Source organism: Centroberyx affinis, unplaced genomic scaffold (genome assembly GCF_046629955.1).
Source record: "Centroberyx affinis isolate AG114_WGS23_722 - 3 ecotype Tasmania unplaced genomic scaffold, CSIRO-AGI_Caff_v1 ptg000355l_1, whole genome shotgun sequence".
NCBI lineage: Eukaryota > Metazoa > Chordata > Actinopteri > Beryciformes > Berycidae > Centroberyx > Centroberyx affinis.
Genome location: NW_027279026.1, coordinates 1175 through 145353, shown reverse-complemented (window position 1 = coordinate 145353; position 144179 = coordinate 1175). Strand labels below are relative to the sequence as shown.

Here is a 144179-nt window from a genome sequence, read left to right as displayed (position 1 = left end):
TTATCCCAAGCATCTTACAGTATTGTCAGTGTTTATGCAGTTTTATCTCAGGCAGCCTACAGTGTCATGAATTTTTACGTGATCAATAAGCACATGGTTGGTCATCAAAAGTGTGACGGCAGTAAAATCGACAGAGTGCAGTTGCAAAATCTGACCAGAGGAGCCGCTGACGTGCCAAGTTATCACATATAGCTTCAAAATGTCTGGTTATATATATACACTGGTAAGAGTGACTCCATGTATCTATTTTGCAGAAATTTGATTTACATCTTGCATGGATGTTATTTGATCATTGTAAAGTCTCAATTACATCACTAATAAAATAACATAAAAGCAACATAAAAGCTACATAAAATATCAAATTATAGATATCTAATTTCAAGTATACAAATATACAATTTCTTGCCTGTTATTATAATGCTTGCTTGCTGAAATGTCTAACATGACTGGTGGCATGTCACATGTACAGTGTAGGCCTTGCCAATTGACCTAACAGATCCCTGGGCCAAAATGAGGGATTTATTCTGTTACTGAATTAACCATGGCTATAAATAGATTGTCTTTCAATAAAATGCAAAACACTTCAATATACAATCAATACAGTAGCCTAATATTTAGTAATATCAATGTATTTCTATGAAAAACACAACTTCCAACAAAAAAATATAACTTAGATGATGTCCCAATCACCATAATAGATGAACTAGGTCTGTTTCATATGCAAAGAATGCAATTTTCAATTTACAAAATAGACAGAAGTTTGTCTGTCTAACAAATTTAGGATAAAACCAGGAAACACAGCAATCACTTAAATGAATTATGTGCAACAGATATTTCACATGCCTTATACAATAGGCCCTACAGGCAAGTGCCAAAGTTATTTTAAAGAAGAACATAAAGTTTGATTCATAGTGGGTAATATCTATGACCAGGCTACCTCATAACTGCCGTTTGGTCTAGCTAAATTTAGTAAATGTTTTCTGTCACACATTCCCTTGCCTTAAATATCCCACAGAAACCCAAAACAATAAACAGCTGAGTATGACACGACTTACCTTCAAGTGTCAAGCCTTGATATGTGCTATAAAATCTCTAAATGCCAGATATTATGAGGAAAGGCAGACAAGTTGCAAATTAATAAAGGCTGCTACTGCTCTTCCAGAGACACCACATTGTCTGTGCCTCTCAGACTGCTCCACTTATTGTTTCTATTCTCAACCTAAAGCAGCTTACTACATCTAATCTCATGAACCACGGGTGATGTCAGTGTCAAGCCTGTTTATTCAGTGCCTATACTTTTCCACTGGCAAAGGAGGACAATTAGATGCAAAATGACGTGGATAACTACATGTTTAAAACATATTACATTACTCAGAAATGTGGGCTTTACCAGTGGTTTTATATAATCCTAAAAGACTATGGGGTCAGATGGATTTTTCCACATTATGGACCAGGTCATGTCATGATTCATTCAGCATTGGAGACCTGTCCAGGGTGTCTTCCTGCCCTCCACCCAGTGCATGCTGGGCTAGACTGCAGACCCCAGTGACTCTGAATAGGAATAAATGAGTAAAGACAGAGAATGAATAAAAGTCTCAATACCTGTGTTACTGAACACATGGTACACTGCAAAAAAATAATAAGACACATTAAACGTCCCATTGTGTTCCCAGTGTTTTATTTTATGTCGTGGGGTCCATTCAAAGAACAGGCTGTTTCTGTCGCCGTGTCTTTAAGGCTCATTAATATTAACGACCCCTGTTCTGATTGGCTTACCGTTTCATGAGTGAAACGTGAGACGCCACAGCCCGGCAGCTACAGGTAGGGAAAACTCTCTGGTAATAAACAATGACAACCGCTCAACCGTTTTGAAAAAAACACTTTGTTAGTCTATTATTTCTTACAAAAATGATAATGAGCGAACTTTTGTGAGTTACGGAAGTCCAAACGGCTCATTTAGAGGCTCGCTTTTCTAATATGGATTGTGTGGATTTAGTTGCCGACTGTGCGTTTTGATACTTTCACCATGTTTAGATAGACCATCCAAGTCCTTTATCATCACAGAGGCAAGGGGAGTCCTGTTTTACACAATATGGGACTTTTAACTTAAAAACATAAGTTTCCTTGCTGCATTGAAATTGCGAGTTGCCTGAAATAGTGGTCAATAGTTGGAGCAAATCTAAAACTTTGATCCAACTACATACAATACATTACAACAACTATAACATTATAACAATTATAGCTTTTACTATATAACTTAGCAACAACTATAGTTGTAATGTATTAAAAGCCACTGAGTGAACTGAGGACAATAAGTTCAACCAGCAAAAGTCTAGTCATATTATTATTAGCTGAATCCACTAAGTTAGTTAGTTGTTCATTTGTCATAAAATTATTATATTGTATGTTAAGAAGGAGCACAAGAGTGACCACCCAATAATTTAAAATTTGTTCAGTATTTTTTATCGTGGACATCATTATTTTCATTTTTATCTGTCATCAGACAATTATCATTCAAACAAGTCTCTATCCTGTAACTTTATTCAAACAAGGACAATGAAGGGTTTCTGGAGATTTAATTAAAATGAAATGCATGCTTGGAAGACTGCTACTGTAATAAGTATAGTGTTTCTTATAAATTATTAATTATACAACTGTTATAAGCCCCTACGTGTAGAATTTGTATCTGATTATATCATCCTCTTCATTTTGATAATATAGAGGTTTGTCAGTAGAAAAATGAGACCATCGCTGAGAAAATTGGTTTAGTCTATGTGTTTCTTTCAGTCTGTTCATTCCTGGGTCAAACCAACTGGCCGTACTGACTTACAGAAGAAAGGAGGCGCCTCAAATAAACCAAGAAGACAACAGACGCAATTTGAATGCAGGCTAGTTGAAGTTTAGATTGAACAGCGTGAAGCTAATCAACATGGCAGATAGTGGTAACATGGAAGACTGGACTCCAACTGTGGTACCCTCTGCAACAAAACAAAAGAAGAAGCGGCACTAGCTCTATAAGTATGGCGCAGGGAAAGGGTCAAAATAAGGACTACTGAGAAGCCGGTGGAGGCTATATCCCTGCCGAAGCCAGCTACTGATCTGGCCAATGATAAGCCGGCGCTGGTAACTGAGAGGCCAGCGGTGGGAAATGAGAAGCCGACTACTCATTCGACCAAGGTGTAGCTCCATGCGTCTTACCTAGCAACCCACTGGATCGGCTAGTGGCTTGGCTGGTCATTAGCTTCCGAGGCTGGGAACTAGCACGCCGAGGCTAGCATCCCACTGGATCGGCTACTGGCTTGGCTGGTCATTAGCTTCCGAGGCTGGGAACTAGCACGCCGAGGCTAGCATCCCACTGGATCGGCTACTGGCTTGGCTGGTCATTAGCTTCCGAGGCTGGTGACTAGCACGCCGAGGCTAGCAACCCACTGGATCGGCTACTGGCTTGGCTGGTCATTAGCTTCCGAGGCTGGGAACTAGCACGCCGAGGCTAGCATCCCACTGGATCGGCTACTGGCTTGGCTGGTCATTAGCTTCCGAGGCTGGGAACTAGCACGCCGAGGCTAGCATCCCACTGGATCGGCTACTGGCTTGGTTGGTCATTAGCTTCCGAGGCTAGCAACCGGCTGGATCAGCTACTGGCTTAGCTGGGAACTAGCACGGCGAGGCTAGCAACCGGCTGGATCGGCTAGTGGCTTGGCTGGTCATTAGCTTCCGAGGCTGGGAACTAGCACGCCGAGGCTAGCATCCCACTGGATCGGCTACTGGCTTGGCTGGTCATTAGCTTCCGAGGCTGGGAACTAGCACGCCGAGGCTAGCAACCGGCTGGATCAGCTACTGGCTTAGCTGGGAACTAGCACGGCGAGGCTAGCAACCGGCTGGATCGGCTAGTGGCTTGGCTGGTCATTAGCTTCCGAGGCTGGGAACTAGCACGCCGAGGCTAGCATCCCACTGGATCGGCTACTGGCTTGGCTGGTCATTAGCTTCCGAGGCTGGGAACTAGCACGCCGAGGCTAGCATCCCACTGGATCGGCTACTGGCTTGGCTGGTCATTAGCTTCCGAGGCTGGTGACTAGCACGCCGAGGCTAGCAACCCACTGGATCGGCTACTGGCTTGGCTGGTCATTAGCTTCCGAGGCTGGGAACTAGCACGCCGAGGCTAGCATCCCACTGGATCGGCTACTGGCTTGGCTGGTCATTAGCTTCCGAGGCTGGGAACTAGCACGCCGAGGCTAGCATCCCACTGGATCGGCTACTGGCTTGGTTGGTCATTAGCTTCCGAGGCTAGCAACCGGCTGGATCAGCTACTGGCTTAGCTGGGAACTAGCACGGCGAGGCTAGCAACCGGCTGGATCAGCTACTGGCTTGGCTGGTCATTAGCTTCCGAGGCTGGTTACTAGCATGCCGAGGCTAGCTAGATTAGCTACAGATTTGGCTGGTCGCTTTGTTCTTTTGTATTTTATTGGTGAATTGGAGCCAAATGCGGCACGTTACCGCCACCAACTGTAGACAAATGGGATTTATCTAGATTCTTTCAATTAGTCTGTTTTTTGTTAATAAAAAAAGTATTCTTTCTCCTCCGTTTCCGGCAGCGTAGTCACCGACTTTCCTTTGCTGACAATTTATGTGCGGCATATTTGTGTATATGTGTAATCCTGTTTCCTATTTTTATGTAATTGTCTTTTAAATTTTTCCCTCTATGTTCCTCATACACATTTGTGTCCTTATATAACATGCTGCGATTGTTTACCTGAATGTTTGTATATTATCCTTTTGCTAATAAAAAAATAAATAATAAATAAATAAATGTGCGGCATTGCTGCTTAGAACGTGCATGTGCACAACAATATCTTGACTTCAAAATATGTCCTACACCAGTTAGTTTACTCAGTGAAGCCACATAACATTTTCTTGGCAGTTGTATGGTCTGAAATGAAATCTATTGGCAGTTAAACGAAACTGCAGTTTACATGTAGTCCAATGCAGATCTAATAACCTGTCTACATGAATCTATTACACTGTCCATCTAGGCGAACCCTGCTGTACCAGATCGTTCTCAGACATAATTACATAAAGGTAAACAGTCGCAGCATGTTATATAAGGACACAAATGTGTATGAGGAACATAGAGGGAAAAATTTAAAAGACAATTACATAAAAATAGGAAACAGGATTACACATATACACAAATATGCCGCACATAAATTGTCAGCAAAGGAAAGTCGGTGACTACGCTGCCGGAAACGGAGGAGAAAGAATACTTTTTTTATTAACAAAAAACAGACTAATTGAAAGAATCTAGATAAATCCCATTTGTCTACAGTTGGTGGCGGTAACACGCCGCATTTGGCTCCAATCCACCAATAAAATACAAAAAAACAAAGTGACCAGCCAAATCTAGCTAATCTAGCTAGCCTCGGCATGCTAGTAACCAGCCTCGGAAGCTAATGACCAGCCAAGCCAGTAGCTGATCCAGCCGGTTGCTAGCTTCGGCGTGCTAGTTCCCAGCCAAGCCAATAGCTGATCCAGCCGGTTGCTAGCTTCGGAAGCTAATGACCAGCCAAGCCAGTAGCCGATCCAGTGGGATGCTAGCCTTGGCGTGCTAGTTCCCAGCCTCGGAAGCTAATGACCAGCCAAGCCAGTAGCCGATCCAGTGGGTTGCTAGCCTCGGCGTGCTAGTCACCAGCCTCGGAAGCTAATGACCAGCCAAGCCAGTAGCCAGTGGGTTGCTAGGTAAGACGCATGGAGCTACACCTTGGTCGAATGAGTAGTCGGCTTCTCATTTCCCACCGCTGGCCTCTCAGTTACCAGCGCCGGCTTATCATTGGCCAGATCAGTAGCTGGCTTCGGCAGGGATATAGCCTCCGCTGGCTTCTCAGTAGTCCTTATTTTGACCCTTTCCCTGCGCCATATATAAGAGGCTAAAAGAGCTAAGAAGGAGAGTGAAGACCAGACTTAACCGGGGCGGTATTCTGGACAGTGCTGCCCCCCTGTACACCAGTGTCCCTCATGTAATAAAGCATTTCTCCACTAGATGGTGCATGTACTCCATAATTGAATCTGTGCCTTTCTTTCACTTTCCTGAAGCAAACTTGAGAGTACTCAGTGCTCAGTAGGCTCTCCACTCTACTGCGGGAGGGAGACAGTTTGGTACTGCGGCCAAACAAACGCCTATCTTGCAAATGTAATATTTTGAATTACCTGAAGAGTCGTATTGTCTGATTCACAATCATTTATTTTTAATGAAGCCCTTGGAAGCTTTGATTTCTCACCATTCTCAAGTGGTATTTCATCAGTAATAACTTTTGCTTTCAGTAAAATATTGAAAATGTAATATATCTTGTATCCCATTCACAGAAGTCAGAAAACTGACTGGCAGCTTTTGCGTGAAGTTAGAGCAGACTCCGTCACCAGAGGTTGTTTTCTCATTCAGAAACGTGACATACCGGGTCGTCATAAGCGGTAAGGTTTTCTCTACTCCCGCCCCTTTTGATCATTTTAACAGGGGGAAAGCGATTCATAAAAGCACACTGTAGCAAAAAATACCACCTGCTCTAGTAAAGACCGTACTGTACAACTTCATGTTCTGTGCTCAGTCCTTTTATATATTTCATTTTTTAAATCATATTTTGATTCTTTTAAAGTCTTGTCACTATACTTTCTCCACCTTTTTTACTTGTAGTTGTTTGAAGGTAAACATAAAAGGTAAACAGCTTAATGTTGCTTTTGGTAGAAAAACTAGACCACAGTGTAAACCATAAAGTCACTACTGCACCATATTTAGACTTTCAAACAGTTTTGAAGTAGGCTAATATTTTGTTTCACTTTCACTCACTGTAACAGTCGCAAATATGCCTACTGTGCTTTTGGAACATTGTTTGGTTGCAGTAACAGATTAAGTCGCTGGGTGGCGCTCCTGGTTTTTACTGAGACTGAGTTGCAGCAGCAACAGATTGAGGACTACTCCCAGTCTGTCTCCTGACGAGTAGCTTGTCTCTTCCGTAACGATTTGAGAATGTGTTAAACTATATCAATCTACATGAGAGGTTATAGTGCCATAGAGACAAGGCACTGTATGGTTGACAAGTACAGGTCAATAAAGTGGTACGTGTGAAATCCCAATACTGACGTCGTCTGGCTCTGACATGCTATCTTGGAGCAGCCTACTTCCCTAAAGCTAATGTAAGCTAAGACACGACCAAGCACGTTACCTAAAGAGGTGAACAGAGCTACCGACTGACAAAGCGATCCATGGAGCCGCTGCTGTCCCGGGGCTAATAAAAATACTGAGTGAACATTGTCAAATTGTAGTCAGTGGGTTCAGGAAACAGGTTGCAATAGCAGGGTTCCTCCACTAGATGGTAGAAGAGCTCTATTCTTCTTAGGTTTACACTTGCAGCTCTCTCTCTCTCTCTCTCTCAAGTACATTCCTGTTGCCTAAGTGAATGGATGAAAAAGATAATCAATGAAAAACAAATAGATTTCAGGGAAAACAAAACAAAGAAATACAACATAGAAACAAAAGAAATTAAGTATGCAGTAAGTCATCTGTCCTACAGATAATAAATACATACAAACAATGCATACTATTTGAACATAAACATTATTAAACCACATAGAAATCGTTTTTAATAATTCTATAATATAAAGTTGTACATTGTTCCTGGTATTATGGCAGCAGTAGACACATTTAGCTGCTAAGTGCTGTGATCTTCCCCCTACAGAGAAGGTAGTTTATTTTCATTTGGTAGGTCATGAAGCCTGGAATCACTTTTCCAAAGTTATGGAAATATTTAGTCCTCATGTCTTTGTATTTGGGACATGTACAGAGGAAATGCATTTCAGTCCTTGTGGCAATAGGTGCAGACAGAGAGGAGGCTCTGGGTCTGGTCCGCTGACTGTGTTGTTCAGTTCAGTGAACTTCACAGCCAGCCTGTCTAGAGGCTGGACCTCTGGGGTGTGTTGATTGCTGACGAGAGCTTTGTATGTTCTGCCTAATTTAGATGGAACCAAAATAGAATTGCTCTTTTTTGGATTTGAATGCTCAGGGGATACATACCAAGTTCAGCCCTGCATGCATTGCTTGGGGAATTTCGCTGCACTTTGAATATGGTTTTGCAAAATTCCAGTTGAATTTTTTCAGCAGATGTTTTATCCCAATTTTTAATTTGTGATTTTAAAATAGAGCCTCATATTTCACTTGCATAGAGCATAACTGGTGTGATGAGTAACTTGTATGAAGTGATGATCTTGTCTAGTGCCTATTGGAGCACTTGTACAGAAAAGTTGACTGCTCTTTCTTTAATGTCACTTTGTTAGTATTTTGCTTTCTTACATTGTATGTTGTTTGTAGCCTGTATGATGCTGCTTTCTTGACCATCTGGTCAAGAAAGCAGCATCAAAAAAGACATTCTTCATCTCACTGGGAATCAGCTGAAAAAAAACATAAATTAATACATAGAAATGCATTACCAGAGTTTATGTAAAGTCATGGTCTTGCACCTGTATTCAAAATCTATTATTTTTTTGTGTTTTATTTTTTCATAATTCTAGATACTTAACATGAATTGGTAAATTGGAGTGTCAGTGACATCTTCAACCAAACTGGCAATGTAAATCAATAGATTACATTTTCCTTGATTTTCATGACTCACAACTTATTTAACAACAGAGCAATAGGCAAAGGCAAATTTTTTTATTCATTTTTTAATTTATTATTTATTTTGCCTTTGTTATTGTTGTACTTTACGGTGGTTCCGTCAATTAGTAATACCTAGGACGATCTCAATATGTTTCCGATATCTATTCCCATATCTATTCCCATGGGCTATGTACTACATCAAAATGTATTTATTTGTATTTTTTTTTTGTTAAGAAGCCTGAGAGGGGGAATGGGGAAGGGGAACGATAGCAGCCAAATCATGTATGAATGAATCAATAAAATATTGGTCACTAAAAAACAACAGAGCAATACACTGATTTATATGAAGGCAATAATACGTATTAAAGTCAACAATTTCTGTTTAAAACTATGATCTTCATTTAACCTTTATTCCTGTAGAAAACAAGATAAATGTTTAGGTTGGAGGAGTGAGATTTATCAAATAAAACAAAGATTCAAAGGAAAAATATTTTAACCTGTCAATCACCAATAACTGATGAAAAACAATAATTTGATTCTGTCTATTGAAACATCTCATTCATTTCATTTTCAAAATAAAATGTCTGTTCTTGTACATCTGATGTTAAAACTCTGATCAGTTACAGTTCACATACAATCCACTCTGTTCACAGTGACTGATGGATCATGTTTGTTTACAGAGTGAACTATCATTTCAGCAGCTGTCTTTGGTCACAGTGTGAGTGTTTCTCTCTCCTCTATCTGACACAGAGACACTGAGGAATCAGGCCCAGACCAGAACCCAAACCCAGGGTAGAGTGGTTCAGTGAATGTGGAGTGGAAGGTGTGGAGGTGGATCAGTGTGTCAGAGGAAACTGTGTAGAAGGACAGAGAGCCAGCAGGCCAGTCCAGATACACTGCTACTCTGTTAGAGTCAGAGGAGGAGAGGGAAAGTATGTCTGTTGATCTGTTATTGTGCCGGGCATAGTATCTATAATCAGAGCAGTACAGACTCCAGGACTTATCATTCTCTCCAAGCCTGCAGTCTTCACCCTGTCCTCTCCTGCCGATTCCTCTGTAAGTCGCTCCTATAGAAACCATTCCTTCCCTCTCGACCTCCCAGTAACAGCGACCAGTCAGACCATTTCTACACAGCAGCTGTCTCCAGCAGTCAAATCTCTCTGGGTGATCAGGATATGGCTGCTCCTCTGTCACCTCTGTCACCTTTCTGTTGTCTTCAGACAGGAGGAGCTCTCTGTGTGCTGTGTTTGGGTCCAGTGTGAGTTCACAGGTATCTGATGGAGAGAACAAAACACAATACAGCAGCAGCTTCTCATCTAATAAACCTGTTGTGGCTATTTGTTGATTCATTGACAGTTCATTTCTTAGCAGTTTCATAATGGCACATGATGTCAGCCATCATCCTGATTCACAGTAGGATCTGAATGGATGGATGTCACATACTGTGGTGTAGATGGACTTTCCATCTCAGTATTTGAATGTGTGTTGCTTTGTTTTCATGAATCAATCAAATACACACTTACACTTCTTCAGACCCGGTTTCAGCCACTGCACTCCACCATGTTCCACACTGGAGGAATAAACAGGGAATAAGTCAGATCAGCAGATTCTCTTTGATGATGGAAACATGGACATTTAATAACCTTCAATATGAAGGATTTCCACTCATATCCACCATTAAACATGACAACAACAGTATTCCTCAGCTTGTCAGTGTGACAGAGAAAATGTGTGTGACTCTCAGCCTTCTAGCAGACGTTGCCTCTCCATACCTGAGAGAGTCCAGTCTCCAGTGTGGATCCTCCAGTCCAGCAGAGAGCAGCTTCACTCCTGAGTCTCCTGGATGATTGTAGCTCAGGTCCAGCTCTCTCAGATGGGAGGGGTTGGAGCTCAGAGCTGAGGCCAGAGAAGCAAAGCCTTCCTCTGTGAGCAGACAGCCTGCCAGCCTGCACACACACACACACACACAACACAAACAGCTACATATTGTTGTATTTTCTTGCAATTATGTAATGCGAAAAATTTAAATGAAAGTTGACTGTGATCTATTCAACTTTTATTCAGGAGCAAAATTAACCCTTTAAACTTGACAGAAATAGTGATTTTACATATATGGTGATAAAACACGATGTCGGCTGATATGAGTATTTTAATGATTTTAACATTTTCAGCCATATCACCCAGCACTAATAGTTTGTTAGTTATTCTTTATTCTTGAGGATTGCTTTTGCAAACCTTTGTACAGGTTTTCTGAAAAAGAGATCCTAGCTCTCAGTGTAAACTCCTTGTTTAAAAAGAGTTACATGTTGGATTTTCTCCATTGGTGCACTATTGAGCATAGCGTTAGTTCAGGCAGGCCACGAAGTCAAGTTCAGCTGACAAACCCAGCTACATCAGCTGACAGCAGCTGATCTCAAAGCCAGCCCCTATGCATTCAATTGCATCTCAAGCCAGCCCACATCAGCGATGGCTCAGCTGATTCCCTCCTATGCATGCTATTGGCAAATCTCATACATGGCGCCTTATTTAAAGCTGCTTCAGTCTGCCTACCCTTGCTGCTTCCTCTGCAAGCGCTTGCAACCCGCCTCCACCCCAGCTCCTCCTTACATGCTGGTCTGACTTAAACAATGTCATTTCTGTTGTCATTGTTGCCGGCTCTGTTCTGTGGGGGGGTCTTTGCTGCTGCTCTCCCTGCCTTAGGCTTTCCATGTAAGCACATGGAAGGGCAGGGAGCTCTCAGAACAGAGCCATACCGCCATATATAACTACTGCAAATGACAATAAAAGTTTTCTTTGACTAAAGTGGTCCTGACTGAACTGTAGTTGTCTCCAATATTAACAGTTAAGGATCTGGTTTGTGTTTTCATTTCAGTTCTGGACTCAATTTGTGACAGAATGTGACAAGTCCTTTACAAGGTTTCAACAACGGAGGCAGTAAGGAGAGGAAATAATGAAATATTCTCACGGAGGATAGAAACTAGTGATAAATGTTGGTATCTCAGCTGCTTTCAAAACTCACATCAGCAGGAAAATCCTACAGAGGTCAGGTATTTTCACTGACATTAATGTGCATGTAAAGCAGAATTTAAATGGTGGTCTGTTGAACAGTATCAGTAATACTGACCTGAGAGTGTCCAGTTTACAGTGTGGACTCTCCAGTCCAGTAGACAGCAGCTTCACTCCTGAATCCTGCAGGTCATTGTGACTCAGGTCCAGCTCTCTCAGACTGGAGGACTGGGAGCTGAGAACTGAGACCAGAGCTTCACAGCTTCCCTCTGACAGTTTACAGCCACTCAGCCTCAATGGAAATGAAAAGATAAGGAAATGTTATTCTCTTAGAATTTCAGTCAACCAAATCACGTAAACAGATTATTGAGAATGAATACAAATATAGATAAAGAGTTCAGTATGGCATCTAGGCTCTGATGCTATCACTCCCTGCAGCAGACACCTAGCTTGCCAAAGAGAGCAGGGAGTGACGATAGGGAACTTTCCCCCCAGGGGAAACCTAGAATCAGAGTCTGCAGATGGATGCTGGGTGGAGGTGGGGATGATGAAACGATGTATAGTGAGCAGCAGCAACAACTGAGCAGCTGTGAACAGCAGTGTGAGCAGCGTAGCAGCAGCATGACAATGTGAAGAGAGTGAGCAGGTGCAGGAAGCTTCAATAGACCGCCTTATTGAGAGGGGGGCGCTTGATATGAGTTGCATGAGTAGTGTGTGTATCACATGTCTGCAGTGTGACTCCAGTGCGGTGGACATTTTAGGACATCCTCAGCCACCTTTGTCATTCATAGATGTACTTTGTCAGATTTAGATGGAGTTGTATCAGGTTTAGCTGTCATTTGTCAGACTTAGATGGAGTTGTATCAAGTTTAGCTGTCTTTTGTCAGACTTAGATGGATTTGTATCAGGTTTAGCTGTCTTTTGTCAGACTTAGATGGAGTTGTATCAGGTTTAGTTGTCTTTTGTCAGACTTAGATGGAGTTGTATCAGGTTTTCAGCAAAGAGCAAATTTCCCAGCTCACCGCACAGGGAAGAGGCATAGAAGAAGAGTGGCAGTCATTTCTAAGGTATCCATATGAAAACAACTAGGACAAGCCACACAAAGGTGAGATTTTATACTTTATTGCGAATACTTTGACACAATATGATTTACTCGTGTAACAGAAAAGGTTTCAAAAACCCCACAAAGCTTGTCAGAATGGCAAACTTCGGTCTATAAACCTTGCCTGCTCCTAGTCAAAGTTCATGAACGTTCAAAGCACTCGGGACTGGGACTGGCAAAACCACCTTTAGTCTTGGTGAAAGTCAGAAAGACCCGAACATCTCAACTTGCTCTCAACTCATTGGGAACTAAGAGGTCCACAGTGGAATTCAGGGCCAAAACTACTTTAAATGTGCTGAGTGAATTTTTTTTTAAATTTTCATATTAATTCTATATCTAACTGGTGACCAGTGGTGAGATGCTAAATTGGGGTTATGATCCTAGAATCCTAGTTGCTCTATTCTGAACCAGCTGGAGATGTGACAGTGAATTATGGCTGAGACAGGAATAGAGAGAGGTGCAGGAATCTAAATAAGATATCAAAGCATGAGGTTTGAGGTCAGTTGCTGTGTATATTAAGTTTGATTGGAATAAAACTCTGAAATCCTGATGTAAAACTTGCAGGGTCGACCTTTACAGAGTCAGGAATACTGACCTGAGAGACACTGAGAGCACAGACCTTAGTTTGGAGAAATATGTCAAATCAACTGAGAATAACTTTAAGCTGATTTTACCTGAGAGTGTCCAGTGTACAGTGTGGACTCTCCAATCCAGCAGACAGCAGCTTCACTCCTGAATCCTGCAGGTCATTGTGACTCAGGTCCAGCTCTCTCAGATGGGAGGGGTTGGACTTCAGAGCTGAGGCCAGAGAAGCACAGCAGCTCTCTGACAAGCTGCAGCCACTCAATCTGAATGAAGAATAAAGCATGTCACTATCATATAAAATATGCCTGAATGCTTGCAACAATCCATTGTTTCATAATCCAATTATATCGGTTCAGGATCTAAATGTGTAGCTCAACATTGTTATGCCCTAGACAATGGACTTCACCATGTTGTTAGTGTGGATCAGCATAATATCGGCCTTATAGAGTCATTACATCTGAACTCAGACAGGCTGTCACACCTACGTATGTCTCACAATTGGTCCATTTTCCTTGAACACATTCTTTTGGGCCCTGGGAGTTTGGGCACTGAATGCCAAGTAGTTTAAAATAAATAAAGGTTTAGTTAAGGTCCAGAATGGACACTTTTTATCGGGACGGTATTTCCAGATGGCAGTTTCTCTGAACATAATTGTGATAAAAAGCAGAATCGGAGTTGGATTGCTGGAGTAGCCACCAAGAACTTATGCAGAATAAAAAAATCAAGCTGTTTATTTATTGAAACCAATAAATATGTTTTCTGGTATATCTTCATTGGTGGAAAATCACAGTACCATTTCAGTTATAAGCTCTGGTTTCATGTATATTTTAAGGCAACAGGAGTCATCATCAGTAGGAGCCACAGTAGCTGTTTTAGGGCACAGGACTTTGCCCAAGAGCCTGAAAATGTCGCCCTACGTCTCACTGATATTCAACAGGGAGGAAATATCTTCTGGAACCTATGAAACGAGGATCCAGTGCCGGTCCAACTAAACTAGGCTAAATGCCTAAATAGGTTTCATACTGTCACCAAATCGTACAGTAATGTGGTAATAAGAACACACATGGGATCATAAATTAGACCTACTCATGTGAACTCACTATGTGTATGACTACCGGTGCATAAAGATACATACAATGGCTGTCAAAGCTAATCTAGAAAATGTTCATTGATTTTTTGTTTTAATTTCAATGATAACACAATTTCTATTTAAATCAGGCCAAATGTACAAAGACATCACCATGCATTAACTACAGCTTGGTTTGTGAAGGTAAAGGTGCAGAAATTCATTTCTAAAATAAGCGGTGTCTGTAAAACTCCCAAGTCCTGTCTGATTTCAGATGGAACAACTCTATACAGTCGTGCTCAAATGAAGTGTCACCACAATATTCATATAATATTGATGTCGGCATAGAAATAAAATGCTGTCTGACCTGAGAGTCTCCAGTCTACAGTGTGGACTCTCCAGTCCAGCAGACAGCAGCTTCACTCCTGAATCCTGCAGCTTGTTGTTACTCAGGTCCAGCTCTCTCAGATGGGTGGGGTTGGACTTCAGAGCTGAGGTCAGGACTTCACAGTGAGTCTCTGAGAGTCCACATCCTGAAAGTCTGTGATCACAGATTTAATGTAAGATTAGTTATTATGAAGGCAGAGCTGAGACTAAGCATACCAATCAAAACATACACAGCATACTACTACTACTACTACTACTACTACTAACAATAATAATACTCATAATAATGATAATAATGATAATAATAATAATAATAATAATAATAATGATGACAATAATTTGTATTGTAGAATTTGAAAAGTTTCAAAAAAGTTTATTCTTTGGAATAAACAGGTGTAACACCAGAGTCATTACTTCATTACTTCAACTACATTCATTATATTGTTTTTGCATTACACCCTAAAACAATTGTTCTAGGCTTACTTGCATTCATTGGGCCAATAAATATTGTCGACCTAAACCACATTACCAGCAGAAGTATCTAAATAATGACAGACACAAAATCTTTTTAAGGTTTTTAGCCTACAGCATTAAATTCAGACTTTCCGGGATGTATTTCCCACGTTGTTGGCTCGTTCATGTGCGCTCTACTGTAATTCCAATATTTCCAACATGACTTGAAGGCAGGATAAGACGAGGTGAATCTTTCATAGATATTACACCAATAAAGTGGTTAAAGAGTCTAAAGAATGAAATGCAAGTAACGACCGATCTGTTAGACCGGTAACTGTAATGTGATTACTGAAACTGTAACAGTAATGCCTTACTTTACTCCATTACAGGAAAAAGTCATATGATTACAGTAACACATCACTTTGTAACATGTTACGCCCAACACTGTGTACCACTGCTATGTAGACCAACACTTTTATGGTGTGTATGTTTGAGGAGCTATATATCTTTATTGTAATTCTTATGGTGTCAGGGGTGAAGGTCGCTCTACATTGTAGATAATGTTAAAATTCACATCAGGACTAACCGAGCCTCTCTGCAGTTCCTCACAGCTGGGACCAGTCTGCTTCGTCCCTCATTTGATGTGTTGTACGACTTCAGGTCCAACACATCCAGAACCTCCTCTGACATCTGCAGCATGTAGGCCAGAGCTGAGCAGTGGACCGTAGAGAGTTCCTTCTTTGATCTGTTCTCTGACTTCAGGAACTCTTGGATCTCCTGATGTACTGAGTGGTCGTTCATCTCCATCAAACAGTGGAAGATGTTGATGCTTCTGTCAGGAGAAGTATTGGAGGTGTTCATACTCTTCAGGTTGCTGATGGCTCTCTTGATCCTGTCTGGACTGCTTTCTGTCTGACCCAGCAGGCCTCCCAAAAGACTCTGGCTGGACTCCAGTGAGAGACCATGAAGGAAGCGGACAAAGAGGTCCAGGTGGCCATTTTTACTCTTCAGGGCGTTGAACATGGCTGTCATCAGGAAGCTATCCAGGGAGTGATCCCATTTACTCCAGTCTTTTACCTTATTATCCCTGTTTGTGTAACAGTGGAACATGTAGACTGCAGCGAGAAACTCCTGAATGCTCAGATGAACAAAGCAGTAGACCGTCTTCTGGAAGAGCACACACTCTCTTTTGAAGATCTCTGTGCACACTCCTGAGAACACCAAGGCCTCTCTGACATCAAGACCACACTCCTCCAGGTCTTCTTGGTAGAACATGAGGTTGCCTTTCTCCAGATGTTCAAACGCCAGCCTCCCCAGCTTCAGAAGAACTTCCCTATCAGTCTCCATCAGCTGCTGTTGACTTATCTCATATCTCGCGTCATACTTCTGCTTCTTCCTCTTTGTCTGAACCAGCAGGAAGTGTGAGTACATCTCAGTCAGGGTCTTAGGCAGCTCTCCTCTCTGGTCTGTAGTCAACATGTGCTCCAGAACTGTAGCAGTGATCCAACAGAAGACTGGGATGTGGCACATGATGTGGAGGCTCCTGGATGCCTTGATCTGTGAGATGATTCTGCTGGACAGCTCCTCATCAGTGGATCTCCTCCTGAAGTACTCCTCCTTCTGGGGGTCAGTGAACCCTCGTACTTCTGTTACCCTGTCAACACACGCAGGAGGGATCTGATTGGCTGCTGCAGGTCGGGAAGTAATCCAGAGCAGAGCCATGGGAAGCAGATTCCCCTTGGTGAGGTTTGTCAACAGCACATCTACTGATGATATCTGTGTGACATCAGACACAACCTCATTGTTGTGGAAATCCAATAAAAGTCTGCTTTCATCCAGGCCGTCAAAGATGAACACAACTTTACAGAGAGTGAGCTTCTCTGCTGTGACCATCTGTAATGTTGGATGGAAAACATGGAGCAGCATGAGTAGACTGTACCGCTCGTCTTTGATCAAGTTCAGCTCTCGGAACGAAAGCAGAATCACAAGACTGACATCTTGATTTTCCAAGCCCTCTGCCCAGTCCAGAGTGAACTTCTGCACTGAGAAGGTTTTTCCAATGCCAGCGACACCCTTCGTCAGAACTACTCTGATGTGTGTCTTTTGGTCAGGTAAGGGTTTAAAGATGTCGTGGCACTTGATTGGAGTGTCATGGAGGGTCTCCATCTTGGATGCTGTCTCAAGCTGCCACACCTCATGTTGGGTATTAACCTCTTCACTCTGTCCCTCTGTGATGTAGAGTTCAGCGTAGATCCTATTGAGGGGCATTCCAGTTCCTGCTTCAGCAGTTCCTTCTATCACAAATTCACATCTGTTTCTCAGACTGATCTTATGCTCGTCTAAATCCTCCTGCAAACTGCCGTTCGCTGGAAGAGAAGAAAGAATAAGTAAGTGTTTAACAAATATGCTGTTGTTTCCTGGTTTTAGAAAAGGTGACAACAGTAGACAGACCCCCAGTCTCACATTGCGCAATGCTGGTTTGACTGGGTGTCTGCAGTCCAGGTCTTGTACTGGACCTTTTTCGACACTGGGGACAGGTGGAGTCTTCTGATGAACCAGACTGGTCCCAGTATGAGGTGATGCACTGTGTGCAGAACCAGTGTCCACAGCTGGTAGAGACTGGATCCCTCAGGATCTCCTGACACAATGCACACCAGGACAGCTGCTGCTTCACAACACCTAGAGTCCTCTTCCTCTCTCTGGGGAGATGAAGGCAATATATTATGAAAACATGAAGATTTAACTAAAAAATAAATGAAACAAAACTGTTAACTATCTTTTGTTGAAATTGTAAACTAAATATCAAGATTTTGCCCACACTACCTACATAGATGTTCAGATAGCATCATGCTGCCACAACATGTAAAGTTTATTTTCACATTTTTATCTGTCACCATAGTTGTAGTTTAATCAGTCAACACTGCACACCCATCCAGTCACCCATCATGGATAAATGTCACTGTGGCGATCTTGGATGAATGCAACATTGTAGCAGTTTTTCTGGTTGGCTCCATATGTAATCTTCATTAATGAATGCTTGGTTCAATACAAACAACATGCAGTCCTATTATATCAAATTTAATGAAACTTGTTATAGAGCACAGACATTGCCTGGCAGTCATTGGTAAATAAATAAGTTCCATTCTTGATAACCTCTGTGTGTTAGCAGGGCACAGAGATTGATCACAGCAGTTAGGGTGTCTGACAAAAAAAAAAAGATACGATGGTAGAGTTCCACTACATTACATCTACATTATCAATCAGTGTCTATATTTACATGTCTAAATCTCCTGTTTGCCTGAAATTGGCTTTTCATGTTGGGACGTTTTGGTGTGTAAACCATTTCCTGTGGGCGTGTCTTATGCGCGTGGCCAGCTGTGAGCTGGTTGTGGCTATCAAGGTGAGGCTAGCAGGATGAGGGAACTTGACCAACTGTGGGGGAGGAGGACTAAGGGTGCAATCACAACTATAGCTGTTTTTCTGTGCTCCGAACCATAGTGGAAGTTTACTTTGTTGGATTTTAGTATCTACAAATCATTTCTTCTGCAAAGTTGCACTAGAAAAATACATCCAAGACAAAAATGTGAGAAAATATCGTTAATAAAATTTACAGCTTCTGTTAGATTAATTCAGAATCTTCATTGTGAATTTAAATTTAGATCACAGGTGTGTGAATATTTTCTTTGGTTCTTTATTTTGGTTGAACAGCTGTATTGCAGAGCAGTGAGCAGTTATTTTTCTCTTTCCAGTGTCTTTCCTTCATATCCTCACTACAAGCTTTGCTTCATGAATACAATCCTCTCATAGTGTGTAATGCAACAGTGAAGGGAAACAATTCTAAATGACAGAACAGAACATTTTTCCTTCATCATTATGAATCAAGTTTTATCAGGTAGGCTTACAGTATAACCAGTCCTCTTACTTTGTGTCTGAGGGTCCAGGTTCATTACTGAAGTCTGGAGATCTATGTTTAGACCAGTCACTCTTCATAGACAGACAGCTGGGTACTGGAGACTCTGCTCTCTGCCTGTGGTACTGACCTCTGGAAACAGAAATGTTTTATATATATCATTAGTTCTAGTAAAGACAGACAACAATGCATGTGACGTTGCATATTGTCACTTTTTCTGTCCATCTGGTTCCTCCATCTGGAGTTTTTGCTAAGGTGAACAGCTGGTTATGTTCATATCCTAATCTGCACTTTCACAATCTGCTCTGTGCCAGACTTTCGTTTATCCGTTTGCTCTGTCCCCAAGGTTCTGGCTGATCGTGTTGGGTCCAGCACTCTGTACGGACTCTGCAGAGTCAGTCAGTCTTTCATCAAGACCGCTAACAGTGACTCAAGCGACTCAAAAGAAAAAAACAGGTTTTAACTCTCAGTAGGTTTGTACATCTTGGTCCTTAAGGATGTCTTCAGCTGCAGCAGGTTCTGATGAGTATACAGTATAGGTGGCAGCCTAATAAAATGTACCACTGTTCCATTGTATCAGTGAGTATGTTTACATGCACACCAATACTTCCATTACTGGGAGTAATCAGCTTATATTATAAGTAATGTGATTCCTCTAATGACTCGGTTTATATGGATTCAGTGAATAATCTGCCTATCTCTCGTCTCTCCACTGCACTGTCATGATTTACTGTAACATGCGCACAATATGCAATTTGAAGCCTTGTTTTGTTGTATTCATGCTCACAAGATACATTTCATTCTCTCCATTTGGTTAATATGAGCCTCGTTTTGGTTTATTCCTGAGCACCAGATATACTTTGTTCCCTCGATTTGTGCTCTTGACGTGCGCTCGACATGTAAAACGTGCGCACAAGTTGCCAACAGTGCCGTTGAAATAGTGAAATGGTGCTCTGGATATATAAAAGGTGTGCAAGTCACAAGCTTCTAAAGAGTCAGATCACATCATTTCATTTGAAATGTGGCGTTGCCCTGGCTGTGTTGACAGCGAATCAAAAGAAAAGGCAACATGTTTTCAGAGGTGGTTGAAATCAACAGCTCAGCTTGTTGGGATAATTGATGTGACGTTTTAACTGTGGGAACATAATTTATATAATAATAATAATAATAATAATAATTTGTGTGCACGAATTATGAATTAGTAGGAATGAAAAAAATTAATTGAGGGAACAAAATGTATTCCGTCCGCATGAATTTACCCAAACCGAGGGCAGGTATTCACCACATCCAGGGAATGAAATGTATCTCATGCGCATGTTGTTCTATATCTTGGCCGCCATGAAACTTTTTTCTCTCCCTATGGCCGCTCCTGGGCTCCGTAGTTTTCAGTACAATAGTGTAGGTTATCAAATAACATTTCCTCATTACAGTATAACCAGTCCTCTTACTTTGTGTCTGAGGGTCCAGGTTCATTACTGAACTTTGGAGGATTGCCTTTAGACCGGTCACTCTTCATAGACAGACAGCTGGGTACTGGAGACTCTGCTCTGCCCCCCTCTTCCTCCACACAAACACTCATCTTCTGGACTTCAGTCAGTCTGAGAGGTAAACCAGTAACACTGGAGACACACACACACACACACACACACACACACACAGTATCAGGTATCAGGAACGCAGCCAGCACTACCCCTGCTAAGTTAGTCTCGCATTGTTTTCTTTAAATATGTCTAATTAAAAACAGTGTGTATTAAAAAGCCAATCAGGATTTTGTATCCACAGATGAATCAGTGATAAAATTTTACAGTAAAATAATAATAATGTTGTAATAACACCAACTCAGACTTTTACAGTAAAATAATAATAATAATGTTGAAATAACACTCACCCTGCTTGTTTACTTGTTTCCCTCCTCCTGCTCTGTTCTGTGTCTCAAAATGGAGTCTGAACTAACATTCTTCACACTTTCACTTCCACTATTCCCTCCTCTTCTCATGTACTTGGATCATCTGATCAGTGTTGCTCCTCCCTGCTCCATTTCCTGTAAATGTCTTCTGATTAGGCTGAAGTCACATTTGTGCACATTTGTGTATGCGTCTGTGTGTGTATGTGCGTGTGTGTGTGTGTGTGTGTACTTTTTGTTGAGATTTGTTTATGAGAAACTCTCTTGTATTGAATATGACATACCAGTCAGATAAAAAACAGAAAAGAAGAAATAACCCACAATATACATAAGACAGTAAATAGGTACAGTATTCACCACACAATCAACATAACACAGTAGACAAGACGGTACAGTATTCACACATTCAGGGACTCAGTCTTTGTTCAGCAAAGCTCTGCTGGTGGATGAATGACCTGCTAACATCCTGTATCTTGGGCCTGATGCCAATGGCTCATAAGCACTAAACAAAGGATGTGACACATGTCCAATAATGTCTCCTTTCTTCATCAGTGGATTCTCATAGATTGATGTCATACATCCAAGCTGTGCCCCAGCGATCCTACTGGACATATTGACTATCCTATGGAACTTATTTTTACCGCTTACCGACAAGGAGGAAAGGAAAGTTAAGACACAACGAGAGAACAGAACCATTATGTCTTTGTTCACCTTGTATTGCCTCAACTTCTGCATGAAGTGCAACTCTTTAAGCCTTTCTTATGAATAACCTCCGTATTTAAGTCCCATGTCCAATTTGCATCAATGTTCACATTCTAGAACCTGAGAATCCATTTGAATGGTTTAGTCCAGCTCTGTGCTCAGGGAAGGGAACTTTGTCAGGAATGCCTGGTTGGGGCATGTTGTCACGCTGATTTCAGGGCATGTTGTCATAACTATTGAAATTGGGTTTTTTTTGGTTAGAAATGGCTTTACATTCATTCTTTTCTGAATAGATATATTATTTTGCTACTTGAACCCACAAACCTTTGCTTGTGTAACATACAGCTACAAAGGGTACATTACTATTATTACTGTTTTCTTTAAGTGACTAAGTAGTTATTTTACATCTAAAAACATCAATGTGTATATATTACATTAATATATCATACTGTTAGAAATTGTATCAGAGTTTATGTTTGTCTGTGCATCCCAGGATCCCAGGGACGGGTTATTTTACCTGGTGTGTGGTGGGTGTGGATTTCTGAGATGAAGTATATTGTTTTCAATACATACTCATGTGTCATGTGTGACAACATGCCCTGACATGGGGTAAGTTGTCACAACTTGTCAAGTGGTATTTCATTTCATTTCATTTCAAACCTTTATTTAAACTCGAATAACCATTGAGGTTGCCCTCATTTACAATGATGTCGAGTTACAAACAAGTTCAAAGTATTAAATAAATAGGACAAGACATAGATGACAATAAAGAAAATCAATTAAAACAGTTACACATTGAGGCAGGGAGGTTTGTGATCATGGTTTTAAATTGTCCATAGGTTAGTAGAGTATTGGTTTTTAGTGTGTGTTGAAGATCATTCCAGGAATTTGGAGCACTAAAATAAAAGGCTGATTGTCCAAATTTAGACCGTGCTTGGGGGACCTTAAGCATAAGCAAGTCATTTGAGCGAGTTTGATAGGGTCCAAGGTTCCAGCCCAACAACATTGAAATGTAGGGTGGTAGCTTTCCAATGAGGGCTTTATATATAAACAAATACCAATGTTTATTACGCCTCTCTGCCAGAGAAGACCAACCCACCTTATTGTAGAGAATACAATGGTGAGTACCATAGCTATCACCAGTAATAAATCTGAGGGCAGAATGATAAACCGTGTCTAGGGGTTTAAGGGTGGAAAGAGCAGCATTTCTGTAAATTACATCCCCATAATCCAACACTGATAGGAAGACTGCCTCAACAATCCTCTTTCTGCTATTCATAGGGAAGCTGGTTCTGTTTCTGTAAAAGAAGCCAATTTTTTGACGCAGTTTGCTGACAAGATTGTCTATATGGTATTTAAAAGTAAATTTCTCATCAAGCCAGATGCCAAGATATTTATATTCAGTAACTCTCGCAATGTTAGATCCATTCGCAGTGGATATATGCATACAATTGTGATCAATATTTCTGGCTCTAGTAAACAGCATGAATTTTGTTTTATTTGCATTAAGTACCAGTTTAAGATTGATAAGAGCATCTTGCAGAGCATTAAAGGAAAGCTGCAGGTTCTCAATGGCTAGTTGTACAGAATCAGCAATACAATATACAATGGTGTCATCAGCATAAAGATGGACCTGACAGCCACTCAATGAAGAGACAATATCTATTATATATCTATATATATATATATCTATATATTTCATCAGTAATAACTTTTGCTTCCAATAAAATACTGAAAATGTTAGAAAAATATATATTGTATCCCATTCCCAGAAGTCAGAAAACTGACTGGCAGCGAAGTTAGAGCAGACTCCGTCACCATAGGCTGCTTTCTCATTCAGAAACATGACATACCGGGTCGTCATAAGCGGTAAGGTTTTCTCTACTCCCGCCCCTTTTGATCATTTTAACAGGGGGAAAGCGATTCATAAAAGCACTGCAGCGCAAAAAATACCACCTGCTCTAGCAAAGACCGTACTGTACAATTTCATGTTCTGTGCTCAGTCCTTTATTTATTTATTTTTATATAATATTTAGATTATTTTAAAATCTCAACAGTAACTTTCCCCACCTTTTGGGAAGGTATACTGAAGTATGCAACTACAGTTGAGGTGAAAAGTTTACATACACTTGTAAGGGACATGTATATTATGGCAGTTTGGGGATTTCAATGAATTCTGCAACTGTTTTTTTCTGTGACAGAATGATTGGGAAATGTACCTCTTTGTCACAAAAAACATACCCAAGTTTGGTTTCTTTTATAAATTTGTTGTGGGTCTTCTGAAAATATGACAAAATCTGATGGGTCAAAAATATACATACAGCAACTTATATTATATATTTGGTGGCGTACAAAGTTCTAAAATGTAATTTTACTTTATGATTTTGCCTCTTAACTTCTTGTTAGTGATTGTGGTTGACTACAGCTGGTAACTTCTCTGTGCCTGTATAAATAGGGCTTGTTTGACTGCACACATTAGATTGAGCCACAAACAGATACATACAGATCTGAGAAAGCGCATAATAGATTTACACAAGTCAGGAATATCACTCGGGGGCCATCTCAAAGCAACTTCAGGTCCCAAGATCATCAGTGCAAACAATTGTTCGTAAGTACAAAGTATTGGGAACAGTGGTCTCTTTGCCAAGGTCTGGAAGAAAACCCAAACTGTCACCCTCTGCTGAGAGAAAATTGGTCCGGATGGTCAGATGTAATCCAAGAATCACCAAAAAACAGGTCTGCCATGATTCAGAAGCTGCTGGAACACAGGTGTCACTGTCCACAGTCAAGTGAGTTCTACATCACCATGGGCTGAGAGGCTACCGTGCAAGACAGAAGCCCCTGCTCCAAAATCGCCACCTTAAAGCTCGACTCAAGTTTGTCGCTGATCACATCGACAAACAAAAAACCTTCTGGAGGAGAGTTTTGTGGTCAGATGAAACAAAGATTGAGTTATTTGGCCACAGTGTCCAGAAGTATGTTTGGAGGAGGAAAGGTGAGGCATTCAACCCTAAGAACACTGTACCTAGTGTCAAGTATGGTGGTGGTAGTATCATGCTCTGGGGCTGTTTTGCTGCCAGTGGAACTGGTGCATTGCAGAAAATGGACGGAATAATGAAGGAGGAAGATTACCTCAGAATACAGAAGACAACATCAAACCATCAGCTAGAAAGTTAAATCTTGGACGAAATTGGGTGTTCCAACAGGACAATGACCCTAAACACACATCAAAAGTGGTTTTGGGATGGCTAAATCAAGCTAGAGTCAAGGTTTTGGAATGGCCTTCCCAAAGTCCTGACCTCAACCCCATTGAAAATATGTTGAGTGCCCTGAAAAGACGAGTCCATGCAAGAAAACCAACAAATTTGGTTGCACTCTACCAATTCTGCCAAGAAGAGTGGTCAAAGATACAACCAGAATTCTGCCAGAAGCTTGTTGATGGCTACCAAAAGCGGCTGATTGAGGTGAAAAGGGCTAAGGGACATGCAGCCAAATACTAGCTGTGCTGTTTGTATATTTATGACCCATTACATTTTGTTAAATTTTCAGAAGACACACAATAAATTTGTTAAAGAAACCAAATTTGTGAATGTTTTTTGTGAAAAAGGAAGTGCGTTTTCCAATCATTCTGTTACAGAAAAGACACCTGCAGAAATAATTGAAATCCCAACACTGCCATAATATACATGTCCCTTACAAGTGTATGTAAACTTTTGATCTCAACTGTATATAGCCTAGCTGTTTGAAGGTAAACAAAAACTTAGCTTAATGTTGCTTTTGGTAGAAAAACTAGACCATAGTGTAAACCATAAAGTCACTACTGCACCATATTTAGACTTTCAAACACTTTTGAAGTAGGCTAATATTTGTTTCACAAGACTAAGAGTCTAACAGCCCTGTAACATTGAATATTGTGGAAGCGTACCCGCCAGGAATCGAACACGGGTCTTTCACTTTCACTCACTGTAACAGTCACATATGCCTACTGTGCTTTTGGAACATTGTTTGGTTGCAGTAACAGATTAAGTCGCTGGGTGGCGCTCCTTGTTTTTACTGAGACTGAGTTACAGCAGCAACAGGTTGAGTACTACTCCCAGTCTGTCTCCCGACGAGTAGCTTGTGTCTTCAGTAACGATTTGGTACATGTTGAACTATATCAATCTACATGTATGTTGAGAGATTATAGTGCCGTAGAGAGCACTGTATGGTTGACAAGTATAGGCGAATAAAGTGGTACATGTGTGAAATCCCAATACTGATGTCGTCTGGCTCTGTCATGCTATCTTGGAGCAGCCTACTTTCCCTAAAGCTAATGTAAGCTAAGACACGATCAAGCACGTGACATCATGTGACCTAAAGAGGTGAACAGAGCTACTGACCGACCGCAAAGCGATCCATGGAGCCACTGCTGTCCCGGGGCTAATAAAAATACTGAGTGAACATCGTTAAACTGTAGTCAGTGGGTTCATGAAACAGGCTGCAATAGCAGGGTTCCTCCACTAGATGGTAGAAGAGCTCTATTCTTGTTAGGTTTATACTTGCAGCTCTCTCTCTTTCTTTCTCTCAAGTGCATTCCTGTTGCCAAAGTGAATGGATGAAAAAGATAATCAATGAAAAACAAATAGATTTCAGGGAAAACAAAACAAAGAAATACAACATAGAAACAAAAGAATTTAAGTACGCAGTAAGTCATCTGTCCTACAGATAATAAATACACACAAACAATGCATACTATATGAACATATATATTGCATAATATTAAACCACATAGAAATAGTTTTTAATAATTCTATAATATAAAGTTGTACATTGTTCCTGGTATTGTGGCAGCAGTAGACACATTTAGCTGCTAAGTGCTGTGATCTCCCCCCTACAGAGAAGGAAGTTTATTTTCATTTGGTAGGTCTTGAAGCCTGGAATAACTTTTCCAAAGCTGTGGAAATATTTAGTCCTCATTATCTTTGTATTTGGGACATGTACAGAGGAAATGCATTTCAGTCCTTGTGGCAATAGGTACAGACAGAGAGGAGGCTCTGAGTCTGGTCCGCTGACTGTGTTGTTCAGTTCATTGATCTTCACAGCCAGCCCATCTAGAGGCTGGACCTCTGGGGTGTGTTGATTGCTGAGGAGAGCTTTGTATGTTCTGCCTCATTTAGATGGAACCAAAATTGAATTGCTCTTTTTTGGATTTGAATGCTCAGGGGATACAGACCAAGTTCAGCCCTGCATGCATTGCTTGGGGATTTCGCTGCACCAGTTCAAATTTTTCAGCAGGCGTTTTATCCCAATTTTTAATTTGTGATTTTCAAATAGAGCCTCATATTTCACTTGCATAGAACATAACTGGTGTGATGAGTGACTTGTATGAAAGGATGATCTTGTCTAGTGCCTATTGGAGCACTTGTACAGAAAAGTTGACTGCTCTTTCTTTAATGTCACTTTGTTAGTATTTTGCTTTCTTACATTGTTGCATGTTGTTTGTAACCTGTATGTTTGTCATGATGCTGCTTTCTTGACCAGGTCTCCCTCAAAAAAGACATTCTTCATCTCACTGGGAATCAATTCACAGTGACTGATGGATCAGTACCTATGAACCTATATGAAGATGCAAACATTAATATTCACACTTTAAGATGTGTGTGTGTGTGTGTGTGTGTGTGTGTGTGTGTGATCCTGTCCAGAGTGAACTACTGTTTCAGCAGCTGTCTTTGGTCACAGTGTGAGTGTTTCTCTCTCCTCTATCTAACATAGAGACACTGAGGAACCAGACCCAGACCAGAACCTAAACCCAGGGTAGAGTGGTTCAGTGAATGTGGAGTGGAAGGTGTGGAGGTGGATCAATGTGTCAGAGGAAACTGTGTAGAAGGACAGAGAGCCAGCAGGCCAGTCCAGATACACTGCTACTCTGTTAGAGTGAGAGGACGAGAGGGAACGTAAGACTGTTGGTCTGTTATTGTGCCGGACAGAGTATCTGTTATCATAGCAGGACAGACTCCAGGACGTTTTATTCCCCCCAAGCATGCATTCTTCACCCTCTCCGCTACTGCTGATTCCTCTGTAAGACACTCCTATATAAACCACTCCTTTCCTCTTGACCTCCCAGTAACAGCGACCAGTCAGACCATTTCTACACAGCAACTGTGTCCAGCTGTTTTCGTAATCGCTCACTGCTGTCACCTTTCTGTTGTCTTCAGACAGGAGGAGCTCTCTGCATGCTGTGTTTGGGTCCAGTGTGAGTTCACAGGCATCTGATGGAGAACAAGACACAATACAGCAGCAGCTTATCATCTAATAAACCTGTTGTGGTTATTTGTTGATTTATTGATAGTTCATTTCTTAGCAGTTTCATGATGGCACATGATGTCAATCCATCATCCTGATTCACAGTAGGGTCTGAATGAAGGGATACCACATACTGTGGTGTAGATGGACTTTCCATCTCAATAGTTGAATGTGTGTTGCTTTGTTTTCATGAATCAAACTAAATACACACTTACACTTCCTCACACCTGGTTTCAACCACTGCACTCCACCATGTTCCACACTGGAGGAAAAAACAGGGAATAAGTCAGATCAGTAGATTCTCTCTGATGATGGAAACATGGACATTTAATAACCTTCAATATGAAGGATTTCCACTCATATCCATCATTAAACATGAAACAGTATTCCTCAGCTTGTCAGTGTGACAGAGAAAATGTGTGTGAGCTCTCAGCCTTCTAGCAGATGTTGCCTCTCCATACCTGAGAGAGTCCAGTCTCCAGTGTGGATCCTCCAGTCCAGCAGAGAGCAGCTTCACTCCTGAGGCACCTGGATGATTGTAGCTCAAGTCCAGCTCTCTCAGATGGGAGGGGTTGGAGCTCAGAGCTGAGGCCAGAGAAGCACAGCCTTCCTCTGTGAGCAGACAGCCTGATAGCCTGCACACACACACACACACACACACACACACACACACACACACACACACGGTTGCATTTTCTTGCAATGCTGTATAGTTTGTAGTGCTGGGCAAAAAAAATGATATCGATAATTATCTTGGTTAAATTTTCCTCGGTTTCAAAATAAACGCAGCTCGATGGCTTTCAATAATGACCAGCAGAGTTCCTCTCTTAAAGCATAATTGTGGTTATGTTCAACCTGGGCTTTAACAGTTAAGGGTCTGGTTTGTATTTTCGTTTCAGTTCTGGACTCAATTTGTGACAGAATGTGACAAGTCCTTTACTTTAGGTTTCAACAACAGAGGCAGTAAGGAGAGGAAATAATGAAATATTCTCACAGAGGATAGAAACTAGTGATAAATGTTGGTATTTCAGCTGCTTTCAAAACTCACATCAGCAGGAAAATCCTACAGAGGTCAGGTATTTTCACTGACATTAATGCATGTAAAGCAGAATTTAAATGGTGGTCTGTCGAACAGTATCAGTAATACTGACCTGAGAGTGTCCAGTCTACAGTGTGGACTCTCCAGTCCAACAGAGAGCAGCTTCACTCCTGAATCCTGCAGGTCGTTGTTACTCAGGTCCAGCTCTCTCAGACTGGAGGACTGGGAGCTGAGAACTGAGGCCAGAGCTTCACAGCTTCTCTCTGACAGTTTACAGCCACTCAACCTCAATAGACATGAAAAGATAAGGAAATGTTATTCTCTTAGAATTTCAGTCAACCAACTCACATAAACAGATTATGGAGAATGAATGCAAATATAGATACAGAGTTCAGTATGGTGTTTAGGCTCTGATGCTGTCACTCCCTGCAGCAGACACCTAGCTAGCTAAAGAGAGCAGGGAGTGACAATAGTGACAATTCACCCCCAGGAAAAACCTTGAATCAGAGCCTACAGGTGGATGCTGGGTGGAGGTGGGGATGATGAAACGATGTATAGTGAGCAGCAGCAACACCTGAGCAGCGGTGAACAGCAGTCTGAGCAGCGTAGCAGCAGCATGGCAATGTGAAGAGAGTGAGCAGGTGCAGGAAGCTTCAATAGACCGCCTTATTGAGAGGGGGGCGCTTGATAAGAGTTGCATGAGTAGTGTGTGTATCACATGTCTGCAGTGTGACTCCAGTATGGTGGCCATTTTAGGACATCCTCAGCCGCCTTTGTCATTCGTAGATTTACTTTGTCAGATTTAGGTGAACTTGCATCAGTCTTAGCTGTCTTTAGTAGATGTCTGTCTTTAGATGTAGTTGTATCAGGTTTAGCTGTCTGTTGTCAGGTTTAGATGGAGTTGTATCAGGTTTAGCTGTCTTTTGTCAGAATCAGATGGAGTTTTATCAGGTTTAGCTGTCTTTTGTCAGACTTAGATGGAGTTGTATCAGCTTTTCAGCAAAGAGCAAGTTTTCCATCTCGCCGCACAGGGAAGAGGCATAGAAGAAGAGTGGCAGCCATTTCTAAGGTATCCATATGAAAACAACTAGGACAAGCCACACAAAGGTGAGATTTTATACTTTATTGCAAATACTTTCACACAATATGATTTACTCGTGTAACAGAAAATGGTTCAATAACCCCACAAAGCTTGTCAGAATGGCAAAATTTGGACTGTAAACCTTGCCTGCTCGTAGTCAAAGTTCCTTTTTTTAATGTAAGCACTCGGGACTGGAACTGGCAAAATCACCTTTAGTCTTGAGTCTAGACTGAGGGAAAGTCAGAAAGACCCAAACATCTCAGCTTGCTCTCAACTCATCGGGAACTAAGAGGTCCACAGTGTAATTCAGGGCCAAAACTACTTTAATTTTCATATTAATTCTATATCCAACTGGTGACCAGTGGAGAGAAATTGGGGATATGATGATGTTACCTTACCACTAGTTAAAATCCTAGTTGCTCTATTCTGAACAAGCTGGAGATGTGACAGTGAATTATGAGACAGGAATAGAGAGAGGTGCAGGAATCTAAATAAGATATCAAAGCATGAGGTTTGAGGTCAGTTGCTGTGTATATGAAGTTTGATCAGAATAAAAGTCTGAAATCCTGATGTAAAACTTGCAGGTTCGACCTTTACAGAGTCAGGAATACTGACCTGAGAGACACTGAGAGCACAGACCTCAGTTTGGAGAAATGTGTCAAATCAACTGAGAAAAACTGTAAACTGATCTTACCTGAGAGTGTCCAGTCTACAGTGTGGACTCTCCAGTCCAGCAGACAGCAGCTTCACTCCTGAATCCTGCAGGTCGTTGTTACTCAGATCCAGCTCTCTCAGATGGGAGGGGTTGGACTTCAGAGCTGAGGCCAGAGAAGCACAGCAGCTCTCTGACAAGCTGCAGCCACTCAATCTGAATAAAGAATAAAGCATGTAGCTATCAAATAAAATATGCCTGAATGCTTGCAACAATCCATTGTTTCATAATCCAATTATATCTGTTAAGGATCTAAATGTGTAGCTCAACATTGCTATGCCCTAGACAATGGACTTCACCATTTTGTTAGTGTGGATCAGCATAATATCGGCCTTATAGAGTCATTCCATCTGAAATCAGACAGGCTGTCACACCTACGTCTGTCTCACAATTTGTCCATTTTCCTTGAACTCATTCTTTAACCAACCATATGGATAAATCTGGAGTTTGGGCCTGAATGCCAAGTAGTTTCAAATAAATAAAGGTTTAGTTAAGGTCCAGAATGGACACTTTTTATTGGGACAATATTTTCAGATGGCAGTTTCTCTGGACATAATTGTGATAAAAAGCAGAATTGGTGTTGGATTGCTGGAGTAGCCACCAAGAACTTTTGCAGAACTAAAAAATCAAGCTGTTTTTTATTTATTGAAACCAATAAATATGTTTTCTGGTATAGCTTCATTGGTGGAAAATCACATGTGTGCATATTTGTTCAGCCTCAGAACCTTTACGTTTTACAGATATTTGTATGCATGTAATGTGTAGAAATTTGCATTATCCTTATGAAACTCCCCCATGATGAAGTTACCATTTCAGTTATAAGCTCTGGTTTCATGTATATTTTAAGGCAGCAGGAGTCATCATCAGTAGGAGCCACAGTAGCTGTTTTAGGGCACAGGACGTTGCCCACGAGCCTGAAAATGTTGCTCTACGTCTCACTGATATTCAACAGGGAGGAAATAACTTCTGGAACCCACATGAAACTAAGGTCCAGTGCCGGTCCAACTAAACTAGACTAAATACCTAAACAGGTTTCATACTGTCACCAAATTGTACAGTAATGTGGGAATAAGAAGAACACACATCGGATCATAAATTAGACCTACTCATGTGAATCACTGGGCTATTATGGCTCACTATGTGTATGCCTACTGGTGCGTAAAGATACAATGGCTGTCAAAGCTAATCTGGAAAATTTTCATTGATTTTTCATTTTAATTTCAATGATAACACAATTTCTATTTAAATCAGGCCAAATGTATAAAGACATCACTATGTACTGACTACAGCTTGGTTTGTGAAGGTATAGGTGCAGAATCAAATTCATTTCTAAAATGAGCGGTGTCTGTGAAAACTCCCAAATCCTGTCTGATTTCAGACAGAACAACTCTATACAGATGTGCTCAAATTAAGTGTCACCACAATATTCATATAATATTGATGTCAGCACAGAAATAAAATATGCTGTCTGACCTGAGATTCTCCAGTCTACAGTGTGGACTCTCCAGTCCAGCAGACAGCAGCTTCACTCCTGAATCCTGCAGCTTGTTGTTACTCAGGTACAGCTCTCTCAGATGGGAGGGGTTGGACTTCAGAGCTGAGGTCAGGACATCACAGTGAGTCTCTGAGAGATCACAGCCAGAAAGTCTGTGATCACAGATTTAATGTAAGATTAGTTATTATGAAGGCAGAGCTGAGACTAAGCATACCAATCAAAACTACACAGCATACTACTACTACTATTACTACTACTACTACTACTAATAATAATAATAGTAATGATAATAATGTCAGTAATCATATTATAGAATTTGAAAAGTTTCAAAAAGTGCTGAACGTGTAATATAAGCAGAAACCAAGCAGAAAAGAATGCATACATGCAATTACATGACAGCAATTCTGTAAAAGGTGTTTTAAAAAAAATGATTTAAAAAATGATAGAGATTTTAGCCTAAGCTTCACAGGCAGGTCATTTCAAATTCTGGTAAAACAACACAGGATTAACATGACACTCCTGTAGATTAAAACAACAACAGCCATATCATGGAATACTAACTGTAATGTAGACACTATCTATTGGAAAATACTGCTGCCTGTTGTGATAAAATGTCAGTTTTCAAAACTTTTTATGCACAGCCTCTTAACTCCTGAAGCTCCTTGGCTGGTTTGTATTAAGCCACCTTCATCCCAAGGAAGATAACTACAAAAACAACACTTAACTGTAAAGTCATAGCAATCATTACAGCTAAACAGAATAACTGTGTTCATTAACTAACATGAAAGCTATAAACAGCAACAACAATTTTGCAACAACAATTCAAGAATATTTTTAGCTAATCACAACTGAGTTGTAATCTTTGGAATAAAGAGGTGTAACACTAGTGTTGGAGTCGTTACTGAAAAAAAGTAATGAATTACACATTACTCATTACTTTTCTTAAAAGTAATGAATTACTTGACTTATTATTCCCTGATAAAAGTAATTAGTTACCCTACTCATTACATTGTTTTTGCGTTACACCCTAAAACGATTGTGCTAGGCTTACTTGCATTCATTCAGCTAATAAATATTGTCAACCTAAGCCACATTACCAGCAGTAGTATCTAAATAATGACAGACACACATTTTTTTACTTTTTAAGGTTTTTAGCCTACAGCATTAAATTCAGACTTTGCGGGATGTATTTCCCACTTTGTTGGCTCGTTCATGTGCGCTCTACTGTAATTTCCGACATGACTGGAAGGCAGGATAAGACGAGGGGAATCGTTCATAGATATTACACCAATAAAGAGGTTAAAGAGGCTAAAGAATGAAACACAAGTAACGACCGATCTGTTAGACCGGTAACTGTAATGTGATTACTAAAACTGTTGGCTGGTGTAATCACAGAATGTGATATATTTCCTCCCTTTATTATGAATTTTTTCTTATTACTATAATTACCGAAACTGTAACAGTAATGCCTTACTTTAAACCGTTACAGGAAAAAGTCATATGATTACAGTAACACATCACTTTGTAATGTGTTACACCCAACACTGTGTACCACTGCTATGTATAGCAACACTTTTATAGTGTGTATGTTTGAGGAACTATATCTTTATTGTAATTCTTATGGCGTCAGGTGTGAAGGTCGCTCTACACTGTAGATAATGTTAATATTAAAATCAGGACTAACCGAGCCTCTCTGCAGTTCCTCACAGCTGGGATCAGTCTCCTTCGTCCCTCCTGTGATGTGTTGTACGCCTTCAGGTCAAACACATCCAGAACCTCCTCTGACATCTGCAGCATGTAGGCCAGAGCTGAGCTGTGGACTGTAGAGAGTTTCTTCTTTGATCTGTTCTTTGAATTAAGGAACTTTTGGATCTCCTGATGCACTGAGTGGTCGTTCATCTCCATCAAACAGTGGAAGATGTTGATGCTTCTGTCAGGACATGTATTGAAGGTGGTCATCTTCTTCAGGTTGCTGATGGCTCTCTGGATCCTGTCTGGACTGCTTTCTGTCTCCAGTGAGAGACCATGAAGGAAGCGGACAAAGAGGTCCAGGTGGCCATTTTTACTCTTCAGGGCTTTGGACATGGCTTTCTTCAGGAAGACACCCAGTGATTGGTCACTTCTGTCATATTTACACCAGTCTTTTCCCAGGAATGTGTCCAGTACCTTCTTATCCCTGTTTGTGTAACAGTGGAACATGTAGACTGCAGCGAGAAACTCCTGAATGCTCAGATGAACAAAGCAGTAGACCGTCTTCTTGAAGAGCACACACTCTCTTTTGAAGATCTCTGTGCACACTCCTGAGAACACCAAGGCCTCTCTGACATCAAGACCACACTCCTCCAGGTCTTCTTGGTAGAACATGAGGTTGCCTGTCTCCAGATGTTCAAACGCCAGCCTCCCCAGCTTCAGAAGGACTTCCCTATCAGTCTCCGTCAGCTGCTGTTGACACATCTCATATCTCACGTCATACTTCTGCTTCTTCCTCTTTGTCTGAACCAGCAGGAAGTATAAGTACATCTCAGTCAGGGTCTTGGGCAGCTCTCCTCTCTGGTCTGTAGTCAACATGTGCTCCAGAACTGTAGCAGTGATCCAACAGAAGACTGGGATGTGGCACATGATGTGGAGGCTCCTGGATGCCTTGATTTGTGAGATGATTCTGCTGGACAGCTCCTCATCAGTGGTTCTCCTCCTGAAGTACTCCTCCTTCTGGGGTTCAGTGAACCCTCGTACTTCTGTTACCCTGTCAACACACGCAGGAGGGATCTGATTGGCTGCTGCAGGTCGGGAAGTAATCCAGAGCAGAGCCATGGGAAGCAGATTTCCCTTGATGAGGTTTGTCAACAGCACATCTACTGATGATATCTGTGTGACATCAGACACAACCTCATTGTTGTGGAAATCCAATAAAAGTCTGCTTTCATCCAGGCCGTCAAAGATGAACACAACTTTACAGACAGTGAGCTTCTCTGCTGTGACCATCTGTAATGTTGGATGGAAAACATGGAGCAGCATGAGAAGACTGTACTGCTCATCTTTGATCAAGTTCAGCTCCCGGAACGAAAGCAGAATCACAAGACTGACATCTTGATTTTCCAAGTCCTCTGCCCAGTCCAGAGTGAACTTCTGCACTGAGAAGGTTTTTCCAATGCCAGCAACGCCCTTCGTCAGAACTACTCTGATGTGTGTCTTTTGGTCAGATAAGGGTTTAAAGATGTTGTGGCACTTGATTGGAGTGTCATGGAGGGTCTCCATCTTGGAGGCTGTCTCAAGCTGCCACACCTCATGTTGGGTATTAACCCCTTCACTCTGTCCCTCTGTGATGTAGAGTTCAGTGTAGATCCTATTGAGGGGGGTTCCAGTTCCTGCTTCAGCAGTTCCTTCTATCACAATTTCACATCTGTTTCTCAGACTGATCTTATGCTCGTCTAAAACCTCCTGCAAACCGCCGTCTGCTGGAAGAGAAGAAAGAATAAGTAAGTGTTTAACAAATATAATAATATACAGGAAAAATATTTCCTGTTTTTAGAAAAGGTGACAACAGTAGAAAGACCCCCAGTCTTACATTGTGCAATGCTGGTTTGACTGGGTGTCTGCAGTCCAGGTCTTGTTCTGGATCTTTTTCCACACTGGGGACAGGTGGAGGCTTCTGATGAACCAGACTGGTCCCAGTATGAGGTGATGCACTGTCTGCAGCACCAGTGTCCACAGCTGGTAGAGACTGGATCCCTCAGGACCTCCTGACACAAGGCACACCAGGACAGCTGCTGCTTCAGAACACCAAGACTCCTCTTCCTCTCTCTGTGGAGATGAAGGCAATTTATTATGAAAACATGAAGATTTAACTAAAAAATAAATGAAACAAAACTTTTAACTATCTTGTTGAAATTGTAAACTAAATATCAAGATTTTGCCCATACTATCTACATAGATGTTCAGATAGCATCATGCTGCCACAACATGTAACCGTGTTATTTTCACATTTTCATCTGTCACCATAGTTGTAGTTTAATCAGTCAACACTGCACACCCATCCAGTCACCCATCATGGATAAATGTCACTGTGGAGATCTTGGATGAATGCAACATTGTAGCAGTTTTTCTGGTTGGCTCCATATGTAATTGTCATTAATGAATGCTCGGCTCAATACAAACAACATGCTGTCCTATTATATCAAATTTAATTAAACTTGTTATAGAGCACAGACATTGCCTGTCAGTCATTGGTAAATAAATAAGTTCCATTCTTGATAACCTCTGACTACAGATAGTGTTAGCAGGGCACAGAGATTGATCACAGCAGTTGGGTGTCTGACAATAAAAAAAAGATACGATGGTAGAGTTCCACTACATTACATCTACATTATCAATCAGTGTCTATATTTACATGTCTAAACCTATCAACTTTAATGAAACTTGTTAAAGAGCACAGACATTGCCTGGCAGTCATTGGTAAATAAATAAGTTCCATTCTTGATAACCTTTGACTAGGGCTGGTACGGTACTGAAATTTTCTTACCGCAGTGAAAAAGTAGCGCCCCCTCCAGCGGTTTGGCGGTTTACCGCCAACCGCAGACACTGCAATATTTTATATTGTTTAGCAATATTTTATTTTGTATAATAAGTAGGCTATTGATATATTTATCAATATTATATTTTACAATTTTCCTGTGAAATGATAAATACTGAGAACAAGAGTTAGTAGAAGTAGTCTGAGGTACAGAGAGGAGCAGTGCTCATGAGACTAGAGCACCTTGTATAGCCCAGGACTCATAGTTATGAATAAGTAATGAGCAAGAAAATCATACTGTAGCCTATTTGTTACAGCCTCTCTGATGTAGGTCTATACTCTAAATAAAAGCTACAGGTATGTCCATTCCACGTCTGTCCCTAAAGAACCGCTTGCGCAGTTGTTCAAGAACAATATTGGACTTTTTACACCGGCTGGGGTTGAGATTTAAAATTTAAATTTCTCAAACACTGGAAAAAAAACACTGCGAGTACAGCAGGCTACAGCGCACTGATAGACGGATGTGAAAGTCTCTCCCTCTCCTCCTTTTTTCCATCCAGCAAGTCAGGGCCATCAAAGCGTGTAAAGTAATTTCACACATATGATTACTGACATACCTTTAGAACAACAGTGTGAGGCGCACAGAGACATGAAGCATGCGATAGCCTGTCTGTGGATGAACTGAACGCATTCGTTGCGCAGTAGTGTTGCGCTTCTATATTTCCATGGAATATCCAAACATGAATATCAACAGCTACTCGACATAAACAGACTTTTTTCAGACAAGCCATGCCAAAGAACCGCTTCAAAGAAATCCTGTGAGAGTGTTGACTGTCGGTCGGAGGAATAGAGGAGAGCGAGACAGGTGCTGCATAATCACGTTCCCAAAAGGATTTAATGGACAGAGCTCATTATGTGTATAAATATTTGACATTAAACAAACTAGTGCAGTGCCCGTTCAAAATAGGCGTAGGCTATCAGTCGCTTGCTTTGAGCCCCGCTGCTGAACAGAGCGCTGTTCGCTTGTTTATTCAAAGTTTATTAATTAATATGTGTAATTTGTTGGATTTTAGTGTCTACAAATCATTTCTTCACCAAAGTTGCACTAGAAAAAAATATATACGAGATAAAAATGTGAGAAAATATTGTTAATAAAGTTTACAACTTCTGTTATATTCAAGTATTCAAGTATTTTGCTGAAAAAACATATTTATGGTTTCTGGCTAACATAATCCAGATGAAGATCCATTTTGGTTGAACAGCTGTATTGCAGAGCAGTGAGCAGTTATTTTTCTCTTTCCAGTGTCTTTCCTTCATATCCTCACTACAAGCTTTGCTTCATGAATACAATCCTCTCATAGTGTGTAATGCAACAGTGAAGGGAAACAATTCTAAATGACAGAACAGAACATTTTTCCTTCATCATTATGAATCAAGTTTTATCAGGTAGGCTTACAGTATAACCAGTCCTCTTACTTTGTGTCTGAGGATCCAGGTTCATTACTGAAGTCTGGAGGTCTGCGTTTTGACCGGTCACTCTTCATAGACAGACAGCTGGGTACTGGAGACTCTGTTCTCTGCCTGTGGTACTGACCTCTGGAAACAGAAATGTTTTATACATATCATTAGTTCTAGTAAAGACAGACAACAATGCATGTGACAATGCATGTGACATTTAAGCACCTAATGATTTTTTTTTTTATTGATTAATCTAATTAATTCCTGTTCTATATCTTGGCCTCCATAAAACTTTTTTCTCTCCCTATGGCCGCTCCTGGGCTCTGTAGTTTTCAGTACAATAGTGTAGGTTATCAAATAACATTTCCTCATTACAGTATAACCAGTCCTTTTACTTTGTGTCTGAGGGTCCACGTCCATTACTGAAGTCTGGAGGTCTGTATTTAGACCGGTCACTCTTCATAGACAGACAGCTGGGTACTGGAGACTCTGTTCTCTGCCTGTGGTACTGACCTCTGGAAACAGAAATGTTTTACACATATCATTAGTTCTAGTAAAGACAGACAACAATGCATGTGACGTTTAGGGCTATTTTTTTATCGATTAATCTAACGATTATTTTGTTGATTAGTAGATTAATCTAACGAATAATTTATCCATTATTCTAAAGATAATTTTTTTATTACTCGATTATTATAACAATTAATTTACCCCAAATAAATATGGACGTATTTCCGTAATCAAATACGTCGAGGAGTCGCCCCAGCCCTAGTGACGTTGCATATTGTCACTTTTTCTGTCCATCTGGAGTTTTTGCTAAGGTGAACAGCTGGTTATGTTCATATCCTAATCGGCACTTTCACAATCTGCTTTGTGCCAGACTTTGGTTTGTACTGATCACCTCTGTCTCCAAGGTTCTGGCTGATGGTGTCGGGTCCAGCACTCTGTACGGACTCTGCAGAGTCAGTCAGTCTTTCATCGAGACCGCTAACAGTGACTCAAGCGACTCAAAAGAAAAAGACAGGTTTGAACTCTCAGTAGGTTTGGACATCTTGGTCCTTAAGGATGCCTTCAGCTGCAGCAGGTTCTGATGAGTATACAGTATATGTGGCAGCCTAATAAAATGTACCACTGTTCCATTGTATCAGTAAGTATGTTTACATCCACACCAATACTTCCATTACTGGGAGTAATCACCTTATATTATAAGTAATGTGATTCCTCTAATGACTTGGTTTACATGGATTCAGTGAATAATCTGCCTTGCTCTTCACTCCACTGCACTGCTCCTTGTTGTTTGCTTTGTAAATACAACATCCAGGTTACTGCATCTGGTGACCTTTGACCTGTTCAGTTTGAAAAAGCCAAAAGAAATCTAAGGTGTTTACATGCCTCAATAGATGGAAAGACTGAGCAGAAATCTAGCTGTGTTAACCAGGTTCTGCTTACTCTGATGATGAACTGAGTCTGATTAAGAGAATCAGATGAAGGCCTTAACATGACACTTTCAGTCTTAGTGTTGCCTTAATTGGGCTGAGATCCAATTATTAGTGCGCATGTAAACGTACTCTATGTAGGAGCAGTTCAGTGGGTTAATCAGTGATTCCAGTAGTGAGACGGTTTCAAGGAGGGACCACATGAAGAAATGAAGTAGAATTACAGTTAAAATGAAGTTGAACGAAACAAGTGAGTTTTATTTGATTAATTAAATGGCTGTAACAGCAGATGGGTTTTCTATGGAGCCTGGGAGTGGCCATCAGGAGAAAAATAATTTATGCTGTGGCCACGATTTACTGTAACATGCGCACAATATGCAATTTGAACCCTCGTTTTGTTGTATTCATACACACAACATACATTTCATTCTCTCCATTTGGTTAATATGAGCCTGGTTTTGGTTTATTCCTGAGCACCAGATACAATTTGTTCCCTCGATTTGTGCTGTTGACGTGCGCTCCACATGTAAAACCTGCGCACAAGTTGCCAAAACGTGCCGTTGAAATAGTGAAATGGTGCTCTGGATATATAAAAGGTGTGCAAGTCACAAGCTTCTAAAGAGTCAGAGCACATCATTTCATTTGAAATGTGGCGTTGCCCTGGCTGTGTTGACAGTGAATCAAAAGAAAAGGCAACATGTTTTCAGAGGTGGTTGAACTCAACGGCTCGGCTTGTTGGGATAATTGATGTGGCGTTTTAATTGTGGGAATATAATTATTTTGTGCACACAAATTCTGAATTAGTAGGAACTAAAAAAATAATTGAGGGAAGGAAATGTATTCCGCGTGCATGAATTTAGCCAAACCGAGGGCAGGTATTCACCAAATCCAGGGAGTGAAATGTATCTCATATGCGCACGTTGTTCTATATCTTGGCCTCCATAAAACTTTTTTCTCTGCCTATGGCCGCTCCTGGGCTCCGTAGTTTTCAGTACAATAGTGTAGGTTATCAAATAACATTTCCTCATTACAGTATAACCAGTCCTCTTACTTTGTGTCTGAGGGTCCACGTCCATTACTGAAGTCTGGAGGTCTGTATTTAGACCGGTCACTCTTCATAGACAGACAGCTGGGTACTGGAGACTCTGTTCTCTGCCTGTGGTACTGACCTCTGGAAACAGAAATGTTTTACACATATCATTAGTTCTAGTAAAGACAGACAACAATGCATGTGACGTTTAGGGCTGCACCTAACCATTATTTTTTTAACTATTAATCTAACGATTATTTTTTCGATTAGTAGATTAATGTAACGAATAATTTATCCATTATTCTAAAGATTATTTTTTTATTACTCGATTATTATAACAATTAATTTACCCCAAATAAATATCAAAAACTTGTCTCATTAATGTTTCAATATTTTATTCAATCATCTTCTCTTAAAAACAGTCCAACCATAAAATCTCTCCAAAATAAAATGAAAGAGAACTTGTTCAATTCAAGTAAAAGGAAATATAGTGCAATTAACCCCGGGACGCTCAGGCCTGATGTAGGCGGCGCAGCCTGTTTTTATATCAAGTCTGTGAGTCAGTGTCAGTGACTCCGCCTCTCTGGGCCAGTTTCGGTTTACAGCGGTGAAAATTACAAATGGACCCAATCATTGCGGGGGCAAAACAAAACGTCTTTTTCTGACACTTATGGAGTCGTAGGTTTCGATAAAACTGTTGCTTCATCAGAAAGAACAGCAGTAAAGAAATAACCGACGCAGGTCCATCTTTTAAAAACGTAAGCCCATGTTAGAGTGCTGATTCAGTGTTTTGCGCATGTCAGAAACTTTTATTCTGATTCCATACTGTGGAGCATGTAAACGCACATCTGAATGCCATCGTTATATTTAGCGTTCATGTAAACACTTGCGTGGCAATCTTCCTTCGGAATGATTTCATTCAGAATGAAAAAAGTCTCATGTAACCTTTGGGTCTCTGTCTAAAATACTCCCACACTATAGATGATCGTGGGCGAGGTTTTTTAGCTGCAGCTTGCTCTCCGGGGGAATCCATGCCTTGACCGGGCGCAGCCATCTACTTCATTACGACGCGTCGACCCACGTTATGCAAATGGACGTATTTCCGTAATCAAATACGTCGAGGAGTCGCCCCAGCCCTAGTGACGTTGCATATTGTCACTTTTTCTGTCCATCTGGAGTTTTTGCTAAGGTGAACAGCTGGTTATGTTCATATCCTAATCGGCACTTTCACAATCTGCTTTGTGCCAGACTTTGGTTTGTACTGATCACCTCTGTCTCCAAGGTTCTGGCTGATGGTGTCGGGTCCAGCACTCTGTACGGATTCTGCAGAGTCAGTCAGTCTTTCATCGAGACCGCTAACAGTGACTCAAGGGACTCAAAAGAAAAAGACGGGTTTGAACTCTCAGTAGGTTTGGACATCTTGGTCCTTAAGGATGTCTTCAGCTGCAGCAGGTTCTGATGAGTATACAGTATATGTGGCAGCCTAATAAAATGTACCACTGTTCCATTGTATCAGTGAGTACGTTTACATGCACACCAATACTTCCATTACTGGGAGTAATCTGCTTATATTATAAGTAACATGATTCCTCTAATGACTCGGTTTACATGGATTCAGTGAATAATCTGCCTATCGCTCGTCACGGCACTGCACTGCTCCATGTTGTTTGCTTTGTAAATACAACATCCAGGTTACTGCGTCTGGTGACCTTTGACCTGTTCAGTTTGAAAAAGCCAAAAGAAATCTATGGTGTTTACATGCCTCAACAGATGGAAAGACTGAGCAGAAATCTAGCTGTGTTAACCAGGTTCTGCTTACTCTGAGGATGAACTGCATGAATTTAGCCAAACCGAGGGCAGGTATTCACCAAATCCAGGGAATGAAATGTATCTCATGCGCACATTGTTCTATATCTTGATCTCCATAAAACTTTTTTTCTCTCCCTGTGGCTGCTCCTGGGCTTAATAATAGTGTAGGTTATCAAATAACATTTCCTCATTACAGTATAAGCAATCCTCTTACTTTGTGTCTGAGGGTCCACGTCCATTACTGAAGTCGGGAGGTCTGTATTTAGACCGGTCACTCTTCATAGACAGACAGCTGGGTACTGGAGACTCTGTTCTCTGCCTGCGGTACTGACCTCTGGAAACAGAAATGTTTTACACATATCATTAGTTCTAGTAAAGACAGACAACAATGCATGTGACGTTTAGGGCTATTTTTTTATCGATTAATCTAACGATTATTTTTTTGATTAGTAGATTAATCTAACGAATAATTTATCCATTATTCGAAAGATAATTTTTTTATTACTTGATTATTATAACAATTAATTTCCCCAAATAAATATCAAAAACTTGTCTCATTAATGTTTCAATATTTTATTCAATCATCTTCTCTTAAAAACAGTCCAACCATAAAATCTCTCCAAAATAAAATGAAAGAGAACTTGTTCAATTCAAGTAAAAGGAAATATAGTGCAATTAACCCCGGGACGCTCAGGCCTGATGTAGGCGGCGCAGCCTGTTTTTATATCAAGTCTGTGAGTCAGTGTCAGTGACTCCGCCTCTCTGGGCCAGTTTCGGTTTACAGCGGTGAAAATTACAAATGGACCCAATCATTGCGGGGGCAAAACAAAACGTCTTTTTCTGACACTTATGGAGTCGTAGGTTTCGATAAAACTGTTGCTTCATCAGAAAGAACAGCAGTAAAGAAATAACCGACGCAGGTCCATCTTTTAAAAACGTAAGCCCATGTTAGAGTGCTGATTCAGTGTTTTGCGCATGTCAGAAACTTCTATTCTGATTCCATACTGTGGAGCATGTAAACGCACATCTGAATGCCATCGTTATATTTAGCGTTCATGTAAACACTTGCGTGGCAATCTTCCTTCGGAATGATTTCATTCAGAATGAAAAAAGTCTCATGTAACCGTTGGGTCTCTGTCTAAAATTCTCCCACACTATAGATGATCGTGGGCGAGGTTTTTTAGCTGCAGCTTGCTCTCCGGGGGAATCCATGCCTTGACCGGGCGCAGCCATCTACTTCATTACGACGCGTCGACCCACGTTATGCAAATGGACGTATTTCCGTAATCAATTACGTCGAGGAGTCGCCCCAGCCCTAGTGACGTTGCATATTGTCACTTTTTCTGTCCATCTGGAGTTTTTGCTAAGGTGAACAGCTGGTTATGTTCATATCCTAATCTGCCCTTTCACAATCTGCTTTGTGCCAGACTTTGGTTTGTACTGATCACCTCTGTCTCCAAGGTTCTGGCTGATGGTGTCGGGTCCAGCACTCTGTACGGACTCTGCAGAGTCAGTCAGTCTTTCATCGAGACCGCTAACAGTGACTCAAGCGACTCAAAAGAAAAAGACAGGTTTGAACTCTCACTAGGTTTGGACATCTTGGTCCTTAAGGATGCCTTCAGCTGCAGCAGGTTCTGATGAGTATACAGTATATGTGGCAGCCTAATAAAATGTACCACTGTTCCATTGTATCAGTGAGTATGTTTACATCCACACCAATACTTCCATTACTGGAGTAATCACCTTATATTAGAAGTAATGTGATTCCTCTAATGACTTGTTTTACATGGATTCAGTGAATAATCTGCCTTGCTCTTCACTCCACTGCACTGCTCCATGTTGTTTGCTTTGTAAATACAACATCCAGGTTACTGCATCTGGTGACCTTTGACCTGTTCAGTTTGAAAAAGCCAAAAGAAATCTAAGGTGTTTACATGCCTCAATAGATGGAAAGACTGAGCAGAAATCTAGCTGTTAACCAGGTTCTGCTTACTCTGATGATGAACTGAGTCTGATTAAGAGAATCAGATGAAGGCCTTAACATGACACTTTCAGTCTTAGTATTGCCTTAATTGGGCTGAGATCCAATTATTAGTGCGCATGTAAACATACTCTATGTAGGAGCAGTTCAGTTGGTTAATCAGTGATTCCAGTAGTGAGAAGGTTTCAAGGAGGGACCACATGAAGAAATGAAGTAGAATTACAATTAAAATGAAGTTGAACTAAACAAGTGAGTTTTATTTGATTAATTAAATGGCTGTAACGGCAGATGGGTTTTCTATGGAGCCTGGGAGTGGCAGGAGGGCAGTAAGCCTACTGCCCTCCTGTGCATCAGGGAATAATCTGTTCACAACAATCTGCCATGTGTTTGTCTCCCTTGTTACAGACGGGGTCTTGCTTCCCGGGGTTTGGTGGCGGCCTAAGCCAGGGTCTATTACGCCGATAGCCTCTCCCACTGCATGCTTGAGTGTGTACTCTATTGCTATGTTGCACTGTGCACTTTAACCTCTGATTCGTTGTGTGTGTGAACTCACGATTGGTTGCATATAGTCTTTCTACCAGGCTCGGCCTTTGGTCCCCCCCCGGCTCCGGCATACCACCTGCCTTGGTCGGTAATTCCCCACTCTAACTAATGCAAATTCTCTTGACTGGTTAACTCCTTTTTATATTTTTAATTGTTTTACGCCCAAATAAATGGTATCTTTTTATACTTATTGGTCTTCCCCTGCAGTATCTTTTAAGTATTTTATTCCCAAATAAAATATCTTCGCTTTTTAACCTTGGAAACCTGGTCTCTGCTCCTCCTTTACAAACTTGTGTTCTCTTGTGTGAGGTTTTGTTAAAACTAACTCTCTGGGTGCAGTTCCCAGGGTGGCGTTGTCAGGTTTATGCCAGAAGTTCCCTCTGTCCCCCACCCTATGGTCACAATCTGGCGTTGTCAGCAGGATAAGGTTGTAAAGCAGAGACTGGTTTCCAAATTTTTCTATTTTTCTTGGCAGTTGGTTGTTTTCTCCGTAAAAGTGATGTGGTAGGTTGTAGGGCAAAACAGCAGTTGGCTAAACGATACCGTCGAGGGAGCAGCTTGGTTGCTGGACAAGGCCAAAGCCCCTCCACAGTTGCCTGCTTGTCTGACATTTTGGAAGCTTTTGGTTTGCAGCTATGGACTCTGAACTCCATGATCTGCGGGACTTGGTGATGCAGCTAAGGGCGGAGAATGAGCAGCTCCGACAGCAACGCACAGAGAACCCGACACCTACTCCAGGCACTCCCACCACCAGTGACTTTTCTCTTGGTCCCCCTAGGCCACCTACACCGGCAAGTGGGGCACCTGAGTGTATTCATGTATATACCTCGGGAGGGGAAGTGTCCCATTTTCCGGGGTACAGTGGGGATGGGCATAAGTGAATGGCTTGACAAAGTCTGCGCTAGTATGCGGGCTAGGCACCTTGCCCCTATTGACCAGAGGCTAAGAATGAAATTAGGTATCGACCCAGAATTGACAGGGAAGACCCGGAGTGGATCCTGAGTGTCCTCCAAGAGCTGTATGGGTGTAACCAGTCATATGTTTTTTGCAGGAGGGAAAGGCCATACCTAATCTGCCTAGCAAACTACCAGCTTATATAGGGGGGAGGGGGAAGACACACCTGGACCCTGTTAGGAGGGGAGTACCCAGGAGACAACTGGAAGGAGAGTCATTACAAGAATACTCTCATGCTTTATTTTGCCTTATGGAGAAGGTTGTTAAGTGTGCTCCTGGTGGTGTGCCTAATTCTGCTGTATTGCTCAGAGACCAATTTGTTAAACATGTTATTGACCCAGCCCTTCGCAGGGCACTGAAGCAGGAGGTCCGTAGAAATCCTGATTTAACGTTGCTTGATGTCCGCAGTGAAGCCCTGAGGTGGGAGCGAGAGAGTAACCCTTCTACAAGTCGGACCAGGAGTTGTTCTGTGCCTTTTTGTGCTATGCAACACTCCCGAATGCAGGTAGACCCTCCTGTAAACCCTAATATTAATGAGTTAGCTCAGCTAAAGGAAATGATGCAAAAGCAGCAGGAACAGCTTAGTCAGCTCTCGGACTGCATTAAACAGCTGCAGACCCCCCTTAAGAGACCTCGTCACACCCCCAGTAATCAGTTACTATGCAGACGTTGTCAGCGACCAGGTCATTTTGCTAGCCAGTGTGACAATGAGAGGGTTGTTCCTCAGGTCCAACATCCCCCATCTCACCCAGTACGGAGGGAGGCCAATCCCCAGCCGGCGGGTGGCACCTCCATCCCCTCCATTGTGCAGAGCCACACAGCAGATGGGACCACCTTGAGTTCAGACGACCCAGGTCAGTTAAACCCAGATGTTGTGTCTCAGTTAATTGGATCATGCCCACAGGTTACTGTCACAGTTGGGGGGGGGGGGGGGGGGGGGCTGTTTGCTTGACACTGGATCCATGGTATCCACAGTTACGGAAACCTTTTTTAATCAGCATTTTAGAGAGAAACTCAAACCCTGCCAGTGGCTGCAACTAAGTGCTGCTAACGGCCTAGACATCCCCTACAGTGGTTATGCGGAACTTGATGTGGAGGTCTTGGGTAGGGTCATACCTAGACGTGGGATTCTAGTGGTCAAAGATTCACCTAATCCCCTACTTGCCCCCAAAGCACCTGGTGTACTCGGTATGAATGTCATCCGTGAGTGCTATAGGGAGTTGTTTGTGGCCCTCCCTTTTCAATCTTCCACAAATTTAACTGGGTCCTGAAGCTTGGAAGCAAGCTCTTCAATACTGCCAGAGAGTACAACTTAGTCCTACGAACCCTAGGACCAGTGTAGCTAGGGTATGGGGTAGGCGTCCGACCCACATCCCTGGGGGTACAGTCAAACTTGTGGCTGCCACCTGCTCCCAACAGCTCTCGGCCCACACAGGTTCCACTCTCTTTGAGCCCCTGACTCAGGTAGACGCTTTACCTGCTGGCCTGTTGGTCTCCCCTGCAATGGTTCAGGTCAACCGAGGAACAGTGTACATTCCCATAGTAAACGTAGGGGTAGCTGATGTTACACTATACCCACGCTGTACACCAGGGCTCCTCAGTCCAGGTGAGGTCATGAGTTTACCTACAGGGGTCGCCGAGGTAGGCAAAAACTCCAAGGCAAGGGTAACTGCTACCTCAGGGCTCCCAGCAAGCTCAGGCTAGTCGTGTTCAGGAGCTTATTTAGTCTATGGACTTGTCAGTTCTAGCCGAATCTGAACAGAGTAGAGTTAGATTCTTGCTGCTTAAACACAAGCCTGTTTTCTCAGCACGTGAGGGGGACTTGGGGTGCACAAATTTGATTTATCACGATATTCCCCTACTGGACGACGTTCCCGTACGGCGCGGTATCGAAGAATCCCCCCATCCGATTATGATGCAGTCAAGTCCCATATTAACCAGCTGCTTGAGAGTCAGGTTATCAGGGAGAGCTGTAGCTCCTATGCCTCTCCAATAGTACTGGTCAGGAAGAAGGACGGGACCCTTCGACTATGTGTTGACTACCGCCAGCTTAACAGTAAGACACGGCGCAATGCTTTTCCCCTGCCCCGGATTGAGGAGTCATTGGATGCCCTCTCCGGCGCCAAGTGGTTCTCTACGATGGACCTCGTCAGTGGCTACAATCAGGTACCTGTGTCAGAAAAGGACAAAATGCACTCCATTTGGCTTGTTCGAGTTCAATAGAATGCCCTTTGGCCTCTGTAATGCCCCTAGCACATTCCAAAGGTTAATGGAACGGATGTTCGGGTCCCAGCATTTCCAAACTCTGCTCCTGTATCTTGATGATGTAGTCGTTTTCTCCTCTACCATAGACCAGCACCTGCAACGTCTGGATGTCGTCCTCAGCAAATTGGGCCAAGAGGGATTAAAGGCAAAGATGGAAAAGTGCCACTTCTTTCAAACTGAGGTGAAGTACTTGGGGCACATTGTCTCCAGGGAGGGTGTTTCTACTGATCCTGACAAGACCACTGCAGTTGCCAGCTGGCCACGTCCCAACACGGTCTTTGAGCTGCGATCATTTCTAGGGTTTGCCAGCTATTACAGGCGGTTTGTCCCCGGGTTTTCTAAGCTGGCTGCTCCCCTTAACCGTCTTGCTGCTGACCTAGGGGGAACTAGGACCAAGAAGGGCTCAACTAGGCCACTGGGGGAGGGTTGGACCGAAGACTGTGAGAGGAGTTTCGATGAGCTGAAAGCTTGTCTGGTGGCAGCTCCAGTGTTGGCCTATGCAGATTTCAAGCTTCCCTTCATCCTGGAGGTGGATGCAAGCCATGGTGGCTTGGGAGCTGTTCTCTCCCAAGAGCAAGATGGTAAGGTGCGGCCAATAGCCTATGCCAGTTGGTCCCTTAGTTGCTCTGAAAGGAATATGTCTAATTATAGTTCCATGAAAAATGAATTCCTTGCCCTAAAATGGGCCATGACGGAAAAGTTCCGGGATTACCTATTGGGCCATAAGTGTGCAGTATGGACAGATAACAATCCACTTAGCCACCTGAATACAGCTAAGTTAGGAGCAATTGAGCAACGTTGGGCTGCAGCCCTGGCAGACTTCGATTTTACCATCAGATACCGTTCTGGTCGAAGTAATACTAATGCAGACGCTCTTTCAAGGCAACCTGTCCCCACTGAGATGGCACCTCTCGATGATGCCCTCCCCGGGACTTTCGTTCCAGCCGCCATAAGGACAGCCATTGCGGACCAACCGGTTTCTGTCCTACCGGCACACTCTAACCATGACTTTACCCACCTCCAGGAGGATGACCCAGTAATCAGCAACTTCCTTCCTTTCTGGCGACGCCAGAGCCGCCCTACTGATGCCAAGCGCAGACTGCTTAGCCCTGCAGTGAGGGGGTTGTTTAAGCAGTGGGACAGGGTAGTTGAAAAGAACGGTGTCCTCTTTCGACGCATTTTCAGGTCTGATGGTGGGGAGGAGGCCTACCAGTTGCTCCTACCAGAGTCATTGCGAGAAGATGTCTTAAACCAACTGCATCAGGGACATGGTCACCAAGGGGTCGAGAGAACAACTGAGCTGGTGAAGCAACGATGTTATTGGCCAGGTATGTACCAACATATCAAAGAATGGTGCCAGAAGTGCGAACGGTGTGCGGTAGCCAGGCCAACCCAACCTCCAGTGCATGCCCCTATGGGTCACCTACTGGCCGCTAAGCCTAATCAAGTGCTAGCTATTGACTTTACTTTTTTGGAACGGGCTCAGAGTGGACAGGAGCAAGTGCTTATTATGACTGATGTGGTCTCTAAGTTTACCCAGGCGATCCCCACCCGGGATCAGAAGGCATCTACCGTTGCTGCTGTGCTGGTCAAGGAGTGTTTTTATAAGTTTGGGGTCTCGGATCCATTCGGACCAAGGCTGTAACTTTGAGAGTGCTCTCATACAGCAGCTGTGTAACCTTTATCAGGTCCGGAAAACACACACCATGCCCTACCATCCTCAAGGTAATGGCCAGTGTGAACGATTTAACAGGACACTGCATGACCTCCTGCGCACCTTTCCCCGGGAACAAAAATCCAACTGGCCAAAATATCTACCTCAAGTAGTATTCGCCTACAATACCACTCCACATCAGACCACTGATGCGTCTCCACATTTTCTAATGTTTGGCCAAGATCCTTAATTACCCATTGACTTTCTGTTAGGTCGGGTAGCTGGGGAAGGATCTGATACCGTCAGCGACTGGATAAGGGACCACCAGCAACATCTGAAGATTGCTCTAGAGGGGGCTAAGGGGCAGCAGCCCACCAACAGAAGGAGCGGAACGATGCAAAAGTACAGGATTGTAATTTTAAAGAGGGCCAGATAGTGCATCTTCGTGACCATAGCATCCGAGGTAGAAACAAAATCCAGGATTTTTGGAAGTCTACTCAGTACCAAGTACTTAAGGCCCCAGGAGAGGGTAGTCAGGTGTACTCTATTGCTCCCACTCACAACCTAGACCAGGTACAACATGTGCATCGGACACAGTTGAAATTGGCCATTGAACAAACATCTGTAGCGCTTCCCGTAGAGGGAGGTTCCACAAAAGACCCCGTTCCACCCGAGTATTGTGAGGACGATTATGAGGGTGAATGGTATGATAACCGGTCCTGCTAGAAGGGCAACTACCTCTGTGTCAATCAATAATGAGGTAAGCCTTCCTAGTCCAGCGGTGCCCATCGACGACCTTCCAGCCTCAAGCACCCCCCTGGATGATTCTCCAGCACAGCGTGTTGCCCCACCAAGAAGAACCACAAGGAGCACAGCTGGCCAACACTCCAATCATCTGCCAGTGGGGAGTTGGGTAAATGGGGCTACAGCCTCCCAGGGACCTGGGACGGGTGGTATGACAGCCTTGTTTAGACCTTGGAGTTAGTGAATCATCGGGACGATGATTCAAGATGAGGGGGGTAGGTTGTAACAGGGTGAACTGGTCCACCTTAAGAACATGGGTCCACCTTAACGGGTACTCCCCTCCTAACAGGGTCCAGGTGTGTCTTCCCCCTCCCCCCTATATAAGCTGGTAGTTTGCTAGGCAGATTAGGTATGGCCTTTCCCTCAAACTGGGCAGCAGTATTTTATACTTTAAGGTAAGGTTCCCTGTGCTTGGTTGTTTGTATTTTAGCTTGTGGGTTTTACTTATTTATTTTACTGTTTTTAATGTATTTTAGGCTATTTGTTCCCCAGACTCGCAGTAAACCTGCTGGAGTATCTGTGGGCCCACTGGCAAAGGTATGTGAAAAATACTGCATGTACCATCTCCTTTAAACTGGTCATGGTAGCCACTCATATTAACCTTCTTTTAGCCTAGAGTGGATCGCAGCCCCTGCCCAGAGTACCAGATGCAAGGAGCGTTGTCTTGACCCTTGTGAGATACATTGAGGTAAAAACAGGATTGATGGACTGTCGGTCCTTCCATGTTTGTGTTGGACCATAGCATTGCCAGTGTGTAACCATTTCTTTGTTTCTTTTTACAGCACAAACTGCTGTTTTGCCCATATTGGTTTTTTTGTAAGCCTACTGCCCTCCTGTGCATCAGGGAATAATCTGTTCACAACCATCTGCCATGTGTTTGTCTCCTTTGTTACAGACGGGGTCTTGCTTTCCGGGGTTTGGTGGCGGCCTAAGCCGGGGCCTATTACGCCGATAGCCTCCCTCTCCCACTGCATGCTTGAGCGTGTACTCTATTGCTGTGTTCCACTGTGCACTTTAACCTCTGTGATTCGTTGTGTGTGTGAACTCACGATTGGTTGCATATAGTCTTTCTACCAGGCTCGGCCTTTGGTCCCCCCCAGCTCCGGCATACCACCTGCCTTGGTCGGTAATTCCCCACTCTAACTAATGCAAATTCTCTTGACTGGTTAACTCCTTTTTATATTTTTAATTGTTTTACGCCCAAATAAATGGTATCTTTTTATACTTATTGGTCTTCCCCTGCAGTATCTTTTAAGTATTTTATTCCCAAATAAAATATCTTTGCTTTTTAACCTTGGAAACCTGGTCTCTGCTCCTCCTTTACAAACTTGTGTTCTCTTGTGTGAGCTTTTGTTAAAACTAACTCTCTGGGTGCAATTCCCAGGGTGGCGTTGTCAGGTTTATGCCAGAAGCTCCCTCTGTCCCCCACCCTATGGTCACATATGCAAATCGACGTATTTCCGTAATCAATTACGTCGAGGAGTCGCCCCAGCCCTAGTGACGTTGCATATTGTCACTTTTTCTGTCATCTGGAGTTTTTGCTAAGGTGAACAGCTGGTTATGTTCATATCCTAATCGGCACTTTCACAATCTGCTCTGTGCCAGACTTTTGTTTGTACTGATCACCTCTGTCCCCAAGGTTCTGGCTGATCGTGTAGGATCCAGCACTCTGTATGAACTCTGCAGAGTCAGTCAGTCTTTCATCGAGACCGCTAACAGTGACTCAAGCGACTCAAAAGAAAAAGACAGGTTTGAACTCTCAGTGGGTTTGGACATCCTGGTCCTTAAGGATGTCTTCAGCTGCAGCAGGTTCTGATGAGTATACAGTATATGTGGCAGCCTAATAAAATGTACCACTGTATCGGTGAGTACGTTTACATGCACACCAATACTTCCATTACTGGGAGGAATCTGCTTATATTATAAGTAATGTGATTCCTCTAATGACTCGGTTTACATGGATTCAGTGAATAATCTGCCTATCGCTCTTCACTCCACTGCACTGCTCCATGTTGTTTGCTTTGTAAATACAACATCCAGGTTACTGCGTCTGGTGACCTTTGACCTGTTCAGTTTGAAAAAGCCAAAAGAAATCTAAGGTGTTTACATGCCTCAACAGATGGAAAGACTGAGCAGAAATCTAGCTGTGTTAACCAGGTTCTGCTTACTCTGATGATGAACTGAGTCTGATTAAGAGAATCAAATGAAGTCCTTAACATGACACTTTCAGTCTTAGTGTTGCCTTAATTGGGCTGAGATCCAATTATTAGTGCGCATGTAAACGTACTCTATGTAGGAGCAGTTCAGCGGGTTAATCAGTGATTCCAGTAGTGAGAAGGTTTCAAGGAGGGACCACATGAAGAAATGAAGTAGAATTACAGTTAAAATGAACTTGAACTAAACAAGTGAGTTTTATTTGATTAATTAAATGGCTGTAACGGCAGATGGGTTTTCTATGGAGCCTGGGAGTGGCCATCGGGATAAAAAAAATGTATGTTGTGGCCACGATTTACTGTAACACAAGCACAATATGCAATTTGAACCCTCGTTTTGTTGTATTCATACGCACAACATACATTTCATTCTCTCCACTTGGTTAATATGAGCCTGGTTTTGGTTTATTCCTGAGCACCAGATACAATTTGTTCCCTCGATTTGTGCTCTTGACGTGCGCTCCACATGTAAAACGTGCGCACAAGTTGCCAAAACATGCCGTTGAAATAGTGAAATGGTGCTCTGGATATATAAAAGGTGTGCAAGTCACAAGCTTCTAAAGAGTCAGAGCACATCATTTCATTTGAAATGTGGCGTTGCCCTGGCTGTGTTGACAGTGAATCAAAAGAAAAGGCAACATGTTTTCAGAGGTGGTTGAACTCAACGGCTCGGCTTGTTGGGATAATTGATGTGGCGTTTTAATTGTGGGAATATAATTATTTTGTGTGCACAAATTCTGAATTAGTAGGAACTAAAACAATAATTGAGGGGAGAAAATGTATTCCGCGCGCATGAATTTAGCCAAACCGAGGGCAGGTATGAACCACATCCTGGGAATGAAATGTATCTCATGCGAGTTGCTGCTCCTGGGCTCCGTAGTTTTCAGTACAATAGTGTAGGTTATCAAATAACATTTCCTCATTACAGTATAACCAGTCCTCTTACTTTGTGTCTGAGGGTCCAGGTCCATTACTGAAGTTTGGAGGTCTGTATTTAGACTGGTCACTCTTCATAGACAGACAGCTGGGTATTGGAGACTCTGCTCTGCCCTCCTCTTCCTCCACACAGACACTCATCTTCTGGACTTCAGTCTGAGAGGTAAACCAGTAACACTGGAGACACACACACATACACACACACACACACACACACACACAGACATACAGTTAGTATCACCTTGTTTTCTTTAAATATGTCTAATTAAAACAGTGTGTATTAAACAGCCAATCAGGACTTTGTATCCACAGATGAATCAGTGATAAACTGTTTAGTTCATTCTGACTCTTATTCCCTCTACAGTCCACAGGGTGACAACTGACTCTTTAGGCCCTGTTTAAAAGATCCATAGCGCATGGTCTAATGCGCATGGCGCAAGTGCATTTAGGGCGTGTCCAAATCCACTTTTGCTAGTTAAACAGCATAATCTGGGCGCAAGGCGCACAGTGCAAAGGGGTTGTACTTAGTCTCTTAATTAATCATTGGTGTGTTTTGGGTGTAACACTTGCACCTTGGCGCATTGCTTTTTAAATGGTGGATTCGGCAAGTTGGAGAAACGAATGTCCAAAAAGTATCTATATGTCATTATAGACTGACATGGTGTGAATTAGTCTCAAGTAGCCTAAGGGGACGATCACACCGAGAAGCGTCACTAGAAACGTGTCGCCACAACGCCGAACACCGAATGTTGCTGGTGAGTGTTGTGCTTTTATCACTATACGCGTTGTAAACTTGTTGTTAGCTGTGTAGTCAACCCTCTGTTAACGTAGCGTTAAGTTAGCTACCTAGCTAATGTTAATGTCAATCTGCTGCGCCAACTTGAGGCGCTGGGATGAAGCGCTCCTCAGCGCCCTGCCCGCGCTTTCTGCCAGAGAAAAACACTACATGGACACACACCCTAAGTGCAACATTACAGTCTTTTAGACTGATGCGTTATGACGCACGGGGCGCATTGGACTGCCCCCCGTACATGCGTGCCTCCCCAGTGTAAACACACGCGTCGTACAATCCTGCCTCCTGTACAGCACTGCCTCCCGTGTAATACAGCAGTTCTCCACTAGACGGCGCATGTACTCCACAATTGAATCTGTGCCTTTCACTTTCCTGATGCAAATTTGAGTCTTGAGTCTGCTCAGTGCTCAGTAGCCTAGTGTCTGCACTGGTCTGCTGCGGGGGGAGACAGTTTGGTACGATGAGCAAACAAAGGTGTATCTTGCAAATGTAATACTTTGAATTAACTGTAGATTCATATGTTGTCCTGTTCACAATAATTTTTTTAAGCTTGTATTAATTTACTAAGGCCTCGGAATATTTGACTGCTAACCGTTCTTTACCCAGAGCCAGGCGAACATGCCTCTGTAAAATATTGGGCTACTTGTACAGTCAAAATAGCTTTGTCGATTTTTTTTGTCAAATACGATTTTTAAATAAACAAGTTAAATGCTATTTCTTCTCAGCTTCATTTTGATATGCACGCAGGCTAAGCTTGCTTCTTGTTTTCTTACCTCCTCTGTGTTCAAAGCAAGTCACAAGGCAGTCTGAAACCAAACAGGCACCGAGGTAAAGGTTTTAGACGCTAGTACAGATGTTGAAATGCTATTTTCAGGCAAAACACATGTATTGGTTGTTGATATACTATCAGCCTATCAACTATGGAAAAAAGTAATTTCTCTTTTCTGCATATCTGTATACCCAGACATGCCATCCACAGGTTAGTGCTAGATAAATTGATTTGAAATTATATCAACTAACTCAGTAAAATCTAATAATTTCTAATCTGAAATACTGTTGAGGACTGTTACTGTTGACTGTTGACTGTTACTGTTGAGGGTAAAAATTGTTTATTTTAATCACCTTTTCCTGTTGCATTTTCTCTCCATGCGTCTCACATGCAATACACTGAAGACAAGTTTGTCATGATCATTGTGGTAACTCTCAAAAATGTATAGGCCATTTCATATAGGCCGACCCAATGCAGTGTACTGTTACTGAGGATGTGCTGTATGCTACTGTGAGATAAAATTTCAAACAACAGTCAGTCAGGTGTTTATGAGCAAATGCTCATTAATATGCTTGATTGGGTTCTTGCTGTGTTAGATCTGGTTAGATCTGTATAATGTATTCTAAGTGGAAAGGACAGTTTGTTCTACAAATGGGTTAAAGGGGTAAACAGAAAAAAATCTGGTTTGAGGTTGTAGTTAAGGTTTTTATTTATTTATTTTATTTAACCAGGTGAGTCTCATTGAGATTACAAGATCTCTTTTTCAAGGGAGCCCTGGCCAAGACAGCAGTGATACAGTGTTGCAACATACAAAAACAAACATGAAGAGACATACAATAAAAACATAGCAGTAAAACAAGTAATAAAAAACACACAGAATCCTGCACCTAAAAAGAGTAGATGAGTCTAGCTATAGGGAAGCATTTACAAACTCCAATTGAATCGGCCTCCAAACCCTTCACTGCATTTTTAAAAGTGCTAAATGGGATCAGCTCATTCAGCTGATTTGGTTTGGTTCATTTGTTGATGGCATTTCTCCAGTTCTTTGGTACAAAATGTCTACACGTTTTGATAGACTTAAATGTGGGGTAAAAGTATGCATTTTGCAGTAAAAGCAACTTTGATATGAACTGTAGAATCTGTATAAGGTGATTCACCCTCTGATATGCCTTTCTTTCTCGGTTTGTATAAATAATCTTGCAAAAATGTAATAACTGAACGCCAATTGGTCTTTAGTTTGTAAGTTGCAATCCTGGTTGATATATCATTACTTGTGTATCAAAGCTAAGGGACAGAATCGTTTACATGGGAAGGCCTATATAGCCTCTTGAGTATTTTAGATGTGTGATAGGCCTACCATTCATTCACAAATGTACAAAAGTAATGACCTCAAACTTTACACGTGACAAAACTCACTGTAACACATCAGGTAATATGGATATGTTGTCTTGCCCCGGATGTTCCATCTCCCTGTGTAGTTTAGTGAAAACCAAGGGGTCTCAGTTTGCTGAAGGGTTTAACTCCAGTGTAAGTTAATGTACTTTTCCCCTCAATCTTCCTCTCTACTGTTTTGTCTTAATCTCCTAGTTAGAGAGTGAATTGAACCCAAGTCATAAAATGATTGCTGTTATGGCTTATCATTTAGGGTAGACAGACATTTTCATGTCCAGAGGTAGTGGCAGTCCGCCTGTCTTTGGGTCTACATGCAGGTCTTCCCCTGCTGGTCTGGGCTTCTGTCCCACCAGAACCTTCTCTGATGTTTTCCCCTACTCCGTCCTCTCAGCTTTCCTATTGTGTCAATACTGTCATTAACCCAATATGAAGAGAAACCAGCAAGACTAGAGCCCAGATGGGGTGCCCTGGTGGCTCACTGCGTAGAGCGCATACTGTAAGTCCTTCCTGCAGCGGCCTGAGTTGGAATCTGGCCCATGGTACTTTTCTGCATGTCTTCCCCTCTTTCTCTCCTATACCTTCCTGTCTCTCTCTCTGTCAGTAAAGCATAAAATAAATCTTTAAAAAAAAGACTAGAGCCAAGGTGTGTTTCATGAATTTCCCCAGTCAGAGAGAGTAATTAACGGAACACAAATTGGATTTACAAGACACGCATGAGAAAGGTCATGGTAGCTCAGTGGTCTAAGGAGCTGGCTCACAGTGTAGGCTGCAGAAGTGAAGGTCATGGGTCCAGTACTTGCTCATTATTTGGTTTGTTGCATGTCAGCCCCATTATGTCAGATAGCGTATATATAGGCCCACTTATTTGTAAAGTCATGAATTGTTTAGATTGTTTAGATTTTTTTATTAGGATAGGATAGCACTTTAGTAATTAGAAATTCAGGACTAATAAACTAAATTAACCCATTTTTACAATCCATCTTATATTTAGAGATCTAGAATTCTGTTTTGACGTTTGGAAATATCGTTTAGAGAAAATACTTTGAGGTTATATTTTTTTTTACCACTGAACATGACAAGTGTCCACGGGAAGCGGCAAGCTTGCCTGCAGTAAACAGTGTATTTGTGCCCAGATGACACCTGGCGGCTGAAATACGAAACTACAAGACGGGGCAGCGCTGTACGGGAGGCAGGACTGTACGACACGTGTGTTTACACTGGGGAGGCACGCATGTACGGGGGGGGGGGGGGCAGTCCTGCGCGGAACACCAGTGCCAGGCGCAGCGTCCTCTACAGCCTCCTCTTCACCGCGGTCTCACACTGTCTGATCCCCCGACTCAGACAACAACAATACACAACTTGTCTATGCCATTTTTATTCACATGAGTGAAATGTTGAGTGCGTGGTTACGTTCACTCAAAACAAAAGGCACATTTACGATACCTGGGTCAGGAAGATCCTGCACCAACGGTGTCGGTAACTGTCTGTCGGTTCTGAAATAACAGCGCTATGTTTCCATCAGGGCACATAAAATACAATATGTATGTAGGCTATTGACCAATCAAGGGCGATGTGTGTGTGCGTCGGGTGAAGGTAAGATGCCTTTGCAGTTTATTTTCATGACTTTTTGCTGGGCTGTGCTTTTTACATATTTACTGTGTTGTTTTTCTTGGTTGTAGGTTGCGTGTTTAGCAATTGGTAATGTGTGATGATGGTTAACGGGACATGCATTTGGCATTGCGTAATGGTGAGAGGGACACGTAGTTTTTGGCATTTGGCACTGCGTAATGGTGAAAGCATATGGCAATTTGGCAACAAAACGCATGTCAGGAATGAAGTAAAGTTCAAATTAGTAGATGATCCTATTTTTCTATTTTGCATGGTAACGTTGTGTGTGTGTGTGTGTGTGTGTGTGTGTGTGTGTGTGTTGAGAGAGAGAGAGAGAGAGAGAGAGAGAGAGAGAGATAGAGAATTGAATGATGCTGTGGGTCATTGTGTGGCAATAACAACGGGCATCATATTATTATTAGTTTTTGAGTTTGTATAACACAACAGATGTAGGCGCATCTTACTATCTGAATAATGCGCCCTTTAAACAGCAGGGAAATACTGCAAGACTGTCTGCCTGCAGGGCTCCTCTGTGGAGTCACTTCTGGTGCAGGCTCCGCTCTCAAGTCAGCTCCACTGTGAGGACAGGAAATGCATACAAAAAATACAAAATAAAATCGTGTAGACACTTCCGGTGGAAGCGATTTTGTCTTATTTACATTTAATTAATAATTATAATAATAATAATAATAATCATAAAAATTCATTTTATTTATATAGCACACTTTAAAATACAACGAAATCTCAATCTCACAGAAAGAGTAAAACAATCATAGTAATAATTAGTCAATAATTAGTCAACATTGTATTAATTCCTTAAATGTAGCATATATATTGACTTTGCCTATTCTGTCTAGTAGCACGTAACGTGGGTATCTATGCCAGTGTAGCAACATACTGTATATCGATTCAATAATTCTACTAGTAACAGTATCTTATTTACACGCGCTATTGATTTATTCTGTCAAAATATTACATAAACTCCGTCCATATAGCCTAGTGACATCAATTCATAGAAAAACATAAAGCTCGTTGATTGAACAATTGGAGCTTAAGGCTCTCTTCCTGTCTTTCTCAAAAAAACAGACTCTTATTTATGTCATAAGCCTCAACATCTTCAAATACTCTCTCTCAAATACTGCACCATGACTTTAGACCAGGTTTTTGTTGGTCAATGAGAAGAAGCGGCAATGAGCATACTCTGTGCGAGGTAGAGCGCAAGCTTGAATCTCGGTAGGCCACAGCAGTGATTCTCAACCTTTTTCATATCAAGGACCCTAATTTAGTCCACATTAGGGCCACGGACCCCCATTTGATGAGATTTTGTCTCTCAGACCCAAATCTGACAATATTTTTATTGTCATATATGATTTTGTCCAGAATTCCATGACTATCTGTATTGTAGGTAGAGAGATAACAGTGACACTATGATCAAAACAGTCATTCTTCTACATTCTCTAATTGTGTTAACGTCTTGTAAATGTGGCAAATTAAATGATGGGGAAGTTTAAAGATTCATCGATTTGCTGGGGACCCAGCCCCCGGAATCCCCTCCAAGGACCCCTGGTGGTCCCCGGACCCCACGTTGAGAACCACTGGGCTACAGAAACATATTTTTACCTTTCCAGACGCACTAGCAGGGTCATCAGCAGTTTATTAAACAATTCCAACAGCCTATGGGTTTGTTTTCTGTAAACAGTCCGTTTTAAATGGTGTAGATAGATTTACTACTGACATGAATAATGTGCTAAGTTGCTTTAGGTCTTAACATCGTTCAAAGCAGCTGAAATAATTCAACAATGACGCTATCTAGCCTTCTTCTGAATATGTAAATAACGCAATATGATTTTTCGAACCTGGTATCCCCATCCTTTCGGATAGGCTATTAGGCCTATCTGCCATGCCTGTGACTTTTTGGCCAGGTTCCGATATGTTTTTAATGTAGAGTTATTTTCATTGATGCTCCGGTGCCTACAAAACTTCCGCCTCCTGTAAATGTTGGAATGCCATTGAATTGCCACTCATTGAAAACAACGGCTTTGCTCTGCACAATGCCACGATGGCACGTTTGGTGTGAAAGCCCGGTGACCGGGCTTTTTTTAAACAACGTGGGCGCTGGCCGTGAAAATGTCAACTGTGTCGGTCGGAAACTAGCTATGACACCACGTGTAAGATAGGGCCCAGAGACTATTACAGTAAAATAATAATAATGTTGTAATAACACTCACCCTGCCTCAGTCTTCCAGTTTCCCTCCTTCTGCTCTGGGCTGTGTCTCAAAATGGAGTCTGAACTGACTTTCTTCTGACTTTCACTTCTGCTCAATCCAACGGTGCGTTTCATTAGTCGTTTCCACCGGCCCTCGTTGACTTCCCCTCGTCACTTCCCCTCGGGGGAATCCCCGTCGCCATCTTAAAGGCCTATTTCACTGCTGTGAACATGATGATTTATTAAAACTAGGTCACCCATGTAGTAGAAATGTGCAATTATTTTTGAAATTGGAGCCCTATGACCAGAGAAAACCGAGAAAACGGCTGTAGTTTCCCCATATCGCTGTTAAGGGGGAATACTACAACAACCAGAATGCATTGCGCGCGTCACTGACTCTGACGGTGCGTTCACGGTCAGTGTAGCACCAAAGACAAAGTTAGCAGAGAGAAAGCAGCGTTATATCTCTTTACTGAGGCTTATTTTCATTTACAAAACGTTTTTCCTCATCGAGTCTGGATAAATCGCACCCGTTTTCAAAGGATCATAAAACAAACCAGCGGGCTGGAGTCAGTTATGTTATGTGGATCAACTCACCGAGTGCTGGACGGTGCCACTGGATGTAGCCGCAAGTTAACGTTACAGGTAAAGTTAACACAGTCGCTGTTCGCTTTTGTTCTGTATTCAGAGTTGGCAAAGTCCGATATAATATTCTGTCAGAAAACAAAGTCAGGTTCACCAAAGCACCGTGAAGTTTGTGTTTGTGTGTGAGTTTTCTGTCTGTCCCCCTGATGATCATCACCGGGCGTTCACAGGGGTTCAGCCCCCGGTGCAGAGCATCTCTCTCGGCTGACGCTGTTCCAGCTCCCGTGGTCGCCCTCTCCTCCACACTCTGTTTTGTCTGATTCCACAGCTCTATATTCGGCCTCATAAGTTGTAATAGTGGCGCCACATCTCCGCTCTGACATTAATAGCTAGTTGGTTTTTTTGTGTTAGATTCAGCTTTTCTGGATGAATTTGAAATTGAAATTTAGCAGCTTAGTTTAGCTTAGTTTAGCTGCGGCTGAAACATCGCTCCGGTGGTCGCTTCCTCTTCCAGTCTCTGTTGCGTCTGGAAGAGGCGATATTCGGCCTCGTATCATGAAACTAGTTTTCTTCCAAATATACTGATATTTTAAAGTATTTAGTAGTATGATATGTTAGTGTCTGCTTTTCCCTATCGCTAGCGTAGCATGGGACGGGAGTGTTTTGGGAGACCCACATTTTTACCGTCCTTGAAGGCACCACTACAGAAAATGTGGAAACATAGTTTGTAGTCCAAGGCCGAGCTCCAAAAGCCCCCGGGTGACATGGAGGGAAGTTAAACATTGTTCATTTGCATCTACCACCGACATTGTAATGGTACAAAGCTGGTTGAAAATCGGCGAAGTTGCCCTTTAAGTGTCCTTCCATTACTCTGATAACTCAAGTGAACTTTCTGAGATCGACCCTTCAAGGGCCGAGGGAGCGAGTCAACAACGATGTAGACTTCACAAGCGCATATTTCCCAGGATGCATTGTGATCGTCCGTCAATTCCGGCGCATGAACAGGTGATGAATATAAATGCAACAAAATTTAGAGGATGTAGACATATTTTTGAAATGAACTCATCTGACCTGCTTAAGGGCAAGTGCATTCCATTTCAAATATTCTGCTCCCCCTCGGACCCCGCACCCCCGCTCTGCAAGTGGCCACTCGCGTTACGTATGGTGCTACGTATTACCAAGTGCCGAGGGGAAGTGAAGGAGGGCCGGTTAAATGACTAATGAAACGGAGCTCAAATGTCCACCCTCCGGACTTCCTCGCGTACCGTGACGTGTTCGACGTCATCACGTCAAGTCTGCGAGGGCACGAGGCCGCAAGCCGCTGATGGACAGACCTCAAGTCTGTTTCACTCGTTGCTGTGGAAACGTTCGAAGCAACAGTCTAGCGACAACTATAATAATAATAAATAATAATTGATTACATTTATATAGCGCTTTTCTAGGTAGGCTACTCAAAGCGCTTCACATATCGGGGGGGGGGGGGGGGGGGGGGGGGCTCAACTCATCCACCACCGATGTGTAGCACCCACCTGGGTGATGCACGGCAGCCAGTTTGCGCCAGAACGCTCACCACACATCAGCTATCAACTACAGTTATGTACGGTGATCGCTGCAGCACTTGCGTATGTAATTGTTCTAGGCTTGTTTTGTGAGTGAACAACATGATACTCAGACATTTCTACACAACATATAGGCTACACACATTCAAATACAGAAATGTTTGTAAATAAGGACCGGACTATGGCAAAATAAATTGGGTATTTCTTACATTGGAAGACCTTCATTTGTGGTTTTTCGTTCATTTTTCATAGCCTGGATATTTGGCATGACACTGCACAGCTTTTATAGGCTCCCATCACTTAAAGACTACAATAATAAAACACATTTTGATTACCTCTATAGCCGATACTTCTACATATTTCTATGTCATGATGTGGTTGAATATTATTTCTGGCCTACATGATTCAAGTAACGTTTTAATAAAGTCATTGTTTTACACATTCATGAAGTCCGGACATTTGGATTCAGCTTTTCACTTTCACTGTTCCCTCCCTCTTCTCATGTACTTGGATCATCTGGTCAGTGTTGCTCCTCCCCGCTCCATTTCCTGCAAATGTCTTCTGATAGGCTGAAGTCACATGTGCACAAGTGTGTGTCTGTGTGTGTGTGTCTGTGTGTGTTTGTGTCTACTTTTTGTTGAGATTTGTTTATGAGAAACTCTCTTGTATTGAATATGACATACCAGTCAAATAAACAACAGAAAAGACAAAATAACCCACAATATACATAAGAGAGTAAATAGGTACAGTATTCACCACACAATCAACATAACACAGTAGACAAGACGGTACAGTATTCACACATTCAGGGACTCAGTCTTTGTTCAGCAAAGCTCTGCTGGTGGATGCATGACCTGCTAGCATCCTGTATCTTGGGCCTGATGCCAATGGCTCATAGGCACTAAACAAAGGATGTGACACGTCCAATAATTTCCACTCCTTTCTTCATCAGTGGATTCTCAGAGATTGATGTCATACATCCAAGCTGTGCCCCAGTGATCCTACTGGACATATTGACTATCCTATGGAACTTATTTTTACCGCTTACTGACAAGGAGGAAAGGAAAGTTAAGACACGAGAGAACAGAACCATTATGTATTTGTTCACCTTGTATTGCCTCAACTTCTGCATGAAGTGCAACTCTGTAAGCCTTTCTTATGAATAACCTCCATATTTAAGTCCCATGGCCAATTTGCATCAATGTTCACATTCTAGAACCTGAGAATCCATTTGAATGGTTTAGTCCAGCTCTGTGCTCAGGGAAGGGAACTTTGTCAGGAATGCCTGGTTGGGGCATGTTGTCACGCTGATTTCAGGGCATGTTGTCATAACTATTGAAATAGTTTTTTTTGGTTTGAAATGGCTTTACATTCATTCTTTTCTGAATAGATATTATATTATTTTGCTACTTGAACCCACAAACCTTTGCTTGTGTAACATACAGCTACAGAGGGTACATTACTATTATTATTGTTTTCTTTAAGTGACTAAGAAGTTATTTTACATCCAAAAACATCAATGTGTATATATTACATGTACATTAATATATCATATTGTTAGAAATTGTATCAGAGTTTATGTTTGTCTGTGCATCCCAGGATCCCAGGGACAGGTTATTTTACCTGGTGTGTGGTGGGTGTGGATTTCTGAGATGAAGTATGTTGTTTTCAATACATACTCATGTGTCGTGTGACAACATGACCTGACGTGGGGTAAGTTGTCACAACTTGTCAAGTGGTATTCCATCAGTAATAACTTTTGCTTCCAGTAAAATATTGACTGACTGGCAGCTGGCAGAACATGGGTCTTTCACTTTCACTCACTTTAACAGTCGCAAATATGCCTACTATGCTTTTGGAACATTGTCTGGTTGCAGTAACAGATTAAGTCACTGGGTGGCGATCCTTGTTTTTACTGAGACTGAGTTACAGCAGCAACAGATTGAGTCTGTCTCCCAACGAGTAGCTTGTCTCTTCAGTAATGATTTGGTACGTGTTATACTATATCAATCTACATGTACGTTGAGAGATTATAGTGCCGTAGAGACCAGGCATTGTATGGTAGACAAGTATAGGTGAATAAAGTGGTACATGTGTGAAATCCCAATACTGACGTGGTCTGGCTCTGTCATGCTATCTTGGAGCAGCCTACTTTCCCTAAAGCTAATGTAAGCTAAGACACGACCAAGCACGTTACATCATGTGACCTAAAGAGGTGAACAGAGCTACCAACCAACCGACAAAGCAATCCATGGAGCCGCTGCTGTCCCGGGGCTAATAAAAATACTGAGTGAACATTGTCAAATTGTAGTCAGTGGGTTCAGGAAACAGGCTGCAATAGCAGGGTTCCTCCACTAGATGGTAGAAGATCTCTATTCTTGTTAGGTTTACACTTGCAGTTCTCTCTCTCTCTCTCTCCCTGTATCACTCACACTGTCTCTCTATATATACAATTATACATTGTTCCTGGTATTGTGGCAGCAGCAGACACATTTAGCTGCTAAGTGTTGTGATCTTCCCCCTACAGAGAAGGAAGTTTATTTTCATTTGGTAGGTCATGAAGCCTGGAATCACTTTTCCAAAGTTGTGGAAATATTTAGTCCTCATGTCTTTGTATTTGGGACATGTACAGAGGAAATGCATTTCAGTCCTTGTGGCAATAGGTGCAGACAGAGAGGAGGCTCTGAGTCTGGTCCGCTCAATGTGTTGTTCAGTTCAGTGAACTTCACAGCCAGCCTATCTAGAGGCTGGACCTCTGGGGTGTTTTGATTACTGTAGAGAGCTTTGTATGTTCTGCCTCATTTAGATGGAACCAAAATTGAATTGCTCTTTTTTGGATTTGAATGCTCAGGGGATACAGACCAAGTTCAGCCCTGCATGCATCACTTGGGGAATTTCGCTGCACTTTGAATATGGTTTTGCAAAATTCCAGTTGAAATTTTTCAGCAGGTGTTTTATCCCAATTTTTCATTTGTGGTTTTAAAATAGCGCCTCATGTTTCACTTGCATAGAGCATAACTGGTGTGATGAGTGACTTGTATGAAATGATGATCTTGTCTAGTGCCTATTGGAGCACTTGTACAGAAAAGTTGACTGCTCTTTCTTTAATGTCACTCACTGTTAGTATTTTGCTTTCTTACATTGTTGCATGTTGTTTGTAACCTGTATGTTTGTCATGATGCTGCTTTCTTGACCAGGTCTCCCTCAAGGAATCAACTGGGGAAATAAACATAAACTAAATACATAGAAATGCATTACATGAGTTTATGGAAAGTCATGTTCTTGCACCTGTATTCAAAATCTATAATTCTTTGTGTTTTATTTTTTCATAATTCTAGATACTTAACATGAATTGTTAAATCGGGGTGTCAGTGACATCACCAACCAAATTGGCAATGTAAATCAACAGATTATATTTTCCTTGATTTTCATGACTCACAACTTATTTAACAACAGAGCAATACACTGATTTATTTAAAGGCAACAATAACTATATATTAAAGTCAACAATTTCTGTTTAAAACTATGCAGATCAAACAATCTTCATTTAACCTTTATTCCTGTAGAAAACAAGATAGATGTTTAGCTTGGAGGAGTGAGACTGATCAGATAAAACAAAGATTCAAAGGACAAATATTTTAACCTGTCAATCACCAATAACTGATGAAAAACAATAATTTGATTCTGTCTAGTTAAATATCTCATTCATTTCATTTTCAAAATAAAATGTCTGTTCTTGTACATGTGATGTTAAAACTCTGATCAGTTACCGTTCACATACAATCCACTCTGTTCACACTGACTGATGGATCATGTTTGTTTACAGCGACAGCAGTAAACCTATATGAAGATGCAAACGTTAATATTCTCACTTTAAGGTGTGTGTGTGTGTGTGTGTGTGTGTGTGTGTGTGTGTGTGTGTGTGTGTGTGCGTGTGATCCTGTCCAGAGTGAACTATCATTTCAGCAGCTGTCTTTGGTCAGCAGTGTGAGTTTTTCTCTCTCCCTCCTCTATCTGACACAGAGACACTGAGGAACCAGACCCAGACCCGAACCCAAACCCAAATGCAGGGTATAGTGGTTCCATGAATGTGGAGTGGAAGGTGTGGATGTGGATCAGTGTGTCAGAGGAAACTCTGTAGAAGGACAGAGAGCCAGCAGGCCAGTCCAGATACACTGCTACTCTGTCAGAGTCAGAGGAGCGGAGGGAAGGTATGACTGTTTCTCTGTTATTGTGCCAGACAGAGTATTTGTTACCAAAGCAGACCAGACTCCAGGACTTGTCATTCCCTCCAAGCCTGCAGTCAGCACCTGCTCCTCTCCTGCTGATTCCTCTGTAAGTCACTCCTATATAAATGTCTCCTTTCCTCTCGACCTCCCAGTAACAGCGACCAGTCAGACCATTTCTACACAGCAGCTGAAGACAGCAGTCAAATCTCGCTGGGTGATCAGGATATGGCTGCTCCTCTGTCACCTCTGTCACCTTTCTGTTGTCTTCAGACAGGAGGAGCTCTCTGTGTGCTGTGTTTGGGTCCAGTGTAAGATCACAGGCATCTGATGGAGAACAAGACACAATACAGCAGCAGGTTAGAATAGAATAGAATAGAATAGAATGCCTTTATTGTTCACATACAAGGGCAATTTTGTTCGGAAGACATACAGGGAGTTTGCCATAAACAGTTTCTCATCTAATACACCTGTTCTGGTTATTTGTTGATTTATTGACAGTATGACAATTACTTTCTTATTATAACACGTGATGTTATGAATGGATGTCACACTGTGGTGTAGATGGCTTTTCCATCTCAATAGTTGAGTGTTTGCTGCTTTGTTTTCATGAATCAAACTAAATGCACACTTACACTTTCTTAGACCTGGTTTCAGCCACTGCACTCCACTATGGTCCACACTGGAGGAATAAACAAAGTCAGACCAGCAGATTCTCTTTGATGATGGAAACATTTATAAACCTTCCCTATGAAGGATTTCCACTCATATCCACCATTAAACATGAAACAGTATTCCTCAGCTTGTCAGTGTGACAGAGAAAATGTGTGTGACTCTCAGCCTTCTAGCAGATGTTGCCTCTCCATACCTGAGAGAGTCCAGTCTCCAGGGTGGATCCTCCAGTCCAGCAGAGAGCAGCTTCACTCCTGAGGCTCCTGGATGATTGTAGCTCAGGTCCAGCTCTCTCAGATGGGAGGGGTTGGAGCTCAGAGCTGAGGCCAGAGAAGCACAGCCTTCCTCTGTGAGCAGACAGCCTGCCAGCCTGCACACACACACACACACACACACACACACAGACACACACACACACACACACACACACACACACAGACACACACACACACAAGCAGCAAACAGTGACATAGTGTGGCATAGTGTGTTCCAGTAAAAAATAATACTGATAATCATCTCAGTTAAATTGTGCTCGATTTTGAAATAAAATCATCTCAATAACTTTCAAGAACGACCACAGCAGAGTTCCTATCTTAAAGGATAATTCTGGTTATTTTCAACCTGGGCCTTTGCCATCATGACTGTTGATTGACAACACACACACACACACACACACACACACACACACAGCAAACACACTCTCCAACAGTTAAACTTTTCTCCAAATAGTTGTGACTCCTCCTTTAACAGTAAAAAATGTTTAGTTCCAGCTTTAGCTATTCACTTCCTAGTGTTTGTTTCCCACCTACAAGAAAATAGGTTGTTTTACATAAGCAGCTTCTTATGCTAATGAGCTACTGCTCTGATTGGCTGGCCGTTGTGGAAGGTGTTTCTGCCCCCTGATTTCAAACTGGAAAAACATGACGGCTTGTTTGGAATCTTTCTCTTATATTATGAAAATGGTTCACCGAAATGTGTTTCTGAAAACATTTGAGGCGATTAAGTTTGTGGCGAGTCACGCTACTACAAGCATCCCTTCAAATCCTGAATGAACATCTGCACAGTAACAGGTGTGTCATCGTTCACTTTATTGTCCAATCAAAGATGTTTATTCCGTGAAAAACGTAGTTATCAGGCATCGCAACCTAAGAGAGAGAGAAACCAAATCGAGAGAAATTTAATTGAAATCAGTGATAGACTATTACAGACTGAAATTATTACTTTTGAACAACATAGAAATTAATTCCCGGCAGAAATATCTCAAATATTAAACTCCATCTTGCCGTGACTGAGGCTCAGTGGACTGACTTCATTTCAGGCATTTCTAACTCCGGTGCCAGTGAATGTGCGACCTGTTGAGAGTGACACCAGTGACTTTTCCTCACATCCGTGTGCACGTGGATGTGCACGTGCACGTGGAGTGTGCATGCATAGCCTACATAACATGTGCACATAAGTTTGCTCAAGTGCATCTCCATACACAAGTGAGGATTAACTGTGGTTGTTGAAGTTCAAAATGTGTGTGTATGTGTGTGTGTGTGTGTGTGTGTGTGTGTGTATGTGCGTGCGGGTGCACACATGTGCATGTCAGCTTGAGTGTGTGTGTGTGTATGGGCACTCAATACTTTTTTTCAAGAATTTAATGTTACTATGTTATGTTATGTTTGAATGATACTGTATCTCTAATATATTTGAATAAATGTCTCAAAATAGACTGCAAACTTTGAGGCCCCTTTTCTCAAAAACATAGTTTGGTAACAGTCAAGACATAAAGGGGCATTCCTCTTTCCAACATTGTATTAAACTCAAAATGTCTCCAGGGGTCAGTGTGACTAAAAATGATAGAGCAGGTCAGGGGCAGAAGACGTATTATACTAGGGTGTGAAAGCCAAGAGGAGGCCCGGCTTGCACTAGGTCTACCTAGTCTTAACTATGAAGTCAGGTTAAGTCAGGTCCCCAGCAACTTCAGTTGTTTTGGAGAAGGCTTCTACACCGTTCTGCTGTGGAGCTCAGGGCACAGTATAGACTAACAAACTTTACCTGAGTTTCAACTGGCATGGCAGTGACTAGATAATGACTGAATTTTCATTTTTGGATGAACTATTCCTTTATATATATATATATATATATATATATATATATATATATATATATATATATATATATAATCGTGCTGTGCCCAGCTGATCAGCTATCAGCTCTTTCATCCAAACAACTCTCCAGCTGATCAGTACCAGCTGACTCTCAGTCACCAATCACATTCAAACAAGTCAATGAGGAGGTTGAATCTGTTAGCTCACACTCTCACTCTCATGCACGCTGCTTGGATTCATTGGGAAGCATCCTCAAGAGCAGAGCCTTTCTGCCAAATACAAGTGTATAACCATTTGCAATAAATTGTCTAAACTCCTTTGACGCAAGTGTCTCTGACTGAAATGTGCATGTAAAGCAGAATTTAAATGGCCGTCTGTTGAACAGTAACAGTAATCCTGACCTGAGAGTTTCCAGTCTACAGTGTGGACTCTCCAGTCCAGCAGACAGCAGCTTCACTCCTGAATCCTGCAGGTCGTTGTTACTCAGGTCCAGCTCTCTCAGACTGGAGGACTGGGAGCTGAGAACTGAGGCCAGAGCTTCATAGCTTCTCTCTGACAGCTGACAGCCACTCAGCCTGAGGAAGAATTTTAAATGTATTTCTTTGTAGTTATACTCCAAAAAACATGGCCACCATCAGCCAATCAGCTTTCAGCATCAATTAGACAAGGTTAGCAGTGGTCAATCAGCACATAATTTAATGGGTATGTGCAACGGACCTTGAAGGAATCAGACATCAGGCTATAGTTACAATTAAAAAATCTGACAATTAAAATGTAGAGATCTCTTGCTCTAATTTACCAATAGATATAGAATGGATGTCAAAAGATTCATCTGGTCATGACAAACAACTTTGCCAATACAAGTCATGCCAAATGTATTTGTTTTCCGCCATTTTGACTTTCACCAAATTTGACACACAGCAGTCTGGACTGCCCCTAATAAAAGTACTCATGAAGGCTTCATTCTATCTTAAATAAATTTGGAGGACATGTGTAGGTAGACTGCCCAAGGTAACATGGAAAGTTTGGTGGCATTTAGCCTACAGGTGGCGGTATAGCAATATTCTAATTTTAAAATGGCCATTACTTGCAGTAGACAGATGCAAATGATTGAGCAGAAACTCGGGTGAATTTTGTTAGTCCATACAGCAGGTCCTGAGCTACACAGCGGAATGGCTTCGAAGCCTTCTCCAAAACAACTGAAGTTGCTGGGGACCTGACTTAACCTGACTTCATAGTTAAAAAAAACAACTGAAAATAACCATACAGTGGCTCCATGCTGCTCGTCCAGCATAATGCAAGTCTCCTGAAGTCAAACCACCATTATTTAGCTGGAATTGCCACTGTAGCTGTTATTCAAATTCCGCCCACCCCAGCCTCGATAGGTAAGACTAGCTTGAATTAGCAGAAACAAGACTTCCGGTTTGGCCGTTTAGCCTCCAAAATGAAAGCGTGACATTTTTAAATAGGTAGAATTACTGTTTTTAATCAATTACTTTGTATTTTATCGTCAAATTCAGTAAGTGAGCACCCATATTAATGTTTGATGTCATAATAATGAAGAAAAATTCCATAAGATGTGCCATTTTAACTATAAACCATTAAAATGTGCAGAACACATACAGAACAGAGACTAAAGTGGACATCAAACATTAATATGGGTGCTGACGTATTGAATTTGATGGTTAAATACAAAGTAATTGGTTTAAAACAGTATTTCTACCTATTTTCAGATCTCACGCTTTTATTTTTAAGGCTAAACGGCTAAACCGGAAGTCTTGTTTTTGCTAATTCGAGCTAGTCTTACCTACACTCAAAAAAATGAATCATGGCATAGTTTATTATTAAGTATTTGCATCTATTTGATTTTATTTAAATAATCATATTTTCAAAATGTATTTATTCAAATTCCTTAGAATAAGCATAAATCTGTTAATTGTGAAAACAATTCAATTTAATCAGTTAAAACGTATGAACATTGTTTAAATATGGCTAGCTGTGGAACAAGCAAGATTCAATTAGTTAAAATGTATGAGATTGGTTTACATATATATTTCGGGAAATGAAATCGTTTAGAAGCGGAAGTGACATCAGAATTCTCTCCACCTGTCTGCCATCTCACCTCAGAGCAGCCCGCGGACTGGATTGTGTTACCGGTAAGTTACATCTGCACTCATCCTATATAACCTGCCAATGTACGTATGTTTTATTAGTGCAGTTGATATCCAATAAGTCCATCATTGCAAACATTTTCGTCTAGTCTACTAACGTTAGCTAACTTAGCTAACTCGTACATGGTGCTAATAATATCAGCTAACTTTAGCTAGTTAGCTATTTTTCTGATTAGCCAACATTTCACATATTACTAATTAAAACGAGCCAGTAATTAAAAATAGGCGACATTTGCAATTAACGTTATCAGCCCGATAGCCTCATAAGCATTTGACCAATTAACTAGCCCTGTTCACGTCTAGCAACAGTTGCTAGACACCCGCAGACTACAGGTTAGCGCGTGCGCACACACAGCAGAGATGGTTTTTGGCGGAGCAGAGCACGGAGGACAGATTGAAAACTGTTCATGGGGTTGGGGAGGGGGTAAAATGCTGCTTCTCACACTTTTCCTAGATTAAGGGAACGGATTATAGGAGAAATTGTGGTTAATCTTGAGATGCATGTTCTGTAGTATCATATCAAAGTGATCTCAAAAACGGTGTGCATATGGTATTTGGAAGTTTCTCATTGATTGTGAAATATATTGCGTGGAGATCACTGGCTCACAATTTAGAGCGGGCCTACATTGTAATTAGGCATGATACGTTTTGAATTATGCAAAAAAAATATATATATGGGCAACTGTAGTTGAAAAACAAAATGTCAACAGTTTGCAAATGTGAACTAAAAGAGTGGTGCAGACTTTTTCTATTCCAAGGTTGATTGGAGTGGCTGTATTTCTGTCAACTATAAATATTTTACTTGATCAAAAGCATAAGCTACTGCAGTCAGTATATAATGGACATAATTTTGGTCTAAAGAATGAGTACTATTCAAAAAAATCTGTAAAAAATGATACTGGCTTTGTGATTTCATAAGCAAAAGAATGTCACACAATTATAGAATTAGATGTTAAATGCATTTTGTTTCTAACTAGAACTGTTTGTGTTTTACAGATACCTAATTCTTTGAAGCATCTTTTCTCACACCAAACTGTATGCTGGGGCAACCTCTTAGATCTTGTAAGTATGTAGGCTACAAAGACATTGACTTATAATACACACAAAATTCAATACATCAGATGACGAACAATGAAACTCATTTCGAAGTTCAGATGAATCAACATAACAAGCATAAACCTTCTTGTAGAGACGACAATAATTTCTTCAGGAGCCATTGATTACAGAGGTCCAAAACCGATGGCCAGCACTGTTTGAAGTTGGTGAAGTAAGTGTAGTAACCCATTTGTTTGAAATGTAGATGCAAATTGCATTCAGTGTTATACATCTTGTTTAAAGTCAAGTATATCCTGTCTTTTCTCCTCTCTTTCAGGTCAACTTGGAGTTCATGCGTATAATAACTGTTCCTCTGATATCAAAATTCATTGGACAACTGGACAGATACACTGATGACCTGATGAAGGTTTTCCGTGCCAAAGGAGGATCTGCAGGAAAGAAAATCCGCACCATAATGGCACTGACAGCTAATGTAAGTGTGTTTTTATCTATTATTTTTTTAAGGTGTCAAGCAACAAGCTGCTGGAATTCTTAGGATTTTTCTCTTTGTCCTCCTCCTCCTCATTCCTTCTCCTCTCCTTTCTTTTCTAAAAGTTAAACAGATTTGCAGGACAACAGTGATTTCATGTAGCAAATATACGTTTGTAAATTCATATTACCAAACATTCACCACCTTCTGATTCTTAGAGACCTTTAGTGATCTTTGTATTAAAGCAGCTTAATACACACAAACGACAAACAATTTCTCTCATGCAAAGTATTTATCGTACAATCAGAAAATGTACATTATATTGTACATTATATTTGAAATTATATGAGTGACTATATCAAAGTCATCAGGATAATGTGGTGACAACTAAACATGTCTAGGGAGGGCGTCCAGCAAGTAAAGCTCTGGCTGTCTTAAAATATTACTTCATATATTAAACTTAAAATTCAGCATTACTTAAACTGTAGATCACTGCATTGACTAATGTTATATTCTTTGGGATCTTGTTGGTATGCTTGTTTCAGAATAAAGACATAAACATCAAGCGCGACTGTGACCTGAGGAGCCTAAGTGTCCTCAATGAGGACATAGAGACACTCGTCAAAGAATACGCGGTAAGTGTACGTCAACCTACTCTCTTTATATTATAAAGGTGTTATGGCTTTACTTACATTGATAGTTATATTAATTGTCTCATAGGCATCACAGTCTAGCTTTGCCCGTGTGTTAAACTATGCAGCTATCAGTGTGGAGCATGATTGATCTTACAAGCCAAATGAGAAACTTGTCAGCTGTAAATGACCCTGGTAAAGTATAAAACAGTTGGCAGTACAAAGTATGGAAATTATGGATCAGAATCATGAAACACTCAAACCATTATGCTGATCTCAGATTTGGTGTAGATAGGGAAGTAATACGTTATTCCTGACAAATTAAAACAGTAACACATGACTGTAGCAATATGAAAGAAAAATAATGCAGCAAAAATTGAAAAAAACTAAGAACTGTCAGAAACACTTTAAACTTGATGTACCATATACAAATTTCACTCAAATATTGAAATTTGCAGCAATTCAACCACTTTGATATGTTTTCCAGCGGGAGATATCAGGGTATCAGGCCAGTTAGTCACAATCACATGAACATCCTAATTTTCAGTGCTTGCACTTTTAAGCTTGGTTGTGTCCAGTTCCATCAGGATTTTCTTCTTCTCCTTAGCACTGGCCTTATTTTAATTCATATTATTGGTTTGTTGGCTTGCAGGTTTACAAAGGTAGCCTACTACTTAGGTGGCAAACTTTGTAGGCATCGATGGTGAGCTGAGGTAATTTTATGAAAACTGTCCAGCTGGCCATTTTTCTAAACTGATGAGTGATTTTGCAAACTTCTGGTTAGACAGAAATGGACGGTCAGTTTTCGGGTCTTTCTGGGTTTTTTGTGTGAGGTTTTGAAAAATGTTCCATTATTTTGCATTTGAATGATTCTACATATCTGTAATGTCAGAGTTTGCAAAACAGTGTGCCTTAAAAAATTCTGAATATCACAATGTGACCGGCATTGGGACACAACTCATTGTTCTCTGTTTATCCTCCAGGACAGCGAATCTAGAGAGGCTGAGTCTGGGATTGTACAGACGATGGGCATCTACGTCACTCGGGTGGAGGAGGCCGGTCCTGGAGACGAGCCTTTTGCAGATGTTGGTGTACTTGAAGGTGTGGAAGTTCTGCAAAAACTACGAAGTGTCATCCTTGGATGTGTGATGCTTTTTCGACTGATTTATGCGCTTAACTTAAGCTACCCTAAGGACCTCACGTGCACATTTGAAGTGTTTCAGAACATCCTGATGGAACTGGACACAACCAAGCTTTCACCAAAAGTCCAAGCACTGACAATTAAGACGCTCCAGTGACTGAGTAATTGGCCTGATACACTGATATTTCCCTCTGGAAAATGTATATCAAAGTGGTTGACTTGCTGCAAATTTCAGTACTTGTTTGAGTGAACTTAGATGTAAAATTTTCAACTTGTGTTTTTCACAGTTCTTGATTGTTATATTTTTACTGCAGAATATTCCTTTTATATTCCTGCATTCGTAATTAAACATGCATGAAAAGTGTGGTGGTGCCGCCACTCAACCACTGAGCCCTTATGGCAATGTTTTGGATTGTTAGGGTGGTGGTCAGAAAATATCGAAAAAAAAAAAAGATCTCAGGGATTCCTTGAAATGTGAGTATACTGTAAGCATTACAGTTATAATGGTTGATTTACCTGATTTACCTGTCTACCTCAAGTTTCACACAATTGTTAAGCACAGTTCTTGAGGGAGTTTATCGTATTGTTGCAGAAAGGTCTGTTTACAATATATATTCTTTGTCTCATGTAACAAGCAGCAAAGTGTTAAGGCCAATGGGGCACAGCTGCTCACCTGAGCCTTGTGATAATATTTTTGGATCCTAATTTCAAAATTGAATCCCAGGAATTGTTAGCCTTCTGAAATCATAGAAGAACAGTGTTCAGAAGCCTAGAGTTCCCTTAAATTAGCTTTTAAAATGTTTGCAATGAGTAAATGTTTGAAAATAGAGCACTTAACCTTAAGAGGGCATTTTCTTTCTTTTTTTTTTTAAATATTTTTATTGGGATTTTCCCAGAGGGCATTTTCTTTTTTATGATTTGTTTGTTTTTTGCACACAATACAACATGTTTGTATGAGCACTGGTTCTGTGTACAAGTATGTCTTGCTAGCTGCTCTTTTTGTGGGTGTGTGCTGTTATGTCAGTGTGCCATGCTGTTGAATGGAAGTGGTGTTGCTGCCTTTGAGATTTTGCAATGCCAAACGTGCCACATGCCTTGAGGAGCGTTAATAAATTGTTAAATGTGGAACAAGATGGTCTGACTGTTCTTTTTTTATGTATTGTAGTTACATATTGTTGTAGGTGTGGGGTGAATGGAAAAAAGATTTAAAAATTGGAAATATCTAGTTATAAATTTAAAATACATTGGGTATATTAATAAAAAGTACATAAATTTGATGCATTTTGAGTAAATTGGGTTTATTGCATAAACCTGGTTATTAAGCATTTCAGACAAATAGGCTTTATTAATATTGAATGCATAAACCTGGTTCTTATGAATTTGAAACAAATTGGATTTATTGATGATAAATATATAAACCTGGTTATTGTGTATTTAAAACACATTGGGTTTATTAGTACTATTACATAAATCTCATTCTTACTTGTTTCATTTATGTTTGACTGACAAATATGCATCACATTAAGTTTATTAGTTTGTTTATGTTAAAACTGTGTAATCCAAATGGATGGAAATTTTATATGCAATTAAAATACATAAATCTTAAATATTAGGCCTAAATATTTTTTTGAGTGTACCTCATTTTGAAATAACAGCTACAGTGGCGATTTCAGCTAAATAATGGTGTAAATGTCCGTCTTTTCAAGTCACTTTGGGATCATTTGGCTTCCCGAGACTTGCATTATGCTGGACGAGCTGCATTGATCCATTTTATGGTTATTATCTGTTTTCAAGTCAGGTTTCTACGACTTCTACGCTGTTCTGCTGTGGAGCTCAGGGCGCTGTATGGACTAACAAACTTCACCCAAGTTTCAGCTCACATGGGGGGGTGAGTAGTAATAATGACTGAATTTTCATATTTGGATGAACTATTCCTTTAATGGAATATCGTTAGTTTAAGCAGAACACTGTAGTCGTGCTGTGCCCAGCTGATAAGCTATCAGCTGTTTCATCCAAACAACTCTCCAGCTGATTAGTACAAGCTGACTCTCAATCACCAATCACATTCAAACAAGTCAATGGATGTTGTGTAGTCTCATGCACGCTGCTTGGATTCATTGGGAAACATCCTCAAGAGCAGAGCCTTTCTGCCAAATACAACTGTATAACAAATATATGTGAAGCCCTTTGAGTACCTAGAAAAGTGCTATATAAATGTAATCAATGAATTAATTATAACCAAATACAAAATAGAAACAGGTGCGCTTCTTCCAAAAGGCTACTTTGTAGCTGGGTGCAGGACTTCAATGATAAGAGTTTGAGTTGAAAAAAACTGTTACCATGTTTTGGTATTACACCTGGCTCTGATGAAGGTGTAATACCAAAACAAGTTAGCAGTCATGGCCAAAAACTAAATTGGTGAAAATGAAGTGACGTCTTTTTTGTTATATTCTTTTTTATTATTAAATTGGTGTGCTGCTTTCTTTCAACTCGAACAACTGTATAACCATTTGCAATAAATGGTTTAAACACCTTTGACGCAAGTGTCTCTGACTGAAAGTAATGATAAATGGCCGTCTGTTGAACAGTAACAGTAATCCTGACCTGAGAGTTTCCAGTCTACAGTGTGGACTCTCCAGTCCAGCAGACAGCAGCTTCACTCCTGAAATCTGCAGATCGTTGTGACTCAGGTCCAGCTCTCTCAGACTAGAGGACTGGGAGCTGAGAACTGAGGCCAGAGCTTCACAGCTTCTCTCTGACAGCTGACAGCCACTCAGCCTGAGGAAGAATTTGTGATGAACAACAACTTTAAAAGTATTTCTTTTTTCTCTCCTGTATAAAAGTCATATATTGAATCTATTCAGTTATCTGTGCACTTACACAGCTTTATTGGAGGCTTTGACCACTGGCAGCAGCCTCAGAAGAGCCTCCTCTGAAGCAGAGTATTTCTTCAGGTCAAACACATCCAGCTCTTTTTCTGATGACAGTAACATGAAGACCAGAGTGGACCACTGAGCAGGGGAGAGTCTCTCTGTGGAGAGTCTTCCTGATCTCAGATACTGTTGGATCTCCTCCACTAGAGAATGGTCATTCAGCTCATTCAGACAGTGGAACAGATTGATACTTCTCTCTGGAGAGGGATTCTCTCTGATCTTCTTCTGGACGTACTGGACTGTGTCCTGATTGGTCTGTGAGTTACTTCCTGTCTTTGTCAGCAGGCCTCGTAGGAGAGTCTGATTGGTCTCCAGTGAAAGGCCCAGGAGGAAGCGGAGGAACAAGTCCAGGTGTCCATTTGGACTCTGTAAGGCCTTGTCCACAGCACTCTGGTAGAGGTGTTTTAGTTTAGATTTGTCTCTGAATAGTTTAGACCGCAAGGATGTTGATTGTTGGTGTGACAGTTTATTGACACCAGTGTTGATGAATGACAGAGTGACATAAACAGCAGCCAGAAACTCCTGAATGCTCAGATGGACAAAGCAGAAAACCTTGTCCTGGTACAGCCCACACTCCTCTTTAAAGATCTGTGTGAACACTCCTGAATACACTGAGGCTGCTCTGACATCAATGCCACACTCTTTCAGGTCGGCTTCATAGAAGATCAGGTTGCCTTTCTCCAGCTGATAAAATGCCAGTTTTCCCAGAGATTTAATCATCTTCCTGCTCTCTGTAGTCCAGTGTGGATCTGTCTCAGCTCTCCCATGATACTTGACATTCCCCTGTTTGGACTGAACCACCAAGAAGTGGATGTACATCTCAGTCAGTGTCTTGGGCAGGTCTCCTCTCTCACTGGTTCTCAACACATGCTCCAGAACTGTAGCAGTGATCCAGCAGAAGACTGGGATGTGGCACATGATGTGGAGGCTTCGTGAAGTCTTGATGTGGGAGATGATTCTGCTGGCCTGCTCCTCATCTCTGAATCTCTTCCTGAAGTACTCCTCCTTCTGTAGGTCAGTGAAGCCTCTCACCTCTGTCACCACGTCAACGCACTCAGGAGGGATCTGATTGGCTGCTGCAGGTCGTGTGGTTATCCAGAGGTGAGCAGAGGGAAGAAGTTTGCCCTTGATGAGGTTTGTCAGCAGCACATCCACTGAGGTTGACTCTGTAACATCAGTCAGGATCTCGTTGTTCTGGAAGTCTAGAGGAAGTCGACACTCATCCAGACCGTCAAAGATGAACACAACCTGGAACTTGTCAAACCTGCAGATTCCTGCTTCTTTGGTCTCAATAAAGAAGTGATGAAGAAGTTTCACCAAGCTGTACTTTTTCTCTTTCAGCAGATTCAGCTCTTGGAAAGCGAATGGAAATGTGAACCATATATCCTGGTTGGCTTTGTCTTCAGCCCAGTCCAGAGTGAACTTCTGTGTTAAGACTGTTTTCCCAATGCCAGCCACTCCCTTTGTCATCAATGTTCTGGCTGGTTGATCTCTTCCAGGTAAGGGTTTAAAGATGTCTTCACATTTGATTGGTGTTTCTGGTCTCACTGGTTTCCTGGATGCTGTTTCAATCTGTCTGACCTCATGTTCATCATTGACCTCTCCACTCCCTCCCTCTGTGATGTAAAGCTCTGTGTAGATCTGATTCAGAAGTGTTGGGTTTCCTGCTTTAGCAATCCCCTCAAACACACACTGAAACTTCTCCTTCAGATTGGATTTGTGTTTACGCTGGCAGATGGCAGCAAGAGTTTCTGAATGAACAAAGAACAAAAAACGTTAATGAGTGGATGTTTCGATAAACATGAGAAATGTGAACATTTCCTGGTAAATGTATATACATCTCCACTTCATGGCATCTATTCAGCTCATCACTGGTGAGACAAACAGGTCCTGACTATGTGTGCTGCTCAATGTTAAAGGCAACTGGTGTGGTGATTGCAAGGGAATTCTCCTGTGTTTTGCGAGTGACGAGAAAAGATCACGGACAAGAAGTGTTTGGCGAACCAGATTCCGAGAGTGGAGGAGTATGCTGGCTGGGTTTCATGTGCTGGAACTGCGCCTACCTCCTGAGCGTTTTCGAGTAATCATGTATACACGGGCAACCTGGCCCTGGAAGCCTTAGATGAACGCTGTGGTCAGTGTCATGCACAGTTTGCCCAGGGTTTGGTTTGCTGTGACAATAGGTTTGACAAATGTTTTTCCATCATGTTAAACCTGTTAAAAGCCTCTTACTGCTCTGCAGAGAGTCAGCCAGATCCTCCTGCTTCATTCTCTTCAGGAACTGCATTGTGATCTTCAGAAAAGCCTTTCTGCTCCTCCTCTGCTCTTCCTTCTCACCGTCCACCACCTCCTCATCCTCCCTCTGCCTCTCTAAGCATTCTGGGTAATCTGGACTCAGAACCCTCTGGAATCTTTTCAGCTCGTTCTTCACAAAGGTGACGATGTTCTCCTCAAGCAGCTGGAACAGAATAATATATGAATTAAACTTTCTTATTAAAATCATGGAACACAGCATCAGATCCATCTTGCCTAGACTTAAAGTCCACTGGTCTAAAGAGTGCTGCATGGAGACTGAATGTTGTTTTGCATTTCACTTGTTGGTGAAGTAAAGGTGTTGTTGTGCATTTACACACCATAAATATGGAGTCCAGGTCTGTTTGATGCTCCGGGGCAGACTGACCACTGGGAACCTCTGACCTCTTCTGGTGGAGTCTGGGACACACACACACACATATACATTTTACATTTTTTAAATACTTTACTTGAATTCTCTCATTCACAGATTCAAATGTTTCAAGGTTCTACGGTGATGGATACTTAAAGGAATAGTTCACCCACAAATAAAAATGTTGTCAATATCTTCTCTCCCTCATGTCAGTTGAAACACTGGTGAAGTTTGTATGTCAGTATAACACATAGTGAGCTGGCTGGCACAACTTCATATCAGCCTTCTCCAAAACAACTGTTTCTTTAGAGTTTCAGAAAGCCAAAAAATGATATAAAGTTACTGCAAACAGCAGAATGCAAATGTTGTGAAGCCAAACAATTGCACTGTGGGTCCAAAAGTCCAGTATTTACCTCATTATCTCCTAGATTTTTCCCTCTCTCAGAGCTGTGGTCGCTCTACAGAGATTCCTGCTGCCTTCAGGTGCTGCTCGTCAGCTTGTACTTCTGAGTTTTGCAGTCATAAATACAACTTGTCATGTATTCAAGTGCTTTTTAGACAGAAATAACAAAATGTCTCTGAAACAAAAGTTGCTTTATGGTGGTACAAAGCTGCTTTGTGCTGCAAAGTTTATTGGCTAAAAGTTAAACAGAGTGAGAATGTCACATCTTGGCATCTTGGGTATCATGTAAAATTCAACTTTGTTTCATTTGTATGACTTTATTGGGTCGCTCAAACGTGCTCTACCCATAATTACAATATTCCCAGCAGCATTTTAAGGCACCATCTGCTTGCTACTGTTGTGACAGTTGTTGCAGTGCAGAACAAGTGATAATCTAGGAGATAATGAGGTAAATATTGGACTTTTGGACCCACAGTGCAATCGTTTTGCTTCAGAGTCAGTTTGGAGTCATGGTTTATGGTCATTTTTTACCTTTTTGGAACTGTAATAAAATGGTTTCTATCCAGTTGTTTTGGAGAGGGCTGCTGCAAAGCTGTGCCAGCAAACTGGCTGTGTGTTATATTGACATACATTACAATACATCAGGGATGCTGTGGGTATACTGGAAGACACAGAGGATAGCCATCACACAGGAGTGTTTACTGTCTAACAGTATGAAGGGCCAGTTTTTTACTTTTATAAATACAGTGGTGTCCATGTTTGAGCAGAATAGGGATACACATAGACCGGTCACTCCTCATGGACACACAGCTGGGAACAGGAGAGTCTGGTCTGTCCTGCTGGATCCTGATTGTAGTAACTGCACCCACACCATCATTGTCATCTCACATCTGGAAAGGCCCTGTGCATTTTGTGTGAGCCTCCTCCCTGATAACAGATCAGTATGGTGGGGGAAGACTGTGAGATCGAAAGGAAAGGGCACTGACCTCAATGTAAATTACCTCATTTCCACCCCTAAGAGCTGGTATCAAGGAACAGACCTGGTAAATAACCATAAAACTCCAACACTCAGTTCATCCCCAAGGAGACAGAGAGTCTGAGATGAGACACATTGGAATGTGTCCAAAATCAGGGGAAATCTTTGATACAGACTCATGAAACCTTGGGTATCACATTGTGGTGGACTCTAATGTATATGTCTAATTTTATGTGTAACTGTGATGTTTTATATAATAGTTATTTGCATTATTCAATTTCTTTATCTTTACATGGGGCTTAGATAGCCATGTTTGATATTAAAGTGTTCAGGAATTTGTGCTGAGTTTACGACAGTCAATCTGGGAACCAAAATTAGAGTTTCATGCATATGTAATGAGCCATAACACTAGACATGCCAGCCCACGCACACACCCCTCAACTGATCACAACAAAACCAAACACACACATTTCCAATGGGGATTTCATGCACTTTACGTGGTCGCGACACGTGTGCTAACGGAGTCTGACAACAACTTTGTTCCAAAGTTTGTCTCCAAAGACAGACTCAATTGCATCATCATCACAAGCCAGTAGAAAGCCTGTTTCATCTGAAACAGTGAAGAGAGCCTTGCTGCCTGTCTGCCTGACAAATACACACACACACACACACCAGCACGTGTGTCTGTGTGTCCTGCCTGCTAGAACCGCTATCAGCTATCCAGCTGAGTTTAACTCTGAAGAATCATCGGAACCTCCAGAGTGGGTGGGCGTTAGCCTTGAGAGACCCACAGCCCTGTCCAGCAGCCTGCGTGCTCCAGCCTGTGTGCTTCACTCTGCGGCCTGCTGAGATCAACTGAACAGACGTGGGATCTTCATCCTCCAGCACCTCGTCGAGCCGAGACTCCTCACAGCCTCCCGGCTTCAGCGTGCTTCATCTCCCTCCGGACCTCCGCTGGTGTCATATGTACTGATCATTGTCCGCTGGGCATCACATCATACATCACACATAGCTATTCCATTACATTCACACTTCACACACATATCACACACTTTATTACGGCTCCCGTAGTTATATAGTAACTATTCAGTTATTCAAAGATTCATCTGAGTCAGTTTTCCAGGTAGTTATACTGTCGCCCCTTTATTGCTGTTGTTGCTGACTCATGTCTTCCACTGCTCATCTTCCACGATTGTGTCTGCTGAAATGTTGGTTTAATTATCAGTATTGCATATTCACATGATCATCTATTCCTATTGCCATTGATTCATCACAATTCATAGGTATACCTCTTGTATATACTGTACTATATTCACTTGTATTTACCCGATTATTGAGTGTGCTTTAGTTTAGTAATAAATATATTATTTTACATAAAGTCACCTCCTGTGCTCATTGTGTGGGTTTAAATTCAAACATGCCGAGAACTCACTCCTTCAGATGAGACCTGTTGATGCTGTCTGTTATCTGTTGCCCTGTTCTTAATTCTCATTGAAGCTAACTCTAAATGATATTGATATCAGACACCATGAATACCTACCACCACTACACCACTACATTACATCTACATGATCAATCACTGTCTATATTTACATGTCTAAATCTCCTGTTTGCCTGAAATTGGCTTTTCAACGATGTTGGGACGTTTTGGTGTGTAAACCATTTCCTGTGGGCGTGTCTTATGCGTGTGGCCAGCAGTGAGCTGGTTGTGGCTATCAAGGTGAGGCTAGCAGGATGAGGGAACTTGACCAACTGTGGGGGAGGAGGGCAGGACTAAGGGTGCAATCACAACTACAGCTGGTTTTCTGTGCTCCAAACCATAGTGGAAGTTTACTTTGTTGTATTTTAGTATCTACAAATCATTTCTTTTGCAAAGTTGCACTAGAAAAATACATCCAAGACAAAAATGTGAGAAAATATTGTTAATAAAGTTTACAGCTTCTATTATATTCATTCTGAATCTTCATTGTGAATTTATATTTAGATCACAGGTGTGTGAATATTTTCTTTGAGTGTAAATTCCAACATGCAAGTTGTAAAGTATTTAGCTGAAAAAACATATTTATGGTTTCTGGCTAACATAATCCAGATGAAGATCCATTTTGGTTGAACAGCTGTATTGCAGAGCAGTAAGCGGTTATTTTTCTCTTTCCAGTGTCTTTCCTTCATATCCTCACTACAAGCTTTGCTTCATGAATACAATCCTCTCATAGTGTGTAATGCAACAGTGAAGGGAAACAATTCTAAATGACAGAACAGAACATTTTTCCTTCATCATTATGAATCAAGTTTTTTCAGGTAGGCTTACAGTATAACCAGTCCTCTTACTTTGTGTCTGAGGGTCCAGGTTCATTACTGAAGTCTGGAGATCTGTGTATAGACCAGTCACTCTTCATAGACAGACAGCTGGGTACTGGAGACTCTGCTCTCTGCCTGTGGTACTGACCTCTGGAAACAGAAATGTTTTATACATATCATTAGTTCTAGTAAAGACAGACAACAATGCATGTGACGTTGCATATTGTCACTTTTTCTGTCCATCTGGTTCCTCCATCTGGAGTTTTTGCTAAAGTGAACAGCTGGTTATGTTCATATCCTAATCTGCACTTTCACAATCTGCTCTGTGCCAGACTTTCGTTTCTACTGATCAGCTCTGTCCCCAAGGTTCTGGCTGATCGTATCGGGTCCAGCACTCTGTACGGACTCTGCAGAGTCAGTCAGTCTTTTATCAAGACCGCTAGTGACTCAAGCGACTCAAAAGAAAAAGACAGGTTTTAACACTCAATAGGTTTGGACATCTTGGTCCTTAAGGATGTCTTCAGCTGAAGCAGGTTCTGATGAGTATACAGTATATGTGGCAGCCTAATAAAATGTACCACTGTTCCATTGTATCAGTGAGTATGTTTACATGCAAACCAATACTTCCATTACTGGGAGTAATCAGCTTATATTATATTATTAAGTATTGTGATTCCTCTAATGACTCGGTTTACATGATTCAGTGAATAATCTGCCTATCGCTCTTCACTCCACTGCACTGCTCCAAGTTGTTTGCTTTGTAAAAACAACATCCAGGTTACTGCATCTGGTGACCTTTGACCTGTTCAGTTTGAAAAAGCCAAAAGAAATCTAAGGTGTTTACATGCCTCAATAGATGGAAAGACTGAGCAGAAATCTAGCTGTGTTAACCAGGTTCTGCTTACTCTGATTATGAACTGAGTCTGATTAAGAGAATCAGATGAAGGCCTTAACATGACACTTTCAGTCTTAGTGTTGCCTTAATTTGGCTAAGATCCAATTATTGGATTTGGTTAATATGAGCCTCGTTTTGGTTTATTCCTGAGCACCAGATACAATTCGTTCCCTCGATTTGTGCTCTTGACGTGCGCTCGACATGTAAAACGTGCGCACAAGTTGCCAACACGTCGTTGAAATAGTGAAATGGTGCTCTGGATATATAAAAGGTGTGCAAGTCACAAGCTTCTAAAGAGTCAGAGCACATCATTTCATTTGAAATGTGGCGTTGCCCTGGCTGTGTTGACAGTGAATCAAAAGAAAAGGCAACATGTTTTCAGAGGTGGTTGAACTCAACGGCTCAGCTTGTTAGGATAATTGATGTGGTGTTTTAATTGTGGGAACATAATTATTTTGTGCGCATGAATTTAGCCAAACCGAGGGCAGGTATTCACCAACTCCAGGGAATGAAATGTATCTCATGCGCACGTTCTTCTATATCTTGGCCTCCATAAAACTTTTTTCTCTCCCTATGGCCGCTCCTGGGCTCGGTAGTTTTCAGTACAATAGTGTAGGTTATCAAATAACATTTCCTCATTACAGTATAACCAGTCCTCTTACTTTGTGTCTGAGGGTCCAGGTTCATTACTGAACTTTGGAGGATTGCCTTTAGACCAGTCACTCTTCATAGACAGACAGCTGGGTACTGGAGACTCTGCTCTGCCCTCCTCTTCCTCCACACAAACACTCATCTTCTGGACATCAGTCAGTCTGAGAGGTAAATCGGTAACACTGGAGACACACACACACACACACACAGAGAGAGAGAGAGACAGAGAGAGATATCCAGTTAGTATGGCCTTGTTTTCTTTAAACATGTCTAATTAAAAACAGTGTGTATTAAACAGCCAATCAGGACTTTGTATCCACAGATGAATCAGTGATAAACTGTTCAGTTCATTCTGACTCTTATTCCCTCTACAGTCCACAGGGTGACAACTGACTCAGAGGGCTCTATATATCTGCGCCAACTGTTGGTAACTGTCTGTCGTTTCTGAAATAACAGCGCTAGGGCACATAAAATACAATATGTATGTAGGCTATTGACCAATCAAGGGCGATGTGTGTGTGCGTGGATAGGCCTATGTTGTGCGTCGGGTGAAGGTAAGATGCCTTTGCAGTTTATTTTCATGACTTTTTGCTGGGCTGTGCTTTATTTACTGTGTTATTTTTCTTGGTTGTAGGTTGCGTGTTTAGCAATTGGCAATGTATGATGATGGTTAACGGGACATGCACGTTGCGCATTGGGCACTGCGTAATGGTGAAAGCATATGGCAATTTGGCAACAAAACGCATGTCAGGAACGAAGTAAAGTGAAAATTAGTAGATCATCCTATTTTTCTATTTTGCATGGTAATGTTGTGTGTGTGTGTGTGTGTGTGTGTGTGTGTGTTTGAGAGAGAGAGACAGACAGAGATAGAGAAGTCATTCATGCTGTGGGTCATTGTGTGGCAATAACAATGGGCATCATATTATTATTAGTTTTTGAGTTTGTATAACACAACTACGGAAGAGGATTAGGGCCACATGTGAAAAATTTATTTGAGTTCTGAGTTTAAAGTCAGAATTCTGAGAATAAAGTCAGAATTCTGAGATTAAAGTCAGAATTCTGAGAATAAAGTCAGAATTCTGACTTTAATGTCAGAATTCTGACTTCTGAGAAAAAAGTCAGAATTCTGACTTTAATGTCAGAATTCTGAGATTAAAGTCAGAATTCTGAGAATAAAGTCAGAATTCTGACTTTAAACTCAGAATTCTGAGAATAAATGAGACTTTAATCTCAGAATTCTGACTTTATTCTCAGAATTCTGATTTTAAAGTCAGAATTCTGACTTTAAACTCAGAATTCTGACTTTAAACTCAGAACTCAAATAAATTTTTCACATGTGGCCCTAATCCTCTTCCGTACACAACAGATGTAGGCGCATCGTCTGAATAATGCGCCCTTTAAATAGCAGGAAAATACTGCGCCACTGACTTTACGATGAGCCTGACCACACCTCATTTTAAGACCAACAGGCCCATGGGTGCACAGATGGGCGCAAGTACATTTGCTATTTAAACAACGTGGGCACTGAAAATGACAACTGCGTCAGTCGGAAACTAGCAACGACACTTGCGCTGCGCTTTGCGCCGCGTGTAAGATAGAGACTTTTACAGTAAAATAATAATAATGTTGTAATAACACTCACCCTGCCTCAGTCTTCCTGTTTCCTCCTCCTGCTCTGCTGTGTGTCCCAAATGAAGTCGGAACTAACTTTCTTCACACTTCCCCTTTCAATGTTCCCTCTTCTTCTCATGTACCTGGATCACCTGATCAGTGTTGCTCCTCCCTGCTCCATTTCCTGCAAATGTCTTCTGATTAGGCTGAAGTCACATGTGCACAACTGTGTGTGTGTGTGTGTGTGTGTGTGTGTGTGTGTGTGTGTGTGTGTGTGTGTGTGTGTGTGTGTGTGTGTGTGTGTGTACTTTTTGTTGAGATTTGTTTATGAGAAACTCTCTTGTATTGAATATGACATACCAGTCAGATAAACAACAGAAACGAAGAAATAACCCACAATATACATAAGACAGTAAATAGGTACAGCATTCACCACACAATCAACATAACACAGTAGACAAGACGGTACAGTATTCACACATTCAGGGACTCAGTCTTTGTTCAGCAAAGCTCTGCTGGTGGATGAATGACCTGCTAGCATCCTGTATCTTGGGCCTGATGCCAATGGCTCATAAGCACTAAACAAAGGATGTGACACATGTCCAATAATTGCCGCTCCTTTCTTAATCAGTGGATTCTCATAGATTGATGTCATACATCCAAGCTGTGCCCCAGCGATCCTACTGGACATAATGACTATCCTATGGAACTTATTTTTACCGCTTACCGACAAGGAGGAAAGGAAAGTTAAGACACAACGAGAGAACAGAACCATTATGTCTTTGTTCACCTTGTATTGCCTCAACTTCTGCATGAAGTGCAACTCTGTAAGCCTTTCTTGTGAATAACCTCCGTATTTAAGTCCCATGTCCAATTTGCATCAATGTTCACATTCTAGAACCTGAGAATCCATTTGAATGGTTTAGTCCAGCTCTGTGCTCAGGGAAGGGAACTTTGTCAGGAATGCCTGGTTGGGGCATGTTGTCACGCTGATTTCAGGGCATGTTGTCATAACTATTGGTTTTTTTTTGGTTAGAAATGGCTATACATTCATTCTTTTCTGAATAGATATATTATTTTGGTACTTTAACCCACAAACCTTTGCTTGTGTAACATATAGCTACAGAGGGTACATTACTATACTATTACTGTTTTTTTAAGTGACTAAGAAGTTATTTTACATCCAAAAATATCAATGTGTATATATTATATGTACATTAATACATCATACTGTTAGAAATTGTATCAGAGTTTATGTTTGTCTGTGCATCCCAGGATCCCAGGGACGGGTTATTTTACCTGGTGTGTGGTGGGTGTGGATTTCTGAGATGAAGTATGTTGTTTTCAATACATACTCATGTGTCATGTGTCATGTGTGACAACATGCCCTGGCGTGGGGTAAGTTGTCACAACTTGTCAAGTGCTATTTCTTCGGTAATAACTTTTGCTTCCAAAATATAAAAATGCCATTTTTTTGAGGAGACGTTAATCTAGCTAGAAAAATATACAGTATCTTGTATCCCAGTAGGAAGGCACTGCTGAGAAATACACCAATGAGTAAAAAGTGTGACAAAATGACCCGGTCTCCCCTAATTGTGCAGTTCACCTCCCGCTCCCACAGGGACAAAGGGGCTCGGGGCAAAGTCAGAAAAGTGACTGGCAGCTTTAGTGTGAAGTTAGAGCAGACTCCGTCACCAGAGGCTGTTTTCTCATTCAGAAACGTGACATACTGGGTCGTCATAAGCAGTAAGGTTTTCTCTACTCCCGCCCCTTTTGATCATTTTAACAGGGGGAAAGCGATTCATAAAAGCACTGCAGCGCAAAAAATACCACCTGCTCTAGTAAAGACCGTACTGTACAACTTCATGTTCCTTTTATTTATTTAATAATAATTTTTTTTTAAATCATATTTTGATTCTTTTAAAGTCTTGTCACTATACTTTCTCCACCTTTTTTAGTTCCAGTTGTTTGAAGGTAAACAACAACTTAGCTTAATGTTGCTTTTGGTAGAAAAACTAGACCACAGTGTAGCCTAAACCATAAAGTCACTACTGCACCATATTTAGACTTCAGTTTTGAAGTAGGCTAATATTTGTTTCACAAGACTAAGAGTCCAACAGCCCTGTAACATTGAATTTTGGGGAAGCGTAGGCTACCTGCTGGGAATCGAACACGGGTCTTTCACTTTCACTCACATGACCTAAAGAGGTGAACAGAGCTACCGACCGACCGACAAAGCGATCCATGGAGCATTAAAGTCTGACCTAACACCAAAATGTGTTGAATAGAATGACAGAGGCCTAGAGGTCTGCTAAATGAAACAGGTTATTAAGATACTTTTATCTTTTTATTTTTATTTAATGGTACGACATCATCAACCTACACTTACTGTGAACACACATGTAAACAGACAACACATGTACACACATCCGTGCAAACACTCACAAATACACACATACAAACACACAGTCTGGTGCTGCCTGGCTGACAGACCAACAGGTGAACAGCGAGTCAGTGCATCAACCAGCTGTTAGGGGCCTATGGTAGAAAAAACACCTTTCCTTGTGACCTTAGGGCAAAAATGAAGCGTCCCATTAAAATGTCCCTTTGGATGAAAAAAGTGAGGGATTCATTGTTACTAGGGTGTCCCACAGTAGAAAAAAACAGAATTCATTTTCATTTTTCAGTCATTTTGCCCTAATGTCACACCAGATGGGTATTGGAGAAGCTCCAGTGCCCCTCTGGTGTGACATTAGGGCAAAAATGAAGCACAGACAGGGCCGGAGCCCCGGTCGCTCAACAGGTGGAGCGCGTACCGTTAAGGCAGCGGCACGGGTTTGAATCCGGCCGTGCCTCTGCTGCATGTCATCCCCTCTCTCTGCCCTGTCGGTCCTGTCAATCTCTACTGCCCTGTCAATAAAGGTTCAGTGTTTATGCCAAATAATATATCTCATTCTCACTTAGTGTAGTCTATGTTCACCACACACTACCTAAATACCTACTGCATGTATTTACCATGCTACTCCTGTATAGACAGAAACAGAAAATGTTCAATATGCCGCTGCTTTACTTTCCCAGCAGAGACAGAGAGCAGAGCAACAATATAAAACTACAGTAAAGCAGCCGACCTGCACACATGCTGTAGCAGTACAGTCCACAAGAGGGCGACCTCACTCCACTAAAACCTCCTGAACAGATCCATGACCTGAACACAACATGACCTGAACACAATATGACCTGAACACAGAGAAGAGCTGCTGGAAACTCTGAGCATGTCAACACTGTCACTGTTATCGCTCCACCGGTCTAAAGAGAGTTTTTTACAGTCTTAAATGTTTTGTCCCAGTTTTTGCTGCTTTGTTTTCTGAGGTAAAATCGGCCTGTGTCTTGGGAGTATAGCTTCCAAAATGGGTAAAATTGAGTAGAATAACATGTAAGAAAGGATGTACTATGAAATTCTTTGTCACATGGAAAAGTGGTTCCATGTGAAATGCTGGATCTTGGCTGTTGGAGCACTGTGACATAAAATCTGACTCTGCTCTTTCTTTAACATGACTTTGATTGTCAGCTATTTTGCTTTCTTATATTTTTGTATGTTGTTTGTCTGTGACTTTCATGTTTCTCATGATGCTGCTTTCTTATCTAGATCCACTTTTTTTCCCACCTAGGAATAAAATGAAATGGATTTTTGGATCCCATTTGCAAATCGTTCTATTCTTAAAATGGGTGAAATAATGTCAGTAGAAATGACATATGATGAAGTTATTACATAATTTAACACGTTACTGAAGTTTTAAAAATATTTTGCTAACAACCATGGCGTGGATGTTGTGTTCTCCTCACAAAGCCATGAAATGCTGAATGCTAAGTGAAGTCTGGTTGCAGATTTTTTTTTTTTTTTCATTGAAGTTTCAAAACATCAGATTCACCTGAAGTAATAAAGAAATGCAGAATAGAAGAAGCATGGAAAACAGAAAAATTCAATATTAATGCCTGTATGTAAAGTCATTACCTACTCACCTAAGACTGAAAGGGGGCGGGGCCAGAATACCTTATTTGGGCCAAAAAATGATGTCACGCTTTGAGAGACAATTTGACATGTTCCTTGATTTTCAGATGAAATGACTCACAACTTATAAAACAGCAAAACAAGATATTGGTTTATTTTAGGGCAATTATAATCACATTTAAATGAAAATACCAACATTATTCTCATATTAAGCTGCAGGTGTGTGTGTGTGTGTGTGTGTGTGTGTGTGATCCTGTCCAGAGTGAACTATCATTTCAGCAGCTGTCTTTGGTCAGCAATCTGAGTGTTTCTCTCTCCCTCCTCTATCTGACACAGAGACACTGAGGAACCAGACCCAAACCAGAACCCAAACCCAGGGTAGAGTGGTTCAGTGAATGTGGAGTGGAAGGTGTGGATGTGGATCAGTGTGTCAGAGGAAACTGTGTAGAAAGACAGAAAGCCAGCAGGCCAGTCCAGATACACTGCTACTCTGTCAGAGGAGGAGGAGGAGGGGGAAGGTACGACTGTTGGTCTGTTATTATTGTGACAGACAGAGTAACTGTTAGCAGAGCACTCCAGACTCCAGGAAGTTTCGTTCCCTCTAAGCCAGCAGTCACCCCCTCCTCTCCTTCTGATTCCTCTGTAAGTCACTCCTATATGAACCCCTCCTTCCCTCTCGACCTCCCAGTAACAGCGACCAGTCAGACCATTTCTACACAGCAGCTGTTCCCAGAAGTCAAATCTCTCTGGGTGATCAGGATATGGCTGCTCCTCTCTCACTGCCATCACCTTTCTGTTGTCTTCAGACAGGAGGAGCTTTCTGTGGGCTGTGTTTGGGTCCAGTGTGAGTTCACAGGCATCTGATGGAGAGAACAAGAATAGAATAGAATAGTATGGAATGCCTTTATTGTCCACACATGGACAATTTTGTTCGGATCAGCCACATACAAGACATACAGGGAGTTTGACATAAACAGTTTCTCATCTAATATACCTGTTCTGGTTATTTGTTGATTTATTGACAGTATGACAATTACTGTCTTATTATAACACATGATGTTATGAATGGATGTCACATACTGTGGTGTATATGGGCTTTCCATCTCAATAGTTGAGTGTTTGCTGCTTTGTTTTCATGAATCAAACTAAATACACACTTACACTTTCTCAGACCTGGTTTCAGCCACTGCACTCCACCATGGTCCACACTGGAGGAATAAACAAAGTCAGACCAGCAGATTATCTTTGATGATGGAAACATTTAAAAACCTTCCCTATGAATGATTTCCACTCATATCCACCATTAAACATGAAACAGTATTCCTCAGCTTCTCAGTGTGACAGAGAAAATGTATGTGACTCTCAGCCTTCTAGCAGACGTTGCCTCTCCATACCTGAGAGAGTCCAGTCTCCAGTGTGGATCCTCCAGTCCAGCAGAGAGCAGCTTCACTCCCAAGGCTCCTGGATGATTGTAGCTCAGGTCCAGCTCTCTCAGATGGGAGGGGTTGGAGCTCAGAGCTGAGGCCAGAGAAGCACAGCCTTCCTCTGTGAGCAGACAGCCTGACAGCCTGCACACACACACACACACACACACACACACACACACACACACACACACACACACACAGACACACACACAAGCAGCAAACAGCGACATAGTGTGGCATGGTGTGTTCCAGTAAAAAATAATATTGATAATCATCTCAGTTAAATTTTCCTTGATTTTGAAATAAAATCATCTCGATAACTTTCAATAATGTTCCTATCAGATAATTATATATAGGATAATTCTGGTTATTTTCAACCTGGGCCTTATTTTCCTAGTTTTTCCCATCATGACGGTTGATTGACTTCAAAATTTCATCGCTTTCTTCACTGTAGCTTTACGTAGCTTCAGTTAAACAAGAGCGCCGCTGTCCAACACACACACACACATACACACACACACACACACACACACACACACACACACACACACACACTCTCCAACAGTTAAACTTGTCTTCAAATAGTTGTGACTGAACACTTGTGTTTAGTTTACTGTGTTTACCTGTTCTCTGTCCTGTGTCTCGGTTTGCTATTTAAATTGCTTCCATCAGTGGCACTATAGCGACATCATAAATTGAAATGGCCATAATTCATTGGCTTTAAGTCTGATACACTTGACATTTTGCACACTTCATCTTTGCACAAAGACACAACATTACCTGACAGGATGCAGTTGTACGCCAAAAAACATGGCCACCATCAGCCACTCAGTTTTCAGCATCAATTAGACAAGGTTAGCATTAGTCAATCAGCGCATAATTTAATGGGAATGTGCAACTATGGACATTGAAGTACGGTGTAAAATTTGGAAGCAATCAGACATCAGGGGATGCTATAGTTAAAATTCAAATCTCTGACAATTAAAATGTAGAGATCTCTTGCTCTAATTTACATATAGATATGAAATGGATGTCAAAAGATTAATTAAACAACTTTCCCAATACAAGTCTTCATGCCAAATGTATTTGTTTTCCGCCGTTTTGACTTTCACCAAATTTGACACACAGCAGTCTGGACTACCCCTAATAAAAGTGCTCATGAAGGCTTTGGTGCACATGTGTCAGTAGATTGCTGAAGGTAACGTGGAAAGTTTGGTGGCATTTAGCCTACAGGTGGCGGTATAGCAATATTCTAACTTTTAAAATGACCATAACTCACTGGCTGTTAGGCTTTCAACATAGGTTGGACTCTCTCAAAACTTCCCTCTTTGTTTTGTTTCCCCCATCTGCCACACAAAAGTGTGTGATCTAGCGGTTAAGGCAGAGGTCTTCAAAGCACAAGATTATAAGATCAAATCCCATGTTAACACTATCCTCTCACAGCAGCAAAGTTGTGTCTTCAGGTCTCCATCTTGGTCTTTTCTATGTGGACTTGCATATTCTCCATGTTTGCAGTAGACAGATGCAAATGAGTGAGCAGAAAATAATATTGCAGGCTATTTTGACAAAATGAGTTAAATTTAACTGTAAAGTTTTTTAACTGCCTCATTTGTTCACGCAGATTCCATGATATATAGCACAAGAATTTCTTGATCTCCAAAATACATCAGCTTTTCAAGCCGTGCACTCGTCAAGTCATACTGTGGGAAATGCAACAGTTGACACTCTCTCCCACTGGCTCAGTGTGTAAGTCAACTGCCTCTGGAGGCAAGGATCATGAGCTCAAATCCCAGGTGGTGCAACTAAAAGTCTAATGTTTTTCACTTCCATTGTACCTTGAGTTGCTCAAATGACAAATAGTCACCTTGTGAACATGCAGTTTTGAGATACGAATACGAATACGAATACCTTTATTGTCATTGTACATGTACAACGAGATTCAGTGTGTTGTACCAAGCTACATAGGAGGAATAAAATATAGATATAAAAATATAAAAAAATAAATATACATAAAAAGGATAAAAAGGATAAATAGGCATGGAAGTGAAGTAAGGTATTATGCTTATCATGTGTGTGCATGGGTCACAGTCTTAGGTGTCTCTGGATGAGAGACTGAGCATAGGTCCTTGTATGTGTGTAGAGTTGTGACTTTAAAGGTGGTGGTAGGGGTGTGTCGGGTCATTGCAGATGGTGGTGGCTCTAAGGAGACAGCGGGAGATAGTGTAGATAGCTTCGAGAGGTGGCAGCTGGGCTACATGTACCATGTCGAGATGCCACATGTGAGGATGCTTTCAATGCTGCAGCGGTAGAAGGTGACAAGCAGGTCTTTGTTCAGGTTTACTTTCTTAAGTGATCTCAGAAAGAATAGCCGTTGTTGTGCCTTTCTTTACCAGTGCTGTGGTGTTGGCAGTACATGAGACATCCTCCGACATGTGAACGCCCAGGAACTTAAATCTTGACACTCTCTCCACCATGTCTCCATTGATGAGGAGTGGCGCGTGTCCACCTCCACATTTCCTGAATTCGATGATAAGCTCTTTGGTCTTACTGGTGTTAAGAGATAAGCTATTATCTGAGCACCACCTCGCCAGACACTGGACCTCCTCTCTTTAGGCAGACTCATCGTTGTCTGAGACCAGCCCTATCACTGTGGTATCGTCCGCGTACTTAACAATGGTGTTTGAATTGTGGGCTGGGACACAATTGTAGGTGTAAAGGGAGTATAGGAGGGGGCTTAGGACGCAGCCCTGAGGAGCACCGATGCTCAATGTTAGAGTGGAGGAGGTTCCAGGTGCAGAGGTGTTGGTTGAGGCCCAGGTCCCGGAGCTTGGAAACCAGTTTGATGGGGATTATTGTGTTGAATGCTGCACTGTAGTCAATGAACAGCATCTGGACATATGTATTTGGGTGCTCGAGGTGGGTTAGAGTGGTGTGCAGGGCAGTTGATATTGCGTCCTCTGTGGATCTGTTGGCACGGTACACGTACTGGTGGGGGTCAAGGGTGGCTGGAATAATGTTTTTTATGTGTGTCTGTACCAGTCTCTCAAAGCACTTCATTGCTTCATTTCCTGGAGTTCACACTGCAGAAAAGCAGCAGGCCCTGATGGAATTCCTGGACGAGTGCTGAAAGGCTGCGCTGCCCAACTAGCAGAGGTATTCACCTGCATTTTCAACATGTCTCTGTCACAGGCTGCTGTCCCCAAATGCCTCAAGACTGCCACCATTGTTCCAGTTCCAAAAGGTTCAGCCACTAAAAGCCTCAATGACTTCCGTCCATTTGATTCCGTCCGATTTTACATCCAAATGAGTTCTATTCCATTGTAGTGTACGAGTATGAAAAGGTGCCTATATTCCCATAAAATGAACGTCACTATGTCCAAGTCAGCCTTATTGCCAAGGACAGCAGACCTGCCAAGTCTCCAGACACTTGGTCGCATGAGAGCACTATTCTCTGCAAGCTCACAATAATAGTATGAATAGTATGGTCAATTTATGATAATGTCTTTCTCATATTTGGACAAATAAGCACCTTGTGCTTGGACCCCGTTCATTGCCACATGCAGCTGTATTATGTTTTTTATTTTATTTTTTTTATTCTCGCAATAAAGAACTGTTTTAAATGAAAGTTGACTGCTTGATCTATTCAATGTTTATTCAGGAGAAAAACTAACCCTTTAAACTTGACAGAAGTAGTGATTTTACATTGTCATACAACTATATAACCTAATTTTAAATATGGTAACATCTTCAGCCATATCTCCTAGCACTAATAGTTTTGTTTGTTTATTATTGAGGATTGCTTTTGCATGCTTTTGTACAGGTTTTGAAGAGATCCTAGCTCTCAGTGTAAACTGAACTTTCTCTTGCATTTTCTAGTACACTGCTCTGAAATTAGTTATGATAGTGCAGAAACTGTAATTGTCTCCAATATTAACAGTTGACCCAAGGAACAGGTTTGTGTTTTCATTTCAGTGCTTGACTCAATTTATGACAGAATTGAATTTAAGGTATCAACAACAGAGGCAGTAAGGAGAGGAAACAATGAAATATTCTCACAGACTAGAAAATAGCACCAAATGTTGGTATCTCAGCTGGTTTAAAAAATCACATCAGCAGGAAAATCTTACAGAGGACAGGTATTTTCACTGACATTAATGGAGCATCGCATTCGTTCAGGCAGAACACTGTAGTCATGCTGTGCCCAGCTGATCAGCTATCAGCTGTTTCATCCAAACAACTCTCCAGCTGATCAGTACCAGCTGACTCTCAATCACTAATTAAATTCAAACAAGTCAAATGAGGCAGTCGAATCTGTCAGCTCACACTCTCACTCTGCTGTTCATTCATGCCACTGCTGCTAGAGACCTGGTTGCTGCAAAACTCCCTCCACCTCCCCATCCTCCTCCTGTTATTGTCTGTCCATAGGATGTTGTGTAATCTCATGTACACTGCTATATATATATATACAACTGTATAACCATTTGAAATAAATGGTCTCAACTCCTTTGACACAAGTGTCTCTTACTGAAATGTGCATGTAAAGCAGAATTTAAACGGCCGTCTGTTGAACAGTAACAGTAATACTGACCTGAGAGTTTCCAGTCTACAGTGTGGACTCCCCAGTCCAGCAGAGAGCAGCTTCACTCCTGAATCCTGCAGGTCATTGTTACTCAGGTCCAGCTCTCTCAGACTGGAGGACTGGGAGCTGAGAACTGAGGCCAGAGCTTCACAGCTTCTCTCTGACAGCTGACAGCCACTCAGCCTGAGGAAGAATTAGTGATGAATAATAACTTTAAAAGTATTTCTTTTTTCTCTCTTGTATAAAAGTCATATATTGAATCTATTCAGTTATCTATGCACTTACACAGCTTTATTGGAGGCTTTGACCACTGGCAGCAGCCTCAGAAGACCCTCCTCTGAAGCAGAGTATTTCTTCAGGTCAAACACATCCAGCTCTTTTTCTGATGACAGTAACATGAAGACCAGAGCCGACCACTGAGCAGGGGAGAGTTTGAATGTGGAGAGACTTCCTGTTTTCAGGTACCGTTGGATCTCCTCCAGTAGAGAACGGTCATTCAGCTCATTCAGACAGTGGAACAGATTGATGCTTCTCTCTGGAGAGGGATTCTCCCTGATCTTCTTCTGGACATACTGGACTGTTGCCTGATTGGTCTGTGAGCTACTTCCTGTCTGTGTTAGCAGGCCTCGTAGGAGAGTCTGATTGGTCTCCAGTGAAAGGCCCAGGAGGAAGCGGAGGAACAAGTCCAGGTGTCCATTTGGACTCTGTAAGGCCTTGTCCACAGCACTCTGGTAGAGGTGATTTACCTGAGATTTGTCTCTGGACATTGATTGAGGTTCTGACAGTACATTGACACCAGAGTCGATGAATGAGACAATGACATAAACAGCAGCCAGAAACTCCTGAATGCTCAGATGGACAAAGCAGAAAACCTTGTCCTGGTACAACCCACACTCCTCTTTAAAGATCTGTGTGAACACTCCTGAGTACTCTGAGGCTGCTCTGATATCAATGCCACACTCTGTCAGGTCTGCTTCATAGAAAATCAGGTTCCCTTTCTCCAGCTGGTCAAATGCCAGTTTTCCCAGAGATTTAATCATCTTCGTGCTCTCTGTAGTCCAGAGTGGATCTGTCTCAGCTCTCCCATGATACTTGACATTCCCCTGTTTGGACTGAACCACCAGGAAATGGATGTACATCTCAGTCAGGGTCTTGGGCAGGTCTCCTCTCTCAATGGTTCTCAACACATGCTCCAGAACTGTAGCAGTGATCCAACAGAAGACTGGGATGTGGCACATGATGTGGAGGCTTTGTGATGTCTTGATGTGGGAGATGATTCTGCTGGCCTGCTCCTCATCTCTGAATCTCTTCCTGAAGTACTCCTCCTTCTGTGGGTCAGTGAAGCCTCTCACCTCTGTCACCATGTCAACGCACTCAGGAGGGATTTGATTGGCTGCTGCAGGTCGTGTGGTTATCCAGAGGCGAGCAGAGGGAAGCAGTTTGCCCTTGATGAGGTTTGTCAGCAGCACATCCACTGAGGTTGACTCTGTAACATCAGTCAGGATCTCGTTGTTCTTGAAGTCTAGAGGAAGTCGACACTCATCCAGACCGTCAAAGATGAACACAACCTGGAACTTGTCGAACTTGCAGATTCCTGCTTCTTTGGTCTCAATAAAGAAGTGATGAAGAAGTTTCACCAAGCTGTACTTTTTCCCTTTCAGCAGATTCAGCTCTCGGAAAGTGAATGGAAATGTGAACCGTATATCCTGGTTGGCTTTGTCTTCAGCCCAGTCCAGAGTGAACTTCTGTGTTAAGACTGTTTTCCCAATGCCAGCCACTCCCTTTGTCATCAATGTTCTGGTTGGTTGATCTCTTCCAGGTAAGGGTTTAAAGATGTCTTCACATTTGATTGGTGTTTCTGGTCTCGCTGGTTTCCTGGATGCTGTTTCAATCTGTCTGACCTCATGTTCATCATTGACCTCTCCACTCCCTCCCTCTGTGATGTAGAGCTCTGTGTAGATCTGATTCAGAAGTGTTGGGTTTCCTGCTTTAGCAATCCCCTCAAACACACACTGAAACTTCTCTTTCAGATTGGATTTGAGTTTACGCTGGCAGATGGCATCAAGAGTTTCTGAATGAACAAAGAACAAATAACGTTAATGAGTGGATGTTTCGGTAAACATGAGAAATGTGAACATTTCCTGGTAATTGTATATCTCTACTTCATGGCATCTATTCATCTCATCACTGGTGAGTGGACAACCAGGTCCTGACTATGTGTGCAGCTCAATGTGAAAGGCAACTGGTGTGGTGCTGTTTTTTTCCCAACGTGCACCACTGTCACTGCGTATTACACTCACATTAGCAAATTAGTCATTTTACCAGATTATCCAGAGGCATTGTGCTCAGTTACCTTTTCAACCTTGAACTGAATAGTGCCATGGCACACCATACCCAATTGGCTGTCCGGAGTGGCTGTCACTTTGGGGGGTGGGCTTACACGCAGTCGGTAGTTGTGAAAGGGGGGTGTGTCGGAGTGTTTGGGGGATCTTCACTACATGTGTGAGTGTGGCATAGGGGGGGGGAGCCCACGAGAGATTGCAAGGGAATTCTCCTGTGTTTTGTGAGTGACGAGAAAAGATCACGGACAAGAAGTGTTTGGCCTCTCCCAAAAGTTTTAAGTTTACTTTAGTCTGCATCTCATGTGTTAACTAAATGAACTGTCAACGGAGCGCTAAGGCGAACCGGATTCTGTGAACGGAGGAGCGTGCTGGCCGGGTTTCATGAGCTGGAACTGCGCCTATCTCCTGAGCGACTTCGGGTAATCATGTATGCACGGGTAGCCTGGCCCTGGAAGCCCTTAGACAAACGCTGTGGTCAATGTCATGCACAGTTTGCCCTGGGTTTGGTTTGCTGTGACAATAGGTTTGGCAAATGTTTTTCCATCATGTTAAACCTGTTAAAAGCCTCTTACTGCTCTGCAGAGAGTCAGCCAGATCCTCCTGCTTCATTCTCCTCAGGAACTGCAGTGTGATCTTCAGAAAAGCCTTTCTGCTCCTCCTCTGCTCTTCCTTCTCACTGCCCACCACCTCCTCATCCTCCCTCTGCCTCTCTAAGCATTCTGGGTAATCTGGACTCAGAGCCCTCTGGAACCTTTTCAGCTCGTTCTTCACAAAGGTGACGATGTTCTCCTCAAGCAGCTGGAACAGAATAATATATGAATTAAACTTTCTTATTAAAATCATGGAACACAACATCAGATCCATCTTGCATAGACTGAAAGTCCACTGGTCTAAAGAGTGCTGCATGGAGACTGAATGTTTGTTTTGCATTTCACTTGTTGGTGAAGTAAAGGTGGTGTTGTGCATTTACACACCATAAATATGGAGTCCAGGTCTGTTTGATGCTCCTGGGCAGACTGACCACTGGGAGACTCTGACCTCTTCTGGTGGAGTCTGGGACACACACACACACACACACACACACACACACACACACACACACACACACACACACACATGCACACATATTTGAAATACTTCACTTGAATTTACTCATTCACAGATTAAAATGTTTCAAGGTTCTACAGTGATGGACACTTAAAGGAATAGTTCACCCACAAATAAAAATGTTGTCAATATCTTCTCCCCCTCATGTCAGTTGAAACACTGGTGAAGTTTGTATGTCAGTATAACACACAGTGATCTAGCTGGCACAGCTTCATATCAGCCTTCTCCAAAACAACTGTTTCTTTAGAGTTCCAGAAAGCCATTCAGTTCAGCCAAGACATAAAATTACTGCAAACAGCAGAATGCAAGTGTTGTAAAGCCAAACGATTGCACTGTGGGTCCAAAAGTCCAATATTTACCTCATTATCTCCTAGATTTTTCCCTCTCTCAGAGCTCTGGTCGCTCTACAGAGATTCCTGCTGCCTTCAGGTGCTGCTCGTCAGCTTGTACTTCTGAGTTTTACAGTCATAAATACAACTCGTCATGTATTCAAGTACTTTTTAGACACGAATAAGAAAATTCACTCTGAAACAAAACTTGCTTTTTGGTGACTGTTTTAGAAACCAAGTGGTACAAAGCTACTTTGTGCTGCAAAGTTTATTGGCTACAAGTTCAACAGAGTGAGAATGTCACATCTTGGCATCTTGGGTATCATGTAAAATTCAACTTTGTTCCATTTATATCACTTTATTGGGTCGCTCAAGCGTGCTCTGCCCATAATTACAATATTCCCAGCAGCATTTGAAGGCAGCATCTGCTTGCTACTGTTGAGACGGTTGTTGCAGTGCAGAACAAGTGATAATCTAGGAGATCATGAGGTAAATATTGAACTTTTGGACCTAGAGTGCAATCATTTCGCTTCAGAGTCAGTTTGGAGTCATGGTTTATGGTCATTTTTTATCTTTTTGGAACTGTAACAAAATGGTTTCCATCCAGTTGTTTTGGAGAGGGCAGCTGCGAAGCTGTGCCAGCAAACTGGCTGTGTGTTATATTGACATACAATACATCATGCTGTGGGTATACTGGAAGACACAAAGGATCGCCATCACACAGGAGTGTTTACTGGCTAACAGTATGAAGGGCCAGACCAATTTTTAACTTTTATCAATAGAGTGGTGTCCATGTTTGAGCAGAATAGGGATACACATAGACCGTTCACTCTTCATGGACACATAGCTGGGTACAGCAGAGTCTGGTTCCCAGGTGTGAATATATTACTGTATGCATGTGAAGAAGAGTGATGCTGAAAAAGAGCATGCATGCTCAGCAAATGTTCTCTGCATTAGTAATAGTTAAAGCATGAATACAGTAACATTTTAATGCTAGTAACAACTTACATCTTTTCAGAAGAATGGTGTTCATCTTTAAAATTAATATCGACATCCTTTGACTGGTCGCTCTTCATGGACACACAGCTGGGTTGAGGAGAGTCTGGTCTCTCCTGCTGGATCCTGGTAGACAGAGAAGAAGAGCACTAAGGCAGAACATTCACTTTTTAATGAAGCAGCCACAGCAGCAGGTGGATACCCAAGAACTACCAGCTAGGTCTAAACACAAAAAATGTCAGCACAGCAAAATAATAATAATAATAATAAGAAGAAGAAGAAGAAGAAGAAGAAAGTTTCCCTTTTCTCACTGAATTACTTCTCCTCTTTCCTCATGCGATTGGCTCTCTTAATAAAATCCCCCTCTCTCTCTCCTTAACTCTTATCCTACTCTCTCTGACATGATTGTTCCAGGTTAACAGGAATATTGTAAGGTCACTGCAGCTTTGACCTTTGCGCTCCTTTATTTTGTTTGCTTATAATTTTGGGTGATTCAAGCTTATTGTACTGATAAACTCATAAATGAAGGAAGTCACTCTGGATAAGAGTGTCAGTGAAATACCTAAAATAGAGCTAACTGTAGCCTAAATGTAATATGGTGAACATTTGAAAGGTTGAATGGCATTGCTAGTTTCACTGATACAAGCTGTATTTATTTCATAAAAAGTAAGAATAATAATAACTAGAAAAGTTAAAATTTTCTTAAACAGCTGAATTTATTAATCAAGTTAATTTTTAAAGTTGTTCACAATTTGACCACCAGATTTCACTTTTGACTCTGCTACATTCAACTCCATAGATCAATATGTAGCAATAAAAGTATATTAAAAACAGTGTAGTAGCAGTAACAGAGTTCTAGCAGAATATACATTAAAAGTATGACTTGTAGTTGAAATAGTGTTTCAGTGCAGTATACCTTTAAAAATATGAGTAGTGGTAGAACTAGTCATAGCGCTTTAGTGGAGTATACCATTAAAAGTATAAATATGTTGAAGTATGCTGAAGTAGTGTTTCAGCTGAATATGCTTTTAATAGTAGAAGTAGTAGTAGAAGTAGTGTTTAAGTGGAATGTGCCTTTAAATGTTTACAGAGCAGTAGTAGGAGCAGCAGTGTTTTAGTGGAATAAACCTTGAAGAGTATGTGTTGTAATAGAAACAGTGTTGATACAGTGAAAGTCTATGAAGTGCATTAAGCAGCATGTATTTCATCACTCCTGCTTTTATTGAAATATAAAGTAACTGCATGGAAAGATGATCAGATAACATATCAATATCATTTTGATACAGGTCTTGACCTGAATAAACATGAACAACCAGCCCATATAAAATAACATCAGGATCAGAGTCCAATCTGAAGTCTGTGGCAGAGAATCAGGAAGTAGTTTTATGACGCATCTATCAAATGGTGAAGTTTAACCTCATCGTCTACAGTGAACCAAAGAGCCTTCCTGCTCTGATTAAAACAGGATTAAAAATGTTACAACTAATTTACATGTTCACGATGTTAACGTTAACACTCAAACACTGATGTGTTCACAAACTGTCGTAAAGTGTTTTATGTTTCAAACTGAAACAGTGAGTTTCACCCTCCTAATGACAAACAGAGACTTATTCTGTATGATTGTCTTATTACAGTTAAATCAATCAACAGTAAGCATTAACAAGTTGAAGAATAATACTCTATAAACTGAAATGAAAAGTGTTTGCTACAATACCTTTTCATGTTGGAAATAGCCTGCTGCCTCACCAGTAAGTGAATGTGAATGTAGACTACTGGCTTGATACTGAGAGAGAGAGAGAGAGAGAGAGAGAGAGAGAGAGAGAGAGAGAGAGAGAGATCATTAATCTCAGGGAAGAAGGCAGACTCTAATTTGATTTCATTCCTGTCTCATCAGGAAATATCAGAGTCACATTGGTAAAACCAGACTGATTCTAACAGCCCCGCTGAATGTATGAATGTACAAAATACTATTAACACCTGCTCTATCCAACAATATCAAAAAAAGTTTCTTGCTGAGTTGGAGCATGTGACAGGATGGAATGGAAACTCTTCCATTTTGATTACATTGTTTTTTGTTACTTTACACTTTATTTGATGTGTTATTGTATTTTAACATTTGCACTGTTTTCTGTTGTTGGTTCCAACTTTTATGTTTGAGATGTAGCTTTCTTTTTACACTGACTCCCTTATGTTTTTAATTTATAGTTTACTTATAAAGCACCTTGAGCTGCATTTACACCTTGTATGAAAAAATAAAGTGTATTATTATTATTATCATCATTATCATTATTATTGTCACCATTATTATTACTACCATTGGGCATTACATTATGTTCAACACCTTTGCTAAAGGGCAAGCTCTGTTCTCTGATTGGTTGGTTGTTGTGTTGTTATGCTGGCTTGTGATTGGTTGTTCACCTTGTCTATAAGCTCACCTTGCACTCACAGTAACTCTTCTTAAAGCTCTGATGAAGGTCTTTCTTGCTGAAGAGCGTTAGTGTTTCCTGCTGTGAGCCCCAATTCATAAATGAGAGTTTCAAAATCCTACAAACAGGGCAAAGAAGATTCAGATCATATTATTCCATTCTGTGTCTTGGATCAGACTTATTGGACAGTAGTTAGGCCTGTTTTCCAGGATCAATACTGAGAGCTGGATCAGTGTGACAGTGGGCAGCTGATGTTGGAGGCAGACTGCTGCTGGACTGACGTGGAGGAGTGTTTACTGAACAGTGGAAATATTCTACCAAAGTGAAGCAGCATATTAAAGACACTGTGGAGGAGGACACAAATCCTGTAGTTGAAATAAAAACAGTCCTGACACAACAGCACTCAGAAGATGAAAATAAAAGTTCTGAGTGAATGAATTCAAATATCAGCATTGAATGCACTTTAAGCATCAAAAGTAAAAGTCCATGTTAAGTGTCTTGTCTTTGTAATTCACAGCCTGGAGTTTTCATCTTCAGAGCATTAACTTCAGTAGGTTCAGCTGACAGGATCAGTGGTGCAGCTCTGCTCTCTTTAACTTAACTGTTTTATAACTTAAATATTTTTTACCAACTACTCACATTTTTTTACGCTAAATGTTTCCATCAAAATTACCGTTAATTGCATGCATGTGTCTGATACATGGAGCGGAGTAATATTTTTATGAATACACAGGATATGGAGTTACTGTCCCCTTGTGCCATAATCCAAGTTCAGCATTCACATAGAGGCCCAATTCAGAGTTTAACAGAATGATATACTACCATGCAGATGAACCATAGAAAACATCAGGCTATATCATAAATCTACAGGACTGTAGGACAGGCAGCAACATCATCATAATATAAAGCAAGAATCTCTGTCTGTCTATGTGTGTGTGTGTGTGTGTGTGTGTGTGTTTGTCCGTCGCATATCTCGAGAACTGTTCGTCCGATCGACTTCACACTTGGCGGGTGTATTGCTGGGGACCCAAGGAAGTGCAGTATCAGATTTGGTGTAATTTGGACACGCGACATATTCAATATTAATAAACTTTGAATAAACAAGCGAACAGCGCTCTGTGCAGCAGCGGGGTGAACGGGCACTGCACTAGTTCTTAAATAAATTAATCAAACCAAAATATAAAATATAAATAAATTCACAGGATATTTGCTTTGAAACGTAATGGACTCAAAGTCTTTGGTTCGTTACAGTGGGAATATTATCTAGCTGGGCCGATATTGATATGAAAATACATCTAAACAGTTTATTGGCTCTTCCGCTCTAACAGGATGTGAGCTAGCATCCAGAATACTGTGCATCGTGTTTTATACCAGTCCTTTCCTTGTCAGTCCAGCAGGGGGAGCTGCTGATCTGAAACTGCCCTCTAGAGTCTATAATAGTACAACGGCACAATATGATTCACCACACTATATACCTACCACATTGACCGTGCTACTATAGACAGAAACAGAAAATGTTCAATATGCCGCTGCTTTACTTTCCCAGCAGAGACAGAGAGCAGAGCAACAATATAAAACTACAGTAAAGCAGCTGACCTGCACACATGCTGTAGCAGTACAGTCCACAAGAGGGCGACCTCACTCCACTAAAACCTCCTGAACAGATCCACGACCTGAACACAATATGACCTGAACACAGAGAAGAGCTGCTGGAAACTCTGAGCATGTCAACACTGTCACTGTTATCGCTCCGCCGGTCTAAAGAGAGTTTTTTACAGTCTAAAATGTTTTGTCTCAGTTTCTGCTGCTTTGTTTTCTCAGGTAAAATCGGTCTGTGTTTTGGGAGTATAGCTTCCAAAATGGGTTAAATTGAGCAGAATAAGATGTAAGACAGGATGTACAATGAAATTCTTTTGAAAATCGGTAATCATTTATAAAACCTAAAATAGAACTGAAAGTTCCATATGAAATGCTGGATGTTGGCTGTTGGAGCACTGTGACATAAAATCTGACTCTGCTCTTTCTTTAATGTGACTTGATTGTGATTGTTGGCTATTTTGCATTCTTATATTTTTGTATGTTGTTTGTCTGTGACTTTCATGTTTCTCATGATGCTGCTTTCTTATCTATATCCAATTTTTTTTCCCACTGAAGAATAAAATGAAATGGATTTTTGGACCCCATTTACAAATTGTTCTGGTCTTAAAATGGGTGAAATAATGTCAGTAGAAATAACATATGATGAAGTTATTACATATTTTAACACAGTTTTAAAAATATTTTGCTGACCACCGTGGTGTGGATGTTGTGTTCTCCTCACAAAGCCATGAAATGCTGAATGCTAAGCGAAGTCTGGCTGCAGATTTATTTTTTTTCATTGCAGTTTCAAAACATCAGATTCACCTCAACTAATAAAGAAATGCAGAATAGAAGAGGCATGGAAAACAGAAAAAATCAATTTTAATGCCTGTATGTAAAGTCATCATCATCATTTTACAGCTCTAGTCATTCTCACCTAAGACTGAAAGGGGGCAGGGCCAGAATACCTTATTTGGGCCAAAAAAAATGATGTCACACTTGAGACAATTTGACATTTTCCTTGATTTTGACAACTTATAAAACAACAGAACAAGATGTCGGTTTATTTCAGGGCAATTCTAATCACATTTAATACAAACATTATGCTCACATTAAGGTGTGTGTGTGTGTGTGTGTGTGTGTGTGTCTGAACCTGTCCAGAGTGAACTATCATTTCAGCAGCTGTCTTTGGTCAGCAGTGTGATTTTTTCTCTCTCCATCCTCTATCTGACACAGAGACACTGAGGAACCAGACCCAGACCAGAACCCAGGGTAGAGTGGTTCAGTGAATGTGGAGTGGAAGGTGTGGATGTGGATCAGTGTGTCAGAGGAAACTGTGTAGAAGGACAGAGAGCCAGCAGGCCAGTCCAGATACACTGCTACTCTGTTAGAGTCAAAGGAGGAGGGGGAAGGTATGACTGTTGATCTGTTATTGTGACAGACAGAGTAACTGTTACCAAAGCAGAACAGACTCCAGGACTTGTCATTCCCTCCAAGGCTGCAGTCAACACCCCCTCCTCTCCTGCTGATTCCTCTGTAAGTCACTCCTATAAGAACCTTTCCTTTCCTCTCGACCTCCCAGTAACAGCGACCAGTCAGACCATTTCTACACAGCAGCTGTCTCCAGCAGTCAAATCTCTCTGGGTGATCAGGATATGGCTGCTCCTCTCTCATCTCTGTCACCTTTCTGTTGTCTTCAGACAGGAGGAGCTTTCTGTGTGTTGTGTTTGGGTCCAGTGTGAGTTCACAGGCATCTGATGGAGAACAAGACACAATATTAGCAGCAGGTTAGAATAGAATAGAATAGAATAGAATAGAATAGAATAGAATAGAATGCCTTTATTGTCCACACATGGACAATTTTGTTTGGATCAGCCACATACAAGACATACAGGGAGTTTGACATAAACAGTTTCTCATCTAATACACCTGTTCTGGTTATTTGTTGATTTATTGACAGTATGACAATTACTTTCTTATTATAACACATGATGTTATGAATGGATGTCACATACTGTGGTGTAGATGGGCTTTCCATCTCAATAGTTGAGTGTTTGCTGCTTTGTTTTCATGAATCAAACTAAATACACACTTACACTTTCTCAGACCTGGTTTCAACCTCTGCACTCCACCATGGTCCACACTGGAGGAATAAACAAAGTCAGACCAGCAGATTATCTTTGATGATGGAAACATTTAAAAACTTTCCCTATGAATGATTTCCACTCATATCCACCATTAAACATGAAACAGTATTCCTCAGCTTGTCAGTGTGACAGAGAAAATGTGTGTGACTCTCAGCCTTCTAGCAGATGTTGCTTCTCCATACCTGAGAGTGTCCAGTCTCCAGTGTGGATCCTCCGGTCCAGCAGAGAGCAGCTTCACTCCTGAGGCTCCTGGGTGATTGTAGCTCAGGTCCAGCTCTCTCAGATGGGAGGGGTTGGAGCTCAGAGCTGAGGCCAGAGAAGCACAGCCTTCCACTGTGAGCAGACAGCCTGACAGCCTGCACACACACACACAAGCAGCAAACAGTGACATAGTGTGGCATAGTTTGCTTTAGTAAAAAATATTATTGATAATCATCTCAGTTAAATTTTCCTTGATTTTGAAATAACATCATCTCAATAACTTTCAATAACGACCACAGCAGAGTTCCTATCTTAAAGGATAATTCTGGTTATTTTCAACCTGGGCGTTTGCCATCATGACTGTTGATTGACAACACACACACACACACACACACACACACACACACACACAGCAAACACACTCTCCAACAGTTAAACTTGTCTTCAAATAGTTGTGACCCCTCCTTTAACAGGTGTATCTTTTGCTGTTTCAGCAATTTTATATAATTACCTGGTGTCTATAAAATACATCTGTTAAGTTTTTTTCAGTAAAAATCGTTTAGTTATAGTTTTAGCTATTCACTTCCCAGTGTTTGTTTCCCACCTACAAGAAAATAGGTTGTTTTACATAAGCAGCTTCTTATGCTAATGAGCTACTGCTCTGATTGGCTGGCCGTTGTGGAAGGCCCGCCCTCCTCTTAGCGCTGATTGGTCGATTTCAGACAGTCCAGCGTCTACATAGAAACTGGAGCAAAATCTGACTGGCTTGTACAGGGGGTGTGTTTTATAGTTGGTGACTCGGGGGAAATGGCATAGTAACATGATTCTGTTTTTGCCGGGCCTCTGGGACCGGCCTAGAAGAGAAAGTAGCTAACTGACTGACTGACTGACTGACTTGACAGGTGTGTCATCGTTCACTTTATTGTCCAGCCAAACATAATGTTTCTTCCACGGAAAAATAGTTGTCAGGCATCGCAACCTGAGAGCGAGAGAGAGAGAAACTGAATCGAGAGAAGTTGAATTGAAATCAGTGATAGACTACAGACTGAAATTATTATTATTAAACAACATAGAAATGAATTCCCAGCAGATATATCTCGAATATTAAACTCCATCTCGCCGCGACTGAGGCTCAGTGGACTGACTTCATTTCAGGCGATAGTCTACTTTCTAACTCCGGTGCCGGTGAATGAGCGACCTGTTGAGAGTGACACCGGTGACTCTTCCTCACATCCGTGTGCACGTGGATGTGCACGTGCACGTGGAGTGTGCATGCATAGCCTACATAACATGTGCACATAAATTTGCTCAAGTGCATCTCCATACACAAGTGAGGCTTAACTGTGGTTGAAGTTCAAAATGTGTGTGTGTGTGTGTGTGTGTGCACGCGCGCTGTGCATGTCAGCTTGAGCGTGTGTGTGTGTGTGTGTACATGTCTGTGTGTGTATGGGCACTCAAAACTGGAAATTTTATGTTAGTATGTTATGTTACGTTTGAATGATATCTCTAATATCTAATCTAATAATCTATCTAATAATATCAAATAATCTAATTTTATACCAGCCTCCCTAAAAAGTCTATTGAGAGGCTTCAGCTGATCCAAAACTCTGCAGCTAGACAAAAACAAGGAAGTGAGAGCAGATCACTCCGGTTTTAGCTACATTTCACTGGCTCCCAGTGTCCTTTAGAATTGATTTTAAAGTTCTTTTACTTGTATACAAAGCTCTTAATGGTTTAGGACCGGCCTACATTACAGAATCCCTGCTGTTCTACATTCCATCAAGAGCCCTCAGGTCTTCTACTGCTGGTTTGTTAGAAGTACAAAACCCCACTGAAAAGAAGATTGGGGATGCAGGCTGTCACGGAGATATCCCGTGCCCTCTAGAAAGTAAGGTGCAAACACCCACACAACGCTGCATAGCCACTTCTCATTACATCTTGCCGGGATAGAGGTGTCTGTGTTGTCATGATATCGTTGCGTTTGCGCTCTCTCTCTCTCTCTCGCTCTCCCTCTCTCTGTTTGTGATGTCGGAGGCCGCCGATATCAGTATCGGTAGCGTTAATACATAGCGACCCAGTTGTAGTTTTACTCATTTACATAAAACATTGCAATGTAAAATGAAAAAGACAAGAGATGTATAGTCTTTGCAATTAAATGTATATTTATTTATGTAATTTTCACAAATGAATTGTTTGTCACCTGTTTGCTGTGCTGCACGGGACGATCCTCTCTTTTAGACCTAAAGACCTCTCTTTTATGGCGCTTTTCCACTGCATGGTACCAGCTCGACTCGACTCTACTCGCCTTTTTTGGTTTTCCACTGGCCAAGTACCAGGTACCAGGTACCACATTACGTAGTACCTGGTACTTTTTTTCGTAGCACCGCCTTGAGCAGCCAGAGAGCAGTCTGCTGTCTCGCTGCCTTCAGCCTCTTCTGAAATAAAATCTGTCTCCTTGCTGTGACTAACAGCCACATACCGAGAATCAAGAACACTATCGCTTCGATATCCTCCATAGTAGCTGTGTGTCGCGTTTCATGCAGCGTCGCAGCGTCGCTATGACGACCAGTTTGGGGGGTGGGGCACATTGAGGGGGTACTATCGGCAGTGGAAAACCAAAGTGGTACTTCCAAAAGCGAGTAGAGTCGAGTCGAGGCGAGGCGAGTTGAGCCGGTACTATGCAGTGGAAAAGCGGCATTAGTTTAATACATCCATGTTTTAGACCCGGAAAACCCGAGACGGAGCGTTCCACTTCCTTTTCTAGAGGGGGGTTTCCGGGGGATCGGACCAAGTGTGGTAAAGTGGCAGGGGTGTTTGATTGTGGGGTTTTTGAAGTGTTATTTTAATACTTTTGGAGTTGATCAGTTGTTTTGGGAAATGTCTAATGACCTGTATTATTGTTGAATATAATATTGTGGGGGTAATATGACCAGGTGAATATTGCTAGGAGATAATTGATTACCATTTACTAATTGATGTCTCTTAGTAGGAGCCAGCTGATATATAAGGGTGGAGGCTGGAGCTCCTTGGGAGAGCATAGCAGACATTGCTGAGGCAGGCCAGAACATTGACAACTGCGGAGGGCCCTTATCTAAAGGGGCATTGCCTTATAGTGCAGTTTGGTTTATAAGTATATCTATTTTTGCCTTGTATATTTTTCGTCGTTTGACCTATTTTTTTGCAAGTTGTATTTTTCCTTTTTGTTCAATTGGCCAATTTTTTGTCTGCACTGTAAATAAGCTGCATGGGACTGCACTGCCTGTAAATAAAACACCTAAACGGAACCATCTCATTTGTGCCTCAGCCATTCGGCCAACTTTACACAGGCTTTTTTAACTATGCTCCTAAACTGTGGAACACCCTGCCAAAGAATATTAGAGAGGTGGGCTCTGTAAGCATTTTCAAACGACTGCTAAAAAAAATTCTTTTCAGCTTAGCTTTTAAATAGCCTTCATTTGAACTGTTTCTGTTCAGGATCCCAACAGAGCTGACATGGGCAAGTACAAATTTTCATTGGTCTTGTCCGAGCTTTCTTGCACGAGTGAACACTATATGTGGGGGGGACAGAGCTTTACCCTGTAGGATTCTCATCCATCTGTGGATGGTGAGGTTTTTGACCAAGAGGAGAATCTATGATTCTCATCTGCATTAGGCAGTGAGATCTGACGTAAATATCAGATCAAGAGTAGAATCAGGAAGGACAGGGGAAAAGAAAATTAAAGAAAAACATATGGATTCACTCACAATGTGCATCTAAAACTGGGAGTATTTGGTGTGTTCTTTTATCTTTCTATTTTACTTGATTTGATTATTTTAATGCAATGCATTTTGCTTGTTCTTTTATATGAATTTTATCTTTTTATCTGTCTTTTATCTGCCTTCTATCGATGTAAAGCACTTTGAGCTGCATGTTGTGTATGAAAGGTGCTATACAAATAAAGGTTATCGTTATTATTATTATTATTATTATTATTAATAATAATAATAATAATAATATATATGAATAATTGTCTCAAAATAGACTGCAAACTTTGAGGCCCTTTTTCTCAAAAACATAGTTTGGTAACAGTCAAGACATAAAGGGGCATTCCTCTTTCCAACATTGTATTAAACTCAAAATGTCTCCAGGGGTCAATGTGACTGAAAATGATAGAGCAGGTCAGGGGCAGAACACATATTATACTAGGGTGTGAAAGCCAAGAGGAGGCCCAGCTTGCACTAGGTGTACCTAGCCTTGTTTTACTGTCATTACTTCACACCTCCAAGTACCAAAATCACCATAAATACTAAGAATTGCCACATCCTAGGATCCACAGCGGAACGGCATAGAAGCCTTCTCCAAAACAACTGAAGTTGCTGGGGACCTGACTTGACTGTTAAAAAAATAACGGAAAATAACCATAAAATGGCTCCATGCAGCCTGTCCAGCATAATGCAAGTCTCCTGAAGCCAAACGATCTCAAAGTGACTTGAAAAGACCGACATTTACACCATTATTTAGCTGAAATCACCACTCTAGCTGTTATTTCAAAATGCACCCCGGCCTCGATAGGTAAGACTAGCTCGAATTAGCAGAAACAACACTTCCGGTTTGACCGTTTAGCCTTCAAAATAAAAGCGTGACATTTTTAAATAGGTAGAAATACTGTTTTAAACCAATTACTTTGTATTAATTGTCAAATTCAATAAGTGAGCAACCATATTAATGTTTGATGTCATTATAATAATGAAAAATGCCATAAAATGTGCCATTTTTAACTATAAACGATTTCACTGTGCAGAATACATTCAAAACAGAGACTAAAGTAGACATCAAACATTAATATGGGTGCTGACAAAGTAATATTTTTAAAACAGTATTTAGGTTTAATAGGTTGTTATGATTAAGGTGTAATATCGAAATGTGTTAGCAGTCATGGCAAAAAACTAAATTGGTGAAAATGAGGTGACGTCTTTTTTGTTATATTTTTTGTTATTATTATATTGGTGTGCTGCTTTCTTTCAACTCAAACAATTGTATAACCATTTGCAATAAATGGTTTAAACTCCTTTGACGCAAGTGTCTCTGACTGAATGTAAAGCAGAATTTAAATGGCCGTCGGTTGAAAAGTAACAGTGATCCTGACCTGAGAGTTTCCAGTCTACAGTGTGGACTCCCCAGTCCAGCAGAGAGCAGCTTCACTCCTGAATCCTGCAGGTCGTTGTGACTCAGGTCCAGCTCTTTCAGACTAGAGGACTGGGAGCTGAGAACTGAGGCCAGAGCCTCACAGCTTCTCTCTGACAGCTGACAGCCACTCAGCCTGAGGAAGAATTAGTGATGAATAACAACTTTAAAAGTATTTATTTTTTCTCTGTTGTATAAAAGTCATATATTGAATCTATTCAGTTATCTATGCACTTACACAGCTTTATTTGAGGCTTTGACCACTGGCAGCAGCCTCAGAAGACCCTCCTCTGAAGCAGAGTATTTCTTCAGGTCAAACACATCCAGCTCTTTTTCTGATGACAGTAACATGAAGACCAGAGCCGACCACTGAGCAGGGGAGAGTCTTTCTGTGGAGAGTCTTCCTGATCTCAGGTACTGTTGGATCTGCTCCACTAGAGAACGGTCATTCAGCTCATTCAGACAGTGGAACAGATTGATGCTTCTCTCTGGAGAGGGATTCTCCCTGATCTTCTTCTGGACGTACTGGACTGTTTCCTGATTGGTCTGTGAGCTACTTCCTGTCTGTGTCAGCAGGCCTCGTAGGAGAGTCTGATTGGTCTCCAGTGAAAGGCCCAGTAGGAAGCGGAGGAACAAGTCCAGGTGTCCATTTGGACTCTGTAAGGCCTTGTCCACAGCACTCTGGTAGAGGTGTTTTAGTTTAGATTTGTCTCTGAATAGTTTAGACCACAAGGATGTTAATTGTGGTTCTGACAGTAGATTGACACCAGTGTTGATGAATGACAGAGAGACATAAATAGCAGCCAGAAACTCCTGAATACTCAGATGGACAAAGCAGAACACCTTATCCTGGTACAGCCCACACTCCTCTTTAAAGATCTGTGTGAACACTCCTGAGTACACTGAGGCTGCTCTGATATCAATGCCACACTCTTTCAGGTCTGCTTCATAGAAGATCAGGTTGCCTCTCTTCAGCTGGTCAAATGCCAGTTTTCCCAGAGATTTAATCATCTTCCTGCTCTCTGTAGTCCACAGTGGATCTGTCTCAGCTCTCCCATGATACTTGACATTCCCCTTTTTGGACTGAACCACCAGGAAGTGGATGTACATCTCAGTCAGGGTCTTGGGCATCTCTCCTCTCTCACTGGTTCTCAACAAATGCTCCAGAACTGTAGCAGTGATCCAGCAGAAGACTGGGATGTGGCACATGATGTGGAGGCTTCGTGAAGTCTTGATGTGGGAGATGATTCTGCTGGCCTGCTCCTCATCTGTGAATCTCTTCCTGAAGTACTCCTCCTTCTGTGGGTCAGTGAAGCCTCTCACCTCTGTCACCACGTCAACACACTCAGGAGGGATCTGATTGGCTGCTGCAGGTCGTGTGGTTATCCAGAGGCGAGCAGAGGGAAGCAGTTTCCCCTTGATGAGGTTTGTCAGCAGCACATCCACTGAGGTTGACTCTGTAACATCAGTCAGGATCTCGTTGTTCTTGAAGTCTAGAGGAAGTCGACACTCATCCAGACCATCAAAGATGAACACAACCTGGAACTTGTCAAACTTGCAGATTCCTGCTTCTTTGGTCTCAATAAAGAAGTGATGAAGAAGTTTCACCAAGCTGTACTTTTTCCCTTTCAGCGGATTCAGCTCTCGGAAAGTGAATGGAAATGTGAACCATATATGCTGGTTGGCTTTGTCTTCAGCCCAGTCCAGAGTGAACTTCTGTGTTAAGACTGTTTTCCCAATGCCAGCCACTCCCTTTGTCATCAATGTTCTGGTTGGTTGATCTCTTCCAGGTAAGGGTTTAAAGATGTCTTCACATTTGATTGGTGTTTCTGGTCTCGCTGGTTTCCTGGATGCAGTTTCAATCTGTCTGACCTCATGTTCATCATTGACCTCTCCACTCCCTCCCTCTGTGATGTAAAGCTCTGTGTAGATCTGATTCAGAAGTGTTGGGTTTCCTGCGTTAGCAATCCCTTCAAACACACACTGAGACTTCTCCTTCAGATTGGATTTGTGTTTACGCTGGCAGATGGCAGCAAGAGTTTCTGAATGAATAAAGAACAAATTACGTTAATGAGTGAATGTTTCGCTAAACATGAGAAATGTGAACATTTCCTGGTAAATGTATATATATATATCTGTACTCCATGGCATCTATTCATAGGTCCTGACTATGTGTGCTGCTCAATGTGAAAGGCAACTGCTGTGGTGATTGCAAGGGAATTCTCCTGTGTTTTGCGAGTGACGAGAAAAGGTCACAGACAAGAAGTGTTTGGCCTCTCCCAAAAGTTTTAAGTTTAGTTTGGTCTGTGTCTCATGTGTTAACTAAATGAACTGTCAACAGAGCGCCGAGGCGAACCGGATTCAGAGAGCGGAGGAGCGTGCTGGCCGGGTTTCATGTGCTGGAACTGCGCCTACCTCCTGAGCATCTTTGGGTAATCATGTATTCACGAGCAACCTGGCCCTGGAAGCCCTTAGACAAACGCTGTGGTCTATGTCATGCACAATTTGCCCAGGGTTTGGTTTGCTGTGACAATAGGTTTGACAAATGTTTTTCTATCATGTTAAACCTGTTAAAAGCCTCTTACTGCTCTGCAGAGAGTCAGCCAGATCCTCCTGCTTCATTCTCCTCAGGAACTGCAGTGTGATCTTCAGAACTGCCTCTCTGCTGCTCCTCCTCTGCTCTTCCTCCTCACCATCGACCACCTCCTCAACCGCCCTCTGTCTCTCTAAGCATTCTGGGTAATCTGGACTCAGAACCCTCTGGAATCTTTTCAGCTCGTTCTTCACAAAGGTCACAATGTTCTCCTCAAGCAGCTGGAACAGAATAACATATGAATTAAACTTTCTTATTAAAATCATGGAACACAACATCAGATCCATCTTGCATAGACTGAAAGTCCACTGGTCTAAGGAGTGCTGCATGGAGACTGAATGTTTGTTTTGTACATTTCACTTGTTGGTGAAGTGAAAGGTGTTGTTGTGCATTTACACACCATAAATATGGAGTCCAGGTCTGTTTGATGCTCCTGGGCAGACTGACCACTGGGAACCTCTGACCTCTTCTGGTGGAGTCTGGGACACACACACACACACACACACACACTTAAAGAAATAGTTCACCCACAAATAAAAATGTTATCAATATCTTCTCCCCCTCATGTCAGTTGAAAAACTGGTGGAGTTTGTATGTCAGTATAACACACAGTGAGCTAGCTGGCACAGCTTCATATCAGCCTTCTCCAAAACAACTGTTTCTTTAGAGTTCCAGAAAACTAAAAAATGATATAAAATTACTTCAAGCAGCAGAATGCAAGTGTTGTGAAGCCAAAAAATTGCACTGTGGGTCCAAAAGTCCAATATTTACCTCATTATCTCCCTTTTCCCTCTCTCAGAGCTCTGGTCGCTCTACAGAGATTTCTGCTGCCTTCAGGTGCTGCTCGTCAGCTTGTACTTCTGACTTTTACAGTCATAAATACAACTCGTCATGTATTCAAGTACTTTTTAGACAGAAATAACAAAATGTCTCTGAAACAAAAGTTGCTTTATGGTGGTACAAAGCTTACCTTGCGAGGCAGCTGGATTCGCGAGATCACGATCACGCGAGAATCCATCTTGCCAGGCTTCAAGTTATGCGTTTGTGGCCGAACCACAGTGGTGCGGACTAATCAGCGTCCTATGAGGGCAGCTAGGGGCGTGGTTTAGGTGTGACGACAGCGAGAAGGGACTGTTTGTTCACAACAATGGATGCTCCTAAAGAGGGTAGCGTGGATGCTGCTATCACATCAGTTATTTCTGAACTCCCGACTGGCTTCGCCAAGAGTTTGTTTATATGGTTCGTTGATCTGATTGGTTTAAGTTAGCCCGTGATAGACGGTGATAGACAGATGGTTCAGCCAATCACCTGCCAAGTATTTTTTGAAAGTGCCTGCCCTTTTCCAAACAGTTTCCGATGACGACTTCCCAGATGGTTCTGTGTAACAAACCATCTGGCACGTCAGGTTAGTACAAAGCAACTTTGTGCTGCAAAGTTTATTGGCTAAAAGTTAAACAGGGTGTGAATGTCACATCTTGGCATCTTGGGTATCATGTAAAATTCAACTTTGTTTTATTTGTATGACTTTATTGGGTAGCTCAAACGTGCTCTACCCATAATTACAATATTCCCAGCAGCATTTGAAGGCATCTGCTTGCTACTGTTGAGACGGTTGTTGCAGTGCAGAACAAGTGATAATCTAGGACATAATGAGGTAAATATTGAACTTTTGGACCCACAGTGCAATCGTTTCGCTTCAGAGTCAGTTTGGAGTCATGGTTTATGGTCATTTTTTACCTTTATGGAACTGTAACAAATTGGTTTCCATCCAGTTGTTTTGGCGAGGGATGCTGCAAAGCTGTGCCAGCAAACTCACTGTGTGTTATATTGACATACAATACAATACATCAGGGATGCAAACAGTATGAAGGGCCAGACCAATTTTTTAACTTTTATCAATAGAGTGGTGTCCACGTTTGAGCAGAATAGGGATACGCATAGACCGGTCACTCCTCATGGACACACAGCTGGGTACAGGAGAGTCTGGTCTGTCCTGCTGGATCCTGATTGTAGTAACTGCACCCACACCATCATTGTCATCTCACATCTGGAAAGGCCCTGTGCATTTTGTGTGAGCCTCCTCCCTGATAACAGATCAGTATGATGGGGGAAGACTGTGAGATCGAAAGGAAAGGACACTGACCTCAACGTAAATGACCTCATTTCCACCCCTAAGAGCTGGTATCAAGGAACAGACCTGGTAAATAACCATAAAACTCCAACACTCAGCCCTGTCCTTGTTCATCCCCAAGGAGACAGAGAGTCTGAGATGAGACACATTGGAACGTGTCCCAAATCAGGAGAAATCTTTGATACAGACTCATGAAACCTTGGGTATCACATTGTGGTGGACTCTAATGTATGTCAAATTGTATGTGTAACTGTGCTGTTTTATATAATAGTTATTTGCATTATTCAATTTCTTTATCTTTACTTCAGCTTCAACATAGCCATGTTTGATATTAAAGTGTTCAGGAATTTGTGCTGAGATTAATAATGTTAATGTTACGACGGTCAATCTGGGAACCAAAATTAGAGTTTCATGCATATGTAATGAGCCGTAACACTAGACATGCCAGCCCACGCACACACCCCTCAACTGATCACAACAAAACCAAACACACACATTTCCAATGGGGATTTCATGCACTTTACGTGGTCGCGACACGTGTGCTAACGGAGTCTGACAACAACTTTGCTCTAAAGTTTGTCTCCAAAGACAGACTCAACTGCATCATCATCACAAGCCAAGTAGAAAGCCTGTTTCATCCGAAACAGGCTTGCTGCCTGTCTGCCTGACAAATACACACACACACACACACCAGCACGTGTGTGTGTGTGTGTCCTGCCTGCTACAACCTCTATCAGCTATCCTGCTGAGTTTAACTCTGAAGAATCATCAGAACCTCCAGAGTGGGTCGGCGTTAGCCTTGAGAGACCCACAGCCCTGTCCAGCAGCCTGCCTGCTCCAGCCTGCATGCTTCACCCTGCTGCCTGCTGAGATCAACTGAACAGACGTCGGATCTTCATCCTCCAGCACCTCATCGAGCCGAGACTCCTCACAGCCTCCCGGCCTCAGCGTGCTTCATCTCCCTCTGGACCTCCGCTGGTGTCGTATGTACTGATCATTGTCCGCTGGGCATCATATCATACATCACACATAGCTATTCCATTACATTCACACTTCACACACATATCACACACTTTATTATGGCTCCCTATAGTGATAGTAACCATTCAGTTATTCAGGGATTCATTTAAGTCAGTTTTCCAGATAGTTATACTGTCGCCCCTTTATTGCTGTTGTTGCTGACTCATGTCTTCCACTGCTCATCTTCCATGATTGTGTCTGCTGAAATGTTGGTTTAATTATCAGTATTGCATATTCACATGATCATCTATTCCTATTGCCATTGATTCATCACAATTCATAGGTATACCTCTTGTATACACTATACTATATTCACTTGTATTTACCTGATTATTGAGTGTGCTTTAGTTTAGTAATAAATATATTATTTTACATAAAGTCACCTCCTGTGCTCATTGTGTGGGTTTAAATTCAAACATGCCGAGAACTCACTCCTTCAGATGAGACCTGTTGATGCTGTCTGTTATCTGTTGCCCTGTTCTTAATTCTCATTGAAGCTAACTCTAAATTATATTGATATCAGACACCATGAATACCTACCACCACTACACCACTACATTACATCTACATGATCAATCACTGTCTATATTTACATGTCTAAATCTCCTGTTTGCCTGAAATTGGCTTTTCAACGATGCTGGGACGTTTTGGTGTGTAAACCATTTCCTGTGGGCGTATCTTATGTGTGTGGCCAGCAGTGAGCTGGTTGTGGCTATCAAGGTGAGGCTAGCAGGATGAGGGAACTTGACCAACTGTGGAGGAGGAGGGCGGGACTAAGGGTGCAATCACAACTATAGCTGGTTTTCTGTGCTCCGAACCATAGTGGAAGTTTACTTTGTTGTATTTTAGTATCTACAAATCATTTCTTCTGCAAAGTTGCACTAGAAAAATACATCCAAGACAAAAATGTGAGAAAATATTGTTAATAAAGTTTACAGCTTCTATTATATTCATTCTGAATCTTCATTGTGAATTTATATTTAGATCACAGGTGTGTGAATATTTTCTTTGTGAGTGTAAATTCCAACATGCAAGTTGTAAAGTATTTAGCTGAAAAAACATATTGATAGCTTCTGGCTAACATAATCCAGATGAAGATCCATTTTGGTTGAACAGCTGTATTGCAGAGCAGTGAGCAGTTATTTTTCTCTTTCCAGTGTCTTTCCTTCATATCCTCACTACAAGCTTTGCTTCATGAATACAATCCTCTCATAGTGTGTAATGCAACAGTGAAGGGAAACAATTCTAAATGACAGAACAGAACATTTTTCCTTCATCATTATGAATCAAGTTTTATCAGGTAGGCTTACAGTATAACCAGTCCTCTTACTTTGTGTCTGAGGGTCCAGGTTCATTACTGAAGTCTGGAGATCTGTGTTTAGACCAGTCACTCTTCATAGACAGACAGCTGGGTACTGAAGACTCTGCTCTCTGCCTGTGGTACTGAGCTCTGGAAACAGAAATGTTTTATACATATCATTAGTTCTAGTAAAGACAGACAACAATGCATGTGACGTTGCATATTGTCACTTTTTCTGTCCATCTGGTTCCTCCATCTGGAGTTTTTGCTAAAGAGAACAGCTGGTTATGTTCATATCCTAATCTGCACTTTCACAATCTGCTCTGTGCCAGACTTTCGTTTGTACTGATCACCTCTGTCCCCAAGGTTCTGGCTGATGGTGTCGGGTCCAGCACTCTGTACGGACTCTGCAGAGTCAGTCAGTCTTTCATCAAGACCGCTAACAGTGACTCAAGCGACTCAAAAGAAAAAGACAGGTTTGAACTCTCAGGACATCTTGGTCCTTAAGGATGTCTTCAGCTTCAGCAGGTTCTGATGAGTATACAGTATATGTGGCAGCCTAATAAAATGTACCACTGTTCCATTGTATCAGTGAGTACGTTTACATGCACACCAATACTTCCATTACTGGGAGTAATCAGCTTATATTATATTATTAAGTATTGTGATTCCTCTAATGACTCGGTTTACATGATTCAGTGAATAATCTGCCTATCGCTCTTCACTCCACTGCACTGCTCCAAGTTGTTTGCTTTGTAAATACAACATCCAGGTTACTGCGTCTGGTGACCTTTGACCTGTTCAGTTTGAAAAAGCCAAAAGAAATCTAAGGTGTTTACATGCCTCAATACATGGAAAGACTGAGCAGAAATCTAGCTGTTAACCAGGTTCTGCTTACTCTAATTATGAACTGAGTCTGATTAAGAGAATCAGATGAAGGCCTTAACATGACACTTTCAGTCTTAGTGTTGCCTTAATTGGGCTAAGATCCAATTATTGGATTTGGTTAATATGAGCCTCGTTCGTGCGCTCGACATGTAAAACATGCGCACAAGTTGCCAAAACGTGCCGTTGAAATAGTGAAATGGTGCTCTGGATATCTAAAACGTGTGCAAGTCACAAGCTTCTAAAGAGTCAGAGCACATCATTTAATTTAAAATGTGGAGTTGCCCTGGCTGTGTTGACAGTGAATCAAAAGAAAAGGCAACATGTTTTCAGAGGTGGTTGAACTCAACGGCTCGGCTTGTTGGGATAATTGATGTGGCGTTTTAATTGTGGGAACATAATTATTTTGTGCGCATGAATTTAGCCAAACCGAGGGCAGGTATTCACCAACTCCAGGGAATGAAATGTATCTCATGCGCACATTGTTCTATATCTTGATCTCCATAAAACTTCTCTGCCTATGGCCGCTCCTGGGCTCCGTAGTTTTCAGTACAATAGTGTAGGTTATCAAATAACATTTTCTCATTACAGTATAACCAGTCCTCTTACTTTGTGTCTGAGGGTCCAGGTTCATTACTGAACTTTGGAGGATTGCCTTTAGACCGGTCACTCTTCATAGACAGACAGCTGGGTACTGGAGACTCTGCTCTGCCCTCCTCTTCCTCCACACAAACACTCATCTTCTGGACATCAGTCAGTCTGAGAGGTAAATCGGTAACACTGGAGAGAGACAGAGACACACACACAGAGAGAGAGAGAGAGAGAGACAGAGAGAGATATCCAGTTAGTATGGCCTTGTTTTCTTTAAACATGTCTAATTAAAAACAGTGTGTATTAAACAGCCAATCAGGACTTTGTATCCACAGATGAATCAGTGATAAACTGTTCAGTTCATTCTGACTCTTATTCGCTCTACAGTCCACAGGGTGACAACTGACTCATAGGGCTCTATATATCTGCGCCAACTGTTGGTAACTGTCTGTCGTTTCTGAAATAACAGTGCTAGGGCACATAAAATACAATATGTATGTAGGCTATTGACCAATCAAGGGCGATGTGTGTGTGCGTGGATAGGTCTATGTTGTGCGTCGGGTGAAGGTAAGATGCCTTTGCAGTTTATTTTCATGACTTTTTGCTGGGCTGTGCTTTTTACATATTTACCGTGTTATTTTTCTTGGTTGTAGGTTGCGTGTTTAGCAATTGGCAATGTGTGATGATGGTTAACGGGGCATGCACGTTGCGCATTTGGCATTGCGTAATGGTGAAAGCATTTGTCAAATTGGCAACAAAACGCATGTCAGGAACGAAGTAAAGTGCAAATTAGTAGATGATCCTATTTTTCTATTTTGCATGGTAATGTTGTGTGTGTGTGTGTGTGTGTGTGTGTGTGTGTGTGTGTGTGTTTGAGAGAGAGAGACAGACAGAGAGAGAGAGACAGAGAGAGAGAACTGATTGATGCTGTGGGTCATTGTGTGGCAATAACAATGGGCATCATATTATTATTAGTTTTTGAGTCTGTATAACACAACAGATGTAGGCGCATCGTCTGAATAATGCGCCCTTTAAATAGCAGGAAAATACTGCGCCACTGACTTTACAATGCGTCTGACCACACCTCATTTTAAGACCAACAGGCCCATGGGCGCACAGATGGGCGCAGGTACATTTGCTATTTAAACAACGTGGGCACTGAAAATGACAACTGCGTCGGTCGGAAACTAGCAACGACACTTGCGCTGCGCTTTGCGCCGCGTGTAAGATAGGGCCCAGAGACTTTTACAGTAAAATAATAATGATGTTGTAATAACACTCACCCTGCCTCAGTCTTCCTGTTTCCTCCTCCTGCTCTGCTGTGTGTCCCAAATGAAGTCGGAACTAACTTTCTTCACACTTCCCCTTTCAATGTTCCCTCTTCTTCTCATGTACCTGGATCACCTGGTCAGTGTTGCTCCTCCCTGCTCCATTTCCTGCAAATGTCTTCTGATTAGGCTGAAGTCACATGTGCACAACTGTGTGCGTGTGTGTGTGTATGTGTACTTTTTGTTGAGATTTGTTTATGAGAAACTCTCTTGTATTGAATATGACATACCAGTCAGATAAATAACAGAAAAGATGAAATAACCCACAATATACATAAGACAGTAAATAGGTACAGTATTCACCACACAATCAACATAACACAGTAGACAAGACGGTACAGTATTCACACATTCAGGGACTCAGTCTTTGTTCAGCAAAGCTCTACTGGTGGATGAATGACCTGCTAACATCCTGTATCTTGGGCCTGATGCCAATGGCTCATAAGCACTAAACAAAGGATGTGACACATGTCCAATAATGTCTCCTTTCTTCATCAGTGGATTCTCATAGATTGATGTCATACATCCAAGCTGTGCCCCAGTGATCCTACTGGACATATTGACTATCCTATGGAACTTATTTTTACCGCTTACCGACAAGGAGGAAAGGAAAGTTAAGACACAACGAGAGAACAGAACCATTATGTCTTTGTTCACCTTGTATTGCCTCAACTTCTGCATGAAGTGCAACTCTGTAAGCCTTTCTTATGAATAACCTCCGTATTTAAGTCCCATGTCCAATTTGCATCAATGTTCACATTCTAGAACCTGAGAATCCATTTGAATGGTTTAGTCCAGCTCTGTGCTCAGGGAAGGGAACTTTGTCAGGAATGCCTGGTTGGGGCATGTTGTCACGCTGATTTCAGGACATGTTGTCATAACTATTGGGTTTTTTTTGGTTAGAAATGGCTATACATTCATTCTTTTCTGAATAGATATATTATTTTGGTACTTTAACCCACAAACCTTTGCTTGTGTAACATACAGCTACAGAGGGTACATTACTATACTATTACTGTTTTTTTTAAGTGACTAAGAAGTTATTTTACATCCAAAAATATCAATGTGTATATATTACATGTACATTAATGCATCATACTGTTAGAAATTGTATCAGAGTTTATGTTTGTCTGTGCATCCCAGGATCCCAGGGACGGGTTATTTTACCTGGTGTGTGGTGGGTGTGGATTTCTGAGATGAAGTATGTTGGTTTCAATACATACTCATGTGTCATGTGTCATGTGTCATGTGTGACAACATGCCCTGGCGTGGGGTAAGTTGTCACAACTTGTCAAGTGCTATTTCATCGGTAATAACTTTTGCTTCCAGTAAAATATTGAAAATATAAAAATGCCATTTTTTCGAGGAGACCTTAATCTAGCTAGAAAAATATATCTTGTATCCCAGTAGGAAGGCACTGCTGAGAAATACACCAATGAGTAAAAAGTGTGACAAAATGACCCAGTCTCCCCTAATTGTGCAGTTCACCTCCCGCTCCCACAGGGACAAAGGGGCTCGGGGCAAAGTGAGAAAAGTGACTGGCAGCTTTAGCGTGAAGTTAGAGCAGACTCCGTCACCAGAGGCTGTTTTCTCATTCAGAAACGTGACATACCGGGTCGTCATAAGCGGTAAGGTTTTCTTTACTCCCGCCCCTTTTGATCATTTTAACAGGGGGAAAGCGATTCATAAAAGCACTGCAGCGCAAAAAATACCACCTGCTCTAGTAAAGACCGTACTGTACAACTTCATGTTCCTTTTATTTATTTAATAATAATTTTTTTTTAAATCATATTTTGATTCTTTTAAAGTCTTGTCACTATACTTTCTCCACCTTTTTTAGTTCCAGTTGTTTGAAGGTAAACAACAACTTAGCTTAATGTTGCTTTTGGTAGAAAAACTAGACCACAGTGTAGCCTAAACCATAAAGTCACTACTGCACCATATTTAGACTTCAGTTTTGAAGTAGGCTAATATTTGTTTCACAAGACTAAGAGTCTAACAGCCCTGTAACACTGAATTTTGGGGAAGCGTAGGCTACCTGCTGGGAATCGAACACGGGTCTTTCACTTTCACTCACGTGACCTAAAGAGGTGAACAGAGCTACCGACCGACCGACAAAGCGATCCATGGAGCATTAAAGTCTGACCTAACACCAAAATGTATTGAATAGAATGACAGAGGCCTAGAGGTCTGCTAAATGAAAGAGGTTATTAAGATACTTTTATCTTTTTATTTTTATTTAATGGTACGACATCATCAACCTACACTTACTGTGAACACACATGTAAACAGACAACACATGTACACACATCCGTGCAAACACTCACAAATACACACATACAAACACACAGTCTGGTGCTGCCTGGCTGACAGACCAACAGGTGAACAGCGAGTCAGTGCATCAACCAGCTGTTTGGGGCCTATGGTAGAAAAAACACCTTTCCTTGTGACCTTAGGGTAAAAATGAAGCGTCCCATTAAAATGTCCCTTTGGATGAAAAAAGTGAGGGATTCATGTTACTAGGGTGTCCCACAGTAGAAAAAAACAGAATTCATTTTCATTTTTCAGTCATTTTGCCCTAATGTCACACCAGATGGGTATTGGAGAAGCTCCAGTGCCCCTCTGGAGTGCCATTAGGGCAAAAATGAAGCACAGACAGGGCTGGAGCCCCGGTTGCTCAACAGGTGGCACGGGTTTGAATCCGGCCGTGCCTCTGCTGCATGTCATCCCCTCTCTCTGCCCTGTCTGTCCTGTCAATCTCTACTGCCCTGTCAATAAAGGTTCAGTGTTTATGCCAAATAATATATCTCATTCTCACTTAGTGTAGTCTATGTTCACCACACACTACCTATATACCTACCACATGTATTTACCATGCTACTCCTGTATAGACAGAAACAGAAAATGTTCAATATGCCACTGCTTTGCTTTCCCAGCAGAGACAGAGAGCAGAGCAACAATATAAAACTACAGTAAAGCAGCCGACCTGCACACATGCTGTAGCAGTACAGTCCACAAGAGGGCGACCTCACTCCACTAAAACCTCCTGAACAGATCCACGACCTGAACACAATATGACCTGAACACAATATGACCTGAACACAGAGAAGAGCTGCTGGAAACTCTGAGCATGTCAACACTGTCACTGTGTGTGTGTGTGTGATCCTGTCCAGAGTGAACTGTCGTTTCAGCAGCTGTCTTTGGTCAGCAGTGTGAGTTTTTCTCTCTCCACTATCTGACACAGAGACACTGTGGAACCAGACCCAGACCAGAACCTAAACCCAAACCCAGGGTAGAGTGGTTCAGTGAATGTGGAGTGGAAGGTGTGGATGTGGATCAGTGTGTCAGAGGAAACTCTGTAGAAGGACAGAGAGCCAGCAGGCCAGTCCAGATACACTGCTACTCTGTTAGAGTCAGAGGAGGAGAGGGGAGGTATGTCTGTTGATCTGTTATTGTGACAGACAGAGTATCTGTTACCAGAGCAGAACAGACTCCAGGACTTTTCATTCCCTCCAAGCCTGCAGTCATCACCCTCTCCTCTGCTGCTGATTCCTCTGTAAGTCACTCCTATATAAACGTCTCCTTTCCTCTCGATCTCCCAGTAACAGCGACCAGTCAGACCATTTCTACACAGCAGCTGTTTCCAGAAGTCAAATCTCTCTGGGTGATCAGGATATGGCTGCTCCCCTATCACTGCCATCACCTTTCTGTTGTCTTCAGACAGGAGGAGGTTTCTGTTTGGGTCCAGTGTGAGTTCACAGGCATCTGATGGAGAACAAGACACAATACAGCAGCAGTTTAGAATAGAATAGAATAGAATAGAATAGAATAGAATAGAATGTCTTTATTGTCCACACGTGGACATTTTTGTTCAGATCAGCCACATACAAGAAATGCAGGGAGTTTGACATCAACAGTTTCTCATCTAATACACCTGTTCTGGTTATCTGTTGATTTATTGACAGTATGACAATTACTTTATTATTATAAAACATGATGTTATGAATGGATGTCACATACTGTGGTGTAGAAGGGCTTTCCATCTCAATAGTTGAGTGTTTGCTGCATTGTTTTCATGAATCAAACTAAATATACACTTACACTTTCTCAGACCTGGTATCAACCTCTGCACTCCACCATGGTCCACACTGGAGGAATAAACAAAGTCAGACCAGCAGATTCTCTTTGATGATGGAAACATTTAAAAACCTTCCCTATGAATGATTTCCACTCATATCCACCATTAAACATGAAACAGTATTCCTAAGCTTGTCAGTGTAACAGAGAAAATGTGTGTGACTCTCAGCCTTCTAGCAGACGTTGCCTTTCCATACATGAGAGTGTCCAGTCTCCAGTGTGGATCCTCCAGTCCAGCAGAGAGCAGCTTCACTCCTGAGGCTCCTGGATGATTGTAGCTCAGGTCCAGCTCTCTCAGATGGGAGGGGTTGGAGCTCAGAGCTGAGGCCAGAAAAGCACAGCCTTCCTCTGTGAGCAGACAGCCTGACAGCCTGCACGCACACACACACACACACACACACACACACACACACACACACACACACACACACACACACACATACACAAGCAGCAAACAGTGACATAGTGTGGCATTGTGTGTTCCATTAAAAAATAATATTGATAATCATCTCAGTTAAATTGTCCTCGATTTTGAAATAAAATCATCTCGATAACTATAACGACCACAGCAGAGTTCCTATCTTAAAGGAAAATTCTGTATATTTTCAACTTTGGCCTTTGCCATCATGACTGTTGATTGACAACACATACACACACACACACACACAAGCACACACAGCAAACACACTCTCCAACAGTTAAACTTGTCTTCAAATAGTTGTGACCCCTCCTTTAACAGGTTTATCTTTTCCTGTTTCAGCAATTTTATATAATTACCCAGTGTCTATAAAATACATCTGTTAAGTTTTTTTCAGTAAAAATCGTTTAGTTATAGCTTTAGCTATTCACTTCCCAGTGTTTGTTTCTCACCTACAAGAAAATAGGTTGTTTTACATTAGAAGCTTCTTATGCTCATGAGCTACTGCTCTGATTGGCTGGCCGTTGTGGAAGGCCCGCCCTCCTCTTAGCGCTGATTGGTCGATTTCAGACAGTTCAGTGTCTACATAGAAACTGGAGCAAAATCTGACTGGCTTGTACAAGGGGACGTGTTTTATAGTTGGTGACTCTGGGGAAATGGCATAGTAACATGATTCTGTTTTTGCCGGGCCTCTGGGACTGGCCTAGAAGAGAAAGTAGCTGGCTGACTGACTGACTGACTGACTGACTGACTGACTGACTGACTGACTGACTACCCATTGTTGAAAGTTGCACGAGAAGTGGCGTCAAGACTGACTGACCTGTTGAGAGTGACACCGGTGACTCTTCCTCACATCCATGTGCACATGGATGTGAGGAAGAGTCACCGGTGTCACTCTCAACAGGTCAGTCATCCATGTGCACATGGATGTGCACGTGCATGTGGAGTGTGCATGTATAACCTACATAACGTGTGCACATAAGTTTGCTCAAGTGCATCTCCATACACAAGTGAGGCTTAACTGTGTGAAATTCAAAATGTGTGCGCGCTTGCACACGCTGTGCATGTCAGCTTGAGTGTGTGTGTGTGTGTGCATGTGTGTACATTTATGTGTGTGTATGGGCACTCAAGACTTGAAATTCAATGTTAGTATGTTATGTTATGTTGACTCTGGGGAAATGGCATAGTAACATGATTCTGTTTTTGCCGGGCCTCTGGGACCGGCCTAGAAGAGAAAGTAGCTGGCTGACTGATTGACTGACTGACTGACTGACTGACTGACTGACTGACTACCCATTGTTGAAAGTTGCACGAGAAGTGGCGTTAAGACCTACACAGTCATGGTGGTATACGTGATATTGCACTGTTTGCACTGTCATGGTGTGTTTCTGACCCCAGATTTCAAACTGGAAAAACATGGCGGCTCGTTTGCAATCTTTCTCTTATATTATGAAAATAGTTCACTGAAATGTGTTTCTGAAAACCTTGAGGCAAGAAATCAGCCATGCAGCTGCTGAATCTGTCTTCATTTGACATTGACAATGTTTAGTTTTTAAGTTTGTGGTGAGTCACGCTACTACAAGCATCCCTTCAAATCCTGAATGAACATCTGCATAGCAACAGGTGTGTCATTGTTCACTTTATTGTCCAATCAAAGATGTTTATTCCACGGAAAACATAGTTATCAGGCATCACAACCTGAGAGAGAGAGAAACCAAATCGAGAAAAATTCAATTGAAATCAGTGATAGACTATTACAGACTGAAATTATTACTATTAAACAACATAGAAATTAATTCCCAGCAGAAATATCTCAAATATTAAACTCCATCTTGCCGTGACTGAGGCTCAGTGGACTGACTTAATTTCAGGCTGTAGTCTACTTTCTAACTCTGGTGCCGTGAATGTGCGACCTGTTGAGAGTGACACCGGTGACTCTTCCTCACATCCATGTGCACATGGATGTGCACGTGCATGTGGAGTGTGCATGTATAGCCTACATAACGTGTGCACATAAGTTTGCTCAAGTGCATCTCCATACACAAGTGAGGCTTAACTGTGTGAAGTTCAAAATGTGTGTGTGTGTGCGCGCTTGCACACGCTGTGCATGTCAGCTTGAGTGTGTGTGTGTGTGTGCATGTGTGTACATTTATGTGTGTGTATGGGCACTCAAGACTTGAAATTCAATGTTAGTATGTTATGTTATGTTTGAATGATATCTCTTATATATTTGAATAAATGTCTCAAAATAGACTGAAAACTTTGAGGCCCTTTTTCTCAAAAACATAGTTTGGTAACAGTCAAGACATAAAGGGGCATTCTTCTTTCCAACATTGTACACCCCCCCCAAACACAAACACACACACACACACACCACCCCTTTAAGTTTACTGTAATCACCTGTCCTCTGTCCTGTGTAGTGGTTTGCTGTTTAAGTTGCTTTCCTCAGTGGCGCTATAGCAACATCATACATTGAAATGGCCATAATTCATTCATTCATTGTCTTTAAGTCTGCAGTGGCGATTTCTGCTAACGGTGTAAATGTGGGTCTTTTCAAGTCACTTTGGGATCGTTTGGCTTCCCGAGACTTGCATTATGCTGGATGAGCTGCATGGAGCCATTTTATGGTTATTATCTGTTATTTTCAAGTCAGGTCCCCAGCAACTACAGTTGTTTCAGAAAAGGCTTGTACACCGTTCTGCTGTGGAGCTCAGGGTGCTGTATGGACTAACAAACTTCACCCAAGTTTCAGCTCGCATGGGGGCGAGTAGTAATAATGACTGAATTTTAATTTTTGGATGAACTATTCCTTTGATGGAATATCGTTAGTTCAAGCAGAACATACTATCATTACAACACTGTAGTCGTGCTGTGCCCAGCTGATCAGCTATCAGCTGTTTCATCCAAACAACTCTCTAGCTGATCAGTACCAGCTGACTCTCAATCACTAATCACATTCAAACAAGTCAATGAGGAGGTTGAATCTGTCAGCTCACACTCTCACTCTGCTGTTCATTGATGCCACTGCTGCTAGAGACCTGGTTGCTGTAAAACTCCCTCCACCTCCCCATCCTCCTCCTGTTATTGTCTGTACATAGGATGTTGTGTAATCTCATGCATGCTGCTTGGATTCATTGGGAAGCATCCTCAAGAGCAGAGCCTTTCTGCCAAATACAACTGTATAACCAAATACAAAATAGAAACAGGTGCTCTTCTTCCAAAAGGCTGCTTTGTAGGGGGATGCTGGACTTCAATGATAAGAGTTTGAGTTGAAAGAAAGCAGCTCACCAATATAATAATAAAAAAGAATATAACAAAAAAAGACGTCACCTCATTTTCACCAATTTATTTTTTGGCCATGACTGCTAGCGTGTTTCGGTATTACATCTTGCTCTGATTAAGGACTAAATTGGTGAAAATGAGGTAATGTCTTTTTTGTTATATTCTTTTTTATTATTATATTGGTGTGCTGCTTTCTTTCAACTCGACCAACTGTATAACCATTTGCAATAAATGGTCTAAACTCCTTTGACACAAGTGTCTCTGACTGAAATGTGCATGTAAAGCAGAATTTAAACTGCCGTCTGTTGAACAGTAACAGTAATCCTGACCTGAGAGTTTCCAGTCTACAGTGTGGACTTCCCAGTCCAGCAGAGAGCAGCTTCACTCCTGAATCCTGCAGGTCGTTGTTACTCAGGTCCAGCTGTCTCAGACTGGAGGACTGGGAGCTGAGAACTGAGGCCAGAGCTTCACAGCTTCTCTCTGACAGCTGACAGCCACTCAGCCTGAGGAAGAATTAGTGATGAACAACAACTTTAAATGTATTTCTTTGTAGTTATACTCCAAAAAACATGGCCACCATCAGCCAATCAGCTTTCAGCATCAATTAGACAAGGTTAGCAGTGGTCAATCAGCACATAATTTAATGGGTATGTGCAACTATGGACCTTGAAGTACTGTGTAAAATTTGGAAGGAATCAGAGATCAGGCTATAGTTACAATTCAAAAATCTGACAATTAAAATGTAGAGATCTCTTGCTCTAATTTACCTATAGATATGGAATGGTCAAAAGATTCATCTGGTCATGACAAGCAACTTTGCCAATACAAGTCTTCATGCCAAATGTATTTGTTTTCCGTCATTTTGACTCTCACCAAATTTGACACACAGCAGTCTGGACTGCCCCTAATAAAAGTACTCATGATGGCTTTATTCTATGTTAAATAAATTTGGTGGACATGTGTAGGTAGACTGCCCAAGGTAACGTGGAAGGTTTGGTGGTATTTAGTCTACAGGTGGTGGTATAGCAATATTCTAATTTTAAAATGGCCATTACTTGCAGTAGACAGATGCAAATGATTGAGCAGAAACTCGGGTGAATTTTGTTAGGTTATACAGCAGGTCCTGAGCTCCAAAGCGGAACGGCTTTGAAGCCTTCTGCAAAACTGGGACCTGACTTAACCTGACTTCATAGTTAAAGAAAACAACCGAAAATAACCACAAAAATGGCTCCATGCAGCTCGTCCAGCATAATGCAAGTCTCCTGAAGTCAAACGATCCCAAAGTGACTTGAAAATACTGACATTTACACAATTATTTAGCTGAAATCGCCATTGTAGCTGATCTTTCAAATTGCGCGCACCCCAGCCTCGATAGGTAAGACTAGCTCGAATTAGCAGAAATAAGACTTCCTGTTTGGCCGTTTAGCCTCCAAAATAAAAGCTTGACATTTTTAAACAGGTAGAATTACTGTTTTAAACCAATTACTTTGTATTTTATTGTGAAATTCAGTAAGTGAGCACCCATATTAATGTTTGATGTCATAATAATGAAGAAAAATTCCATAAGATGTGCCATTTTTAACTATAAACTATTACAATGTGCAGAATACATACAGAAGAGAGACTAAAGTGGACATCAAACATTAATATGGGTGCTGACCTATTGAATTTGATGATTAAATACAAAGTAATTGATTTAAAACAGTATTTCTACCTATTTTCAGATCCCACGCTTTTATTTTGAAGGCTAAAGGGCCAAACCAGAAGTCTTGTTTTTGCTAATTCGAGCTAGTCTTACCTACCTCATTTTGAAATAACAGCTACAGTGGCGATTTCAGCTAAATAATGCTGGACGAGCTGCATGGAGCCATTTTATGGTTATTATCTGTTATTTTCAAGTCAGGTTTCTATGACTTCTGCGCTGTTCTGCTGTGGAGCTCAGGGCGCTGTATGGACTAACAAACCTCACCCAAGTTTCAGCTCGCATGGGGGGGTGAGTAGTAATAATGACTGAATTTTCATATTTGGATGAACTATTCCTTTAATGGAATATCTTTAGTTCAAGCAGAACACTGTAGTCGTGCTGTGCCCAGCTGATCAGCTATCAGCTGTTTCATCCAAACAACTCTCCAGCTGATCAGTACCAGCTGACTCTCAATCACCAATCACATTCAAACAAGTCAATGAGGAGGTCGAATCTGTCAGCTCACACTCTCACTCTGCTGTTCATTGATGCCACTGCTGCTAGAGACCTGGTTGCTGCAAAACTCCCTCCACCTCCCCATCCTCCTCCTGTTATTGTCTGTACATAGGATGTTGTGTCATGCATGCTGCTTGGATTCATTGGAAAGCATCCTCAAGAGCAGAGCCTTTCTGCCAAATACAACTGTATAACCAAATACAAAATAGAAACAGGTGCTCTTCTTCCAAAAGGCTGCTTTGTACCTGGGTGCTGGACTTCAATGATAAGAGTTTGAGTTGAAAGAAAGCAGCTCACCAATATAATAATAAAAAAGAATATAACAAACAAGACGTCACCTCATTTTCACCAATTTATTTTTTGGCCATGACTGCTAGCGTGTTTCGGTATTACATCTTGCTCTGATTAAGGACTAAATTGGTGAAAATGAGGTAATGTCTTTTTTGTTATATTCTTTTTTATTATTATATTGGTGTGCTGCTTTCTTTCAACTCGACCAACTGTATAACCATTTGCAATAAATGGTCTAAACTCCTTTGACACAAGTGTCTCTGACTGAAATGTGCATGTAAAGCAGAATTTAAACTGCCGTCTGTTGAACAGTAACAGTAATCCTGACCTGAGAGTTTCCAGTCTACAGTGTGGACTCCCCAGTCCAGCAGAGAGCAGCTTCACTCCTGAATCCTGCAGGTCGTTGTTACTCAGGTCCAGCTGTCTCAGACTGGAGGACTGGGAGCTGAGAACTGAGGCCAGAGCTTCACAGCTTCTCTCTGACAGCTGACAGCCACTCAGCCTGAGGAAGAATTAGTGATGAACAACAACTTTAAATGTATTTCTTTGTAGTTATACTCCAAAAAACATGGCCACCATCAGCCAATCAGCTTTCAGCATCAATTAGACAAGGTTAGCAGTGGTCAATCAGCACATAATTTAATGGGTATGTGCAACTATGGACCTTGAAGTACTGTGTAAAATTTGGAAGGAATCAGAGATCAGGCTATAGTTACAATTCAAAAATCTGACAATTAAAATGTAGAGATCTCTTGCTCTAATTTACCTATAGATATGGAATGGTCAAAAGATTCATCTGGTCATGACAAGCAACTTTGCCAATACAAGTCTTCATGCCAAATGTATTTGTTTTCCGTCATTTTGACTCTCACCAAATTTGACACACAGCAGTCTGGACTGCCCCTAATAAAAGTACTCATGATGGCTTTATTCTATGTTAAATAAATTTGGTGGACATGTGTAGGTAGACTGCCCAAGGTAACGTGGAAGGTTTGGTGGTATTTAGTCTACAGGTGGTGGTATAGCAATATTCTAATTTTAAAATGGCCATTACTTGCAGTAGACAGATGCAAATGATTGAGCAGAAACTCGGGTGAATTTTGTTAGGTTATACAGCAGGTCCTGAGCTCCAAAGCGGAACGGCTTTGAAGCCTTCTGCAAAACTGGGACCTGACTTAACCTGACTTCATAGTTAAAGAAAACAACCGAAAATAACCACAAAAATGGCTCCATGCAGCTCGTCCAGCATAATGCAAGTCTCCTGAAGTCAAACGATCCCAAAGTGACTTGAAAATACTGACATTTACACAATTATTTAGCTGAAATCGCCATTGTAGCTGATCTTTCAAATTGCGCGCACCCCAGCCTCGATAGGTAAGACTAGCTCGAATTAGCAGAAATAAGACTTCCTGTTTGGCCGTTTAGCCTCCAAAATAAAAGCTTGACATTTTTAAACAGGTAGAATTACTGTTTTAAACCAATTACTTTGTATTTTATTGTGAAATTCAGTAAGTGAGCACCCATATTAATGTTTGATGTCATAATAATGAAGAAAAATTCCATAAGATGTGCCATTTTTAACTATAAACTATTACAATGTGCAGAATACATACAGAAGAGAGACTAAAGTGGACATCAAACATTAATATGGGTGCTGACCTATTGAATTTGATGATTAAATACAAAGTAATTGATTTAAAACAGTATTTCTACCTATTTTCAGATCCCACGCTTTTATTTTGAAGGCTAAAGGGCCAAACCAGAAGTCTTGTTTTTGCTAATTCGAGCTAGTCTTACCTACCTCATTTTGAAATAACAGCTACAGTGGCGATTTCAGCTAAATAATGCTGGACGAGCTGCATGGAGCCATTTTATGGTTATTATCTGTTATTTTCAAGTCAGGTTTCTATGACTTCTGCGCTGTTCTGCTGTGGAGCTCAGGGCGCTGTATGGACTAACAAACCTCACCCAAGTTTCAGCTCGCATGGGGGGGTGAGTAGTAATAATGACTGAATTTTCATATTTGGATGAACTATTCCTTTAATGGAATATCTTTAGTTCAAGCAGAACACTGTAGTCGTGCTGTGCCCAGCTGATCAGCTATCAGCTGTTTCATCCAAACAACTCTCCAGCTGATCAGTACCAGCTGACTCTCAATCACCAATCACATTCAAACAAGTCAATGAGGAGGTCGAATCTGTCAGCTCACACTCTCACTCTGCTGTTCATTGATGCCACTGCTGCTAGAGACCTGGTTGCTGCAAAACTCCCTCCACCTCCCCATCCTCCTCCTGTTATTGTCTGTACATAGGATGTTGTGTCATGCATGCTGCTTGGATTCATTGGAAAGCATCCTCAAGAGCAGAGCCTTTCTGCCAAATACAACTGTATAACCAAATACAAAATAGAAACAGGTGCTCTTCTTCCAAAAGGCTGCTTTGTACCTGGGTGCTGGACTTCAATGATAAGAGTTTGAGTTGAAAGAAAGCAGCTCACCAATATAATAATAAAAAAGAATATAACAAACAAGACGTCACCTCATTTTCACCAATTTATTTTTTGGCCATGACTGCTAGCGTGTTTCGGTATTACATCTTGCTCTGATTAAGGACTAAATTGGTGAAAATGAGGTAATGTCTTTTTTGTTATATTCTTTTTTATTATTATATTGGTGTGCTGCTTTCTTTCAACTCGACCAACTGTATAACCATTTGCAATAAATGGTCTAAACTCCTTTGACACAAGTGTCTCTGACTGAAATGTGCATGTAAAGCAGAATTTAAACTGCCGTCTGTTGAACAGTAACAGTAATCCTGACCTGAGAGTTTCCAGTCTACAGTGTGGACTCCCCAGTCCAGCAGAGAGCAGCTTCACTCCTGAATCCTGCAGGTCGTTGTTACTCAGGTCCAGCTGTCTCAGACTGGAGGACTGGGAGCTGAGAACTGAGGCCAGAGCTTCACAGCTTCTCTCTGACAGCTGACAGCCACTCAGCCTGAGGAAGAATTAGTGATGAACAACAACTTTAAATGTATTTCTTTGTAGTTATACTCCAAAAAACATGGCCACCATCAGCCAATCAGCTTTCAGCATCAATTAGACAAGGTTAGCAGTGGTCAATCAGCACATAATTTAATGGGTATGTGCAACTATGGACCTTGAAGTACTGTGTAAAATTTGGAAGGAATCAGAGATCAGGCTATAGTTACAATTCAAAAATCTGACAATTAAAATGTAGAGATCTCTTGCTCTAATTTACCTATAGATATGGAATGGTCAAAAGATTCATCTGGTCATGACAAGCAACTTTGCCAATACAAGTCTTCATGCCAAATGTATTTGTTTTCCGTCATTTTGACTCTCACCAAATTTGACACACAGCAGTCTGGACTGCCCCTAATAAAAGTACTCATGATGGCTTTATTCTATGTTAAATAAATTTGGTGGACATTTGTAGGTAGACTGCCCAAGGTAACGTGGAAAGTTTGGTGGTATTTAGTCTACAGGTGGTGGTATAGCAATATTCTAATTTTAAAATGGCCATTACTTGCAGTAGACAGATGCAAATGATTGAGCAGAAACTCGGGTGAATTTTGTTAGGTTATACAGCAGGTCCTGAGCTCCACAGCGGAACGGCTTTGAAGCCTTCTGCAAAACTGGGACCTGACTTAACCTGACTTCATAGTTAAAGAAAACAACCGAAAATAACCACAAAAATGGCTCCATGCAGCTCGTCCAGCATAATGCAAGTCTCCTGAAGTCAAACGATCCCAAAGTGACTTGAAAATACTGATATTTACACAATTATTTAGCTGAAATCGCCATTGTAGCTGATATTTCAAATTGCGCGCACCCCAGCCTCGATAGGTAAGACTAGCTCGAATTAGCAGAAATAAGACTTCCTGTTTGGCCGTTTAGCCTCCAAAATAAAAGCTTGACATTTTTAAACAGGTAGAATTACTGTTTTAAACCAATTACTTTGTATTTTATTGTGAAATTCAGTAAGTGAGCACCCATATTAATGTTTGATGTCATAATAATGAAGAAAAATTCCATAAGATGTGCCATTTTTAACTATAAACTATTACAATGTGCAGAATACATACAGAAGAGAGACTAAAGTGGACATCAAACATTAATATGGGTGCTGACCTATTGAATTTGATGATTAAATACAAAGTAATTGATTTAAAACAGTATTTCTACCTATTTTCAGATCCCACGCTTTTATTTTGAAGGCTAAAGGGCCAAACCAGAAGTCTTGTTTTTGCTAATTCGAGCTAGTCTTACCTACCTCATTTTGAAATAACAGCTACAGTGGCGATTTCAGCTAAATAATGCTGGACGAGCTGCATGGAGCCATTTTATGGTTATTATCTGTTATTTTCAAGTCAGGTTTCTATGACTTCTGCGCTGTTCTGCTGTGGAGCTCAGGGCGCTGTATGGACTAACAAACCTCACCCAAGTTTCAGCTCGCATGGGAGGGTGAGTAGTAATAATGACTGAATTTTCATATTTGGATGAACTAGTCCTTTAATGGAATATCTTTAGTTCAAGCAGAACACTGTAGTCGTGCTGTGCCCAGCTGATCAGCTATCAGCTGTTTCATCCAAACAACTCTCCAGCTGATCAGTACCAGCTGACTCTCAATCACCAATCACATTCAAACAAGTCAATGAGGAGGTCGAATCTGTCAGCTCACACTCTCACTCTGCTGTTCATTGATGCCACTGCTGCTAGAGACCTGGTTGCTGCAAAACTCCCTCCACCTCCCCATCCTCCTCCTGTTATTGTCTGTACATAGGATGTTGTGTCATGCATGCTGCTTGGATTCATTGGAAAGCATCCTCAAGAGCAGAGCCTTTCTGCCAAATACAACTGTATAACCAAATACAAAATAGAAACAGGTGCTCTTCTTCCAAAAGGCTGCTTTGTACCTGGGTGCTGGACTTCAATGATAAGAGTTTGAGTTGAAAGAAAGCAGCTCACCAATATAATAATAAAAAAGAATATAACAAACAAGACGTCACCTGACTTTCACCAATTTACTTTTTTTTCCATGACTGCTAGCGTGTTTCAGTATTACACCTTGCTCTTATTAAGGAATAAATTGGTGAAAATGAGGTAATGTCTTTTTTGTTCTATTCTTTTTTTATTATTTTATTGGTGTGCTGCTTTCTTTAAACTCAAACAACTGTATAACCATTTGCAATAAATGGTCTAAACTCCTTTGACGCAAGTGTCTCTGACTGAAATGTGCATGTAAAGCAGAATTTAAATGGCCGTCTGTTGAACAGTAACAGTAATCCTGACCTGAGAGTTTCCAGTCTACAGTGTGGACTCCCCAGTCCAGCAGAGAGCAGCTTCACTCCTGAATCCTGCAGGTCGTTGTTACTCAGGTCCAGCTCTCTCAGACTGGAGGACTGGGAGATGAGAACTGAGGCCAGAGCTTCACAGCTACTCTCTGACAGCTGACAGCCACTCAGCCTGAGGAAGAATTAGTAATGAACAACAACTTTAAAAGTATTTCTTTTTTCTCTCCTGTATAAAAGTCATATATTGAATCTATTCAGTTATCTATGCACTTACACAGCTTTATTGGAGGCTTTGACCACTGGAAGCAGTCTCAGAAGAGCCTCATTTGAAGCAGAGTATTTCTTCAGGTCAAACACATCCTGCTCTTTTTCTGATGACAGTAACATGAAGACCAGAGCCGACCACTGAGCAGGGGAGAGTCTCTCTGTGGAGAGTCTTCCTGATCTCAGGTACTGTTGGATCTCCTCCACTAGAGAATGGTCATTCAGCTCATTCAGACAGTGGAACAGATTGATGCTTCTCTCTGGAGAGGGAGTCTCCCTGATCTTCTCCTGGACGTACTGGACTGTTTTCTGATTGGTCTGTGAGCTACTTCCTGTCTGTGTCAGCAGGCCTTGTAAGAGAGTCTGATTGGTCTCCAGTGAAAGTCCCAGGAGGAAGCGGAGGAACAAGTCCAGGTGTCCATTTGGACTCTGTAAGGCCTTGTCCACAGCACTCTGGTAGAGATGATTTACCTGAGATTTGTCTCTGGATGTTGATTGAGTTTCTAACAGCACATTGACACCAGAGTCCATGAATGAGACGATGACATAAACAGCAGCCAGAAACTCCTGAATGCTCAGATGGACAAAGCAGAAAACCTTGTCCTGGTACAGCCCACACTCCTCTTTAAAGATCTGTGTGAACACTCCTGAATACACTGAGGCTGCTCTGATATCAATGCCACACTCTTTCAGGTCTGCTTCATAGAAGATCAGGTTGCCTTTCTCCAGCTGGTCAAATGCCAGTTTTCCCAGAGAGAGAATCATCTTCCTGCTCTCTGTAGTCCAGAGTGGATCTGTCTCAGCTCTCCCATGATACTTGACATTCCCCTGTTTGGACTGAACCACCAGGAAGTGGATGTACATCTCAGTCAGGGTCTTGGGCAGGTCTCCTCCCTCACTGGTTCTCAACACATGCTCCAGAACTGTAGCAGTGATCCAACAGAAGACTGGGATGTGGCACATGATGTGGAGGCTTCGTGAAGTCTTGATGTGGGAGATTATTCTGCTGGCCTGCTCCTCATCTGTGAATCTCTTCCTGAAGTACTCCTCCTTCTGTGGGTCAGTGAAGCCTCTCACCTCTGTCACCACGTCAACACACTCAGGAGGGATCTGATTGGCTGCTGCAGGTCGTGTGGTTATCCAGAGGCGAGCAGTGGGAAGCAGTTTCCCCTTGATGAGGTTTGTCAGCAGCACATCCACTGAGGTTGACTCTGTAACATCAGTCAGGATCTCGTTGTTCTTGAAGTCTAGAGGAAGTCGACACTCATCCAGACCGTCAAAGATGAACACCACCTGGAACTTGTCAAACCTGCAGATTCCTGCTTCTTTGGTTTCAATAAAGAAGTGATGAAGAAGTTCCACCAAGCTGTACTTTTTCCCTTTCAGCAGATTCAGCTCTCGGAAAGTGAATGGAAATGTGAACCATATATCCTGGTTGGCTTTGTCTTCAGCCCAGTCCAGAGTGAACTTCTGTGTTAAGACTGTTTTCCCAATGCCAGCCACTCCCTTTGTCATCAATGTTCTGGTTGGCTGATCTCTTCCAGGTAAGGGTTTAAAGATGTCTTCACATTTGATTGGTGTTTCTGGTCTTGCTGGTTTCCTGTATGCGGTTTCAATCTGTCTGACCTCATGTTCATCATTGACCTCTCCACTCCCTCCCTCTGTGATGTAAAGCTCTGTGTAGATCTGATTCAGAAGTGTCGGGTTTCCAGCTTTAGCAATCCCCTCAAACACACACTGAAACTTCTCCTTCAGATTGGATTTGAGTTTACGCTGGCAGATGGCATCAAGAGTTTCTGAATGAACAAAGAACAAATAATGTTAATGAGTGGATATTTCGATAAACATGAGAAATGTGAACATTTCCTGGTAAAAGTATATATTTCCACTCCATCTATTCATCTCATCACTGGTGAGACAAAACAGGTCCTGACTATGTGTGCAGCTCAATGTGAAAGGCAACTGGTGTGGTGATTGCAAGGGTATTCTCCTGTGTTTTGCGAGTGTTTGACCTCTCCCAAAAGTTTTAAGTTTAGTTTGGTCTGCGTCTCATGTGTTAACTAAATGAACTGTCAACAGAGCACCGAGGCGAACTGGATTCCAAGAGCGGAGGAGCGTGCTGGCTGGGTTTCATGTGCTGGAACTGGGCCTACCTCCTGAGCGTTTTCGGGTAATCATGTATACACGGGCAACCTGGCCCTGGAAGCCCTAGATGAACGCTGTGGTCAGTGTCATGCACAGTTTGCCCAGGGTTTGGTTTGCTGCGATAATAGGTTTGGCAAATGTTTTTCCATCAAGTTAAACCTGTTAAAAGCCTCTTACTGCTCTGCAGAGAGTCAGCCAGATCCTCCTGCTTCATTCTCCTCAGGAACTGCAGTGTGATCTTCAGAAAAGCCTCTCTGCTGCTCCTCCTCTGCTCTTCCTCCTCACTGTCCTCCACCTCATCCTCCCTCTGTCTCTCTAAGCATTCTGGGTAATCTGGACTCAGAACCCTCTGGAACCTTTTCAGCTCATTCTTCAGGAAGGTGACAATGTTCTCCTCAAGCAGCTGGAACAGAATAACATATGAATTAAACTTTCTTATTAAAATCATGGAACACAACATCAGATCCATCTTGCATAGAGTGAAAGTCCACTGGTCTAAAGAGTGCTGCATGGAGACGGAATGTTTGTTTTGCATTTCACTTGTTGGTGAAGTAAAGGTGTTGTTGTGCATTTACACACCATAAATATGGAGTCCAGGTCTGTTTGATGCTCCTGGGCAGACTGACCACTGGGAACCTCTGACCTCTTCTGGTGGAGTCTGGGACACACACACACACATATACATTTAAAACATTTTAAATACTTTACTTGAATTCTCTCATTCACAGATTCAAACGTTTTAAGGTTCTACGGTGATGGATACTTAAAGGAATAGTTCACCCACAAATAAAAATGTTGTCAATATCTTCACCCTCTCATGTCAGTTGAAAAACTGGTGAAGTTTGTATGTCAGTATAACACACAGTGAGCTGGATGGCACAGCTTCATATCAGCCTTCTCCAAAACAACTGTTTCTTTAGAGTTTCAGAAAGCTAAAAAATGACGAAAGTTACTGCAAACAGCAGAATGCAAGTGTCGTGAAGCCAAATGATTGCACTGTGGGTCCAAAAGTCCAATATTTACCTCATTATCTCCTAGATTTTTCCCTCTCTCAGAACTCTCCACTCTCTCTGGTCCCTCTACAGAGATTCCTGCTGCCTTCAGGTGCTGCTTGTCAGCTTGTACTTCTGAGTTTTACAGTCATTAATACAACTACAAGTGCTTTTTAGACAGAAATAACAAAATGTCTCTGAAACAAAAGTTGCTTTATGGTGGTACAAAGCTGCTTTGTGCTGCAAAGTTTATTGGCTAAAAGTTAAACAGAGTGAGAATGTCACATCTTGGTATCTTGGGTATCATGTAAAATTCAACTTTGTTTCATTTGTATCACTTTATTGGGTCGCTCAAACCCATAATTACAATACTACCAGCAACATCTGAAGGCACCACCTGCTTGCTACTGTTGAGATGGTTGTTGCAGTGCAGAACAAGTGATAATCTAGGAGATAATGGGGTAAATATTGGACTTTTGGACCCACAGTGCAATCGTTTTGCTTCAGAGTCAGTTTGGAGTCATGGTTTATGGTCATTTTTTACCTTTTTGGAACTGTAACAAAATGGTTTCCATCCAGTTGATTTGGAGAAGGCAGCTGTGAAGCTGTGCCAGCAAACTGGCTGTGTGTTATATTGACATACAATACAATACATCAGGGATGCTGTGGGTATACTGGAAGACACAGAGGATCGCCATCACACAGGAGTGTTTACTGGCTAACTGTATGAAGGGACAGACCAATTTTTTACTTCTATAAATACAGTTGTGTCCATGTTTGAGCAGAATACGGATACACATAGAGCAGTCACTCTTCATGGACACACAGCTGGGTACAGAAGAGTCTGGTCTGTCCTGCTGGATGCTGATTGTAGTAACTGCACCCACACCATCTTTGCCATCTCACATCTGGAAAAGCCCTGTGCATTTTGTGTAAGCCTCCTCCCTGATAACAGATCAGTATGGTGGGGGAAGACTGTGAGATCGAAAGGAAAGGGCACTGACCTCAACGTAAATGACCTCATTTCCACCCCTAAGAGCTGGTATCAAGGAACAGACCTGGTAAATAACCATAAAACTCCAACACTCAGCCCTGTCTTTGTTCATCCCCAAGGAGACAGAGTCTGAGATGAGACACATTGCAATGTGTCCAAAATCAGGAGAAATCTTTGATACAGACATGAAACCTTGGGTATCACATTGTGGTGGACTCTAATGTATATGT

The 144179-nt window shown here is 41.6% G+C and overlaps 5 protein-coding genes across 6 annotated transcripts; all 5 read right to left on the bottom strand.

The window, feature by feature from the left end:
- Window positions 1-9140: 9140 nt before the first annotated feature.
- Window positions 9141-21141, bottom strand: LOC139641205 (NLR family CARD domain-containing protein 3-like). Its single transcript, XM_071515492.1, has 10 exons — window positions 21039-21141; window positions 20599-20769; window positions 17704-17939; window positions 15827-17606; window positions 14768-14941; window positions 13424-13597; window positions 11766-11939; window positions 10414-10587; window positions 10165-10211; window positions 9141-9915 (listed from the first exon to the last, which is right to left on the bottom strand). The coding sequence occupies exons 2-10, from the start codon at window positions 20727-20729 to the stop codon at window positions 9353-9355; spliced, it is 3453 nt and encodes a 1150-aa protein (XP_071371593.1). The 5' UTR covers window positions 20730-20769; window positions 21039-21141; the 3' UTR covers window positions 9141-9352.
- Window positions 21142-26508: 5367 nt separating this feature from the next.
- LOC139641204 (protein NLRC3-like) lies at window positions 26509-104325 on the bottom strand. Its single transcript, XM_071515490.1, has 14 exons — window positions 104265-104325; window positions 53968-54134; window positions 42822-42941; window positions 40820-40939; window positions 38728-38847; window positions 38351-38470; window positions 36119-36165; window positions 35930-36010; window positions 34049-35819; window positions 30852-31025; window positions 29189-29362; window positions 28499-28672; window positions 28253-28299; window positions 26509-28003 (listed from the first exon to the last, which is right to left on the bottom strand). The coding sequence occupies exons 2-14, from the start codon at window positions 54096-54098 to the stop codon at window positions 27498-27500; spliced, it is 3585 nt and encodes a 1194-aa protein (XP_071371591.1). The 5' UTR covers window positions 54099-54134; window positions 104265-104325; the 3' UTR covers window positions 26509-27497.
- Window positions 66355-87811, bottom strand: LOC139641203 (NLR family CARD domain-containing protein 3-like). 2 transcript variants are annotated; one of them, XM_071515488.1, is made up of 11 exons: window positions 87793-87811; window positions 86162-86332; window positions 84635-84754; window positions 80896-80974; window positions 80495-80720; window positions 78210-80013; window positions 77934-78107; window positions 70262-70435; window positions 67964-68137; window positions 67731-67777; window positions 66355-67422 (listed from the first exon to the last, which is right to left on the bottom strand). In XM_071515488.1, exons 2-11 carry the CDS (start codon window positions 86290-86292, stop codon window positions 66827-66829), a joined length of 3525 nt encoding a protein of 1174 aa, XP_071371589.1. In that variant the 5' UTR covers window positions 86293-86332; window positions 87793-87811; the 3' UTR covers window positions 66355-66826. The 2 variants fall into 2 exon arrangements, with proteins under 2 accessions (XP_071371589.1, XP_071371590.1); XM_071515489.1 differs by lacking the exons at window positions 84635-84754; window positions 86162-86332; window positions 87793-87811 and adding an exon at window positions 81101-81146 and having other exon boundaries at window positions 66356-67422.
- On the bottom strand, window positions 91924-142710 carry LOC139641206 (uncharacterized; the record flags this gene model as incomplete). Its single annotated transcript, XM_071515493.1, has 22 exons — window positions 91924-92630; window positions 92932-92978; window positions 93165-93338; window positions 97786-97959; window positions 108884-109057; window positions 114029-114202; window positions 114305-116108; window positions 116652-116880; window positions 117060-117138; window positions 121141-121260; window positions 122605-122775; window positions 126958-126977; window positions 127132-127679; window positions 128016-128062; window positions 128249-128422; window positions 132081-132254; window positions 134571-134744; window positions 137061-137234; window positions 139553-139726; window positions 139829-141614; window positions 142141-142366; window positions 142543-142710. Coding segments are annotated over 22 exons (7401 nt in total), but the record flags the coding sequence as incomplete, so codon positions are not given.
- On the bottom strand, window positions 97966-100982 carry LOC139641199 (protein NLRC3-like). The gene is made up of 2 exons (XM_071515483.1): window positions 100694-100982; window positions 97966-99847 (listed from the first exon to the last, which is right to left on the bottom strand). Exons 1-2 carry the CDS (start codon window positions 100980-100982, stop codon window positions 98058-98060), a joined length of 2079 nt encoding a protein of 692 aa, XP_071371584.1. The 3' UTR covers window positions 97966-98057.
- Window positions 142711-144179: the final 1469 nt, after the last annotated feature.

Bases quoted from the DNA above. Each gene is read 5' to 3' on its own strand.
- LOC139641205 (XM_071515492.1), bottom strand. From the start codon at position 20,729: ATGAGTGTTTGTGTGGAGGAAGAGGGGGGCAGAGCAGAGTCTCCAGTA. The intron at 17,607-17,703 runs GTGAGACTGGGG...CTTCTCTTCCAG, and splicing joins TCAAACCAGCATTGCGCAAT to CGAACGGCAGTTTGCAGGAG. The intron at 13,598-14,767 runs GTCAGACAGCAT...TTCTTCATTCAG, and splicing joins TGTAGACTGGAGACTCTCAG to ATTGAGTGGCTGCAGCTTGT.
- LOC139641204 (XM_071515490.1), bottom strand. From the start codon at position 54,098: ATGAGTGTCTGTGTGGAGGAAGAGGAGGGCAGAGCAGAGTCTCCAATA. The intron at 38,848-40,819 runs GTAAGAGGACTG...TTCTGTTTCCAG, and splicing joins CGTGGACCCTCAGACACAAA to AGGTCAGTACCACAGGCAGA. The intron at 35,820-35,929 runs GTAAGACTGGGG...CTTCTCTTCCAG, and splicing joins TCAAACCAGCATTGCACAAT to CAGACGGCGGTTTGCAGGAG.
- LOC139641203 (XM_071515488.1), bottom strand. From the start codon at position 86,292: ATGAGTGTTTGTGTGGAGGAAGAGGAGGGCAGAGCAGAGTCTCCAGTA. The intron at 84,755-86,161 runs GTAAGAGGACTG...TTCTGTTTCCAG, and splicing joins CCTGGACCCTCAGACACAAA to AGGTCAGTACCACAGGCAGA. The intron at 67,423-67,730 runs GTAAGTGTGCAT...GTTCTCCATCAG, and splicing joins GAAACCAGGTCTAAGAAAGT to ATGCCTGTGATCTTACACTG.
- LOC139641199 (XM_071515483.1), bottom strand. From the start codon at position 100,982: ATGGATCTGATGTTGTGTTCCATGATTTTAATAAGAAAGTTTAATTCA. The intron at 99,848-100,693 runs GCAGTAAGAGGC...TTGTTCATTCAG, and splicing joins TCTGGCTGACTCTCTGCAGA to AAACTCTTGATGCCATCTGC.